General features: G+C 47.9%; 7 protein-coding genes, 1 non-coding gene and 1 pseudogene across 11 annotated transcripts; 7 read left to right on the top strand and 2 right to left on the bottom strand.

The window, feature by feature from the left end:
- The first annotated feature begins 612 nt into the window (after nt 1-612).
- Nucleotides 613-751, top strand: LOC117851063 (small nucleolar RNA Z247). Its single transcript, XR_004639434.1, has one exon. It is a non-coding gene; the product is annotated as a small nucleolar RNA Z247 (small nucleolar RNA).
- Nucleotides 752-14,435: 13,684 nt separating this feature from the next.
- Nucleotides 14,436-29,602, top strand: LOC117847314 (non-specific lipid-transfer protein 1). Of its 3 annotated transcripts, none has more exons than XM_034728502.2 (2): nt 14,436-14,932; nt 29,251-29,602. In XM_034728502.2, exons 1-2 carry the CDS (start codon nt 14,544-14,546, stop codon nt 29,321-29,323), a joined length of 462 nt encoding a protein of 153 aa, XP_034584393.1. In that variant the 5' UTR covers nt 14,436-14,543; the 3' UTR covers nt 29,324-29,602. The 3 variants fall into 3 exon arrangements, with proteins under 3 accessions (XP_034584393.1, XP_072148835.1, XP_034584394.1); XM_072292734.1 differs by lacking the exon at nt 29,251-29,602 and adding an exon at nt 27,327-27,849; XM_034728503.2 differs by lacking the exon at nt 29,251-29,602 and adding an exon at nt 17,649-17,871 and having other exon boundaries at nt 14,438-14,932.
- A 1,662-nt stretch (nt 29,603-31,264) lies between these two features.
- LOC117847313 (RING-H2 finger protein ATL74) lies at nt 31,265-32,368 on the top strand. Its single transcript, XM_034728501.2, has one exon. The coding sequence runs from the start codon at nt 31,434-31,436 to the stop codon at nt 32,049-32,051; it is 618 nt and encodes a 205-aa protein (XP_034584392.1). The 5' UTR covers nt 31,265-31,433; the 3' UTR covers nt 32,052-32,368.
- Nucleotides 32,369-45,025: 12,657 nt separating this feature from the next.
- On the top strand, nt 45,026-50,207 carry LOC117849864 (uncharacterized). Of its 2 annotated transcripts, XR_011897766.1 has the most exons (5): nt 45,026-45,483; nt 45,589-46,027; nt 46,853-46,980; nt 47,519-49,230; nt 49,762-50,207. XR_011897766.1 is itself a non-coding variant. In XM_034731579.2 (4 exons), exons 1-4 carry the CDS (start codon nt 45,358-45,360, stop codon nt 47,996-47,998), a joined length of 1,173 nt encoding a protein of 390 aa, XP_034587470.1. In that variant the 5' UTR covers nt 45,026-45,357; the 3' UTR covers nt 47,999-50,207. The 2 variants fall into 2 exon arrangements, 1 of the variants encoding a protein (XP_034587470.1); XM_034731579.2 differs by having other exon boundaries at nt 47,519-50,207.
- Nucleotides 50,208-52,934: 2,727 nt separating this feature from the next.
- On the top strand, nt 52,935-56,741 carry LOC117850414 (uncharacterized). Its single transcript, XM_034732242.1, has 2 exons — nt 52,935-54,368; nt 54,896-56,741. Exons 1-2 carry the CDS (start codon nt 53,014-53,016, stop codon nt 56,364-56,366), a joined length of 2,826 nt encoding a protein of 941 aa, XP_034588133.1. The 5' UTR covers nt 52,935-53,013; the 3' UTR covers nt 56,367-56,741.
- A 38,513-nt stretch (nt 56,742-95,254) lies between these two features.
- On the top strand, nt 95,255-97,799 carry LOC117850279 (type I inositol polyphosphate 5-phosphatase 5). The gene is made up of 6 exons (XM_034732099.2): nt 95,255-95,627; nt 96,356-96,435; nt 96,612-96,687; nt 97,014-97,073; nt 97,173-97,242; nt 97,320-97,799. Exons 2-6 carry the CDS (start codon nt 96,406-96,408, stop codon nt 97,426-97,428), a joined length of 345 nt encoding a protein of 114 aa, XP_034587990.2. The 5' UTR covers nt 95,255-95,627; nt 96,356-96,405; the 3' UTR covers nt 97,429-97,799.
- A 7,895-nt stretch (nt 97,800-105,694) lies between these two features.
- On the bottom strand, nt 105,695-108,563 carry LOC117850573 (uncharacterized). The gene is made up of 3 exons (XM_034732430.2): nt 108,108-108,563; nt 107,547-107,636; nt 105,695-106,183 (listed from the first exon to the last, which is right to left on the bottom strand). Exons 1-3 carry the CDS (start codon nt 108,482-108,484, stop codon nt 105,814-105,816), a joined length of 837 nt encoding a protein of 278 aa, XP_034588321.1. The 5' UTR covers nt 108,485-108,563; the 3' UTR covers nt 105,695-105,813.
- Nucleotides 108,564-110,725: 2,162 nt separating this feature from the next.
- On the top strand, nt 110,726-138,374 carry LOC117849081 (lysM domain-containing GPI-anchored protein LYP6-like; annotated as a pseudogene).
- Nucleotides 138,375-139,476: 1,102 nt separating this feature from the next.
- On the bottom strand, nt 139,477-141,092 carry LOC117850406 (transcription factor WRKY45-1). Its single transcript, XM_034732235.2, has 3 exons — nt 140,454-141,092; nt 140,248-140,358; nt 139,477-140,118 (listed from the first exon to the last, which is right to left on the bottom strand). The coding sequence occupies exons 1-3, from the start codon at nt 140,771-140,773 to the stop codon at nt 139,668-139,670; spliced, it is 882 nt and encodes a 293-aa protein (XP_034588126.1). The 5' UTR covers nt 140,774-141,092; the 3' UTR covers nt 139,477-139,667.
- Between the last annotated feature and the right edge of the window lie 862 nt (nt 141,093-141,954).

The raw sequence follows: 141,954 nt of genomic DNA, 5'->3' as shown, positions 1-141,954 counted from the left end.
GCTTTATGCGCCTATATTAACACGCACCATGGCAATGCCGGGTAGGCAACCACGTTCCTTCCATCTTACATGGTAATCAGAGCGTCTTCTTCCAAATACATCTAGAGTTAGCCTCTTTCAACCCATGGCGTCGTCATCATCCCTGCCGGTGACCTTGAGTCCTCCTGTCTCGGAAAAACTCAACCGTGACAACTTTTGATTATGGAAGGCGCAGATCCTTCCTCCTGTCTGAGGCGCCCAGCCTTGGACACCCAGCTTCTGGGGATCTTGGACGGCTCTACTCCGGCGCCTCTGAAGATGATTGAGGTGGAGCAGGCAGGAAAGAAGATCGTTGTCGCCAATCCGGAGTATGACGCCTTGGTAGCAAAGGACCAACAACTGCTGGGCCATCTGCTCAACTCGATGACCAAGGACATCCTGGTCCACGTTCTCTCCCTGGGATCTTCGGCAGAAGTCTGGAGCGAGCTTGGGAGAATGTTTGCTGCTAATACCAAGGCGCGGGTTTCAAATCTGCATATGCAACTTGCCAATCTCAAGAAGGGAAGCATGTCCACGGCAGCTTATTTCAACAAGATGACAAGTATCAAAGATGAACGTGCTGCTGTGGGTAAGGCCGTCAATGATAAGGAGATGGTGCAGTTCATCATGAATGGCCTCGACTTTGATTACAATCCAATTGTTTCCTCAATCCTTGGCCATGCTGATTCTATATCATTGAGTGACCCTTACTCTCAACTAGTGGCATATGATATGCGGTTTGAGATGTATCAGGAGAGTCAAGGAGGGGGGGGGCGCATTATCAGTCGTCCGCCAATGTGGCAGGACGTGGTCGTGCACCGTCTCGTGGGCGCACGGGAAACAGCCGTGGAGGTCGCTCTCGTGGCTGTCGTGGTCCATCATGCGGCGGCAGTAACAACAACAACTCTAACTCCTTTCCCAAGCAGGGTAGACCAAGTTCCAAGCCCATCTGCCAAATCTGCAAGAAAGCAGGGCATGAAGCTCCATCATGCTGGTACCGCTATGATGAGGACGAAGATCATCATAACAGCAAGACCGCAGGCAGCTACGGCAGGATATGGTGTTGACACTAATTGGTATGTGGATAGCGGAGCTACTGATCACATTACCAGTGAGCTAGACAAGATGAGCGTTCGTGATCGCTACAACGGTCGTGACCAAGTACAAACTGCAAGCGGAGCAGGTATGGCAATTAAAAACATCGGGCGCACTACCTTACATACCCCTGTTAGAAATTTGCATCTTGATAATATCCTTCATGTTCCTACTGCACACAAAAATCTTGTTTCCGTTCATCGCTTAACTTCTGACAATAATGCTTTCCTTGAACTTCATCCCAACTATTTTCTTATCAAGGATTAGGGAACGAAACAAGTGCTCCATCAAGGTAGATGCAAAGGTGGCTTGTATCCCCTTGTGTCCAAGGAATCAGGAGGGATCGAAAGAAGCAAGTTTATGGGGTTAATAAGCCGTCGTCCTTTAGATGGCATAGCCGTCTAGGCCATCCATCTTTTTCTATAGTTGATCGTGTTCTTAGAGATAATAATCTCCCTTTCATTAGTGATAAAAGCATTGAGTCTGTGTGATTCCTATCAAAAGGCTAAAAGTCATCAATTACCTTATGGTGTCTCCAACATTGTGTCAAATGCGCCCCTTGCTCTTATTTTTTCTAATGTCTGGGGTCCAACACCTCTTTCTGTTGGCCGAAATTCCTACTATGTGAGCTTCATTGACAACTTTAGCAAGTACACATGGATATACCTTTTGAAAAAGAAATCAGATGTGTTTTAGGTCTTCCATAATTTCTAAAATTTGGTAGAAAAGAAGTTTGATAGAAAAATTATCTATATGCAAACAGATTGGGGAGGAAAATATGAAAAACTTAGTTCTTTCTTTGATAAAATTGGCATCTCTCATAGAGTATCTTGCCCTCACACCCATCAGCAAAATGGGTCTGCAGAAAGAAAACATCGTCATATTGTTGAAGTTGGCTTCTCTCTCCTTGTCCACGCTTCTATGCCCTTAAAATTCTAGGATGAAGCTTTCCTAACAGCTACATACCTCATCAATCTTCTTCCTAGCAAGGTCCTTAATTTCTAAACTCCTGTTCAGCGCCTACTCCATGAATCACCAGGTTATACTTCGCTTCGCACCTTTGGTTGTGTCATTTGGCCGAACCTACACCCATATAACACTAGAAAACTTGCCTTTCGCTCTACCAGATGTGTTTTCCTTGGCTATAGCTCTATGCACAAAGGATTTAAGTGCTTAGAATGGTCGGGTTTACATCTCTCGGGATGTTGTTTTTGATGAATCAGTTTTTCCTTTTCTACCCTTCATCCCAATGTAGGAGTCCTTCTTCGCAAAGAAATCTTTTTGTTGCCTGAGCATCTTACTAATCTAGGGGGTTTTAGTAGTGCTAACCCTTTGTTTACTGATATTTCCTCTGAGCATGGTGCTGAACAGGAAGTTTCTGAAGACAACAGGAGCCAAAACGGAGCTTCGACGCGTGGGAGGTGCAGGTCGCGCCTCCAACCGCTCCGACCAGCGCGTTTGTCGCGCCTCCGACCGCTCTGACCAGCGTGGTCTCACCCGTGTCCAACGCGCCTCCGCCACCTGGCTCGCCCGCTGTGTTGAACTCCCATGCGAATATGGCTGCCCAGGTGTGATTCTCTACGCCTCCTAGATCCGGTGTGCCAGCGCCTTCCTCTACAACAATAGGCGCTGTTGCGGCTTCTGGTGGTTCTGCTGCATCATTTGATCTGACACCGGTGCATAGGGCAAGGACAAGATTGCAGAGTGGTATAGTCAAGCCTAATAAGTTGTATGATGGTATGATTAGGTGTGGACATCTTTGTTCTACGGAGAACCAGAAAGTGTCCAAGAAGCATTGGGTAGTTCCAAGTGGAGAAAAGCTATGGAAGATGAGTATACAGCATTACTTCGCAATCAAACATGGCATCTTGTACCACGTCAAGAAGGAAAGAATGTAATTGATTGCAAACGGGTATACAAGATTAAAAAGAAGGCAGATGGCACGATTGATAGATACAAAGCTAGGTTGGTGGCAAAGGGGTTTAAACAGTGATATGGTATTGATTATGAGGATACCTTTAGCCCTGTTGTGAAAATTGCCACGGTCAGGCTGGTGCTATCTATTGCAGTGTCATGAGGATGGTGCTTGAGGCAACTAGATGTGCAGAATGCGTTCTTGCATGGTGTTCTGGAAGAAGAGGTTTATATGAGACAACTGCCAAGTTTTGAGAGTGCTAATGCACCACATCATGTGTGTAAGCTTGACAAGTCTATCTATGGGTTAAAGCAGGCGCCAAGAGCCTGGTATTCACGACTTAGCTCAAAATTGTTAGATCTTGGGTTCAAACTTCAAAATCTGACACCTCTCTCTTTATTTATGTAGAAAGGAGCATATAACAATCTTTATGTTGATTTATGTTGATTTATGTTGATGATATTATAGTTATCAGTTCCTCACAGGAAGCTATTGCGGCGCTACTTCAAGACCTTAAGAAGGACTTTGCGTTAAAGGATCTTGGAGAATTACATTATTTCCTGGGAATTGAAGTAAAAAGAGAAAGAGATGGTATTCATCTATCACAAGGGAAATATGCAGAAGATATTTTGGCTGTGTTGGTATGGTAAAGTGCAAGCCGTCGCCCACACCTCTTTCTAATGCTGAAAAATTATCATGTCATGAAGGTTTGGCGCTTGGACCAGAGGACAGTACTCGGTACTGGAGTATTGTAGGTGCTCTCCAATATCTTACTCTCACAAGACCTGACCTTGCTTATTCAGTCAATAAGGTTTGTCAATTCTTGCATTCTCCTACCTCGGTTCATTGGACTGTGGTCAAAAGAATCTTGAGGTATGTTAAGTATACTCAAGAAGTTAGATTAAAAATTTAGAAATCCAACTCATCTCTTGTCAGCGCATTTTCTAATTATGATTGGACTGGTAGCATTGATGATAGAAGATCCACCGTCGGATTTGCCATATTCTTTGGAGAAAATCTTATCTCGTGGAGTGCAACAAAGCAAGCTAATGTGTCACGTTCAAGTACAGAGGCAGAGTATAAGTAAATGGCAAATGCTACGGTAGAAGTAATATGGTTACAATCCTTGCTAGCAGAACTTGGCGTGCATCTTCAGGAACCGCCGATTCTATGGTGTGATAACTTAGGTGCTACATACTTATCAGCTAATCCTGTTTTTCATGCAAGGGCCAAGTATATTGAGATAGAGTTTCACTTTGTTCGTGAACGTGTAACAAATAAGCAGCTGCAGGTTTGGTTCATACCGGCAGAAGACCAATTGGCAGATGGATTTACAAAAGCGCTTCCTGTTCGCAAGTTGGAAAATTTCAGGAACAATCTGGATCTTTGAGTTAGCAAAAGCTTCGATTGAGAGGGGCTGTTAGAAGTAGATTATGTTTCATGTAATCCGAGTTCAGGTTGTTGGGCTCGGTAGCTTAGGTGTTAAGCAATTCAGGAGTCGTAGATATGGTTCGGTTGGCTTAGAGGTAGAATAGAACTCAAGTGTATCCTATAGAATTACGACTGAACCTAATCTACAACTACCTGCAGTTGTAATCTTTTGAAGGTTATTTTATACGCCTATATTAACACGCACCGTGACAATACCAGGTAGGCAACCACATTCCTTCCCCCTGCACTTTCGATTCGAAGGACAACATAAATGCCAATGGCGTCAGGGAGCTGCCTGCCGCCTCCGTTCAATACTCCAGCAAAGGATAGCAACGGTTCCCCAGGCTCGCCGTCGCTGACCCCATGCCCATGTTAACTGCACATGGCCGCCCGGGCGTCACGGCCCGGCTAATCTCCTGTCACTAGCCGGATGGCCCTCCTCCTTAGACTCGTTCCTTCTGCTCCCAACAGCTGAGCCGTCTCGTCTCCATGCTGCATACCTGAATCGTCTGGTGCCTTTGCCGTTCTGCCCCACTCTGATCACACAAGTTGGAGCTCTTGGTGGTCTTCGCCGCTACAGAAATGCTGCAGGTTCAGTCTAAAAAGAACCATTTATATCTTCACCGAGTTACCATACTGATACAGATCAGCAGTTTACCGAAACATGACTACTGCGGGTGCGGTAAAACTATAGATTGCTTTCTTTAGGACCAGCGTGCAGTGGATTGTCGGTTCGTTCTTAAAGGCAAGGCTATAGGAACAACAGCAGCAGCAAAACGCTACGGAGAGCCTGCAGTTTTGTTTCAGGGCATGTAGAGCCACAGGTGAGTTATCGGCGGGCGGCCATCTGCCAGCCGCGTGGAGCAGGAGGCGCAACAGTGCGGCGCTGTTCTCCCCTGCACCGCTCCACATGCGGATATGACAGGGACGCTTCCGGGGCAACAAGGCAGGAGCCATGTGGGGGGTGCACACCGGAATTGATCGCGCGATCTCGCAGTGATGGGACTCGCAGGGGGCTCGGTGACGTCGCCGTCCGCCTCCGCTCCAGGTCCCCTCCGGAGTCCGGACGGGCTGGGATCTTTCGATCGGCCAAATCCTGAAATCCTCCAGGAACGAAGCGCACCGCCGCTGCCTGTTGCCATGGGAATCTTTCTCTCTCTCGTTGTGGCCGACGCCCAGTGTGACTTGATTTGTTTACGGGTAACTTTGCTCGGACAGACGAGACGCAATCATGAGTTCGTTATACAGTTGGGAGAATACTGCTTGTTAGCTTTCCAGGGTTGCATGCACGGTTGCATATCTGGTGAAGTGGTGATGGTCGGCCGCTCACGATTGCTAGGAATGTGCTTTGCTTGCACACGAGAAGATGGGTGATCTGGTCGAACATATCCTAACAAGTTTGCTCTCGAAGCACCTCCTCAACCCGGAATTGAAATTAGATAACGACGATGCCCCTCAACATTTGAGCTTTTGGTGAATGTGGCAATGCCATAGGCATGCATCGGATCCGATCGTCCAGAAATCGTCTTAGGATCCGATACAAATCAGGCCACTGGGAGACTACACGACTGAGCGCCTGAGAACTCCATGGGTCCTCGTCGTGTCCACGGCAAGCTGCCAAGCTGTCTGGCAAGTGGCATGTGGTGATGTACAATCCGGGCAGTGGAAGAACATGCATGGTCCCGACCGCGATCGCTCGTGCGCCCCGGCCGGGCGAAGCTAGCGTCACTGGCCGGCGTAAATTTCTGACGTGCGACCGATGCGGATCGATACCGGGCTAGGAACAAGATCGAACAATAGGTCGCTGGCTGGCCGAATCGATGGAACGAGAGCAGCTCGCAGCTGTGGAATAATCGCAGGCCGGCTTCCCTTTTGCGTTATCCACCTCAGATTTTTTCGCGTGATGATGAAAGGCACGTCCATGCGGATCCAATCCTTTCGGTCTTGCGCTTTGATACGGTTTTTTAATTTTCCCGTTGCTGTCTTTTGCTTTCAGCGTCGTTGGACCATTGCGGTGTGGTAACATGGGGTTCGTTAAGTCCAACTACACTACACTAGTAAATTGACCTTTAGTCCCGATTGGTAGGATGCAAATCTCCCAAAAATCCATCCGGAATAAATCAACTGGGACAAAAGGGGATCTTTTGTCCCGGGTCACTCAACCGGAACTAAAGACCTCCTACCAACCGGGATAAAATAGGTCACCACCCGAGGCGCTGCAAAAAAAAAAGGAAATCCTGGGAGGGGGACCCCTACACGCGCACGTCGCAAGGCACAAGTCACGCGATTTTTCACGCGAAATATGCGCGTGCGGGCTGCGTGGGATTCGAACCCACAACCTCCAGCCTCGCGCGTAGCTTCCTTGCCATCCCACCTACACACCACATCTAACTACATAGGGTATGCTATCCTTTTGTATTAACTCGTGGGGACCCTTTTATCCTGTCTTTTATCCCGGTTGGAAACACCAACCGGGATAAAAGGGTTCAAGGGATTTACTCCTGTTTCAGTCACCTCGTTGGGGACCCTTTTATCCCGGTTTGAAACACCAACCGGGATAAAAGGGGGGGTCTTTTATCCCGGTTGGTGTTTCAAACCGGGATAAAAGGCCTCTCAGGATCTTTTTTTCCCACTAGCCTTTACAACCGCGATAAAAGGTCCTGGTTCGTGAGCCTCCTATCAGTGACCGAGCTTTAGTCCCGGTTGGTGAACCTTTTGTCCCGGACCAACTTTAAACCGGGACAAAAGAGGGCGCATCGAAAGCCAATTCTCTACTAGTGTCTAACTGAAAACGTCCGGTAGAATACCGTTGTGGATTAGACTCCTCGCAACAAAAGATAGCAGGGCGAGCCCACCCCGGAAGCTTTATTTGCAGGGCAGTTTTTAAATAATTTGAACACTTTGTGCAAAAAGAAAACGGTATGACAAACTTACGTGTTGGTAGCAAATAAGTTTGCTATACTCAAGATTGCTTACTCAAGAACAGTGAGAGCAATTTTCGTAGCTTACTTTGCTCTAAGAAAAATTGTTACTAGCTTAGATTTCCGTCGGCATTCGGCAACATATGTGTGAAACGGCATTCACTGTTACAAGGTTATCGAGAAGTATCTGCGAATTTCAACATCAAAGTGAAAAGGCAGGGCAGGACTTTCCATGCTGTCTGTTTCATTGTCCACAAGGAAAAACACAAAGGTTGTCTGCTTCACACGGATTCGGAGTGGGGGGACCAGGAAACGACTAGAACAGTCACAGGCCTGACTAAAATCAGCCCAGCGGTCAGCCCAACTTTGTTGAAACCAAACATGACCCGGCGCAATTTCAGCCCACTTCACAAACAACAGGGATAGGGAAAATTGAGAAGTTTAAGGGCCGGATAATGCAAGGTGCTTAAATTGAAACATATTTAAGCACACATTAGATACCGGTGCAAACTTAAATAACATGGTGAGAAACAGTTTTTTTTTTTTGGCTAGGCACCATCTGAGCCAGCCAGCCAGGGATGGAACTAGGAGTGGAAGATTATGGGGGCTAGATAAGTTCCTTCATGCATCAACCACTAGAATCTTTAAAGACCGAATCCTGACCTCAAGATCGGGCACCTCATTGGGCCACGTCGCTCATTTTTCCTCGCCGTTGAATTTTGATCGGACTGTTGAAAAGCGAGCGTATCCTATAGCATTTCCAGAGTCTTCCGGAGCGCCGTCTCGCTCGACCCGTTGGCCGTCGCCGTCGCCGTCGCCGCTTCCCTCCCTCGCAGCCGCGGCCCCACGTGATGGGCTCGCCGCCGGCGCTCTCCAGACTGCAGCTGTGGCGGGGAGCCCCTACCACCGGTGCTTCTCCGCCGTGCGCTCCCAGGACAGGGCCGCGCGACCCACATGGAGCTAAAGGCGCGAGGTGGCCGGAGGTGCACGGCGCAGAGGCACAAGGCACCTGGCGGCCACACGGCACGGGGGGCAGATCGCCAGGAGAGAGCACGCACGTGGTCGGAGGAATGGCGCTTACTCTTGTCGTCGCCTGCCTCTACTCCTCCCTCCGGTCAATCCCGACTTTCACTGCCCATCGCTCGCGGAGGAGCCGCGGTGTCCGCATCGGCCCCAAGCAATACACACACGACGGAGCAAGCAAGCAGAGCCAACCCTTAGCAGATCACCCGCGCCCCGTGCGCCCTCCCGCTTTGCAGAGCACGCCGGCCAGCGCCCCAGGCGGAACGGCCATCAATATGGACGACGCCCAACAGCTACTCGACGAAATGCCTCCAAAGCAAGCTGCTCACTGAAATAACACTGCGCCCAAACGTCCTCAGCCCTGGAGCAGAGCAGCAACAGGCCAACAATATCCTCGGCCATGTCGTACTGACGTTCGATGAAGTCGTCTTCTCCGTAAGCAATGTGTCGTTTGATGAAATTCTGAGTGCGTGATGGAGAGGCCGGCTATGTACGTTCACAGCATGGTAGACTGGCTGGGTAGCAATGTCCACTAGCAGCGGGTAGCACTCACCGGAAGCACTGTGTGTGCCTCATCCTCGCCGTGTGTGCTTTTGGAGTTGTAGACGCATCAGCTTGCGAACAACTCATTTTGCAAGCTCTTGCCCCTTCAAAGCCATCTGCCCATCTTGCTGCCACATCTTAGACAAGCTGAGATGCCCATGGTCTATACATATTTTATGAAATGCTCAAGCTTGGATTGGATCAGAATATTCATAGTCATAGCTGTGGCTGATGAACGCAATCGATAGGAACTGCTATAAAAAAAAGATCAGACCCAACTACCCAAGTCACTTTCGTTAAGCCTGGATATTACTATAGGGAAATTGGAACCGATGAGCATGGCTTGGATTCGAATTATTTTTAGTAACATATAATATTCGAAAAATAATTTACAGTGCTGCAATCTAGGACTTCTTCTCTGGCCAGTTTATTCAACGGAGCAAAATAGTCAATGCAAGTCACTAAGATTTAGTTTAGTTCAAGTATCACTATATTCACCTTGATCCCTACAAGCACTATGCAGGCATCTTGCCCGTTTACATCTTAACCTTTTCACTAATGTTGCATTCACTTACAGAGCTGTTGCTACTCAATGCAAGTAGTAGCAGCTCAGATAGCACCGATGGAAAGACAGGACTGCTTAAGCTCCAACACAGTCTATGATTAATATGTAAGCGTTAAACTATGCTGCATCTATACTATTGTTTCGCCTCTGTCTGAGTCTTGATAACCAGGTAAGTCTTGAATGAATGTTTACCTCATATATCAGTAATCGATGGTAAAGATTATATGACTTAACATACTCAGGAAGAAATAAAGCAGTATGAACGTTGATTAATTTCCTTCATTTGCCTATATCCATCATAAGCAAAGGACAGTCCAAGTTAAACAAGTTGTATGAAAACGTTCCCTGCCTAATAGACGATCCTTCAGGCGTATTACAATGACAAAGCTCCTTCACAAGAAAGAGTATCTTTTCACGTGGACAATACCAACAAGCCACTGATCTCAAGCAGTACACTGAGACTCTGAGAGATAGTTCGCCGTAAGCGGTGACTACAGCGACAAAGGCCTTATCATACCCAATGCCAATGAACGATATGAATAATGCAAAGTTCTGCCAGAGAATGAGGTATACATAAAAAACCACATCAGCATCACAACTAAAACAAATGGCTTGTCCACAATTTTTTATTAGCAAGTACCCACAAAAATGTGTCTTAGTATCATACACACAAAAGATCAAGAAATTTGGGTTCAGAGGACCATTCTAAACCTTTAAACATAAATATACACTTAGTGTTTCAAAATTATACAACTAAACATCTAAATGTCAAATAATACTAACAAGTCAACTATGTAGCCCCAAAACATGGTATTTGCAGCTCAAATACACTGTGGAACACGAATTTGAGGAATTGTCACAATGAACATCTTCCTTATTTCCTCTTCTTTCGTACTAGTCATGCCAATAATCTTTTCTGCTAAACAACAAAAAATATGATAAAAAAATAAGACAGATGATAATATACATGCAATCATAAGAGTATGAGAAGATTCATATACTCTGCAAGATTCATGTTGATTCAATAATCTAAAAAAGATAGACATATGTCCTTATATATTACAATTCAACATAGTTACTCTAAATTAAAATATAATAGGGCACAAAGAGTTCACCTCGTGCGCTAGTAGGCTCAAGGCTGGGCGCGGCAATGCCGCGCCTGGGTTTCTAGTATGCACCTAATTTCACTAGTAGAGAATTGGGCTTTAGTCCCGGTTGGTAGGGTGCAAAGATCCCGAAAATGCATCCGGGATAAACCAACCGGGACAAAAGGGGGGGTCTTTTATCCCGGGTCACTCAACCGGGACAAAAGACCCCCTTTTATCCCGGTTGGTAATACCAACCGGGATAAAAGGGGTCACCCACGTCCGGCGCCGAAAAAAAAAAATTTCCCGAGCTCCCAGGAGGCCCCCCCCCACACGCGATTTTTCACGCGAAATATGCGCGTGCGCGGTTCGTGGGATTCGAACCCACAACCTCCAGCCTCGCGCGTAGCTTCCTTGCCATCCCACCTACACACCACATCTGACTATGTAGGGGATACTATCCTTTTGTATTAACTCGTGGGGGACCCTTTTATCCCGGTTGGAAACACCAACCGGGATAAAAGACCCCCTTTTATCCCGGTTGGTGTTTCCAACCGGGATAAAAGGGTTCGAGGATTTAATCCCCTTCCAGCCACCTTCCAGTGACCTCGTTGAGGGACCCTTTTATCCCGGTTTGAAACACCAACCGGGATAAATGACCCCCTTTTATCCCGGTTGGTATTACAAACCGGGATAAAAGGCTCTTGACCCTTTTATCTCGGTTGGTGTTACCAACCGGGATAAAAGGGGTGGGTCTTTTATCCCGGTTGGTGTTTCAAACCGGGATAAAATACCTCTCAGAGTCTTTTTTTCCCACTAGCCTTTGCAACCGGGATAAAAGGTCCCGGTTGGTGAGCCCCCCACTAGTGACCGAGTTTTAGTCCCGGTTGGTGAACCTTTTGTCCCGGGCCAACTTTAAACCGGGACAAAAGGGAGCGGATGGAAAGTCGTTTTTCTACTAGTGTTTCTTCCTAATCTACTAAAGATCTTCAATGGAAAAATAAGGCCATGAAGGAGCCATCTACCTACTGCATAGTCTCCTTATGACCTCATCCCTGGACATCTATGTTCTGAATTTGCTCATCATGGTGGCCTGGTTTGTTGTGAACAAAAAGAAAGAACAACAAGGAAGGGAGGTGGGCCAGATCTAGACTCGAAGGGGTTACAACCTAGGTAGATTTACAAATTTTGATTGGTTTGAGGATCTTGAGAGATAGACTAGATTGTGGGTTAGATTAAAATTCAAATTGCTAAAAAGCCAGTAAGTAAGAATAAAATACGATCTATTTGTGCAGGACTTTGAATTTTGTAAAAGGAAATGAATTGAGTTTTGGACCGTTAGCCTATTTAATTCATATGAGTTTTAGGCTTTTAGTCGGTTCTGTTTATAAAACGACTAATTTTCAGTGACTTTTTTTTTGCGAATGAGAAAAACTCTAGGGGGTGTTTGGATACACCCCGCTAAATTTTAGCACACGTCACATTGGATGTTTAGATGCTAATTAGAAGTATTAAACATAGGCTAATTACAAAACTAATTGCACATATGGAGTCTAATGCGCGAGATGAATCTATTAAGCCTAATTAGTCCATGATTTGACAATGTGGTGCTACAGTAACCATTTGCTAATGATGGATTAATTAGGCTTATTAGGTTCGTCTCGCGAATTAGCACAGGGGTTTTGCAATTAGTTTTCTAATTAGCTCATGTTTAGTCCTCCTAATTAGCATCTGAACATTTCACGTGATACTGCTAAAGTTTAGCACCTAGTATGGAAACAGCCCGTAAGAATAAATATGAAAGGAGATAGCCAAGGTTCAGCAAGTTTAGCGGTTAGCCAAGGTTCAGCAAGTTTAGCGGTGGGAACAGGTGAGATTCTACGGCATGTGCGAGCACTGTACATACCTCTAGTGATAGCCGAGGCCTACGTAATTTTTGCCCCACCTAAAATTTTCAGTGGTCCGCCACTGATTGTACAAGTGTACACGCACAGAGTCCTTACTGCAGACGACGTGCACAAAAACTGTGGCTCTCATAGGCCCAACGAAGCCGAGTCTTCGGTGACAGATACCGTGCTTCGGTACAGTCTTTCTGTTTGATATATAGTGCTAAATTTTAGCACAGTGCTAAATTTTAACACTCTCAAATAGAGTGCTAAACTTTAGCACTTGGGGCTGTTTGGATACTGTGCTAAAGTTTACCACCTTTGGTGAGAAATGACCCAAGTGCCCCTCCTTTTCCCTCTTCCCTTGCTGGCGCACTGCCCCCTCCACCACAAGCTGGTCTGCCCCGCCTCGCCGCGCTCCTCCCCGTGCTCCCTTTCCCCCGCTCGCCACCCGCGCAGTCCACCCGCCGCCGCCTCCTCGCCTTCTCCCTCCCGCCACCACCGCTGCCACCTCCCTCCCCGTTCCTCTCTCGCGCCCCGACGGAGGAGGCATGGCCAGGCTCCGCCTGGTCCCTGCGGCGGCGAGCTCCATCCCTAACGTCCACGCCCCCTCCAGATCTGCGCACCGGCGGAGGAGGCATGACCGGGCGGAGCTTGGCCCCCGCGGCGGCGAGCTACATCCCCGACGGCCGCGCCGGAGGTACACCTCCAGCTCCCGGATCCACTGCTGCCGCCACTTCTCCCCTTCCATCGGTAGGCCCGTGATAGCCGACTTCGGCTCTAGCCCCATCGGCGCTGCGCCGTCGCAGCCGCTGATGCTCAGCATCGCGCGGACCATCTCCTTGAACAACGCCGCCAGGATGGGGTTCTCCGCGGTACTGTCGCCGGTTACGGCTCCCCGGCAGGCGGCTGACCGCCGCGGCGCCGGTCGGGTCCCGGGCTGGCGGCTGCCCGTGAGGTGGTGGCGGCGCGGGTCTCCCCGGCAGGCGGCCACCTGCGGCATCGGCGAGCAGTGGCGGTGCGGGTTGGGCCTTCCCGCCGCTGCCCGTGGCTGCGGCGGCGGCGGCTGGGCGGAGGAGGCGTGGCCGGCGGAGGCGGCGAAGCCGGGCGGAAGAGGACGACGACGGGGAGGGGAGGATCTGTGGGAGGGGAGGATGGCGGCAGGATGGATGGCCGGCGGGAGGAGATGGCGGCGGGAGGGGCGGATGCGATGCGGGAGACACGCGCTGCAGGAGAGGGAGAGAGGGGGATGAGGGAGGGGCAGAGGGGAAAAAAGTGAGCTTGGGACCACTTTTAGCACCCATTAGCACCTTTTAGCACCCCTTAAGTGCGCTAAAGAAAACAGGGGTGCTAAACTTTAGCACACGCCTTTTAACACTCCTGTTTGGGAGCTCAAGTGCTAAAAAGATGATAGAAGTAGGGTGCTAAAGTTTAGCACGCCTTTCCAAACAGGTCTTCGTCGAAGATTGGAGGAGAACGTGTCCACGGGACATGGCTGCTAAGCAGAGACCCGATGGACGTTTATTCCTGTCGAGACAAGGATTGCTTCGGCACCAACCGCGCCCAAATCACACGGTGAATTTGTCCTGTACCACTCCGTGTGATCCATCCCCTATCTTCTCAAACGAACCGGACGCGTGACGTTGATCCGGGGAGCCCTGCACACGAAGTTCCATTTGAATTCTCGTCAGTCCTCACCAGCGACCAAGATTCAGGTCTCCCAGCTTCTCCGGTCTCCACGGCACAAGCAGAGAATTTCCAAAGCCCCAAAGGGTTCATACTTCACAGTGTGCACGGGCCCATACTTACTATGAGTCTACGGCTACGATTACCTCGTAGTAGGCAGCAACAACCGATGGATGGAAATGGAAGCATCCTGGTCCCTGGTCAATGACCAAGTCGTTGAACTGAACGTCTCGCCTAACTCCTGAGTCCTGAATATAAAGCAGGGTCACCTGTGCTGTTCCGCACGCACACCGACCGACCGCTTCTGTGTCATCCTTAGCATCCTTAACATCCTCCGCGAGACCAGAGGGGGATCGTTTGATCGGAGTCGGAGCCATGGCTGCTGCTGCCGCCGCATCGTCTCGCCGCGCGCTCGCGCCGGCGCCGCTGCTCGTCGTGGCGGTGGCTGCGGCGCTGGCGCTGCTGCTGGCGGCGCCGCGCCCCGCGGGCGCCGCGCTGTCGTGCTCCACGGTGTACAACACGCTGATGCCGTGCCTCGGGTACGTGCAGTCGGGCGGGACGGTGCCCCGGGCGTGCTGCTCGGGGATCCAGCGCCTCGTGTCCGGGGCGCGCACCACGCCCGACCGCCGCGCCATCTGCACCTGCCTCAAGAACGTGGCGGCGGGGGCGGCCGGCGGGCCGTACATCAGCCGCGCCGCGGGGCTGCCCGGCAGGTGCGGCGTGCCGCTGCCGTACAAGCTCAGCCCCAACATGAACTGCAACTCGTACGTCAAAACTTGTTCATTATCATGCCCCTTTTTTTTTATATTCAGAGATGGCATGAGTTTTAACACAAGACATGTCCCATAGGCCTGCTAATGGGTTGAAACCCACCCCAAACCCACCCCAACCCGCAATAAATTAACTCATTCACCCACCCCACCCCGCTCCATAATTCTATTGTGTAAACCCAACCCAACCCGCCCCACAAATTGATATAACCCGTGGATTTTGTACATGAACCTATAAATTTATACAAACCTCATGTTCACACTTTAAAATTTTGGAAAAATTGACCGAAATTTGTTGAAGATGAATTAGTTTGACAATCCGCTACTTTGTGCAAAGCAGTGCGGCTGGACTTATATGTGGACCCCGCGTCAAGAGTCGGACCCTAAAATTAAAACCTCGCGTTCACACCTTAAAATTTTGGAGAAATTGATCGAAATTTGTTGCAAATGAAATAGTTTGACAGTCCGCTACTTTGTGCAAAGTAGTGCGGCTGAACTTATATGTGGGTCCCGCGTCAAGAGTCGGACACTAAAATTAAAACCTCACGTTCACACCTTAAAATTTTGGAGAAATTGACCGAAATTTGTTGCAAATGAATTAGTTTGACAGTCCGCTACTCTGTGCAAAGTAGTGCGGCTGGACTTATATGTGGGCCCCGCGTCAAGAGTCGGACCTCAAAATTAAAATCTCGCGTTCACACCTAGGCCTGCTAGTGGGGCGGGTTAAAATAGGTTTTATGGGACGGGTTGTGACATGGGGTGTGTTTGAATGGGTTAAAATGGGTTTTAGTATCTAATGGGTTGGGGCGGGTTGGGTATATCAGAAATGCGGGTTGGGGCGGGTTGAAAGTGATTTTTTGTTTGAATTTGTATAGATTTAACTCATAGGTTTAAGGCCCTATTTGGCACGGCTCCACTCCTAAACTCCAGCAACTCCATCAAAAAATTCAGCCAAACACCCCAACTCCAAAACTCCATGGAGTTGCCAACTCCATGGAGCTGTAGTGCAAATGGAGGTGGAGTTTTGGAGCACCTCTTTTGCTGCTCCAGAAATCTCTCTTTTGAACCTCCTCGTGAAGTTGGTGGGTAATTACCCACCAATGCCATTGGTTACACAAAAAAACGTTTCATTCTATTCTCCCTTCTATTCTCTCGAGCCCCACTCGCCGCCAGAGCCCCGCCCGTCGCCGTCCCCGTGGCCGGCCGGCCTCGCCGCCCGCCGCCGCGCCCGTCGCCGCCCGCCGCGGCCCGCCGCCGCGCCCGTCGCCGCCCGCCGCGGCCCGTCGCCGCCCCCGTCGCCCGTCGCCACCCGCCACCCGCTACCCGTCGCCGCCCGCCGCTTGTCGTCGCCCGTCGCCGCCCGCCGCCGCGCCCGTCGCCTGTCGTCGCACGTCGTCGCCCGCCGCCCGTCACCGCCCGCCGCCTGTCGTCGCACGTCGTCGCCCGTCGCCGCCCACCGCCCGTCGCCGCCGCCCGTCGTCGCCCGTCGCCGCCCGGCATCGCCCCCGTCGCCGCCCACCCCGCCGCCCAGCCCGCAGCCCGTCGCCGCCCGCCGCCTCCCGTCGCCGCACCCGTCGCCCGTCGCCGCCCGCCGCCGCCCGTCGCCGCCTCCCGTCGCCGCACCCGTCGCCCGTCGCCGCCCGTGGAGGGTCTCCCGTGTGCAGCACAGTGCAGTGGAAAAAGGGGAAGAAGAAGATGGGATAGAGAGGATGATAAGTGGGGCCTTTAATTAGGGGGCAACAATGGCAATCCACACTGAAATCGATCTTTTTTGGAGCTGAGAGCACCCATCTAGCCAAACACCCCATTTTTGTTCTGGAGTTTTGGAGCGAAGCTGGCTCCATGTGGAGTTCAGGAGTGGAGCAGCTCCACCCGGAGTTGGAGCCATGCCAAACAGGGCCTAACTTTCACGTTTCGGCTCTTGACGTGGGGCCATGATATAAGTCCAGCCGCACTACTTTGCACAAAGTAGCGGACTGTCAAACTAATTCATTTGCAACAAATTTTGGTCAATTTCTCCAAAATGTTAAGGTGTGAATAGGCCTGCTAATGGGTTGAAACCCGCCCCAAACCCACCCCAACCCGCAATAAATTAACTCATTCACCCACCCCACCCCGCTCCATAATTCTATTGTGTAAACCCAACCCAACCCGCCCCACAAATTGATATAACCCGTGGATTTTGTACATGAACCTATAAATTTATAGAAACCTCATGTTCACACTTTAAAATTTTGGAAAAATTGACCGAAATTTGTTGAAGATGAATTAGTTTGACAATCCGCTACTTTGTGCAAAGCAGTGCGGCTGGACTTATATGTGGGCCCCACGTCAAGAGTCGGACCCTAAAATTAAAACCTCGCGTTCACACCTTAAAATTTTGGAAAAATTGATCGAAATTTGTTGCAAATGAATTAGTTTGACAGTCCGCTACTTTGTGCAAAGTAGTGCGGCTGAACTTATATCATGGCCCCGCGTCAAGAGTCGGAACGTGAAAGTTAAACCTATGAGTTAAATCCATACAAATTCAAACAAAAAATCACTTTCAACCCGTCCCCACCCGCATTTCTGATATACCCAACCCGCCCCAACCCATTAGATACTAAAACCCATTTTAACCCATTCAAACACACCCCGTGTCACAACCCGCCCCATAAAACCTATTTTAACCCGCCCCACTAGCAGGCCTAATGTCCCAAATTTTGTACAGGATAAACTGAGGTGCCTCTGCTGTAAAACGTGGAGTCATCGCGAGATGGAGGCCGTTGGCTGCTGCTTCTACTATACTACTATAGGCAGGCTCAATAAAGTTGTGAGATTTAAGATCGGTGAATCTCGTACTATACTGTATGTCCCGTAATATGCTTGTAGCATATGTATGTGTGTGGAAATGGTCCGAATAAATGGGGTATACATATTTTGTGCGTTATTTATGCATATATTCTTCGATAAAATAATCGATGCTTGCACGCCCTCATCTTTGCCCTCTCTCATCCTTATGCCCCCATCTCAACATCACCCAGCTGGTGTTTGGACTCCTGTAGGTAGTTGTGTCCTCGTGTTGTCTCCGCATCTGCCACTACAATGGCCTTTCCTCTGTGCCAAGTAGTTGGTGAAACTCACCCTTGAAACGCTTCGATCTTAGAGCAGATCCAAATAAAAAAAAATCATGTTCTGGATCGGTATCAGTCACCTCAGAGGAATTGGCGCCCTACATTTTACATTTTACTATTACTGCCCTACATTGCAATTGACGCACACAAATTAACACATTCCAAACCGATTATTATGAAATTATCTTGATTTCGTTTGGACATTGATAGCTTGATTGTTTTTAAATAACACAGTAGATGGAATGAAAGCTGGTAAAGGAGTCCACACCAATGAAAAAATGACCACAAAAATAATGCTAATATAATAAATGGGATGCAGCTCAGTGTATTTTCTGTTCTCTTTGTGCTTACAACTAATGAAATTATATGTGACAGTTTCCTTAAAAATTGCTATGGGACAAAGGGTGCGGTTGTTATAAATCAGAGTTGCTAACCTTGAGGTAGCAAAATCGGGCATTTCATGATCGATACATAGACACGTCTAGATAAGATCTCGGGTAGTATAGATAACTTCCCAAGTTACTGACGACTTCTTTTTGCGAAGATCGTCGATGGATAGACTTGTCCGAGGAGCTGACTAGCTCATTTTTGTGTTAAACCAGGCTTGCTTTTGCAAATTGCTGTTTGTCCAACGAGTTGAATAACGCGAAAGATATGTTTGCAGACTTTATAAGCCACATGTGGACAATTTTGTGTCCAACGAGTTGAATAACTCGAAAAAATGTATGTGCGGCTTGTGCCGCGAGTTGGGTAAGAGTTCCTGTGGGAGCTGAATAGCTCGGCGAGCTTGCTTTTGCAAGTCGCAATCAGGCAGAGACTAGTCATTTTACGATAAAATTTTACGATAAAAAATAACTCTGCTTTATTGACTTATAATTGTACAAGTGAGGCTGATGGCCAATTTACATGAGTATGTAAACTATGGGTAGAATCGACATAAGTGTTCAATGTTCCACGAGTTATCGACTTCTTCACTAGTGAGAGTTTGGAGCCTATATGACCCAGGTCCTGTGAACTTGGAGATGATGAAAGGTCCCTCCCATGGTGAATTTAGCTTGTGCAACCCCTTGGTGTCTTGAATACGCTTGAGGACCATGTCACTTGTGTTGAACGAATGTTCTTTGACGTTGCGATCATGATAGTGGCGAATTCCTTCAAGGTATCTTGCTGACTGGACGAGTACTGCACAGCGAGCTTCTTCAAGGCTGTCTAAGTCTAGACACCTTATTTTTCTGCCGCACCCTCCTCGTATTGCTCGACTACTAGAGATTTCCACATGATGTCGGCGGGGTGGACGGCTTCTGATCCGTAGACTAGAAAGTAGGGTGAGTACCCTGTAGGCTTGCACGGTTGTGTGCGAAGCCTCTAGAGGACATTTGGTAGCTCCTTGAGCCACTTGCCCTCTTTGGTGTTGCCAATTTCTGATCCGTAGACTAGAAAGTAGGGTGAGTACCCTGTAGGCTTGCACGGCTGTGTGCGAAGCCTCTAGAGGACATTTGGTAGCTCCTTGAGCCACTTGCCCATTGGTGTGCTCAACCTGGTCGTTGGCCCGCGGATGAGCGATAGAGATATACCGGATGTTGATCCTGCTGCTCTCACAGTACTCCTAGAACTCGTGGTTATCGAAATTTGAGCCTAGGTCTGTGATGATATGATTGGGGAAGCTGTAGCGATGTACAATCTCATCGAGAAAGTCGAGTACTCTGTCTGGTTTCGGGCAAGTCACTGGCTTCACCTCGATCCACTTGGTGAACTTGTCGATCGCCTCGAGTACTCAGTTGAAGCCCCCGGGCGCCATAGGTAGAGGGCCAACCATGTCTAGCCCCCAGCATGTGAAAGGCCACGAGGGTGGTATAGTAATTAACTTGTAGGCAGGGACGCGTTGTTGCTTGGTGAAGAATTGACATCCTTGGCATCGACGGACGAGTTCTTCGGTGTCAGCTAGAGCTGTAAGCCAATAGAATCCTGCTCTGAAAGCTTTGCCCATGATCATTCTTGAAGATGCGTGGTTGTCGTAGATGCCCTCGTGGATCTCTTCCAGTATGTCCTTGCCATCTTGTCGTGACAGATAGATTTAGACAAATGGAAGATCAAGATTAAGAAAGACTAGAAGCTGATTTAGAACAGAACTAAAACCCAACCAAGCACTTTTATTACTAAGACCGGTATTGTGTGGCAATTACCCCACATACCGCACTCATTACAAAGATCCAACTCAAACATTTAGCACAAAACCAAGCATCTAAGCACACTTTAAACTAAACACACTCGAGCGATGACTAACGATTACAAAAATTTAAACTTAACACTCCTATCTCCTAAAGATCTTCTGCGGCGGCGCCGGGCGAGTCGTAGCGGGGACGCTTGGGTGACGGCGACGAAGCGGGATAGTCGGCATCCTCTTGCGGCGGCGGCGCCCCTGTCGCAGAAGCCACTAGTACATCTCTCTCCCACCTAACTTCATGCAGCTCCCGTTGAGTATCAAAGAGGGTGTTGTTGGCTTCATTCAAGGCGGTGAGAGTTACAGACAGGTACTTGCGGAGATAGTCCGTGGCCATGTCGACTCCATCATGAGTAGCTATGAAAGTCCTTGCTTCACCACTAGCCCTGGACGGAAGGTACCGGCGATATGTGTACTGCAGCCGTGGACGTTCCTCATGAGAGAGGACCTCAAGCGCTCTCCTAGCTGCCTTGGCTATGCCGGCCTGCATGGTCCTCCTCATCGCCACATCATGTTGAACAGCCACCACATCCCATCCTCTTTCATGCTCCTCATGAAGGATAACCTTCACCTCCCAGAACGTGGGATAGCGAGGGTGTATGTACCATGCACACTTGTAGACAGGCCTCAAGGTATATCCCAGATGGTGACAAGTCCACCTCAACATGTCAGCCATGTGCACTCCTTGTCCATAGTCTTCCTTCACCCACCTGATCCATCTCTCGGGCTCAGGAGCTTGTGCGGCTGCTTCTGGCTCCGGTGCTGGGTGCTCTTCTGGTTCGGGCTCCTCGTCCGATATGTCGATGACAGGTACGGGCGCGGGGGCTGGTGCAGGTGCTGGTGTCGGTGCTATCTCCTGCTCCACGGGCACGGCGTCCTCGTCAGTCTCATCCCCCGGGTGCTGAAAATAGTAGACCTCCTCTTCCTCCTCTTCTCTAGGCTCCATGGGGTGATACGGTGCGATGCCGTGACGCGGGGGACGGGTGCTCTTGCGTGCTGTCAACCGGGTGCGAGCCATCTAACAGAAAGAAAAAGAAGAATTTTAGAATAAAATTTTGAATGAACCAAGATAAACGTAAAATAAAAGATTAAAATAGCAACAAGGATGAGACAAATCAAGTTTAAGAATATTTAAGTAGATTTAAATTAAGAAAAGGTAGGAATGGTTACTAGATTATTGTAATCCTTAAATACGACCATTTTCTAGCTAGGCTAACGTCCTACAGTCAACACGGCTCTGGTACCACTTTTGTCACACCCGATTTTAAGGACAAAATCGAGTGTATTAAATACATGTGCGCCAGGATCAAGTTACACACATGTATGACAATAGTGAATAACAAAGACAGTGCTAAAGCGAATAGAGGGAGTATTAGACATTATTACATGACCGAAAGTCTCAATAAAACACAAAGCCTAAATTATTACGCGACGGAACTCCAAAGACGACGACGACACCACAGGTAGCTGACTGAAGAACCGTACGCCTAGAACTCCTCAAAGTCGTGCAAGTATTCCTCCAGATTAGCTTGGTCTGAACAGGGGTTTTGCAAGGGTGAGTACACTTATGGTTGGTACTCAACAAGTCGTGGGGAATAGTGTAGTGTAAGACAAATCAAGGTATGGCTAAGGCTTAATTAGCATCAGCTTTTAATTAAGTTGGTCAAGTTTTATTAGCAATTAACTATGTATAAGTTTATACCACCCGAAATTAAACAAGAACATGAATAAAGTAAACAACATATGCATAAAACGATAACAATTTAAGTCCATCTTCCGATAGTATTATCATGTGAGGGTCCAGGCCGCTCTTAACCGTGAGCATGGCTGATCGATCAATTTTACACTCTGCAGAGGTGGCACATCTTTACCCACAAGTCGCGTAAAAGTTCAAAGAACTTTGGATCCAACCATGCGGTGTTTGCAAGGCACCATACCACACTTCCGAGGTGTGATTGCATAGGGACGCTACGAGGCCTTTACAAAGATTCATTAGTCAGTGGTAACCCACTAAGGTTTCGGTGTTTGGCGTGCACAACCTATCACAGGCCAAAGATGCAACGACTCAGTCCCCCCTCTTGCCTCATCACGAGTAAGATCACCCCAGACTAAGGTTTCTAATTATTCAGCCAAGACCAGAGTCATTTAGTCTTGTGGTAGCACTGTTTTCCTGGGTGGTCGCTCCATGTTCCGATTAAACATACATGATCTTGTATTAATGAAAGGTATAACAGAAGTAAAGCAAAATTAAACATTGAGTTCAGTTACACCACCATATACTAAGTAAGCACTAAGCATGAGCTACCCAAGATAAAAGTAAACCGGGTTGGTCAAGGCAAAGGTAGTTTCAATCTAGGCGAACCTTAATTGGGACCCATCAATTTAATCTTAACATGTGCATAGCATAAATGTTGAGTACGAGAAAGTAAAGGTGTATGGGACTGAAAAGTAGTGATCAAGGACACGACTTGCCTTCTTGGCCTTGCTCCTGCTGTTCGTACTCCTCGAAGGCTTGATCTTCAAATCCCTCGAACTGTTGAACGTCTACACACGTCACACGAGCACATACAAGAAAACATAGGCAAAAAGTAAGAAACAGTACACCAATCACAATTAAATAGAGAAAACAAGCTTGTAAAATTGATCTACGTTTTAAAACGAACACGTGGACATAAAGAACGCGAAAAACGGAGTTAAGATGCAAAAGATATGATTAAAACAAGATCCAGGAGCTTTTCTGCGAGAAAAACAAAACTTCTAGGGTTAAACTGCGAAAAACCGAGAGCTTATACGTAATTATGTGCATAAACCGAAGGTTTAACGTGCAAAAACTCCAAAACGGACGGCGGGTTGATTTTAGAGAAACTCAGGGTTTAAACCGAAAGAAAATAGAACCAAAACACAAATACTTTTGAACTAGATCGGACCGCGGGTTGATTTGCGAAAAAGGCGAGGGCTTAAGTGCAAAAGAGACGCAGTGCGGCGCGGTTGACCGGTACGCGATCTAGTTGACTCGCTGCTGGCCGTCGGATTTGGATCTGACGGTCACGGTCGTCGATGACACCGTAGCGGCGGCGGCAGACGCTCCGGGGCTCGGTTTCGCGCGGGGATTGCACGGGAAGAAAGCGGGGGACGCGGCGAACTCATTTGAGCCCTCGGGTGAGCCAAAAGGGCGGCGGAGCTGACCTCACGGCGGCGGCTTGCGGCAGAGAAAGGGCGGCGGCGTTGGAGCTCAGGCGGCTAGGGTTTTGGGGTGCTGGCGCGGGGTGCTCGAGGCCGGGAGGGGTGGCGGCTTATATAGGGGCGACACGATTGGAGATAGGGGCGGCCCCGGATTTAAACGCCCGAGGGAATCACACACATGGTTTCTGGAAATCACACACATCTCATAGACTATGACCACTAGTCAGACTCATATAGATGCATTCCTCAAAAGATATTCTGTAGGACAACATCTTTGCTTCAAAGAAACAACTACCTTGTTTCAAAGAGGCCACTTGGAACGCATTAAGGTATAAACCAACCTGCCATACAGAATTGAAGAGAAATGCATTTTCACTGAGCCAATTCAAAGGTTCTCTTCTCTCAGTTAAACTATAGCTTGTTTCACCATCCTACTTCACGGGATCTCCAATCACATAGAACTGGTTACCACTATAGAGTAACTCATGTGGGTCTCAAGCCCAATTCCATAGATGCATTGTCTATCACATTTCATGAAAGACCTTTTGTAAATTGATCTGCCAGATTCTTAGCTATTTGAACATAGTCCAAAGCTATAACACTAGAGTTTCTCAATTTCCTGACAGATTTCAACCGCCTCTTGACATGCCTTGATGACTTCATGTTATCCTTTGAACTGTTCACCTTGACAATCACAGTTTGGTTGTCACAGTTCATTAGAATTGTCGGTATCAGTTTTTCAACTATCGGCAAGTCCATTAGGAGTTCACGAAGCCACTCAGTCTCAACAGTGGCGGTGTCTAATACTGTGAGTTCTGCTTCCATTGTTGATCTCGTTAAGATGGTCTGCTTGCAAGACTTTCAGGAAACAACGCCACCTCTAAGTGTGAATACATATCCACTTGTGGCTTTTATCTCATCAGCATCAGAGATCCAATTTGAGTCACTATACCCTTCAAGTAATCTTGGGTGACTAGTATAGTGAATCCCGTAGTTCATAGTACCTTTTGGATAGCGCATTACTCTCTCCAGAGCATTCCAATGATCATCTTCCGGGTTTGAAACAAACGGCTTAGTTTGGTCACAACAAACGAGATGTCGGGCCTCGTAGCACTAGCCAAGTACATAAGTGAACCAATAATTTGAGAATATCTCAGCTGATCTCTCATTATCCTTTTATTTTTCCTTAAAATTACACTAGCATCATAAGGTGTTGAAACAGGTTTGCACTCACTATAACCAAAGCGACTTAGAACCTTTTCCACATAATGGGATTGCAAGAGTGTAACCCCACCATCACCTTCTCTTACTAGTTTTTATATTAAGGATAACATCAGCCTCTCCCAAATCTTTCATCTCAAAGTTTTGAGACAAAAAGTCCTTGACTTCCTTAATCACATTAAGGCTTGTCCCAAAAATCAATATGTCATCGACATACAAGCACAGTATCACTCCTTCACCCCCACCAAAGCGATAGTACACATACTTGTCGGCTTCGTTCACAACAAAGCCAGCGGACGTAAGAGTTTTATCAAACTTCTTATGCCACTGCTTAGAAGCTTGCTTGAGGCCATACAAAGATTTTAACAACTTACACACCATTTCTTCTTGACCTTTTGCTACAAATCCTTCTGGCTGATCCATATAGATCTCCTCCTCCAACTCTCTATTTAGGAAAGTTGTCTTAACATCCATTTGATGGACGAGAACACCATAAGAGGTTGTTAGGGAAAGTAACACTCGAATTGTGGTCAATTGAGCAACAGGTGAATAAGTATCAAAGAAGTCTTCTCCTTCTTTCTCAGTATAGCCCTTAGCCACAAGCCTTACCTTATACTTTTCAATAGTACAATCAGGTCTAATTTTCTTCTTGAACACCCACTTGCATCCTACGGGTTTACACCCATAAGGATGTTCAACGACTTCCCAAGTTCCATTAGACATAATAGAATCCATTTCACTTCTTACTGCTTCCTTCCAATAGTCAGCATCAGGAAATGAATATGCCTCTTAAATGGTTCTAGGAGTGTCATCCACGAGGTATACAATGAAATCATCACCGAAGGACTTTTCAATCCTTCGTCTCTTGCTCTTTCTGGGAGCTTCATTGTTATCCTCCTCAGGATTTTCCATAAGTGTAGGTTCACTATGTTCTATCACATCGGTAGAGATATCCTTCTCGATAAACTCTTGCCTAGATGAACTTGTTTCATCTCTCATAGGAAAAATGTTCTCAAAAAAGGTAGCATCTCTAGACTCCATGATAGTACCAACATGCAAGTCAGGTAATTTAGATTTTACTACTAAAAATCTATAACCAACACTATGAATAGCATAACCCAGAAAGACACAATCCACAGTTTTAGATCCAAGCTTACGTTTCTTAGTTATTGGCACACTGACTTTTGCCAAACAATCCCAAGTACGTAAGTAAGAAAGTGTTAGCCTCTTCTTTTCCCATTCCTCAAATGGTGTTATTTCTTTATTCTTTGTAGGAACACGATTTAGGACATGACAAGCAGTCAATATAGCCTCACCCCACCATTCCTTAGAAAGTCCCGTTGTATCTAACATGGCATTAACCAAATTAGTTAGAGTGCGGTTCTTCCTTTCGGCAACCCCATTTGACTGAGGTGAATAGGGAGGCGTCCTCTCATGAATAATACCATGTTCCTCGCAGAATGAAGTATAAACATTTGAGAAGTACTTGCCACCACGATCCGACCTAATTCATTTGATCTTTGTCTCTAGTTGGTTTTCTACTTCAGCTTTATAGATTTTAAAGTAATGCAATGCTTCATCTTTTGACTTCAACAAATAGATGTAACAAAATCTAGTGCAATCATCTATCAAAGTCATGAGATATTTTTTACCACCTTTTATCAACACACCATTCATTTCGCACAGATCGGAATGAATTAATTCTAAAGGTGCCAAGTTCCTCGCCTCCGCAGCCTTGTGAGGCTTGCGAGTTTGTTTTGATTCAACACAAACATGACACTTAGAATTTTTGACAGAGGTAAATTTCGGAATTAAACACAAATTAGCTAAGCGTGTCATACAACCAAAATTAATGTGACAAAGCCTCGAATGCTAAACATTTGATTCATCAACATTAACAACGTTGTTCACAACTTTATTACAATCATCAGACAAAGAAAAGCGGAACAAGCCTCCGCTATCATAACCTTTTCCAATAAAAGTACCAAACTTAGACAGAATGCATTTATTGAACTCAAAGACTAACTTATAACCATCCCTACACAATAGAGATCCGCTGACTAGATTCTTCTTGATAGTGGGGACATGCTGCACGTTCTTTGATTGCACGGTCTTTCCCGAAGTAAGCTTCAGATTAACCGTACCAGCACCAAGAACATGCGCATGTGATTCGTTTCCCATTACAAGGAGCCAGTCCCTCCGATCTGATAAGAGGAAAACAAGGAGATATCAGCACACACATGGATATTAGCTCAATTCACCACTGGGGTGAGTAACATACTGAAAGAACTGCAGGTAATAAATTACCATACTCCGATGTTCCTCCAGCCTCGCTTATAACCATGTTGGCTGACTTCCTACCTTTGCGATTTGGACACTGTGAAGCAAAGTGGTCCGGACTCTCGCACACAAAGCAGAATCCATTCTTCTTCTTCTTCTTAACCGGTGCAGTTGTTTGTTTAGTCTTTCCTTGGTTTTGCAGTGGCTTCTTTCTTTTCTTTTGGGAATTGGAATTGTTCTTCTGAACAAAGTTGGCACTTGAAGCTCCAACAATTCCTTTTCCTCATGTGTCTTTTGCTCTCACCTTCTCTTCAACATCAAGAGTCCCAATGATATCAGAGATACTGAACTCTTTCCTCTTGTGTTTCAGAGAAGTAGCAAAATCCCTCCAAGAAGGTGGCAGGTTAGAGATAATAACTCCAGCTACAAACTTGTCAGGCAACAACAAGGAATCTCTTTGCTACAGTCTTTGAGATCTTTTGATAGCATGTGAATTTCATGAGCTTGTTCTACTATGGGACGGTCTTCAACCATCTTGTAGTCAAGGAACTACTCCATGAGATACAACTCACTGCCAGCATTAGAAACTCCAAACTGAGCCTCAAGAGTTTCCCACATCTCTTTGCCAGTCGGCAGTGAGAGGTATGCGTCAATAAGATTTTTAGTTAGAACGCTTATGATGGCACCACGAAAAAAGCTTTCAGCACGATCAAAGGCACTTGGATCCTCTGACTTACTGCCCTCAGGCTTTCCGGCTACGACATGCATAACGTTCATGGCTGTCAACCACGTAAGCCTCTCACGCCAACGCTTGTAATTGGAACCATCAAATACGTTTGGTTTAATAGACGCAGCAAAACTAGATACCGAAGGCCTATCAACAATATAAGGTTTCTGGATTGTTAGAAAACTAGACATATTTTGGTATATTTTAATTCCAAAAATAAACATAAATATTATCATGAATATGTTGAGTGATTCAGTGATAGCATAACATGTGCCAGTGTTCAAGTTTAAACATCTAATAAATAGGAACAAGAATAGGCACAAATGATTTAGAATGTACCCTGGGACGGGGCAGTGCCGGAGACACCGGATGTGCCGTTACCATCTGGATTAGTCATACTATAGTGGGATGGCCTCAGTCGATGTAATCGTACAGACGTGATGCCGGAAGAGATCGATGCAGTGTAGTCTCTCGAACGGCCTCCGAGAAGTACCAAGAAGTAGCTGGCAGTCCCTCGAACGGTCTTCGAGAAGTAGCAGGAAGTTCTGGCGAGAGCAGAGCCTCCGGAATCTCGCCTTCTGCCAGAGATCCTACTCGGGATAGGCGGGCGATAAGGTTTTTGGGGAGCGTTCAATGCGACTGCTCGCTCCCTCTCTGTTCGTCTGCGACGTCTACGGCCCACCGCTGCAGCATCTACTTCCTGGTGGCCGAGGACCTATTCGTCTGCAAGCCGTGCTGACCGACTACTTCCTGCTACTTCCCGAAGGCTGATCAAGGGACTGCCGACTACTTCCTGCTACTTTCCAGAGGCCGTTCGAGAGACTGCACTGCATCGATCTCTTCCGACATCACGTTTGTACGACTACATCGATTGAGACCATCCCACGATCAATATGACTAATCCAAATGGTAACGGCGCATCCGGTGTCTCCAGCACTGGCCCGCCCCAGGGTACATTCTAAATCATTTGTGCCTATTCTTGTTCCTGTTTATTAGATGTTTAAACTTGAACACTGGCACATGTTATGCTACCACTGAATCACTCAACATATTCATGATAATATTTATGTTTATTTTTGGAATTAAAATATACTGAAATATGCCTAGTTTTCTAACAAACATGTCTAGCAATTTGGGCGGACAAAAGAAATTGGCGAGTGAGGAGGTAAGATTGCTGCATTTTCTTCTCTCTATTTTTTGGTTCAAAACAAATGTGCAGAGTGGGCAATTTCCTGCATAATATATCATTTAGAGGGGCTGGGTTGCTCACAATCCCTTCAAAAGCAATTTGCATAAATTAATCCTTTCAGTGTTAAGTTTCAAGTTACTTTGCAAAAAAGAAAAAAAATATCTTATCACACTAGATTGGTGTGTCATTCTGTTCTAATTGGACTGAAATTTTAGTTATTATGGATGGACCTTTAAGCTGCAGTACAATCCACCATACCTTCACTCCATAATATCTCTTGTTCTAGTACATAATAATCTCATAGTTTTTTTCTTTTTGTTTCTGATACTATTACATTCTAATAGTTTAGACATTAATTCCCATCTATTCTCTTTGCAGCAAACTGCTTCAAGGGCAAAAGGCTTCAAACCCACCGGCTGAAAATGGTTCTGAATCAGAGACCAAATGGTAGAATGGTCGCCAGTTCTTCATGCTGCTCTGGAAGCTGTTTTTCAACCATATAGTGCCATTGTGAAATGTGAAAGTTGTGTTTCAACAAAATGTTCCCAGTCTTCTGGGCGGCAGCTTTCCAGCCTGACAATGCTCCAGCGTTCCTCTTTTAGTCTTATGCGTTTGTCATGTAAATATCATTTGATTTGTGTTATGAAGTGTTGATTGTGCCCCCAAGTCTCATATTTGCATGTATCCAAGTGTTGGTTTTTTCACCTTGGTTTAAAACTATGCTAGATTTGTTGTACCATTTTGTGGCATGGTAAACTCAGTTGCAGTTCAATGATAGGGCAATCAAGAAAAGAAAATTGCAATAGCCTTTATGTTTAATGTCTTCAAGAGAGCAGTCTCTAAATTTTAGGAAATAGGGTAATTAGTCTCCAAATATTTGGACATGGACATAGAACATTCAAATTAAAGGGTAAACTGTGATGTGGTGGGGTATTTAGCTGCTGAAAATCATAGTTGCAAGGTACATAGCACTTGAATGGCATTGTTGAATAAACAATCCATAAAAATACTCTTCAGGTATACACACGAAAAGAATAAAATCCATAAAATGTTCTTCAGTAGAAAGAGACCAGAGGAACACGATGACTTTGAGGCCAGAGCGGCAACGTGGGAGAGACCGGTATAAAGGTCAACGACTCAATGGAGAGGAGCAAATAAATAAAAGATCCTCCCACTCCTCCCATTCTCTCTCCATCTGACAAGCTACACAGCTATAGGGCTGCAGTCCTCTTTGCTTGTGATCCATTCGTAGGAGATCCGATGGTGGAGGACACCGACGCCGCGGCAGACCAGCGCCAAACTGAATTTCCGACAGAACAACTCTGTTCCACAGTGCCTCTCTGCTGTCGCCTGGCGCCTACACACGGATGCACGATACGGTATCTCGATGCCATGCGCGCTTTCGTCTCAAAAGCTTGGACAGAACAACGTGCACCAGCTAACAGCAGAGTGAATGAGTGGTGCGTGATTTAGGCTTTAGCACTTCCATGCATGATGAATTATTTGTCAAGACGTGTCACATCTAAGTCAAAAAAAAAAAGCACATAAGACCGATCGAAATGGAAGTTTCATGAGCATTAAATTTGTTACGTCAGCAAAATTGCTGACTTAGCAATGTTATTATAAGGGGAGTTTCATCAGAAGAGGAAGATCTCATCCCCATGACACTCAATTGGTATAGTTACTAAATTTCTCAGTCTTGGTAACTATGCAATGAAACTGGCACCATAAGCACCCAAACTTCAAGGCAAGAGAAAGCGAGCTCGGTATCACTCGGAGGAATCCCGGAAGCAGTGAAAGAGCATTTCGAGGCGCCGTCAGCATGCCACTCGCGGTGAGCGTGGAAATCCCCGCGTACCAGCGAGCGCGACGCGGGGGCAACCTGTTTCGCCGGTGCAGGGCAGCGACTGCGACGAAGTGACCACCAACGCCACCACGGACCAAACCGCCGCTGGTCCAGACATCTGCCCAGGGGAGATCGATGTGACGGACCCGCGGACGGACGGTCGCGCGCGGGCGAGGCGCCCTTCTTCTTCTTCGTTTTTTTTTTACAAAAATTGAGCAGGAGCACTGAGGCGCCCTTCTCGCCGCGCGCCGAACCGGAACTGAACCAGGGCTAAGGCGGCGCGTCCTCCGTCGAACGTCCAGCGAGCTATCCAAATCCGGGGCTTGTCCTGCCCAGGCACGCAAGGAATTAGGCAAAGCTCGGGTTCAGCTTCCCTGTCTGTCCTGGGCTACCTAGCTTTGCCTCCAAAGCAACCAAAAGGCGCGCGCGGGCGGCACCACCCGTATCGTCCGTGTCCCTATCCCTTCAACAACTTAGCGCCGGGGAGCAACTCGGGATCGCCCCTTTACAAGCACACTCGCGCAGCAGCCCGCGCCGCACCGCCGCCCCCCCCCCCCCCCCCCCCCCCCCCCCCCCACACACACACACACACACACAAACACACACCTGAAACGTGCGCATCGCGATCGCGCCTCTTATTTGCAGCTTGTTTCAGCCACGACCAGAGGGAGGAGCATTCGTGCGCGCGTGGGGGTGAGTGGTGAGAGCTGTTGTCATGGACCACCGGGACTCGGGGAAGGCGACGGTGGTGAGCGCGCCGGCGGGGCGGGCGGCGAACGGCACCGGTGGCGACGGGGGGCCCGGCGACGCGAGCTTCGACACCAACATGGTGATCATCCTGGCGGCGCTCTTCTTCGCGCTGCTGTTCGCCATCGGGCTCAACTCGCTGGCGCGGTGCGCGCTCCGGTGCGGGATCCGGGGCGCGGCCGGCGGCGGCGGCGAGGGGGCGTCGGCATCGTCGTCAACACGCGGCGCGTCCTGCGCCGGCGGGATCAAGAAGCGCGCGCTGCGAAGCATCCCCGTGGAGGTGTACGGCGGCGGCGGCGGCGGGGAGGGAGGCCACGGCGCCGGGGCGGCGGAGGAGGAGGAGGAGGATGTGTGCGCCATCTGCCTGGGCGAGTTCGCGGACGGCGAGAAGGTGCGCGTGCTGCCGCGGTGCGGGCACGGGTTCCACGTCCCCTGCGTGGACGCCTGGCTCCTGTCCCGCGGCTCGTGCCCGACGTGCCGCCGCCCCGTGATTGACGGGAAGAAGCCCGCGGCCGCCAAGCCCGGCGCCGCGGGCCAAAGCCGGCGGCCGCCGGATAGCGACACCATCGCCGTGGTCATCGCTTGAGGAGGGGAGGGAAGCAGAGCAATCGGAGCAGGCCTAGTGGTAGGCAACGAAGCAAGGTATAGTTCTGGACTTCTGGGCCCGTGGATAAGCTCATGTAAAAATATCTCCGTAGCCCAGTAGCGAGTACTGACCGATAATTATCCGGCGATGACTGACCCACTTGCCATGTCTGGTCAGGTGTCGCTACTTGTAGTGAGTACGTAGCTAGTAGCAGCATCGTAGCATCTCGCCGTCCGATGTATCCTAGCTGCCCGGTTGTTCACTGGATGTGTTCGACGGCGCCGGACAAAAAAACAAAAAACAAAACAATTGTTGCATATGAGCAGCCATACCGTCAGATACGCCCATGTGCATCGGCGCTGCTCGACCCCACGGGTTCGCCGCCGCCGACGTGGGGCGGGGTCTGGACTCTGGAAGCGGAACGGTGGCCGTGCGCTAGTCGGCAGTCGGCGAGACGTGCAACCACCAAATGCGAATCAATTATGCGCGGGTTGCTGGGCGATCACGGCATGCCTTAATCTGGAAGCGACGGCGACGACCGCGCGCTGCTGCCGCAGCCGCCGAGATCACGCCGTCGCGCCAAACCCGATGGCCACGGCTAGCTGCCCGCCCGGGGCGCGTGCTCCGTCGTCGTCACCCTGTGCTCACGCGACACGCATGGGAGAAACCGACTCCTAAGGAAGTGAGGAAGCTCGATAGGGCAGCCGGCTGATGCTGAAGCATCGATGGACTGGGGACGGAGGGCGACTCCATCAGTATTCAGAGCGCGCGTGCAGTGCCACGGTTGAAACGTGTTAAGATCCCTCGCACTGATAGAAAAGGCAAGGGAGAAGCGAAGTGTTACGCCGATTTCACCCCCGACTGGGTGTCGCGTCTTCTGATTCTGTGAGCTGAGTGGCAAGGAAATGCGACCTCTGAGTAAAATATCTTGTCTTGAAAGAACTGGCATGATATCTCAGCCTCTAAGGACATGATGCCTCACCGTAGGAACCTTGGATGAGATTATCAGATCTTGCACATTTATACAGCGCACGGGACAGGACAACCTTTTTTTTTTAGAAAAAACAGGACAACCTTTCCATGCTGGTTGGGGCACGTACATAGAAAATTCTGAAGACAAATGCAGTTCGAGGATTTTTTATTTTTATATATTTATTTTACGAATTTGCATAAATAAATAGGCGATCCAAAAATTTGGAGAAATGGACCTCTGCCGTCGGATCAAACGGCAGGAAACGGCTACCGCCGTCTCAACCGGCGGTAAGAGAAGATACAGCGGGTGAAACGATGGTAGCTTTGCGCGCGCGCCACGTCAGCTGCCAAATCCGCTTACCACCGTCTGATCCAGCGAGCAGCACATGGGTCGCAGCGGCGCGTGGGATGAGGCTGTTTCTGCCGTGCCATCCGGCGCTATCCGGTTTCCGCCGGATCAGAGGGCGGTAACAGGCCCCGCCGATTCAAACGGTGGGAGCGGGATCGTTACCGCCGCCTGATTCCGCCGCCTGATTCCATGGTAGCTGTCCCGCCTCTTAAAAGCCGCGGAGCGGCCGCCCCGGTTGTGCGTGCGTGTGCCTGTTCCTGGAGACCGAGAACCGAGAGAAGGGAGGGAGCGGCCGAGAGAGAAGAGGAAGAAAGGGAGGTAGGGGAAGAGAAAGAAAGGGAGGGAGGGAGGAGAGGAGAGGAGCGGCCTATTCCTGATGACGTGAACGCTCACTGAAAAGCCTACAATATAGACTGCAAGGACCCTGAATGTGAGCCTTATCAGACAGATGGGACTCCACACTAAGCCCTACGTCCCCGCACTTGCAAAGCCTATATTTAGCCTTTTTCAGGATGATTGAACACGACGGGGTACTGATCACATGGGGGCGCAGTGCATCTCCATCTCAGCACTCCTTATATTGGACATCCCTCTCCTATATCCTTCCACACCACTGAGCAGGAGGAAGAACAATGGCATCCGCAAGAGGGAGAGGTCATGGGAGGAGGGGAAGAGGAGGGGATGCTCCTATTCCCACCATCACTTGGCTAGGTTCTTTTGGCCCAATGGATTATGAGGCACCCCTCGACGACTTCCCTCTGGAGGACAGGGCTAACTACGCCCCTCCAAACTCCCTGCGACCTTATGACAACCACCATGATGTATGGCCAATGTGTCACCATGACGTGGCTTATGTCGTCCAACTGTTTGATGGCTACGATGATGGAAGTCAGCATTTCTTTCGATGCCCGTATGGCTTGGTGAGTCAAGTTATTCCTTATTTACTCTTCCTAAGCTTTTCATGCTACAAATTCACATCATGTTCAGTCTTATCTCGATGCAGGAAACTGTCGCTATGTGAAGTGGGTCGATCCACCACTTCCTGAGCCAACCCAAGAGTACATCCACTACCTCAAGTGCAAGATCTTTGACCTCGAGCATAAGGTCGAAGATCTTCAATCCGAAGTTGATGCAAATCCTTGGGCGGTTAACATCGCAGGTGACTTGATTTGTATCGATCCATGGTGCAAGTGCCTATATATTTGAACACCTTGTGTACCTTAATCAATCTATTATTCCACGCAATCAGCATTGCTTTCATGGTATCATGAGCCCAGGTTTCTTCCGTTCTTGCTTCCGCAACCTAGCGCGTCGCCGCCGGCGCTACTCTCTGCGTGCAGTTTCTTATGCGCCTCTGCCCAGTGTGCTTCCCGCCGGCGCTGCTACCGTGCGCGTCCCTCACGCTGCGACCCCCCCCCCCCCCCCCACGTCACTGCATCCCGTGGCCAGCTCCCTACCCTCTGCCACCGAGACCTCCGCCAACGCCCAGCGCGATGCCGCGGAGGCTGAGTGTAAGACCTTGCTTAATCAGCCGAGTTAATCCTAATCCGAGTCCCTAATCCTGCTGACTCAACTTCTTGAGCTTGAGCACCTAAGGTCCGGTTCTCAGCCCCGACCCCTGAAAAACCCAACCAAAACCTCTGATTCTTTTTAAGTCCCAAAGGCAGTGTTCCTTCCAATCTTGGAGCTGTGGAGAAACCGAGACTGACTAGTGGACCTACAACCAGCTCCCCTGTTCTCTCAAGACCAACGCGCCTGAGCAGCATGCGCCCGCTTCAGAGCTCCCTCGCCGCGTGGCTCAACTTCTCCGTCAGCGCGTCCTCCTCCCCAATCGCAGCGGAAGCCCCCTGCAACCCTTTCTGCTTCGCCTCGTCTCGCTCGCGCCCTCGCCGGCCACGCCAAGGTGCCCCGTCGCCACTGTGGCAGAGTTTTTGCCGCTGCTGCGTCAGACCGCCTCGCGACCCGCGCCCATCATCTCGCCCGGATCCCCGGCTGCAAGCCCTGATGCCTTCCGGTTTTTCCGCCTCTCCACAGTCGTGCCGCCCACAAGCTCGCTCCACGACGATTCCACCCCCGCCAACCACGACCCTTGCAGAGGCAGCTCCTTTTTCCACCTCGCCAGTAATGTGCCCCGGCAAGCTGCTGCTTTGCGCTCGCTCGCGCCGCCGCTCGCCCTGTCACCTCGCCTGCTGCAACCTCGCTGGCAGCACCTTCCTCCTTGTCACACGCCTGTCAAATTGCCGCCACAATCCGCCGCTTGACGCGACCAGACCATGCTCGCCTCCGCCAAATCTAAATCCCGGCAAAGCCGCGCCTGCACCGGCCTTGTCTCCAGTGGCCAATAGCCAAAGACCCTGTCTCCGAAGCTCTGTTCTGCCGCCCATGGCAGCGCACTCTATCCTTTTTCTTCCCGGTCTTCGTGTTGCTCAAACTCTCTCTCTTCCGCGCAGCTATAAAAAGGCATACCAGAGTCCCACAGGAGTTTCCTTCGCCATCGCTGTTTCGCCGCCCCTACTCTGAGCGCACTTGAGCACTCTCGTTAAGCTCTTGAGAAGTTCCCCTCTCCGCTCAAACCCGCTTCCCCCTAACCAACCAGCCATTTGTTCCTCCGCGCTGTGCCAGAGCTTTCTTGTTGTCCACAAGAAGCGCCGCCGCCGGAGCGCCGTTGAACATCGCCGCCGCCCAAGCCTTAGCGCTTTAATCTTTCCGCCCAAGTCTATTCCTTCCCGACCCCAAAACTTTACCAATAGACCTGAAGGTAAGCTGCCAACCCCTTCCCGGTTCGCCCGATCCCTTTTTCCGTCTTGCCCGACCCTGTCTGTTTCACCGACCCTTATCCACCTCACCCGAGGGCTCGGCTGAATCTTTTCTTTGACCTGAGGGTATTGTGTAAAATATCGGGGACTTCTCTGTGTTAAGTCTGAGGACCCTGGCACAGTTATTCCTTAAGTTTAAGGGTCAGATCATAAGTTTATCCCCATCCGACCCTTTTATCCTGTTCTCCACCAACTGAAGTTGAACTTCCCCCACCTTTCCTGTAGCTTTGCTACAAGTGTTTGAGCTTAAACTTGCAAGTATTGTTGAAATAATCGTCTAAGTGCTAACTCCTGCGTTTACATTCGTGTAGAGTTACATCTCGCCGACGGTACCTACGAGCTACATCCGGCGCCTGAAGACGGAGCTGTAGCAAAGCCGCCAATCACAGAAGCCGAAGCCGAACCCGCTGAGGACCAGTTCCCCTCCACTCCGCTTGAAGGCAAGCCCTGGAGCATGAACCCAGCTTTCTAAACTTGCACATGCCTTCCTTCTTATGAATGTGCATTTACGTATAGGAGTTGTTTGCAACCATAGATGCACGACTTAGTTCCTTTGATCTGAACACTAGTCTGTTGGGTCGAGTAGTGGCAATGCTTAAATAGGACTCAGTAAAAGTCGAGTGATTGCCTGTCACTCGCGAGTTATAGGAGTTGGTTGTTCTTTTTTCTGTTTACAACTATAAGCACAATGGACGGGGCAGGGTTTTGGTGAACTCTTTTGGTGGTCGGCTGATCGTCTCGTCTGTTTATTGAATCTGTTAAGGCCCGACAGTGGTGGTGTTCGTGATCAAGTGTTTGAAAGTACTAATCTCATACCCATTATGGGATGGGGAAGCCTAGTACCTGATTGAACCTAGACGTGAGCGGTTCGATCCACTGTCTCTGGAACGAAGTTCCCCTGCGGCCGCACGTGGTGGCAAGTGTGGTCACAGAACGGCAGAGGCCGGGTCTGTGGAACCTTGAACCAAGGGAAGTGGGCCCGACACGGGTTAGGTAATTGATGGGGACGACCGACACAGGAAGAGACCCTCGATGGTGCGCGGATGTCGTGAGGTTAGGTTCACCATGCATGGTTAAAGAACTCGAATCGATTCGTCTGCCTCTCACAGTTTGAGACTGCTTGATCGCTATGCTACACTGAGTAATGAAGGAGTCTGATGATGACATGGTCTTGATGTTGAGCTTATATACATAATGTTGGATCTATGTTTGCTTAGTATAAGTTGCCAATATAGACTGGTTAACGAACTTAGAATCTGAGCTAAAACATTGAAAGTAAGGACCTAACATAGTTGCTTTTGGCAAACAAAACCCCTCAGCCAAAGAGCCTTGCATGTCTAGAAGTGGTGGAGTAGTTTTTCCCACCGGTCGGTTAAGTCTTGTTGAACTTAGAAGCTTAGCCTTGTTGTGGCATCTCTTTTCAGGTAAAGTTGAAACTTCAGAATTTGCTGTTGCTGGCACTTGGCCGCCCCAGCTCCCTCCTGGGTGGACGGTCAAGTGGGATCCTTCCTCGGACGGCAGGGAATGGGATCACTGATGTCCTGTTGGCCTCAGCAGGGACATCCGACCCCGACGCTAGCTTCCGCGATGTTTTTGCCTTCGGTTATTTCTTTCGAACCTTGTAAAACTCTGATTTCGAACGGTGTGTAAGAAATTGTTAAACTAATTGTGGATCTATTGTATTCTTTGGAACCACTCACCTTCGTGTGAGCTTTGCTAACTCGGTCCTGTTAAGTGGTTAAATCGGATGAAATCCGACGGCTCGTCGAGTTAGCTTGATTAAGGCATGAGGATCGCGTGTTAAGCGACTTAACCGTGCTTTAGTTGAGTTAATCCAAGGTGTTCCGCCACACTGAGGCAGCCAAGCGTGCCACCGACGAACACGCAACTCGTAAGGAGGCGCGCGTAGCTACCCTTGCCCGCGCCGTCAAGGCTGCGGAAGAGGCTACCGCCGCTGTGCAGGAGCGCGACGCTGCTGATGCTCGCCTCCACGACGCCCTGGCGCGCGCTGCCGACGAGCGCAAGGGCACCCCGCCCAACTCTGAGGAGGAGGACGACATTCACGACGCCTCTGTTGTCTCCGATAGGCGCCCAACGACACCCACCAGGCCATGCTGCTGCACGAAGCTGCTGCCATCTTAAATCTGCACACCCAAGCTGTTGCTGTGCAGAATATCTGGAGTTTCATCCCCGTCGTCCTCGACATCACCTCCGGAAACTACACACAGTGGCGCGAGCAGTTCCTCCTCACCGTCGGCAAGTACTCCCAGCAAGACCATGTCCTTCGCGACGTGCCCTCTCTGGGCCTCTCCAGATTGGGGATGCATGGACTGCGTCATTCGGTCTTGGCTCTATGGCACCATCGCCAACAACTTTGTTGACGTCGTCATGGAGCGCGGCAAGCGCGGCGCCACCACCCATGCCACGTGGCTTGCCATCGAGACCCAGTTTCTCGGCAACCGGGAGACACGGGCCCTCTACCTCAATGCCCTGGAACTTCGTCCAAGGCGATCTGTCCATCATAGATTACTGCAGGCACTTCAAGGGCATGGAGGATGCCCTCGGTGATCTTGGCGAGCAGGTCTTCGACCGCACCCGCATCCTCAACATCATCCGCAGGCTCCATGAGAAGTTCGTCGTGTCGGCCACGACATTAGGCACAGCCTTCCTCTCCGCACCTTCCTGGAGACTCGCTATGACTTGCTCCTTGAGGAGCTCACGCTGGCAAACCCTACTTTGACTCTGTCTACGGTGCTCCTCATCGGCCCCGGCCCCGGACTTTCCTCCTCCTCGCGCCCCCCTGGTTGGCCCAGCAACAACTCCAGGGGCGGCAAAGGGGGCGGCAAGGGAGGAAACTCCGAGCCCTCCAGCAGCACCTCCTCCAAGAAGAAGCGGGAGTGGGGCAAGCGTGGTGGCCAGCCGCGCCAGGGCAGCGGTGGCAACGCCCCTACCAGCCACAACTCCAACGCCCAGGCTCCTGCTCTAGGTGCGGCACAGGAGGCCGGTGGTCCCTGACCCTCCTTTTGGAACCCGTCGATGGGTACAATTCAGATGTACCTAGGTCCGCGGTAGCAGCCTAACGCTCCCCTCTAGCCCACCGCGCCTCCTCAATAAGCCCTTTTAGCATAGCAGCAGGCCTTCCTCACTCAGCAGCAGGCCCTGTATGCCCAACAGCAGGCACAATAGCATGACCTCCAGGCGCCGCTCATGGGCCAGCAGGCACCCTACCTGGGGTAGCAGGCGCCATAGGTCCCTCCAGGTTTTCACACCCTCATGATGAGCCTGCCTTTCTCTAGGGATCAGTAGTCCCTTGCCTCGACGTTCAGTACCATGACGCTCAACCAGCCGCAGGCAAATGACTAGTAATTCAACTCAGGTGGAACCTCCCACATGACTTCAGACGCTGGTACTCTTTCATATTCATCTTACCCGCAGTATCATTTTCCTTCATCCATTGTTGTCGGTGATGGCTCCTTGCTTCCCGTCATGGCTACTAGCGTAGCACACCTTCCGGGTCCTTTATCTCTTAATAATGTTCTAGTTTCAACTAAGCTTATTAAGAATCTTATTTCTGTTCGCCAGTTCACCTCTGATAAAAATTGTTCTGTCAAATTTGATCCCACTGGTTGTTCTGTGAAGGATCTGGAGTCTCGGAGGCTGATCGTCAGGTACAATAGCTCTAGGCCTTTGTACCCTTTATAACACCCCGGGTGTTTAAATTCTAATTAGACTTAATCATCTCCATAAACATGAACATCGTGGCATTGCAATCGCTTAAAACCATTTTATTGTTGTTTATTGTTCAAATGCAATAGTATGAAGTAACTTAAGTTTTTGCAATAACTATGGCTCCTTTTATTTTATTTAAATACTTGATGAAAAATGATAAATTTACAGAATTTTGTCTAATTTTTGGGTGGTTTGTGCTAGTGATAAAAAATTCAGTGAAGTTTCAATTTTAACTGTTTTACTTTTCAAATTCTGAGCAATCCTTTTTAGCTCTGAAGTTGATTCAAGCTTCATTGTGTTCTTTGTGATTTTATCTTTCCAATGGATATTTTTGGGGGATTTTTGGTTGGTAGTACCTTGCTCTTTTGAAGGAGGAAAGATCTTTTCACAAAAATGGCACGGGCCCACCCGTCACCCTCTCTTTCTCCCTCCTCCTCCTTTTCCCTCTAGCTCCTCTGCCATTGCTCGCTGGTCGCCGGCTGGCTCGTCGCCATGGTCGCACCTGTGTCCACACGCCCGGCCTCGCAGTCAACCCCACGCCCGCCCATACCCTCGCCATCCCGTCGCCACCAACTCCACCGTGCCATGCCGCTGACGCCACGCCACGCCGTCGCCTGTGCTCGCCCTGTCGCTCCTGCCGCACCTGGCTCACCACTGCTTCCCCTATGCCGCACACTGGTTGCCAGGCAATTGATGATCACGTCTCGGCTTCATCTCCTCCCCGCCCAACCGGCCTCCTCTTCCCTCTCCCTCCCATTCTCCTTTCTTCTTCCTCCTCCTCTGCCCAGACCAAAGATAGAAGCGAACCGAGTGAGCAGGGCTCTCACCCGCTGGCCAAATCCACCACCCCGACTCCGCCATTTCCAAATCACCGTCGCCCACCGCTCCTACACCTTCCCAGCTCCATCCCCCACCACCTATTGCCCTGCACCATGGTCCAAACTATCGGAACATGAGTTCCCTGCGCCGCCATTGCCGCCATTTGCCCAAGCTCCATCCCACCGCTGAGCTCCACCTTCCCGGCCTCCTCTGCTCCCACAAACAACCAAACCGAACCTTGGTGACCCCCGATAGTGATGCGCCCACCGTTGAGTCAAATCACTCGAGTTGCTGCGCTCAACTCCAAGTGTGCCGCCGACCATGCGCCACCGCTAGACAATGTTTAGGCTAGGGTTAGGGAGTTGGGAAGAAAAGAGGGGGAGAAGATGCGTCAGGTCTTGGGGAAGGCAAAGGGGTAGTCTCCGAGGTGGGACGCCGCCACCTTGCGCCGGCCTGGCCGCACCGCCACCGCCGTTGCGCGGGCGTGCGGGCGTGACCGAGGTAGAAGAAGGAGGCGAGGTGCTGTGTGAGAAGAGGGTAGAAGTCTAGGGGGTTATGCGTAAAAGTTCTAGGTTTAAGTGTGAGGTGGGAGTTTGTTAAGGGGCTTAAGTGTAAGAGTCTGGGGCTGGTTCGTAAAAGGAAGGGCAGACCTATTGGGAAAAGTTATTTCGGAGGGCTTTCTTGCAAAAGCATTTTTCCTTTTTCGGGTTTAATTTTAGTTGAAATGCCTGAAACTTTGGAAATCGATATAAAATCATGGAAAATGATAAAAATACGAAATAAATTTTGTTGGCTTCCTAATGCTCATATCTAACTAGTAAAATTACTTGTTCGTGTGAAATATGTGTTTCTGTTGCTTATTAAAATGTATGTTGCTTAATCTCCTTATTTTGGAATAAATAGTTCTCATGCTCATAAAATCCTAATAAATTCATAGTAGTATATGATAGTGTTGAAAACTATACTCAAAAGTTTGTAGCACTAAACTGGTGATAGAACTCTAGTTATAAATCATGCTTTTCATAACTGCAGTGTAACCATGGTTGATTTTTAATAAACTCTATAGTAGCCCAATCAAGCTAAATTTTTTGCAGTAGATTTCTTGTATAAGGGGAAAGCTCCTGTAAATCAGTCATGTTCATATACTAATAGATGCTTCCTGAACATTTATTCATGTTGAAAGCTAGTTTATTTATTAAAGATACTTGCTACTAGGTTTTGTAGGCCCACAAATTATTCTTTATGCTCTTTATCAGTAGTAATTCATCTCTGAAAAGTTCACTAGCAAAATCTTTATGGTTATGTGCATATGCCTTTTGTTAGCCTCTAGTGTGTATTGCTATGGTTTTAGCCGTGAGCACGTTTCTCATGTAGATAGCAATATGTTTTGATGCTCTCCTTTGAATTTTAATCCATGTATGATTGAGTTGCTGCACTCTTTACACTTGGGGTTATGCATGTGTCATCATCTTTTGATTAACTCATAGTTTACGTTTGGTCTTGGGACGACGTGGGTCGGGTCGGAGCCAACCCACTTTTGTGGGTTGGAGTGAACCCAGCTCGTGTTTGGATGAAAAAGATGGAGAGGGATGGATTGAACCCAGTCTTTAGTTTGGTTGAGGAGGTTGGGAGGGTTGGGATGATGTCCTTTTAACACCGTTAGTTGTGGGCCCCACCTGTCAGCCGTGGAGCCCACCTGTCAGCCTCTTCTTCCTTTTCCCCTCCCTTCCATCTTCCTTCCTCCTCTCTCCTCCCCGGCCACCGGCGCACCGACCCCCACCGGCGCCTCCCTGCGTCGCCGGCCTCACCTCCCCTGTGCCGCCTCCTCCCCGGACCGGCCACCCCCGCGCCGCCCCTTCGCCGCCCCCGCTCCCCGCGCCGCGCCGGCCATCCTCCCTCTCCTGCGTCGGCCGCGCGCCGCTCATCCCTCCCTCCTCCTGCGTCGGCCGCCGGCCGCTGCCCCTCCCTCCCTCTTCCCAGCCGGCCTCCGCGCGCCGCCCCTGCCTCCGCCCGGCGACGCCCCTGCCTCCACCCGCGTGTCGTCCCTGCCTCCGCCCTGCTCCCCCGCCTGGCGATGCCAGCTCCTCCCCGTCACCACCGCCTCCTCCCCGCCCGGCGACATCGGCTCCTCCCCGCACACCGGCGGCGATAAAGGAAGGCGCGCGGGCGAGCGCGAGACGGAGCCGCAAGGCATTCACCTGGGTCCGCCCCGTCCGTCCATTTTGGAGGAATCCGCTCGACCCGGATCAAGTGGGAATATTCCCATCTGGGTTGAACCCGTTCCACATCGTTTTTCAACCAAACGTGGGATGAAGGGGGTCGAACCCGTTCCGACCCAGTCCAACCCAGTAACCGAACACACCCATACATTTGCATTGCGATATAGATAACTCGCTAGTCGACGGTCTTTATGAATTGATTGCCGCGTTCGAGAGTGAGCAGCTCGAAGCCTCTCAAGTTGAAGCATCCCAAGACCTGAACCAAAGAGTACCCAAATAGCTTAGGATAGGCAGGTTGTCCCTGATTATGATTCTATAAACCTCTTCCAAGGACCGCCTATATATTTGTACACCTTGTATACTCTAATAAATGTATTATTTCACGCAATCTGCATCGTTCGTCGGACGGTCACGTATGATATCCTAGAGATGCTTAAGCCCAATCATCACACGCCATGCCAGCTGGACAGTCACGACTCCCGAATCAGATCCTCGACTAGCTTGGGCCCAGCATAGTACGTCAGTACCCTGCTACCGAAGGACATTTGAGAGTCAATCAACATCAAATCTTTTTCCCAATTCTCAGCATGATTCAATTAATGTACACTACTACTAGTAATCAATCACTGGATGCATACCATCAAAAAAGATATCAAACGAAGATGCAATGCAGCTAACGAAGGTAGTCGAGCAGCTGCACCCGCGGCACCGTCGGCGGCGGGCGCCGCGCCGCGTGCGCGTCTGCCGGCTCGTCCTTCCTCCTCCGGCGCTCCCACGCGCTCCTGAGCCAGCGGAACACCGGCCTCAACGCCTCCAGCCACCGGGCCAGCACCTCGTGGAGCCGCCAGAACCTGCCCCCGCCCCCGTCGCGCCGCCGCGCCTCCCCCTCCTGATCAGGAGGCGGCGCCTCACGAGGCGCGGCCGGTGTCGGCGCGTTCGCATCGCCAGCTGGCTTCTGCTGCTGATGCGCGACCCGGACGGGGCTGGGCTCGGAGTAGCACCGGCGCAGGACGATGGCACGGTTGAGCTGCGCCTCGAACGCCAGCCGCTCGTACTCGTCGAGCAGCGTGCTGTGGCGGCCCCCCGCGCTCGCGTCGAGGCTGAACCGCGACATGGCGTCCTCGGCGACGGTGGCACCGCCGCCGCCGCCTGGTTTTCCCTCCTCCATGTGGCAGGCAATGCTAGCTGCTGCTTCACCGATGCTAATGCCACGGTCGTCGGCGATGGAGGCGCTGTCGTTGGCGCGTAGTATTTAGAGGGCACGCTTGAGGTGGCCACTGGCCAGCGTGGGGCTACGCCAGTATTTTGTACGAAAGTTCGTGCGAGCTTGACGTGGGAAGGACGGCAGGGATCGGTGCAACGCCGAGCGAGCGAGCTTGTTTTGCACGGGTCGCCAGGATTATCAACTGAAAACGCTTGGCTCTAATCCGTCATGCAGGCCTGCATGATCGGAAAAAGGCAGCTCGGTTAACGGTTTGTGTGGTGAGGTGTCGTGATCTCGGTCGCTCATCAGGCATCAGCTAGCTGCAGTATCGTTCAGTGACGGATACGCAAGGGATCAAACGCCTTACCTTAAGGCTGCACCATTACAGTAGCCTACGAGATTCTGATCTGCCGCTCTCATTCCCCGCCGGCAGGGGAAATTCCATGAGCTTTTGCAAAGTAAAATGTAAAGTTGCAGACTGCAACTGCAAGCAATCTGATGCTTTTGCGAAGCTCGTTTTCATTCCTGAAATAGCACTACCTGCTACTATAGCACTGTACTCCATTCATTCATTCACCAGCTAAACTTTGTTCCGCAGATCATGCGGATGGATAAAGGCTTTTCGTTTTTGTTTCCGAGAGTTGATAGCAGCAGCAACTTCACGTCTTCACTGCACAAACCGATATTTCTCCCAGACTTTTTAACACGTTAACATTCCAGATCCAGTGGGCCAGATTGGACGACAAAATTCAACAAAGTTTGGTCAAAACCCAGGCAACTTGTGTGCTTTGAACGGATTTTTCACCGAGCGGAGACCAAGCCACCAAGCGGTCCACGGACGCCACGAGTCTGCCCGCGAGGAACAACACTTGCGCCCAGCGAGCGAAGCCGGCAGCCGCGAAAGCCACCTCCGAAATCCAAATCTTCATCTCGTCCTCTTCGCGCACCCGAGATCCTCCTCCTTCGCCTGGAGCGACAGAAACCCACAAAATCTCGAGCCGAGGCGGCACAAAACGCGTCGGTCAGGCTCGGATCCCCCGCCAGATCCCGAGTTCCCGACCCGGCGGCGCGCCCCGCCCTGCCCGGGATCTCAGATCTCTCGCCGACCCACCGGCGCGCCGCGTTCCATGCCGGAGTCGACGACGAATCGGCTGACGCGGTAACGACTTCCGCTCCCGCCTCGCTGCCTGTTTGGCTCATGCCGATGGGCGCCCGCGGACTCGCCGCGCTTGTCGTGCTCCTCCTCGCCTCGGCACTGCTCCCCTGCCCTGCTTCGGGTTCGGTTAGGAGGGTTCTAGAAGGCGAGAAGCACAGCTCCGGCCAGGTGAAAAACCTTACCATGCAATCTAAGTTAGCGTGCTAGATTGGCGTCCTCGTCAATATCTTTTTGAATAGAATTCGTATTCAGAGGTTGTTTGGATCTCTCCAGGTCGCTCCTGCACCCACCGTTGCTGCAGGCGGATCACCAAAGGGCGACTCCCCGAAGGAATCCGGGCAGTCATCGGCTGCGGGGCAGAAACCTGAGAGCCACAGGCATCAGAAATCACTGCCGCCGGCACCGTCACCACCGAAGGATACCAAGGTACCGTCGTCAGAGAAGGGGAAGGAAGGGGGTGAGGCGCAGGCCTCTACAACACCACCGCCGCCACCACCGGCACAGGATACTAATTCGCAGAAGGCCAGTCCACCAGGAGGTCTGGGACCGAATGGTGGAGGTGAGGCAAAGAGCGGGACGGACCAGGAGGACACAGGAAGTCAAGGGAAGGAGGAGGACATGGATAAAATGAAGGCAGACATGGAGAAGTGTGACACATCACATAAGTGCTCGGCAAAGGAATTTTCTGCTTGCCTTCAGGCTTCTGATCATGGTAATGCCTTGAATCTATTGGAAATTCAGTAGTGTAATCCATTAGGTCACTGCTTTCTGAATTTTCATGTGCTATCAGATATTCAGATTGCCATGTTAGTGATGTATTTACCCTGATATTCTAGTCGCAGATATGATCGTGTTAATCTTTTGTGTGAAATGCCTAACCTTACCTTTGTAGCTAAAACTAGTCATGTTGTCTTAAATCAAGAAAACAGGAGAGGTCATAAGATAGTTTACACATCTGGAAATAACTTAGTTTAAGCTGTAGAAATTTCAAAGGTTTTCCAATTTAATATGCTCCAACCAATCATTTGATGAAGTTAAAGTGCCTTTCTCAAGTTTCACACCATACTTTGGTTTACCGTCTAAGTGCATCATCCTACTAGAGATCTTATTTTTCATATACTGGTCTTATTTTTCTAGAAGACCAGGGCACAGGTCATATTAGGCTGACAAGAAAATGTAAGGGAAAATGACACTAGGGATGCACCTTTTTTTTGCTATGCCCTTATCAACATATCAGGCAACAGTAAATTGTTAACAACTGTATTCAAATTTATGTATAGATCTGGGAGTTTTTGTTCCCTGAAACCAGTAACTCTTAAAAGTTTAAACAGATGCTGAAAAGATGCTGAAAGCAACCATTGGTATGTAAGCTGGGATTTTCTGAGGGATGATAAAGAGGTCGTTTGATACAAAATTGACTTTTGTTTCTGTTGCCTTGAGAGATATATCAACAGACAGGGAAATCATAGTATCTATTATGTAACATACGCATGAGCTACACTGTCATGAATGATGGGCCTTTTGTTTATTCTTGCAGCTTCAGTTGGGTCATTGATTATTGTCCACAATGAAGGGAAGAATGATATTATTGTTAATATCAAAGAGCCATCAAATATAGATATTGATAAGACGCCTCTACATCTTGCCAAGGGTGCCTTTCGACAGGTATGCAATTTAGTCTGTTATAATATTTGCACCAGGTTTCCTTGAATACACAGGTATTATATATTCTTGTCAAGTAGATTGTAAGAGTTACCTGAGTAACCAATCAAACTCAAGCACCTGCAAACTCATTTCTGGGTCAAATGTGGTGAGGCATGTGTTTCAAAGTTGGTTTTGCTTTAGGGTGTAACATAGTTCTCCATTCTCACCCCATGTGTTCATGCGGGGGCCTGTAGTAGCAGGGTATGTGCTTTCGAGTTAGACTGGGTAGATATCTTGCATTCTGTTTGAGACTGACAAGCTATATGTGACCTCCCAAACTGCTAGGCCTTTGAGAATGGAGCTGACTCTTCATTCTGTACGTATTTAATGCAGCTGCATGATTATCATATTTAAGAAGATAAGGATTAAATGCATGCTTGTCTTAATATAAGGTCTTTTTATGTTTCTATTCCAAGTTTTTTCATTGAAATTTTAACATATGTGCTGTCATTTTGATTTTCTTATCCGCTAATTTTCTGGGTCCAATTTATGTCACCAGATAAACATACCAAATGTCAGTGTGAATATTACTTTAACTGATGGACATGGGGACTGCTTCATACACCTCGGGCAGTCGGTAGAGAGTCAATCAGTTTCTAATTGGCAACAGCAGATTCAAATGTTCGCAGCCTATGCTACCCGTTTGAACCCAATATATGGAGCCTCTTTTTTCATCTTCACTGTTGTTTTGGTGGGCATTATGTGTGCCTGCTGTAAGTTTGCAAGGAGAAGAGGCAACGATGCAGTCCCGTACCAGCAGCTTGAGATGGGAGCTCAAGCACCGAACTCTTCAGTGGTGGACAGCACCACAAGCACCACAGATGGATGGGAAGACGGCTGGGATGATGACTGGGATGACGAAGAAGCACCTGCAAGACCTTCAGATAAAAAACCTACTAGTAGCGTTGCAGCAAATGGCCTGTCTTTGAGAACACAGACCAATAGCAAAGATGGTTGGGATGTTGATTGGGATGACTAAGCTCCTTGAACAGAATGTTGAATTTACTTGTGAAGTGAGAGAATATACTTCCATCTGAACAACTTGCAGGAAAGAAAGATCCAACTAAACCTGGAACTGAATGGACTCATGCTTGACAAAGTGACCCATATCCTGGAAGAGTGAAGAGGATTGCCTCTCTTCATACGGTTTGTACAATAGTATTCCACCATTACCTTTTGTCTCTGTGCTGATACACGAGCTGTTAGCGGTGCAAATCTGACTCCCCCCCCCCCCCCCCCCCCCCCCCACCCCCCTGTTGTAACACTACAGCACAGTTTCTTAGAATATAACCAAAATACACATTTTTATTTGTTGGTGGAGGTAATCATTCTTTTTTGCACACATTTCTGAGTTCCATAACCATTCACGCAGCACCCTTGGACTGATTGGAAGCAGACCCTGCTGAGCTGCCATATCAGATATGCATAATGTGCTTCACACATGTTCGATACAGCTCGTGTCTGAATTGTGGTGGTGCCTATGCATATTGTACTGTCGCTTTAGACTTGTGCAGGAGCAGGGGCTAGTGGGTAGCCTTTGGACCTTCCTACAGTTCCACTGGTCACATGCATTCCTTTGCACTTTGTCTGTCTGTTCGTTTACCTTTTGCATTATGCCTGCTGCCATACTCTTGCATCTTTGGCTCTTTGCCTTTTCCATTTCATGTTATATTGACACAATATGGATAAGATCTGTGCAAGAGACAGGGTTTGGTGGGTGTTTTTTTTTCCTGAATTCCATTTGCTTTGTGTGCACATCTCGCAATCTTTTTGTAACAATGGTTCTGATTGGTTGATCAATGTCTGCATTTGTGCTGCTGATGTCTATATCCATTTCATTTGGACATAACTTCCCCCACAAATATTGTATTCGAGTTTTGAGCCACTACCATGAACTGCTGCAGTCCATTATGCTCTAATGAGCTGCCCCTAGCATGTTCTTGTATCGAAGTCCAGAGTGGCTGATTGCGCCAATCATTGATACAATTATGCTCCGGCCTAGTTCAGGGTCTACCGGCCTGGCTTCAGATTTGGTGCGCAACAATTCATGTGTAAGTTTGTGGTTAGGTTTTTCTGGGACAGGCATAAAGTTGTTATACTGAGCCTTCTGGTATTATGTTCTTCCTGGCTGCTTCTACTTGACCACTTAAGTACTGATCAAAGTTGCAGTTGATCTGCTAAAAGGTGACAGCACTTCGCCTTGGATCCCTTGTGAGTTGCTGGCTTGCTGCTGTATCTGCTAAAATTTTGTTGGGCAGTTTTTTCATTTTATTAGGGATATCATATCCGTAGCTACTATATGTTAGTCAGAAATCATTGAACTAGTGATTGATATGTAAAAGATCGACCTTGATGTTGAATCCTCATAAATTTTGATTCATCGAGGTCTATTATTCAATTTTTGGACAAAGATTTGCCGACAAAAAATTAAGGGAGTGTTTGGATCGTCAGGCTAAACTTTAGTCCCTGTCACATCGAATGTTTAATACTAATTAGGAGTATTAAACATAGACTATTTACAAAACCCATTGCACAGATGGAGGCTAAACGGCGAGACGAATCTATTAAGTCTAATTAGTTCATGATTTGACAATGTGCTGCTACAATAACCATTTGCTAATGATGGATTACTTAGGCTTAATAGATTCGTCTCGCCGTTTAGCCTCCATCTGTGTAATTAGTTTTATAATTAACTCATATTTAGTCCTCCTAATTAGTCTCCGAATATTCAACTTGATGCAGACTAAACTTTACCTCCAGATCGAACACCCTGAATCAAGTTACAAATGCTGGGGTGGAGACCAGATGTCCAGCTCAGATGGCAACTTTTGCAGCAGGAGTGAAGGACCAACTGGACTTGCATCGTGGGATACAGCAGGTTTACTGTCAAACTGTCAATGAAGCTCCGGGGTCCGGGTGGCAGGCCGGGGAGAGGACATCACTAGAGCTGGCATGGATGGACGGCTCTTTTCCTTCCCTACCCCACCACCATCCCTTCCTCTCCAGCTTTTCTCGTGGTGGTTGAGCAGCTGCCGCTTGTTTAAGCCCCTGCTGTTTGCTTGGCTGCCGTTTGGTGCCGATCACTGCTGTGGCGAGTAATGGGCAAAAGAATCTTGTAGCTTGTTCGTGTTGTTTTACCACTGGCGACAAGGAAAACGTCACAAATTCGAATTGCTTGACACCCGGCAGCACATCCTTTCTTTCGGAACTTCGATGCATTCATACGGTCGTCGTCCGGAATCTCCAGCTCAGTTCATCCGGCGGCACTTCTGGTCTCTGCATTTTGAAAGTTGTGCCGGGTACTGCTCAACAACTCTACTGCCTACTGCCGCTACTGCGTGCTCCTGCCTCGTCCAAATAGTACTAGCAAGTTGCAGCGACTAGCATACAAGCGCAAAGGACTCGCACGATCAACAGCTGGGCCTGTTCGCTTCAGCTTATTCAGCCGGCTTATCAGCCACCAAACAGTGTTTTTCTCTCACAATAAATCAGCCGTTTCGACTTTTCAGCCGGCTTATAAGCTGAAGGGAACAGGCTCAAGGACAAGCTTGGCTGCCGAAGCCTCTTTGGAATTAAAAAATTCGACATCAATAAACTGTCAAATTATCACATGATTCCCACGTTCAAAACCCGGCCTAACGAGTGGGACAGTGGTTGATTATGTTTGGCAATGCTAAAGCTGAAGTCTCGAATCTACGAATTTCTAACTCAACCAAAGAAAAGGAATGTGTTCCATAATAATTAAATTAAACGTGTGCCTACGAAAAACCTCATGAATCAACACCGACGGAAACGGACATGGGCACACGGCATTTGCTTGGTACTTTGGTAGTAGATAAACTTACGTAATACTAGTCAGTCGATTTGATTTTAATTTGCTGAAATCTTATGCTTATCTTACAAAAATGAACGATATATCTCTGCGTGTTAAGAATGTGAAATCACCTTGGGTAAGATTGGACCCGTTACCCAGTGCATGGAGTCGGTTTTCCACTCCACTCGTGAAACCCGCTCTCCCGCCTACTCCAAAGTCTTTGTAAATTGTAATTCTGTTCTCCAGTCAATTTGATTTTAAAATACAAAAATATTATGCATAATTGAAAGAATTATGTATTTGTGCTTGCTTAAACTGTGAGCCGAAAGTTTATGTTAAGTTTGTTCGACATTCCCTTGTAAAATTCTTGTAACACTCACAGAAATAGAAGGGACAACCACCAATCGGGGAGCATTAATTGCAAGCGTTTTTTTTTTCACTCCCCTCATGAAACTAGCAAATCCAGACGGTGGCATCGATCCTCTGCTGTCTCCTCCTCCTTCTATTAAATTGTAGATAAACTTATATTATACTAGTTGATTCAATTTTAAAATAATAATCTTTTTTCATTATTAAAAAAGAACCATATATCCGTGCATATTTAAAATGTGAAACCTTGTCACAAGATTAGGGACTACTACCCATTGTTTACGGGAACATCCATCGCAAGAGGTTTTCCGCTCTCTTCGTAAAACTAGTAGAGTGACAACAATAACCCCCTCCTACTCCTAGTCATGTGACTCATGCTCGATTGTAGATAGACTTATGTAGTTATGTTATGCGAGTCAATTGGTTTCAAATTGCTAAAATCTCATGCATAATTAAAAAATATCATATATGAGTGCTTGCTTAAAATAGTTAAAATTGAAAATTGGGGTAGGATTAGAGACCACTGCTAATTGCTAAAGGGGAACAATAATGTGAAACCAACAAACCTAGTGGTGGCAACCATCCTCTCTTGCCTCCTCCTATTCACATGAGTCATGCTTGGTTGCAAATAGACTATGTCACGCTAGTCAATTTGATTTCAGAAGGATTAAATGTCATGCATGATTTAAAAAGAATCATGAATTTGTGCTTACCTAAAACGTGAAAGATAAGGTGAGATGAAGGACCACCGTCCGTTACTTAGAGGAGCATTAATTGTGAGATTTCCCACTCCCTTCACAAAACCAGCAAACCTGATAGCAACCTCCTGTCATCACGTAAGTTATCCTTGGATGTATATAGAATTATATCATGCCAGTGGTTGTAGATATACTTATACCATGCTAGTTAGTTGTACATAGACTTACGCCATGCCAGTCTGTTGGTTTTAAAATGCTAAAATCTTTTGCATAATTAAAAAGATAATGCATATTCGTGCTTTCTTATATTAAAATGAAAATATTGTGCGAGAATAGGTTTCATTTTTGAAACATCGACCCCTCACCTCGTCTTCCTAGCAACATGAGTTGTGCTGTTTGTAGATAAATTTACGTCATATCAATATTTTTGATTTCAAAATGCTGAAATCTTATAGATAAATAAAAAAAATCAAAGGTTTCTAGTGCTTAAAATGTGAAACCTCTTGCGAGATTAGAAACTACGAACCATTTTTCAAAACCAGCAAACCTGACATTAATAATAACACAACATAATGCATCGTAGAAGTGCAACGTGAACTGCAGCTACGACAAGCACCTATTATAATTTCAATCCTTTCTTCCTACTCAGGAAACAATGGCGACCCCTCCCAATCTCTACAAATTTCCAACCCCTCGATCAAAAGAAGTGACCTAAACAAATTTGCTCCTTAATTTAAGAACTAAACGAATGCACATGAAAAACCTCAGCAATCAACACCAGTGGAAACAAACGGGACACATGCTCGGCAGAAGATAGGCTGCCGTCACCCCAATAGATTTCATTTTGAAATGGTAAAATCTTGTATAGTTGTCTTGAAAAATAATCTCGTATCTTTTTTTTTTGAAAGCAAATGATCCCGTATCTTTCGCTTGTGTGAGCTGTGAAACAACCACGAGCGAAACGGTGGCCCCCACTGGCCAGGGGAGCATTAATGGCAAAGCGGTTTCCCACTCTCCCCCACGAAACCAGCAACCCGGCAGCAAGGACAGCAGACAACAGTCATCTGCGCCGCGAACCGCCGCTCCAGTCCAATCGATGGACGAACGCCTCCCATGATCCCGCCGCCCACCTCCTCCTCCTCCTCCCCCGCCTCCGCCGCGGCAATGGCGGTCGCCCCCCGCCTCCTCCTCCTCTCCGCCCTGCTCCTCCTCGCCGCGGCGGCCGGGGCGGCCGCCGCCGCCACCGTGAGCGACGACGTGCTCGCGCTGGTCGTCCTCAAGTCGGGCCTCTCCGACCCGGCGGGCCGCCTCGCGCCCTGGTCCGAGGACGCCGACCGCGCCTGCTCCTGGCCGGGGGTCTCCTGCGACCCGCGCACGGGCCGCGTCGCCGCGCTCGAGCTCCCCGCGGCGTCGCTCGCGGGCCGCCTCCCCCGGTCCGCGCTGCTCCGCCTCGATGCGCTCGTCTCGCTCGCGCTCCCGGGGAACCGCCTCTCCGGCGCGCTCCCCGACGCGCTGCCCCCGCGCCTCCGGGCGCTCGACCTCTCCGGCAACGCGATCTCAAGCGGCATCCCCGCCTCGCTCGCGTCCTGCGAGTCCCTCGTGTCGCTCAACCTCTCCCGCAACCAACTCACCGGCCCCGTCCCCGACGGCATCTGGTCGCTGCCGTCGCTTAGGTCGGTGGACTTCTCCGGGAACCTCCTCTCCGGTAGCGTGCCCGGTGGGTTCCCGCGGAGCAGTTCGCTGCGTGTGGTGGACCTCAGCCGCAATCTCCTCGAAGGGGAGATACCGGCGGACGTCGGCGAGGCAGGGCTGCTTAAGTTGCTTGACTTCGGGCACAACTCGCTCACCGGCGGGCTGCCGGAGTCGCTGCGTGGGCTATCCGGGCTAAGTTCTCTCGGCGCCGGTGGCAATGCCCTATCAGGGGAGCTCCCGGCGTGGATTGGGGAGATGGCGGCGCTGGAGAGGCTGGATTTGTCTGGCAACCATTTCGTCGGCGACATCCCCGACGCCATTTCGGCCTGCAGGAACCTAATCGAGGTTGACCTCAGCCGGAACAAGCTCACCGGGGAGCTCCCGTGGTGGGTGTTCGGGCTGGCACTGCAGCGCGCCTCCCTCGCCGGCAATGCACTATCAGGGTGGGTCAAGGTTCCCAGTGATGCTGCCGCGGCCCTGGAAGGACTGGACCTGTCGAGCAATGCGTTCACCGGTGCGATCCCGCCTGAGATTGCCACCCTTGCAAGATTGCAGCACCTGAACTTGTCCTTGAATTCCTTGTCGGGGCAACTTCCTGCAAGCATTGGACGGATGCTGCTGCTTGAGGTGTTGGATGTGAGTGCAAACAAGTTGGACGGGGTTGTACCACTGGAGATTGGAGGTGCGGTTGCGCTCCGGGAGCTGCTGATGGGGAGGAATTCACTTACTGGAGGCATTCCGGTGCAGATTGGCACATGCAATTCCCTGATTACTTTGTAAGTAGATCTTTTTCGTCGACATTACCCTGTTGCTAGTACTAGTGCATACATGTTTAGAGTTTAGTGCTTGACTAGATGACCACTAGCTTCCTTTTGTTTATTCTAGTGTTAGTTTTTGCTGATTCTCTGCTTCCTAGGTTGTAGATATCATTTAGAAAGCGATAGATATGTCTTACTTGCTGTCTGGAAGTACTAAACTGAAAACATGGGTGACATCTTTGTCTTGCTGCTTTGCTTGTATCTCACTGTCTTGCATGTTTCTCTTGGATACACTAAATAAGAGTCAAATGCCTGACGAATTTTGTTGTTGACTATAGAATTGTACTCCCTTTGTTTTAAATACATAACGACTAGTACAAGCTAATTAGTTCAAAAATGGAGTAATTAGCTTGTCCTAAACGTCATATATTTAAAAATGGAGGGGGTATTTCAATAAACAAGGCAAAGCATACAGCACAGCTTCTGCCAATTACTAGCCACTAATTCAGGCAATGTGAATGTAATTCTTTGTTTTTGCTTTCCAGGGATCTATCACACAACAAACTTACAGGGCCAATTCCTATGTCCATGGGTAACCTGACCAGTCTTCAAACGGTTGATCTCTCGGAGAACATGCTGAATGGGACCCTGCCGACAGAACTCTCTGACCTTGCCAGCCTCCGTCTCTTCAATGTCTCTCACAATTTGCTATCGGGGAGCCTCCCCATCAGCCGTTTTTTTGACAGCATCCCTTATTCTTTCATCTCCGACAATGCCGGCCTTTGCAGCACACAAAAGAACAGTTCCTGCAACGGCATCATGCCAAAGCCAATTGTTTTCAACCCTAACTCCTCATCAGACCCCTTGTCAGATGTTGCCCCAAGTTACCCAAATAACCAGCACCAGAAGAAGATGATATTGAGCATTTCCACACTCATTGCGATTGTGGGCGGAGCAGTCATTGTCATCGGTGTGGTCACCATCACAGTGCTCAATCGCCGTGCTCGTGCAACAGCACCTCGCTCTGCGCTTCCCACTGCATTGTCAGATGATTACCATAGCCAATCAGCCGAATCTCCAGAAAATGAGACCAAGTCTGGCAAGCTTGTCATGTTCGGCAGAGGCAGCTCGGATTTCAGCACAGATGGGCATGCATTGCTGAATAAGGATTGTGAACTTGGACGTGGAGGCTTTGGTACTGTTTACAAGGCAGTGCTCAGAGATGGCCAACCAGTGGCCATTAAGAAGCTAACAGTTTCAAGTTTGGTCAAGTCAGAGGATGACTTTAAGCAGCATGTCAAGCTTCTAGGCAAGGTGCGACACCATAACATTGTTACCCTCAGAGGCTTCTACTGGACTTCATCACTGCAACTCCTTATATATGAATTCATGCCTGCTGGGAGCTTGCATCAGCACCTGCACGAGTGCTCAGAAGAGAGCTCGCTTTCATGGATGGAGAGGTTTGACATAATCATCGGTGTGGCCCGCGCACTTGTTTACTTGCACCGCCATGGTATAATCCACTTCAACCTGAAGTCCAGTAATGTCCTCCTAGACACAAATGGTGAGCCGAGGGTTGGAGACTACGGTCTTGTGAACCTGCTGCCGATGCTGGACCGCTACGTGCTGAGCAGCAAGATCCAGAGCGCGCTGGGGTACATGGCCCCGGAGTTCACCTGCAGAACTGCCAATGTCACAGAGAAGTGTGATGTGTACAGCTTTGGAGTGCTGATCCTTGAGATTTTGACAGGCAGGAGGCCCGTCGAATACCTGGAAGACGACATCATTGTGCTTTCCGATCTGGTCAGAGGTGCAGTTGAAGAAGACAGGCTGGAGGACTGCATGGATCCGCGGCTGTCAGGTGAGTTCTCGATGGATGAGGCCACGCTGATCATCAAGCTGGGGCTGGTTTGCACGTCGCAGGTGCCTTCCCAGCGGCCGGACATGTCTGAGGTGGTCAGTATGCTTGAGATGGTGAGGAGCCCGCAGGGTACCCCAGAGGATGATCTGGTTTGAGATCTATTTACTAGGCTTTTTCTCATTTCTCCTTCCTTTTTCATTGGTTTTTGGATAGAGGTAGATACATGATGTTGAGGAGAGGGGGAAAGTGCGGCGAGAAAGTATTTTAGGATTCTGACTAGTGAGCTTAGCTCGTTTGCAGTATTTAGGGATGTAAAGCTGCTGCTTCTCTTAGATTATTGGTCGGTCCCATTGCGCTTAAGAAATTGTGGACCATGCGATGCGTGTGTTCGAGTGTTGCTGCAACTTGATATGGGGCCAAAAAAAAAGGTTGTTCATGGTATATCAGCGCGGTTAATACTGTTGTCGGCTAGTTAGGCTGGAAAAAGGGTATACAGTACATTTAACATTTCTGGAGCCATTTTTTGCTCATTCCCTGGCACTTCACACTCACCCTGGTATGTGGTATACTGGTATGCCAGTTGCCAGGTGTAAAATCGACCATGTGGTAGGTTGATAGGTATGATTTATTAGCATGTGCTCTTTGAAGTTTCTTTCTTTCTTTGTTTTTTTTTTGAACTTAACGCTGCAGGAGCGCTGCCATATCATTTAAGGAGAAGAGAAGAGAGAGTGTTCAAATATTACATGGTCGATATTACATAATCCCATATCATTTAAGGAGAAGAGAGAGTGTTCAAATATTACATGGTGGATATTACATAACCAAGGTAAAACTCATATTACATAATCAAGGTAAAACTCATTACTCAAATACCATTGTTCTGACGTAACTAAACTAAGGCACACTTGGTGCTCCACATGCTTGCTAGCGGAAGCTTATTTCTTCTTTGATGGGCCGAACACTCGTTAGGTGCTCCACATGCTTGCTGGCGGAAGCTTATTTCTTCCTTGACGGGCCGAACACTCGTTGTGGTGTCGCTTGACGTAACTAAACTAAGGCACACTCGGTGCTCCACATGCTTGCTGGCGGAAGCTTATTTCTTCCTTGATGGGCCGAACACTCGTTGTGGCGTCACTTCAAGTCCGTCGAAAATATGTCTGTTTCTCTCGTTCCATAGATTCCATACCGTTAAATTAGGATAGCCGCGATCGCTCGCCATTGCGTCTTGTTCATTGCCTTCAGGGAATGTCTCCACCACTCTTCAAGACAGACACCCATCACTGGCAAGGGAACCAGGTTGTTGGACCAACTTTGAACCATCATCCATACTTGCATTGCATATGGACAGTGCACCAACAATTTTGAACCATCATCCATATGTGTTCTACAATCTCAGGTGTAGCTTGGCAGAGTGAGCACACTGGATTACCTAGTTAGTTTCTTGCAGCGAGTTTGTTAGCCGTCAATATTTTGCTTTGGACTAATAGCCATGCAAAAAAGTATGTGTTCCCCTCCACCCGTGCCCTCCAGATTGCTTCTGCTTCAAATGGACAAAAAGATCCTTGGAATTGAATTGCATATGCCGACTTAGCACTATATTCTCCATCCGATGTTCATCTCCAAGCTATCTCATCAGGTCTATCATTGAATTGGATATCCTAAACTAGGTCCCAAATGTGCACAAATTCTGCCATTTCTGCCACTATGTCCATTCGCCATAAGCCTCTCGTCTAGCTATGGTTGATCAATTCCTCGTATACAGTTCTGTGTTTTCGCCAAGCTAGCTTGTACAGGTTAGGAGCCAAATCTCTTGGTGCTTTGTCCTGCAGCCACGAGGAGTTCCAGAATTCAGCCTTGAGGCCATTGCCAAGAGTAACAACGGTGCTAACTCAGAATGGTTGTTGATCTATCTCATTGACTGGTGCTTCAGTGCTGACCCATAGACGGTCCGGGTCCTTCCACTCATACCACAGCTAGCGCAATCGTAGAGCCTGGCTGAACAAGTCCAAATCAAGAATGCCCAATCCTCCAAACTTCTTAGGCCTTGTTGCTTTGACCCATCTGATCAGACAGTGTCCCCCATTAGCCTCAGCCACCCCCTTCCGGAGGAAGCTCCTCCTTATTTTGTCCAACTTCTTTATAGCCCATCTTTTCAATACAAAGACAGTTAAAAAATAAGCCGACATTGCTGACAGCACCGAGTTCACTAGCACCAACCTTCCTGCCTTGTTCAGCACACGACCTTTCCATGAGGGTAGTCGAGCTGCCACTTTGTCGATGAGAGGTTGAACGTCCACCCTTCTAAGTGCTCCTGTTTTTTTGTGATCGGGAAGGATGTGCTCTTTGTCTTTGAAGTTGATGCTTCTCAAGAGGGGGGGACCTAACTACTCAGTCATCACTGTCCAGTGTCCACCAGCAGCAGCGTGCTAGCCGAACGTCGGCCCGCGAAAGCCTGGCTGCGCCGCAGTCACTGCTTCTCGTCGCTTGGTTGGGGAGGAGACGCAGCCTGCGACCCGTTATCCTCAGCGCAGATGCGACCCGTGCGTGTACTCTGATCAAGAAGACACGCCGGCCGGGGATCGACTGAGTTTGGGTTCAGCACCGTTTCTCTGCTGGCTCATTCGGGTGCTGCTGCATGCGGATGTCGTGGTTGAGACTGAGAGGCAGAGAGGGAGACTGGGAGAGGCATCCACGACGTAAAGTTGAACAGCATGTAGAAAAAGCTTCCGGGAAGGGTTCATCCGCAGTGAGAAGAAGTCGGCATGCATGCTTCCACGGTTCCACCACGAGGCCAGCATGGCAGCATCCGCGTGAAGTCGTCCAAGCTAAGCGTAGCTGCGCAGGCAATGGTCAATGGCTGGACAACTGAGTCTAGGAAGACGCGGCGTTTGGGGTCTTGGGGATTGTATTGTCAAGGCTACGAACATATTCAGTGCAAACCCCAGTTCAGACGGAGGTAAAGTGACCAGGTGAGATCCATGAGAATGTGCATGTTCTGACATACAGAACAACTACGTGCAACGATGTCAGTAGGCCAAGTGAGGAAGACCTCGTCAACCCATCAAGCTTATCCTGCTCCCCTCCCGGAGGCCCTAAGCATTGGCCTCCAGCACTGTAAATATGTCAGTAGGCCAAATGAGGTAGGCCTCGTCAACACTGCGATCAGCACTAGTTAAAACCCAAGTGAATATCTAAGATTTTTGCAGAACGCGAGGGTTCAATTTTGCAACCTGGGTGGGGGTGGGGGTGGGGGCGGGGGGTGTTAATGCAGAATACAGTCCAAGGTTTAAAGGGAATCGTTGGTTGCGGATACATTGATCTTCAAGGTGCAAAAATTCTCAGAGTGAATAGGAGGAGGAGGTTTTGGATCTGTGTTTAAAGGGCTTTTGAGTGACTCGACAACTATTGCAGTGAAAAGCTTGATGGTGTCAATCAAGGAGAGAAGCAATTTAGGCCTGAAGTGAGTTCCATTGGAATCATCGAGCATATCAATTTGGTTAAGCTAATGGGCGCGTTGCGAGAGCGATAGGAGGCTGCTTGTGTATGAACACATTGCTAATCTGTGTAGATGATGCTGTGGGGGTAAAGAGGTCGCAAGGCCTGGCCTTCTTTCTCCACATTGGACACCGGCATAAACCCCACCGCGTTCCGCGGCCTGACGAGCACCTCCGACCTCCCAGCGATCGGCCGGTAGAAGGCCACCACGTCGGCGGAGAGAACGAAAGCCCCGGGTGTCTCCTCCATTACCAGTGCCACCTCCGACTCCATGGCCATCACCGGCACCGGCACCAACTTTTCCTCCCCCGGGAGCGACCAGAACAGCGCGTAGTAGTATGGGTCGCGGTTGTAGTTGGACAGAGTCCCGGCTTCCGGCCGGAGGCAGCCGTCCGGCAGGGTCGCCATTGGCTTGGCGGAGGTTGTGCTGCTCCATGCCTTCCACGAGCGGCATGATGCGCACCGTGAACTCGTCACCGGAGCACCCGAGCAGCAGCACGTGGTCGCTGGGGAAGGAGAAGGATCTCCACCCTGCCGGCGGCGGTGCTTCGGCCGCCGGCGGTGGCGCAGCTTCCTCACTTCTTGTAGGAACTCCTGCTCCTGATGAAACTTGAAAATAATTAAAGACATCAAACTCGTTACGTTCTAATGTTTTATCTTGGCGTTGCATGATAGCAGGGTTTTGCCATGTCTCAGATTAGGCACAAACGTTTTGGAGCAAGCGAATTCAGAATTAACTTTCGCAAGTTTATGGTCGGATTCGCGCTTACCGTGGCATTATCCATAAGATCGTCGACTTTTGGAGGGTGGAAACCATCCGTGTTGGTGTTCTCTTCACCACCCGGCTTCGTGATCTCGTTACTCGTCGAATCCATGGATTCCCCTCGATTATTGTTGGACAACACGCTCGCCGAATCGCCTGCCTTGAGCTTTCCCTCAACCTCTGCACGTACAAAACATGTCACGATCCGAGTCGCCGTGTGTATATAATTCCGGAGATCAGCTAGGGCTAGCACTCACGCATCCGGATCAGTTTGGTCGACTCCTCGACGTAGGAGACGACGGCCCTGTTCGCGGCGACGGTGGAGTTGGCGACCGAGAGCAGCAGCTCGGCGTTGCGCGACCGAGAGCAGCAGCGCGAGCGCGACGCCTCGCCCTCGCGGCGCGACCCGGGCAGAGCCGGCTCGCCGGTGGTAGAGCGCCACGCAGCAGGCGCCGGCGCCGGCGGCCAACCCGAGCAGCGCGCTGGGCACCATGGTCGCCGAGGCGCCGACACAAGCGCTAGCTAGTTACGTGTGTAGCATAGGCTCTTGTCGATCCGCGTTCGAGGCGTGCGATTACGCAGACCCCACGAGCTCTGCACTAGTACGTACGATCCGACGTCGACGACTCCCGTACACATGATTTATTCCGAAATCCCTACAATTTTCTCACTCGGTCACGCCAAAAAAAGAGAAGGACGAAGATAGAATACTATGTGAAGAAATCCTGTCCTTACACGATCAAAATTAAGAACGTGAAAAAGGTACTAACAGCAACTCCAAGAGCCCCTTAAAACAACCAGAAAACCAAATTTAGGGAGAAAAAAAAATTTCCACGCTCCAATAGCTCCCCCATCGTTACTCAAAAAATACGGCAACCCAAATCCGACCTCCGTTCTCCCGCATATTTGCACGAGCTGACGCTTCCCCAAGTCGCCCTTTCCCGCGCGCTAGCCGTTTCCGCTAGTGGTGGCACGGCCGATTCCGGAAGACGAGCGTCGGCAGTGAGCTGGACGGAGGTGCCATCCACTTTTCCTCAACTCCAAATTGGCAGCAATCAGCTCACCTTAGTTCCTAAATCGGTGCAGCTCTCCTTCCAGCGGCAACGACGACCCGCCTCCTCACCTTCTCTGCGCCCCGCCCGCCGGAGGCCTACCTCCGCTGCACCCGAGCGACCCCCTTGTTGCGCCTTGGCAGCCACCTCCCTTCCTCCGCGACGTGTCGGAGTCCGACCCGCAGGTCTCCCTTTTCTTCGGGGCAGTACGCGCGGACGTAGCGCGTGCCCGCGCGGGAAAGGAGTTCGCCGGTGCTGATTTTCCCGTTGCCCACGGACTGTTAGACTCTACTTTGTCATGGTGAAAAGATAAGGTGTTCCTCCTCTTGGGGGTGATGTTCTAGCCGGGTGTCCGTGGCCATGGGCGGCCGCACATGGGCTGCCCAGTGCCCCACAGCTGGGCATGGCATGGCACGTGATCGGGATGGGGATGGGATTCAATGGGTGGCCCTAGCATAGTCCTCGTCCTCGTCTCGTCCTTGCTATCCTCTGCTTTGCTTCCTCTGCTTTGCTTCTTCCATAAAATGGAAGAAGATGCTTGGCTCTGCTTGTCTAGCATTAGCTTCGGTTAACCTGCTTGTCTGCTTGTCTTCTCTCATAGGAAGCTGGAGCGCGAGGGACTTTATGGACAGTGGCATGCCAACGAGACCTGAGCTTGAGATGGGCGGCAATTTTTAGCCTGCTGTCGTGGTTTGATCATCGGATGGATCATACTATTGCAAGTGATCGAAGGCTTTCAGTGTTGAGAGTTTGAGGTCGAATTGACGTCGTACCAGCAGATGATGATGCTTTTCTGAGGGCAGGGCAGTTCCAGCGCATATAATACGGTTCAGCAAATCAGCACAGCCCAACGCAGCCACAATGCGAAAGCGCGAAAACGCTCCGGCGGGGAAGGGGGCAACCTAGCTCAGGGGTCCACGCATGCTGATGTGGCAAATTTTAAAATATTGAAAAATTTGTTATTGGGAATCTGCTATGGGATGGTATAGTTTTGAGGAAAGAAATTTTTAGTAGAACCCTCAACACATAATTTTGGGGAAGAATTTTTTGGCAGACTCTTGGAGATGCTCCAAGAGCAACTCCAAAAGCTCCTTAAAGTTGCCCCAAAACCTAAAAATAAAAAAAATTACCTCCAACAGCTCCTCCATCCTTCCCGTAAAAATACGCAGATGCGAAAAATACCTCCATCGCCCCGCATATATGCGGGGGTCCGATCCTTCCCCAATCGCTCCGCTCGTCCCCAGAATTTCTAGCGCCCACTTCATCATCGGGCTCGACGCGGTGCGCACGGAGCAGCGCGGCGTACAACGTGGCGAGCTCGGAGACGGCTGCGAGCCGGTCCTGCAGCTCGCGGTCCCGCCTGGCACGGCCCTCGGCGAAGAAGGCCGCCGCTCGCTAGAGGATGATGATGCACCGCAGCTTCCAACGCTGGCTGGGCGCACTAACCACCGGCATTGACATGAGATCGGCAGCTTGATGTGCTCGCTGTACCCATGCGGGCTCGCCGGCAGTGGCTGCACAGGATGCTCGGCCTGACATGCTTGGCGAACTCGTCGTTGTCGCCGTTACGGCATCGCCTGACGAGCCACACTGCTTACATGTTGCGATTGCTCTTCACTCGTGACGCATACTACAAGCTCTGACACTGACGCCACAGCCTTTTCCTTTTCATGGGCTCGATGTGGATCCATACCAGCAGAGGTGTGGATCCGAGGCTACCGGCACGGATCGGGGCGTAGCTACATTGGTGGTGCAATTTGAGACAGGGGAACGTAGATCCATGTAGAGGGAGCCAGGGAGGAGGGGGAAGAGATGGAACCAGGTCCATGGAGGAAAGGAGTGTACGCTGGGTGAAGCAGTCGGACAAGCGGAGGACGAGGATGCCGATACAGGAGTTCACGTGCTGACATGGTCAATTTGAAAGTATCGAGGAGTTTATTATTGGGATCTGCTGTGGAATGATATGTATTTGGGAGAATAAACTTTTAGTAAAGCCCTCAATAGATAGTTTTTGAGGGAATTTTTTTTTTACTCTCGGAGCTACTCCTACCGGGAACTCTTACCGGGAAAAAAAAGAAAAAAATTCAGCTCGTATGTTAGCAAAGTTATAAGGTAAAGGGGCTGAGAAAGAATACATACAGTGAACGAAGAATTGTATATACAAGCCCACCGAAAACAAAACAACCAAATGAGTTGCATTGGGCCGCGGCTTGCAGCTAGGCCGTTGGCGTGGCCGTGGGCCACGCGTGTGGGCCAGGACTCTTCGCTCTGCAGCAATCCATGCCGAATCCGCTGGAACTCCCAATTCTCAAGCCGCGGCATCTCTCTCTTCTCCTCTGAAGACTGAAATGCAGGGCCGTCTCCAGGAATTCGGGGTCCAAGAACGAAATGCAAATTCAGACCTCTAAAATAAGTAAGATATAATTTCACATAAACTTGAATATGTGCTATTTCATACAAATATTTAGAAATATATCAAATATTAAGTCTCAAAAAGGTAAACATGGGGGCGTTTGATACCAGGGCTAAACTTTACTCCTGTCACATCGGATGTTCGGATACTAATTAGGAAGATTAAATATAAGCTAATTACAAAACTAATTGCAGAACCCCTAGGCTAAATCGCGAGACGAATCTATTAAGCCTAATTAATCCATCATTAGCGAATGGTTACTGTAGCACCACATTGTCAAATCATGAACTAATTAGGCTTAATAGACTCGTCTCGCGATTTAACCTAGGGGTTGTGTAATTAGTTTTGTAATTAGTCTAGGTTTAATACTCCTAATTAGTGTCCAAACATTCGATGTGACGGGGGCTAAAATTTAACCTCCTCCTCCCAAACACCCCATAGTACTAATCTCAGCAATTTCCGTAGCACGACTGGCCATCATCAACGTTAGCATACGGAGTTTCTCTAAAAAAAATTATCAAAAACAACCTTTTGAGATGGAGCTGTTGCTTCTAATCTTTGTTTCTTATGCATTTTTTTATCAGATACTTCCTAAATCTTGAGGGGTCTTTTTTTGGGCCCATGAGCGGTCGATCACCTCACTCATGGCCATTGACGGCCCTCTAAAATGCAGTGCGAGCAGAGCAGCAGACAGATAGAGCGTCCCCAAGCGAGCGCGCAGTCATGCAGATTCAGGTAGCCGGAGCCCTTAGAGGCCGTCGAATCGAAGGGAGGCCGTTGGCACCTTAGCTGCCAGCCAGTGCAAGAAGCAGCTTCGCGTGCGAACCGCAGCCGTCACCCTCACCCGTGTGATCCCATCTACTCCCTCCGTTTTAATAGGCAGGTCTAGATTTGGCTACACTGAATCGAGGGAGCAGTTGCCATCGTGTTATATTAGCTGGAGGAACTCTGCAATCCACGTCACCGCACGTGCTCCATGCTCCCCTCTACTTTCTTCCCCTGTGTGGCAGCCTAGTCAAAACTTTGCGGGGGAGTCAAATTTACGGTTGGCCAATGGGAACCTTCCCACCGGGCAGTCTCCGTCTCTCCGACAGTCTAATGTTTCCTTTTCAGTTTGTGGACCCCGTTGTCATTCCCTTTTTGCCCAGCTGTGGCGTGCTACGTGCGCCAGCTTGCTTCTGTCGTTCTGCGCCCAACTCAGCGGGCCCTCAGCCCTCTCTCCTAGTCCAACTCGACGTGTTTGAAGCAACAACCTCTATCTGCCGATCTAGGTACCCATGCTCTCCTTTATATACTCCAGGGGACGGGATTACTTGTTGGTTATAAGAAGGAGTCCTAGTAAGATTACATGGTATGAGTTCTAGTAGGATTACAGCGGAATCCTACTAGGAGTCCGTCTTCTTCCTTCCTTGTGGGTACTGAGGATCTATCCCCGACAAGCCCCCGAGTGCTTCATAGTCGAATGTAGCAGCCTTCAAGTATTTTTCAGATCCTCGCTGAGTAGTTTAGTGCTTCTCGAGTACTTTGTCTGGCTGAATCTTCAAAGTTCTTCAAAGCTGTCATGAGGCTATGGTATGCTCAAGCCCTTGATCGTCTTGATTTTGTAATCTTCATCTTCGGATTGTGATATGGAGGGCAGCGAAAGTCCACTGCATATGGAGTAGCCCCTTGAGCCTTAGGTTGAATCGAAGAATCAGGCTGAGGGTCAATAAAATCTTGAATCTTCTTCTTTTGTCTTGAAAAAATTAACTATCGGGTATAGTTTATCAGCCTTCGAGCCTTGAAATGATTAAATAATCAATCCGAGGGACTAGCGAGCTTAATCTTCACACCAGTCGTTAGCTGAGTAGTTTGGCAGCATCCAGCCCCCGAGCTTATGCGACAGGTGAGCCGTAGGAGCCACATTGAGTAGTTATTTGGCGCTTAGCTCCCGTGCTTGGAAGCTAGCTGAGTCATTAGAGATATTCCGAGTAGTATTTGGCGCTTAGCCCCCGAGCTTGGAAGCTAGCTAATTGGAGATATTCCGAGTAGTAATTGGCGCTTAGCCCCCGAGCCTAGGAGCTAGCGGAGCCATTGGAGGTACGCTGAGTGTCCTGGAGAGTCGTCGTTGAAGCTTGACCTGAAAAAAGAGATGAATAAATTATGTAGCATATTTATAGAATATTGAAACTACTGAAATTTATTCAGTGATAAAAATGTAAATGTTTCGTGTCATGCTCTAGTTTCGACCATACGTCTCCCGAGTAGTTAGCCTGTTACGTTTATGCTCTCAGCCCATGTTTAGCCATTGCCACTGCGTGTGAGATCTTTGTCTCGTGTACGCGTACTGGCACTGCTGCTACGCGTATGAGATCTTTGTCTCATGTACGCGTCCTAGCGTTTAGGCATGACAGAAGATCTGAGGCTTTCACGGATTAAAGCGTGTTCTGCTCGAGTAGATTAGTGACTACTAAGAGAAGATAATAAAAATAAATAGTCGGCATTGCGACAAATAGACTGCGCGATTGCGCGTAAAATAGTCATAGACTTTTCTGCCTTTTTGACGAGGAGAGCACGTGTTGCTGCGCATAGGATTTGTGCCTCCTTAGGGTGTAGCCGCTGCGAGCCTCAGCACTCAATGCACCAAACCCGTGGCCGTAGCCTCCGAAATTCGATGTACCAAGCCTGTTGACGAAGATTCCGGAACTCAGTGCACAAAACCCATGGCTATAGCCTCCGTAATTCGGTGTACCAAACCCATGGTTGTCGGTTAACATGCTCCAAGAATAGTCGGCAAAGTGTAGCTCTGGAGGGTAATTACCGTCGAGAGGCGTACACAAATAAGTACTCAGCGCGTTGCCCATCATGTGGAAAACAAGCCAAAAAATTAAAATAATAATAATTAAAAAAGTGACTTAGCTTGATTCGTGAACAATTGTCGACAAAGCTGGGGCAGTCGTCAAGAAGCCGCGACGGTTGTTGATGAAGCCGACTAGTCAGAGTCGATTCCGACTAGTTGTTGACGGTGTGACGCCCGCCCTCGACTAGTTTTCTAGTCGAGATGAATAGTTGAAGTAGTCGTTAGTGAGCCGGCGTAGACGTCTTGCTCTTGCAAAAGTAGTCGATCGCATCGTTAGAGATTTGTTGGCGTTGCCACGCAAGCTGAAGTCTTTCTGGTAGCTTTTTTGTGTGCGCATAGCTGAATACACCATTGATTTTCATCGCCAAAGGGAACAACGACAGCTGTTTCCTTATTTTGATGCTTGGCATGCTTTTCCGTCTCCAATCAACAAAGCTGGTCTCCGCTTCGGACTTGACTAAGGAAATCGATTCCCTGTAGGATTCCATCTTGATGCCGTCCAATTCTATTCCATCTCAATCTTGATGCTTGGAGACGATCAGCGGCAGGTGAATCGCTCCATTTCGAACTCCGTTTCGAATTTCAATTCGGCGAGAACAGATGCTAGCTTGGAATTAGATAGTCCGGCGACTTCGCCTTGGACTCCGATGCAGTTGAACATCGAGTCGTCGGTTGGATGGGAGAACAGTGTTCTTGTCTTGTAGAGTAGATTGATCTTGATGAGGTCCTTCAAGCTCGCCCGATGATCTCGATGATCATCCCTACTTGGCGCGACAAATGTCGGTATTTTATACCCGGCAACCTACCGAGGGGTATCCCAAGATAGTAGATTGGTTGGTGGGGGATCGTCGAACCTGGAACTCAAAGGTAAAAGCGAAGACACAAGATATAGATTTATACAAGTTTGGATCGCCAGAGTAGCGTAATATCCTACGTCCTGTTTAGGGTATTGGATATTACGCCCTGCGCTTGGGTGTTGTTTGATATTGATGATCTGGTCCTCTGTTGTAGTTCAGGTTGATCTTGAGGTGGTTCTCTATCTAACGATTTAGGTACCCCTGCCTCCTTTATATACTCCAAGGGGCGGGATTACTAGTCGGTTATAAGGAGGAGTCTTAGTAGGATTATAGGGGAATCCTAGTAGGAGTCCGTCTTCTTCCTTCCTTGCGGATATATTTCTTACAAGTTTTATTTTTAGAAAAGGTGTTTTAGGACCTATTGTCTTCTCTGTCCTGCTAACCTGCTCTGGTACCAGCTGTGGCGGAACCGCTCGGATTAACTTGGCTAAAGCACACTTAAGTTGCCTAACCCGCGATCATATGCTTTAATCAAGTTAACTCGGCAATCCGTCGAATTTCTTCCGATAAACCACTATACAGGACCGAGTTAGCATAGCTCACACGAAGGTGAGTGGTTCCAGAGAATACAACAGATCATCCAAAGTTAAACAAGTTCAAATTTTATTACAACATAGGTTCAAAAATCAGAGTTTAACAAAGTTCATGAGCAGAGGAAAGATAAAACAGAACAGTGGAAGCTAGCGTCGGGTCGAATGTCCCTGATGAGACCGATCAGGATATCAATGATCCCTCTCCTCGCTGTCCGAGGAGGGATCCCACTTGACCGTCCACCCAGGAGAAAGCTGGGGAGGCCAAGTGCCAACTGCAGCGAACTTAGGAACTTCAACTTCACCTGAAAGATATGCCACAAACAAGGCTGAGCTACTAAGCTCAACAAGACTTAACCGATCGGTGGGAAAACTACTCCACCAACTTCTAGACATGCAAGGATATTTGGCTGAGGGTTTGTTTTGCCAAAAGCGACTACAGTAGGTCCTTATTTTCAATATTTTAGCTCGGATTCTAAGTTCATTAACCAGTCTATATTTGCAACTCATGCTAAGCAACATAGTTCCAATCAATGTATAGAACAAGCATCAAAGTTCAGATCATCATCATGTTCCATCTTTACTCAGTGTAGCATAGCGATCAAGCAGTCTCAAACTGTGAGAGGTAGATGAATCGATTCGAATTTCTTAACCATGCATGGCGAACCTAATCTCATGACATGCGTGCACCACAGAGGGTTGCTTCCCTTGTCGGCCGTCCCCATCAATCCCCTGACCTGTGTCGGGCCCAGTTCTCTTGATACAAGGTTCCACAGACCCGGCCTCTGCCGTTCTGTGACCACACTTGTCATCACATGCGGCCACAAGGGAAACTCTGTTCCAGAGACAGTAGATTGAACCGCTCACGTCCAAGTTCAATCAGGTACTAGGCTTCCCCATCCTATACTAGGTATGAGATTAGTACTTTCAAACACTTGATCAAAACACTATCACATCTCGACCTTAGTCCAATTTCAAGTAGACAGACGAGGCAATCCACCGACCACCAAAAAGAGTTCACAAGGCCCTGCCCCGTCCACCATCCTTATAGTTGTAACTAGAAGGAAAACAAGCAACTCCTATAACTCGCGAGTGATAGGGAATCACTCGACTTTTACCGAGTCCTGTTAAGCACTGCAACTACTCGGACTTATCATACTAGTGTTCAGATCAAGGGAACTGAGTCATGGATCTGAGGTTTCAAACAACTCATGCAACGTAAATGCACATACATACAAAATAAGGCATGCACAAGTTTAGAAAGGTTGGGTTATGCTCCGGGGCTTGCCTTCGATCGGGGCAGAGGCAAACTGATCTTCTAGATGCTCGGCTTCAGCTCCTGTAGGCGGTAGGTTAGCTACAGCTTCGTCTTCTGGCACCGGATACAGCTCGTATGTGCTGTCGGCGAGGTTTAGCTCTACACGGAATGCAAATGTAGGGGTTAAAACACTTAGACAGTTATTTCAACAACACTTGCAAGAGGTAGCCTCAAAACTGTAGCAAAACTACAGGAAAGGTGTGAAATCCTATTTTATTGGATTCTACTCAGGAAGAGGATTCTAACCCAACTGATTTCACACTTTTCTGATTTTTCTTCGATTTAAGATGAATTTCTCAAGCTTCTATTGATAGAGAACAAGGTAAAAGAGTCAGATCAAGAAAAACTTATGATCTGACCCTCAGACCTAAGGAATAAGTGTACCGGGGTCCTCAGACTTAACACAGAGAAGTCCCCAAAATTTTACACAGATACCCTTGGTCACAAGAAAAGGATACAGCCGAGCCCTCGGGCGAGGCGGACAAGGGTCGGGCAAAACAGACAGGGTCGGGCGAGGCGGGAAGGGGTCAGGCGAAACGAACAGGGATTGGGCGAGACAGAAAAGGGGTCGACAGCTTACCTCTGAGCCTACTGGTGAAGTCTTGGGGTTGGGAAGAAACAAGCTCAGGCGGACGATGAAAGGCGCTAAGGCTTGGGCGGTGGCGAGATCCGGCGGTGCTCCGGCGGGGGCGGTGCTTCTTGTGGACAACAAGTAAGCTCTAGCTCAGCGTGGAGGAAGCAAGCGGCGGGTGGGTTGGGAAAGGCGGTGTTGAGCGGAGAGGGAGAGTTCCTCAAAGAGTTTATGTGGCAGCGCTTGAGTACGAAACAGGGGAAGGTGCGGCAAGGCAACGATGGCGAAGGGAACTTTGGTAGAGGCTCTAGTAGTCCCTTTTATAGCTACGCGGAAGAGAAGGAGTTCAGGCAGCGCGAGGATAAGGTCGAAGAGGATGGAGTGCTCTGCCATGGCGGCGATTGGTCGATGCCTCCATTGGCTGGCGAAGCGGAGCTCCTGGGACAGGGTCTTACTGTATTGGGCACTGGAGACAGCGCTATGCAGGCGCGGTTTTGCCGGAGGGAAGGATTGGCGAGGTCAATTGCGTGCCTGGTCGCATCAAGCGCCGGACTGGGTGCGGCGGCTCGGCCAGCGTGCGGCAGGAAGGAAGGAAGGGGCACTGCAGGCGAGGGCGCTGCAGGTGAGGTGACAATGCAAACGGCGATGCTAACAAGCACAGAGCCAGCAGCTTTGCCATGGCACACTACTCGCGAGTCGGGGGAGAGGAGTTGTCACTACTGGCGCAGTGGTTGGCGGAGGCGGTATCATCGTGGGGCGCGCGCGTGGGCAGCACAACTGAGGTGCGATGGAAAAGCCGGAAGGCGTTGGGGCGCGCGAGCAGGGATCCTGGTAAGGAGATGTGCACGGGAGGCGAGGCGAACTAACGCGGGAGTGGCCAATCCTCGATCGCAGCGGTGATAGGGCACCTTGCGCGGCCGGCGAGGTTGCAGGCGAGACGAGACGAGGCAGAAAAGGGCTGCAGGGCGCTTCTGCATCGATTGGAAAGGAGGCGCGCTGATCCATCTTGTCGCGGCCGGCAACTGGGCGAGGCGGGGCTTGCCGGTGAGACTAAGCCACGCGGCGGTGGGGCTCTGAGACAGGGCGCACGCTCGCTCTGGCACTCTTGGCTCGAGAGATCCGTGGGATCTGCCTCTGGGTCCATCCTCCAGTCCCTGGCTCTCTCAAAATCTGAACTTCACCACTTCTGCTGCCTTAACAAAAGTTGTAGAACTCAGGCTAAGGCCCAACTCTTGTAATTGGCTCGCGTCCAAGAACACAGTGGATTTGGGGATCCAAAGTTCCAGAGTTCAGAAGAACACTGGTTTCGGGACTTAGAGAAAAAAAATATTGGTTTGCTAGGTTCCAAGGGTCAGGGCTGATTTGAACTGCAGATTTGGGAACCTTCGGAGACGAAAAAGATTAAGGTCCAACTAGCAAAGTTGTAGTAGGGACTTTGTTTTTCAACTTCCATAAAGGAATTTCTCGGCGTCCTGCTCAACTTGCCAAAGATAAACCCTCCCTATGGCGCTAGGTTGGCTGAAAACCGGACTTTAGCCGATCTAGCTTAAGAAGATTGAGTCAACTAGATTAGGGGCTGGTCTTAAGATTATCTCGGCTGATTTAAATCTAAGTCGTTACAGCCTACCCCCCTTAAAAAGAATCTCATCCCGAGATTCGGGTGTAAGGACAACCAGTGGGGGTGTACGGTTCTTACCTCCTTGGCTGAAAAGAAAGCCTCTGAAGTGCTTGTTCAGATACTCCTCTGTTTCCCATGTTGCTTCATCTTCTGTGTGGTTACTCCACAGAATCTTGTACATTTTCACCACTTGTCGTTGGGTGTGCCTCTCCTTACGGTCAAGGACTTTGGCCGGGTATTCGGCATAGGTCAGGTCGGTTCAATTTGAAGTTGCTCTTGTTCCAAAATCTCAGTCGGGACTTGGACACATTTCTTCAGTTGGGAGACATGGAAAACATCATGAATGGCCGAGAGCTGCTCGGGCAGTTGGATTAGGTAAGCAATGGGTCCGCAGATTTCCACAATCTCATTAGGGCCAATGTAACAGGGAGCCAATTTTCCTTTTACTCCAAACCGTTGCACTTCTTTGGTCGGGGAGACTCGAAGGTATACGTGATCACCAATGTCAAACTGCAGGGGTCTCCTCCTCTTGTCGGAGTAGCTCTTCTATCGAGATTGGGCTGCCTTGAGATTGGCTTGAATTATCTTAACTTGCTCTTCGGCTTCTACTACTAGATCAGGACCATAGGTTTGTCTTTCTCCAACTTGGGACCAATTTAAGGGTGTCCGACACCTCCGACCATACAAGGCTTCAAATGGTGCCATCTTCAAGCTAGGCTGGTAGCTGTTATTGTAAGAAAACTCTGCCAACGGTAAGCACTTATCCCAATTTTTTTCATAATGGATGACACAAGCTCGTAGCATGTCTTCAAGGATCTGATTTACTCTCTCGGTCTGACCATCGATTTGAGGGTGATAGGTCGAGCTACGGATTAGCTTGGTGCCAAGTGAAGCTTGCAACTGTTCGCAAAAACGTGCTACAAACTGAACACCTCAATCAGATATGATCGTCCTTGGCACACCGTGTAGGGAGATAATACGGTCAAGATACAACTCTGCATACTTCTTGTTCGTGTAGGTGGTGTGGATAGGAAGAAAGTGTGCATATTTGGTGAGGCAGTCCACGATAACCCAAATGGAATCATGTCGCTGAGATGTAGGGGGCAATCCAACAATGAAATCCATGCTAATGTCTTCCCATTTCCATGATGGAATAGGTAGCGGCTGCAAGGTACCTGCTACCTTCAAATGGCTGGCCTTGACACGTTGACACGTGTCACATTCCAAGACATAGCGTGCAATTTATGGTTTCATTCCACTCCACCAAAAAGTTTGATGGAGATCATGATACATCTTATTGCTGCCAGGATGGATTGAGAATTTGGAGAGATGGGCCTCATCTAGGATTTGCTTCTTGAGATCTGGGTTATATGGAACAACAAGTCGACTCTCATAGTATACTCTCCCATTTTCATCCTGTCGAAAATGTTTGTACCCTTCATCCTTCTGTGCAATCTTCCTTTTAATTAGCTTTAATTCCTCATCCTCTAACTGTGCCAACCCAATTTGGTCCTCCAAAGCAGATTCAAGAGAAATATGACCGAGGGTTCCATGGGAAATGATCTCCAAACTAAGTTTTTCCATCTCATGACACAGAGTTTCCGTGCAGTTGGTTGCCAACAAGCAATTGCAATGGGTCTTGCAGCTAAGCGCATCTGCCACTACGTTGGCTTTGCCGGGGTGATAGTGCACTTCCAAATCGTAATCCTTGATCAGCTCTAATCATCTTCTTTGGTGCATGTTAAGGTCGTTTTGAGTGAAGATGTACTTGAGGCTCTTGTGATTAGTGTAGACATTGCAGTGAGTGCCCATTAGATAGTGTCTCCACATCTTTAAGGCATGAATCACTACTGCCAACTCAAGATCATGGGTCGGGTAGTTCAGCTCATGAGGTCATAACGCCCATGAGGCATAGGCAATGACTCGGTTGTCTTGCATAAGAACACACCCAACTCCAGTGCCAGAGGCATCACAGTACACGTCAAACGGCCTAGAAGAGTCGGGTTGAGCTAAGATTGGGGCAGAAGTCAACAATTGTTTCAAGGTGTGGAAGGCTTCTTCACATTTGTCGCTCCCCACAAACTTAACTTCCTTCTTCAGCAGCTCAGTCATCGGCTTAGCTATCTTTGTGAAATCTGGGATGAAACGACGGTAGTAGCCTGCTAAACTGAGAAAACTCCTAATCTGATGAACCGAAGTGGGCGGCTTCCAGTCCATTACTTTTGAACTTTGCTTGGGTCTACTGCTATGCCATTTTGAGAGATCGTGTGTCTTAAGAATTTAACACTCTCCAACCAGAACTCACACTTGGAGAACTTGGCATAAATCTGATGATCTCTTAGGCGCTGGAGCACAGTATGAAGGTGCTCTGCATGTTCTTACTCACTCTTTGAGTACACCAAGATGTCGTCGATGAACACCATGACGAACTTATCAAGTTCAGGCATAAACACCGAATTCATGAGATACATGAAGTAAGCGGGTGCATTGGTGAGTCCAAAGGACATCACCAGGTACTTATAGAGTCCATATCTTGTGGAGAAAGCAGTCTTGGGAATATCGCATGGTCGGATCTTGATTTGGTGATAGCCGGAGTGAAAGTCAATCTTCGAGAATACTCTAGCTCCAACTAACTGGTCAAACAGAACATCAATGCGGGGAAGAGGATACTTGTTCTTGATAGTCACCGCATTGAGGGGTCGGTAGTCCACACACATGCGTAGACTTTCATCCTTCTTCTTCACAAACAGGGCTGGGCAACCCCAGGGTGAAGTATTGGGTCGGATAAAACCCTTTGCCAACAGGTCATGCAATTGGGTTTTTAACTCAGCCAGCTCGGCGGGTGGCATCCGATAAGGTCTTTTTGATATTGGGGCGGTGCTTGGCTGTAGTTCAATGGCAAACTCAATATCCCTATCTGGCGGCATGCCTGGCAAATCATCCGGAAATACATCGGGGTACTCACGGACAACAGGAAGGTCTTCTATCCGAGCTTCTGTTATAGGATACGCACAAGGAGTTGCGTACTCAAGGTTGGACAAGTGTAGGGTAAAGTTGCCATGTAGAGGTGAGTTTATGTGGACTGTTCGGGCAGACACGTCCAGAATCACCTGGTGTCGGGTCATCCAATCCATACTCAAGATGATATCTATCCCTTCTAGATCAAGGAGGATGAGATTTTCCCTAAAAAGGATCTGGCCTAACTTGATAGGCACAAGGTTAACTATCTTGTCTGAAGCTATTTTCCCTCCCGGGGTGGAGATCATACATGACCCTTTTGTGTGACCAACACTCAGCTTACATCTCTCACCAGTCTTATTCCCAATGAAACTATGGGATGCTCCCGAATCAAATAAAACGAGAACAGTTTGATTATGGACAAGGAAGGTACTCGTCATCACTGGCGCACCTTCTGGGAGCTCCGTCAGACTGGTGTAGTTGAGCCGACCCTGGCGAATCTGCACCTTGGGCTTCTTTCCCCTGTTGGCCGCGGTATTACTCTGACCGAGCTGCTGATTCTTGTTTCTGGGGCAGTCCTTGGCAAAATGCCCCTCGTTGTCGCAAGTGAAGCAGCGGTTACCATTCGCAGGGCGCGGCGGTGGCGATAAGGTCGGTGGGGGCACCTACGGGTGGAAACCGGGGAAACGAGGTGCTGCCGGTGGCGGAGGACGAGCAACCCATCGTCCCGACTGCTGTGGCCTACGGGGCGCCGGAGGGGGAACCATTCTGAATCTCCGAGCGGGCGGGCTCAGCAATGCCATTGGGGCCTTCCGCTTCTGGTCGGCCTTGAGGGCCTGCATACAGTATTCTTGGGAAATGGCCAAATTAACCAGCTCATTATAGGTATCCACCTTGATAGGGTTCAAACTCTCCTTGAGTTCTAGGCTTAAACCTCTGCGGAACCTATCCCTCTTTTTCTCGTCGGTATCCGCGTGATAGCCGGCGTAGCGGCACAGGTCATTGAAGGCTTGCGCGTAGTGCAGAATGTCGCGGCTTCCCTGGGTAAGAGCCAGGAACTCATTGAGCTTACGTTCCAGTAGACCTTCTGGGATATGATGACCCCTGAAGGCGGTCTTGAACTCCTTCCAGCTGACAACATGGTCGGCCGACAGCATGGCGTGATAGTGGTCCCACCAAAGCCGGGCGGAACCACGCAGTTGCTGTGCTGCGAACCGAGCCTTATTCTGGTCGGGGCACGTGGCGGTGAGGAGCTCGAATTTGGATTCGATCGTACGAACCCATGCGTCGGCGTCGAGCGGGTCCTCTGTCTTGTGAAAGGTCGGGGGCTGCGTGCCCAGAAAGTCCTCATAGCGAGCAACATGAGGTTGCTGATGAGCCCTCCCTCCATGGGGCTGCTGCTGTTGCCCTTGGGCAATGTGTCTTAGCAGCTTAGTTTGAGCAGCCAAGATCGCCTCTAGCGAAAGCGGAGGCGGAGGCGGGGGAAGATCTTGCCTCTGCTCACTACCACTGGCAATAGAGCCGGAATGGGTGCGGTGCGCCATCTGCAAGAGTCAGCGTTCCATTAGTTACATAATTCCCAAGAGTTTTCCAATTATGAGAGAACTTATGTGCTGAATCGTTAAATGCTACTCTTGCCGATAGTGCAACACAACAACATATCTTTTACTAAGGAGGTGCACATCTCTCCTTGCCATCTTAGTTAGCAACTCGCTCGCTTCTACACCCAGCTACTGTCATTTTACTATTGCTAACCGAACGGAAAGGTATTAAGATCCGTGCTCGGTAGGGCCCACAAGATCTGTGTTCTCATCGGCTGGTCCGCACACATCCTCGGGCGAGTCAAAACTTTATCCCGTAGGTCCCGCTATGTTCGACCTTTAGTGCCCGGGTCGGGCGAAGCAGAGCCTTGCAACAAGGGGTCGGGCGAGGCGGAGACCTGCCGCGAGGGGTCGGGCGCATCCGACCTCGTGACCCTGGGTCAGCCAAGTTTTGGACAGACCCAAAAGAGCGAAAACCTTGCGTGCGGCTACAGCACAAGTTCTCACACTACCTTGACATTCAAAGCGTGTCCCAAAGGGCCAGAAGTCGAGTCAAGAGTGAGGTGAAAAATAGGAACTGATTTTACCAAGATCATTTCATTGCTGGCCTCTTAACACAGAAGGAGTACTCAACTCAAGGCTAACCTATTACATCCCTCTCCAAAATTATAGGTTGCCGAGGAGTACAACAAAAGACCAACTCACTATAGCTTCAACCTAAAAGTCATCCAGGTTGCCTACGGAGGAAACACTGTGTGTCGGAGAAGGGGCGTCGCCATCTTCAACGTCCATACATTGAGACTCCCTCTACTTCCTCGAGGTCTTCCTCCTCCTCCTCCTGGGCCATTTGCTCATCTAGCTGCATTTCCAAGGCGTGGATACCATCGAGCTCGGCATGGTGCTTGGCTAAGTGTGCATTAGCAACAACGAGCTCCATCTCAACCCCTAGCTTCTCCTCTGTGAGCAACAACATATCATGCTCCATGTCCATCACTTCTTCCTCTAGCTCGGTAATCCTGGTCTGCATGTCGAAGACCTGTATGCCCCTCTGGATAAGCTGATATGACTGTTCCACCAAATCTCTCTTGGCGGTGTTGAAATGCTCCTGGGTGTCTACAGCTATCCGAGCCAAGACAGCCATAGCCCGTCCTTGAAGCTCAACCAGTTGGTACAAGGCGAGGATGCACCTTGTCGCGGTAGAAATGGTGACCAGCGAGTGTGAGGCTGCCAACACCTCCATGTTATTTACTCGGTCAAGCCAAGCCGGGTCCAGCCGATCCCTGACGGGAAACAAGCCAATTGGGTCCAAAAGAACCTCAAATGGGTGTAGCCGGCAAAACTGAGTGAGAGCCTGCAGGGCAGCGGACTCCCAAGTGACCTCAAGGGTGTGACCATAGGTTGAAACCTCGAGCTGGGGCCACTCGGGCTGCACAGGGGATGGAGGTACAACCACTTGCACGTTGCACCGTTGCACTCCGTGCTCTTGGTACTCACGTCCCGCATAAAGAGGCGGCGACTGGTACCTGAACCACCTCAAGGTGTCCTACAGAATAGCTGGAAAGCCCTTGAAGTGTAAGCATGTGGAGTGGGAGGTGCCATCGGCGCCACGAAACACATGTCCGGTAGCAGCCATCTGGAACCGAAACTGAAAGAAGCATGAGATAGAGACCCCAAAAGAGAACAGATCGGACAGGGGAGACACTCAGATTTCTGACAAGAGTACAAGCTGAGAAGGTAGTTAGAAATCCTTAAAGCGAGGAAGAGCTTGGAACCAAAGCAAGGTTGTTTTAGGGATGTGGGTTTACATATTTTAGTTCATGACGTATGCACGACCTACATGGTCCTCTCAACCAAAAATAACTGCCAAAACCTTGGTCTTACGTAGTTAGTGCCGGTGGTAAGGCAACAATTACCTCACTCCCTATAATATCTAGTCGGTTTTCTAATATCGTTTTCCTATGCGAACACGGTTAGTGTACCTGCAGAAAAACACCACCACATGAACCTTTCGTGCCAGCACACACGAAAGTGTCCCCAAGCATTACCATTCACTATAGAAATGGTACTCATGCGTTTAACACTGCATGGACAGCGCAACAACCGTGGAAATAGGTCCCCTTTGAATAGGGCCATATAACCCTTCGCATACTCATGATGCGGAATCTGCGCACGTATAATAGACGTGGGCGAACAACCATGATGATAGGCTTGTTGGAATCGAACCATACCACCCTTCGCATGAGTTAACATACGGAACCTGCGCACGTATGATAAACGTGGGCGAAATCAACCGCGATGATAGGGTCCTTTGAATAGGACTCCCTATCAACCCTCGCATGCTCGTGATGCAGAAATCGGCACACGTATGATACACGTGGCGAAGTGCTGGAGGTTAGCAAAATAACCAATAGATAATAGCCACTAGAAATAACCCCAAAATTCTCCTAGGGCCTCTTGTACTAAGTTCATCCTTAACGATCGTACGAGATTTTTGAAATACATTTCTTGCTAGTTTTATTTTTAGAAAAGGTGTTTTAGGACCTATTGTCTTCTCTGTCCTGCTAACCTGCTCTGGTACCAGCTGTGGTGGAACCGCTCGGATTAACTTGGCTAAAGCACACTTAAGTCGCCTAACCCGCGATCATATGCTTTAATCAAGTTAACTCGGCAATCCATCGAATTTCTTCCGATAAACCACTATACAGGACCGAGTTAGCATAGCTCACACGAAGGTGAGTGGTTTCAGAGAATACAACAGATCATCCAAAGTTAAACAAGTTCAAATTTTATTACAACACAGGTTCGAAAATCAGAGTTTAACAAAGTTCATGAACAGCGGAAAGATAAAACAGAACAGTGGAAGCTAGCATCGGGTCGAATGTCCCTATAGACCGATCAGGACATCAATGATCCCTCTCCTCGCCGTCCGAGGAGGGATCCCACTCGACCGTCCACCCAGGAGGAAGCTGGGGAGGCCAAGTGCCAATTGCAGCGAACTCAGGAACTTCAACTTCACCTGAAAGATATGCCACAAACAAGGCTGAGCTACTAAGCTCAACAAGACTTAACCGATCGGTGGGAAAACTACTCCACCAACTTCTAGACATGCAAGGCTATTTGGCTGAGGGTTTGTTTTGCCAAAAGCGACTACAGTAGGTCCTTATTTTCAATATTTTAGCTCGGATTCTAAGTTCATTAACCAGTCTATATTTGCAACTCATGCTAAGCAACATAGTTCCAATCAATGTATAGAACAAGCATCAAAGTTCAGATCATCATCATGTTCCATCTTTACTCAGTGTAGCATAGCGATCAAGCAGTCTAAAACTGTAAGAGGCAGATGAATCGATTCGAATTTCTTAACCATGCATGGCGAACCTAATCTCATGACATCCGCGCACCACAGAGGGTCGCTTCCCTTGTCGGCCGTCCCCATCAATCCCCTGACCCGTGTCGGGCCCACTTCTCTTGGTACAAGGTTCCACAGACCCGGCCTCTGCCGTTCTGTGACCACACTTGTCACCACATGTGGCCACAAGGGAAACTCTGTTCCAGAGACAGTGGATCGAACCGCTCACGTCCAGGTTCAATCAGGTACTAGGCTTCCCCATCCCATACTAGGTATGAGATTAGTACTTTCAAACACTTGATCAAAACACTATCACATCTCGACCTTAGTCCAATTTGAAGTAGACATACGGGGCAATCCACCGACCACCAAAAAGAGCTCACAAGGCCCTGCCCCGTCCACCGTCCTTATAGTTGTAACTAGAAGGAAAACAAGCAACTCCTATAACTCGCGAGTGACAGGGAATCACTCGACTTTTACCGAGTCCTGTTAAGCACTGCAACTACTCGGACTTATCATACTAGTGTTTAGATCAAGGGAACTGAGTCATGCATTTGAGGTTTCAAACAACTCTTGCAACGTAAATGCACATACATACAAAAGAAGGCATGCGCAAGTTTAGAAAGATTGGGTTATGCTCCGGGGCTTGCCTTCGACCGGGGCGGAGGCAAACTGATCTTCTGGATGCTCAGCTTCAGCTTCTGCAGGTGGCAGCTCAGCTACAACTCCGTCTTCTGGCACCGGGTGCAACTCGTATGTGCCGTCGGCGAGGTTTAGCTCTACACAGAATGCAAATGTAGGGGTTAAAACACTTAGACGGTCATTTCAACAACACTTGCAAGAGGTAGCCCCAAAACTGTAGCAAAACTACAGGAAAGGTGTGAAATCCCATTTTATTGGATTCTACTCAGGAAGAGGATTCTAACCCAAGTGATTTCACACTTTTCTGATTTTTCTTCGATTTAAGATGAATTTCTCAAGCTTCTATTGATAGAGAATAAGGTAAAAGAGTTGGATTGGGAAGAACTTATGATCTGACCCTCAGACCTAAGGAATAACTGTACCGGGGTCCTCAGACTTAACACAGAGAAGTCCCTAAAATTTTACACAGATACCCTTGGTCACAAGAAAAGGATACAGCCGAGCCCTCGGGCGAGGCGGACAAGGGTCGGGCGAAACAGACAGAGTCTGGCAAGACGGAAAAGGGTCGAGCGAGGCGGGAAGGGGTCGGGTGAAATGGATAGGGGTCGGGCGAGACGGAAAAGGGGTCGGAAGCTTACCTTTGAGCCTACTGGTGAAGTCTTGGGTTCGGGAAGAAAGAAGCTCAGGCGGACGATGAAAGGTGCTAGGGCTTGGGCGGTGGCGAGATCCGGCGGTGCTCCGGCGGTGGCGGTGCTTCTTGTGGACAACAAGTAAGCTTTAGCTCAGCGCGGAGGAAGCAAGCGGCTGGTGGGTTGGGAAAGGCGGTGTTGAGCGGAGAGGTGGAGTTCCTCAAAGAGTTTATGTGGCAACGCTTGAGTACGAAACAAGGGAAGGTGGGGCAAGGCAACGATGGCGAAGGGAACTTTGGTAGAGACTCTGGTACTCCCTTTTATAGTTGTGCGGAAGAGAAGGAGTTCAGGTAGCGCGAGGATAAGGTCGAAGAGGATGGAGTGCTCTGCCGTGGCGGCGATTGGTCGACGCCTCTATTGGCCGGCGAAGCGTAGCTCCGGGGACAGGGTCTTACTATATTGGGCACTGGAGACAGCGCTAAGCAGGCGTGGTTTTGCCAGAGGGAAGGATTGACGAGGTCGATTGCGCACCTGGTCGCATCAAGCGTAGGACTGGGTGCGGCGGCTCGGCCAGCGTGCGGCAGGAAGGAAGGAAGGGGCACTGCAGGCGAGGGTGCTGCAGGCGAGGTGACAAGGCAAACGGCGACGCTAGCAAGTACAAAGCCAGCGGCTTTGCCGTGGCACGCTACTGGCGAGTCGGGGGAGAGGAGTTGTCACTGCCGGCGCAGTGATTGGTGGAGGTGGTATCGTCGCGGGGCGCGCGTGTGGGCAGCGCAACTGAGGCGCGACGGAAAAGCCGGAAGGCGTTGGGACGTGCGGCCGGGGATCCTGGTGAGGAGATGTGCGTGGGAGGTGAGGTGAACTGACGCGGCAGCGGCCAATCCTCGGTCGCAGCGGTGACAGGGCGCCTGGCGCGGCCGGCGGGGTTGCGGGCGAGACGAGACAAGGCGGAAAAGGGCTGCAGGGTGCTTCTGCGCGATTGGAAAGGAGGTGCGCTGATCCATCTTGTCGCGGCCGGCGACTGGGCGAGGCGGGGCTCGCCAGTGAGACTAAGCCATGCGGCGGCGGGGCTCTGAGACAGGGCGCACGCTCGCTCTGGCGCACTTGGCCTGAGAGATCCGTGGGATCTGCCTCTGGGTCCATCCTCCAGTCCCTGGCTCTTCCAAAATCCGAATTGCACCACTTCTGCTGCCTTAACAAAAGTTGTAGAACTCAGGCCAAGACCCAACTCTTGTAATTGGCTCGCATCCAAGAACGCAGTGGATTTGGGGATTCAAAGCTCCAAAGTTCAGAAGAACACTGGTTTCGGGACTTAGAGAAAAAAAACAGCGGTTTGCTAGGTTCCAGGGGTCGGGGCTGATTTGAATTGCAGATTCGGGAACCTTCGGAGACGAAAAACATTAAGGTCCAACTAGCAAAGTTGTAGCAGGGAATTTGTTCTTCAACTTCCATAAAGAAATTTCTCAGCATCCTGCTCAACTTGCCAAAGATAAACCCTCCCTAAGGCGCTAGGTTGGCTGAAAACCGGACTTTAGCCGATATAGCTTAAGAAGATTGAGTCAACCAGATTAGGGGCTTGTCTTAAGATTATCTCAGCTGATTTAAATCTAAGCCATTACACCCATGCTCCGCCACTGCCCTGCGCCTGGCAGCACGCTGCCCCACGTCTCCTCATGCATCGCCGCTGCATGCCCTGCTCCTGCCAGCACTTGCTCCGAGTAAAGGGAAGGGAAAAGGCTTGGGGAAAATGGAAGCCGGGAGAAGGAAATGGCCAGTACTCCATTGTGAACTCGACCATGTTCGCCGTCAGCTTCTTACCCTCCGCCGGCGAGCATGACCTGAAGCCGTCGACGTCGAGGGAAGTTGGCAGCACGAAGTGGCTGTCCCTGGGGCACGCCGACGTGTGCTCGTCGAAGTAGGCGACGTGGAATAGGGATGGGTCGTCCTCCTTTCGATCGACCTGCTTCCTCACGCTACAACCTAGATCGACCAGGCCGGAGGCCGAGCCGCCAACCCTTGCTCCGTCGGGCCTTTGCTGTCATCGCCGGTGCCGAAGCCGTGTAATGCGGCCCGAGCGCAGTCGATGCAGCAGATGATCTACTTCTCGGTGAGTTCTTGCTTGCCATGATCTTCTCAGAGGAGGGCCAACGCTTATTAGTACCTGTTGATATCACCATCCGATACTTTAATGCTGCTAGCTTATTAGTACCTGTTGGTGCTATGTGTGCAAATTACATTAGTACCGGGTCCCCGCGTGCTCTATCCGATATTTTTGTGCTGGAACGATAGCCAGTTCTCCAGCAGTGACAATTGCTTTTGCTAGTCAACTAACCTAGACAGTGCTAGGCTTTGTGTGGCGGTGGCGTTGGAGATACTCCCTCCGTACTCAAAAAAGTCGACGTTCTGGGCCTTTGGCCCGTTTTTACAAAGCTTGACGTTGTGCCATGGCAGGGTGAACTTTGGACTGGATTGCCCCTAGCCGACGCCGCCCGTTCGCTTCGATTGCCCGTCCGGCCGTCCGCCCGTCTTCACTCCCCATTAATTGCGTCACCTCGATTCACGCTGGCAGCTGGCTTCAGCAAGCTCGCCACTCCTTCATTTGCCTCAACACGATCTCCCATAGCACGCTTGCTCCTTCATCTTCCTCTCCACGCTCAACTCGCTATTAGAGTTCGTTGTTGTTCCTTGCCGCCACGAATGGATCACTCGCGCCGCACGCTCGCCATGACGCTCGCCACACGCTCGCCGAAAGTGCGCCGCGCGCTCGCCGCTCGCTCGCCTGTACGCTCGTCGCAGGGCGCTCGCCGCGTGCTCGCTGCTCGTCGCGCGCTCGCCGTCGCGGCCTCGTCGGAGTCCGTTGCGGAGGAGGTGCTCGCCGTCGTGGCCTCGTCGGTGTTCGCGGACTCGGATGAGACGTTCGCGGACGTCGAAGAGGTGCCGGACTCCGTCGAGCAGATCGCGGCCTCGTCGGTGTTCGCGGACTCGGATGAGACGTTCGCGGACGTCGAAGAGGTGCCGGACTCCGTCGAGCAGGTCGCGGCCTCCGTCGACATGGTTGCAGACTCAGTCGACATGGTGCCCGACTCCGTCGAGCCTGACTCCATCGAGTCTCTATGCCCTCGCTGTGGCACGTTCCACGCTGGCGGTGTCTTCGGAGAAGCTTGCTACCAAGCTCGTCGGAACGCACGCAGGTGTGGCCGTTGTGGACTTCTACACGAAGATTACGATATGCCAGTAAAGTGGTTCCATCTAATGGACAAATTCGATTGCGAGTTCTATATTCCTGATGTGGCCAAACTTGAAATGGATGGTACTAGAATCAAGTTGACTGATGACGTTTTGAAGAAGGTGGAAGAGCATATTAAGAAGCAGCAAACAAAGAGCACTAAGGTACAGTACAACATCTCTCAATTTGGCCATTGCAAACCTAAGATACACTCATCTAATAATTTGCATAAACTTGCATCTTCTAATTTGTTACAGGAAGACTAGCAAGTGATTCGGCTAGCAATGAAGCTTCACAAGGGATTTGCAATGGCAGCCTCTTTTCCCTCTCTAGTGCTTGTTTGTTCATGTGAGGAATCTTGATTTTGTTGCAACCTTTTACCTTCATTGCTTCCTTCAAAATAGTTTGTAGTGTGACAAAGATCCTATTTGCTTTCTTTGGACAGTACTCCAAAAATGCCTACAAAAAACAGATTGTAGTGAGTAGAGTACTTTAGTTGTTCAAGATCAATTTAATCAATCGAATGGATGATCATTTACCTCTTGCACTGCTGGAATTAGATCTTTAATTGTCTTAGCATCTTTCTTGTATTGAATGGCTTGAATAGCTCGAAAAAACCCCAAATCTAGAATGTTAAAATCTGGAGAATTGGGTGGTTGACATATAAGCCTAATGTCAAACCCATCTTGCTTTGCAACCGCACAAAAATGAGGATCATCGACTTTTAAATGAGATGGAGCATTATCTTGTTGAATGAATATTGGCTTGTTGACATCTTCTCCTTGCCACTTTGCTCTAATTGCGGGCAACACTCTATTTATCATGAAATCTCTTATCACATCCCTTGTGATTGATTGAATTGGTTTGATTACTTCCTCTCCACGAAGACGGTTGTGGCTTCCTCTAATAGCTTGTTCAAAATTGACTAGTGGAAAGCAACCTATTTTGCCATCAAACACACATACTCCATTTCTAAATCGTGACCGAGCATATACACATAAGAACATGATCCTAGGGATGTAGTTCTTGTTCTTGCAAAGGCGGTGTGGTTCATCTTCCTCGGGTAGCAAGTAGTACCTCTCTGAGTTTTGAGTGAGGTAGAACCACTTCTCATCAATAAACACAAAGTCAAACAAATCCTTGAACTTTGGATCATCAAGCAAACCTTGATCAATCATGTCAATGCACCACTTCAACCTAGTCTTCTTGTTATCATCAGTGAGGTAAGGTTTGATGCTACTAGAGTGGCGCCTAATGAAACCCCTTTTCAAATACCTTTGTATCCTAGATTTGCTAATACCAAGTTTACTAGACACATCTTCTATGGTCATCCTTTGCTTGAGAGGAATATCCCGCAACTTTTCCAAATCTAGAGGGATTGCTTTGCGGCCACTTCTACCTTTCTTTAGATTAGGAACCACGACCGGAATGTTTTGAGAAAGTTGGTTTTTACCTTGCCTCCATATGCGCTGAACTGATCTAATTTTTACTCCAAATTGGTTAGCCGATATAGCTTAAGAAGATTGAGTCAACCAGATTAGGGGCTTGTCTTAAGATTATCTCAGCTGATTTAAATCTAAGCCATTACACCCATGCTCCGCCACTGCCCTGCGCCTGGCAGCACGCTGCCCCACGTCTCCTCATGCATCGCCGCTGCATGCCCTGCTCCTGCCAGCACTTGCTCCGAGTAAAGGGAAGGGAAAAGGCTTGGGGAAAATGGAAGCCGGGAGGAGGAAATGGCCAGTACTCCATTGTGAACTCGACCATGTTCGCCGTCAGCTTCTTACCCTCCGCCGGCGAGCATGACCTGAAGCCGTCGACGTCGAGGGAAGTTGGCAGCACGAAGCGGCTGTCCCTGGGGCACGCCGACGTGTGCTCGTCGAAGTAGGCGACGTGGAATAGGGATGGGTCGTCCTCCTTTCGATCGACCTGCTTCCTCACGCTACAGCCTAGATCGACCAGGCCGGAGGCTGAGCCGCCAACCCTTGCTCCGTCGGGCCTTTGCTGTCATCGCCGGTGCCGAAGCCGTGTAATGCGGCCCGAGCGCAGTCGATGCAGCAGATGATCTACTTCTCGGTGAGTTCTTGCTTGCCATGATCTTCTCAGAGGAGGGCCAGCAGATGGATGGCCGCCTCCCGCGCCTCGGCCATGACCTCGCACGCTATGGAAGCGGGAGTACCAGCAGCCATGGCCATTGGAATCCTACCGTCAAGTTGGCTAAGGCTCTGCTTGGTTACTATGGACTAAACTTTAGTCCACTGTTTTTAGGCATTTTTAGTCCCTAAACAACCAAACAGGTGGACTAAAGTTTGGACTAAAGGCTTTAGTCCTCTAATCCATAGAACTGGACTAAACTGGACTAAAGGATGTTGGGGACACCCCTGCCCCTCTCATTTATTGCCCTTCCTCCCGCCGGCCTCCGCCGCCCTCCCGCCCGCCGCTGGCGTCCCTCCCACCCAGCCCCCACCGCCGTCGCCGTCGGCGTCCCTCCGCCACCCCCGCCGCCGGCCTCCCGCCCGGCTCCCGCCGCCCGCCTCCCGCCCGGCTCCCGCCGGCCAGGGCCGTGCACCGACAGCAGCAACAGCCCCAGGCTGCACAGTGCCATTGCAGCGCGCCGCCAAGCATGTCACCCGTGGTGGCCCACCACCGCGGTGGGGCCGGCCGCTCAAGTCCGCCTGCCACCGTGCTGGGGCCGGCCAGAGGCGCACGCCGAAGGCAACAGATGCCCAGGCCGCACGCTGCTGCGCTCCCATGCCCTTGCGCCATTGAAGCCACAGATCGAGATCTAGAAGGAAGAAACAGGAAGAGAGGGAGAAGGAGAGGAAGGGGAGGGATGAGGAGAAGGTAGGGGATCGGGGCCGCCACCGCCGCTCACGCTTGCTTGATGCAGGAAGAGTTTCCGAGGACAGAGAAGAAGGTAGGAAGAGCCTGCATCGGAATCCAAGGGAAAGAGCCTGGTGCTCACTGTGCTGTTGCAATCCATCTTTGCAGTTCATTCTCGCTGAACCAGGTGGTGGGTAGCAGGGGTACCAGGCAGTGGGTAGCAGGGGTAAAATGGTCTTTATTCAACTGCATTAATGGAACCAAACAGGTAGGGACTAAAGTTTAGTCCACCATGGACCAAAGGAACCAAACACCCACTAAGAGCAGTCCCAATGGGAGAAACCATCGTAGTTTCCATAGTCTAGGATATTGTAGCAAGAAATCATCCTTCACAATGTAACTTTTTTTTATCTAGAGTCTAAACAAAAATCCAACCGATCATTCTCTCTTCTAGTACCAGATCCTCTATGCACGTAATTAAAGGAGGCCCGGTGCCTGGTGGACTCCCTGTTCCAGGCGCACTGGATCCAGAGGAGGCCGTTGGAAACCGGTGGTTTCTCCCCAATGCCATTTCTCTGGTTTCTTGGTGCGTTGATTCCCGTGAAGACTTAGTTTCCTGAGAAGGAAACCATTTCTTAGTTGTGTGTTCTCTCTCTACATTAACTTCATTGCCATATAAGCAAAAAGCTGAGTTGTCAAGGTAATTAATAGACATAGAAACTATCATCAATGTCCCATTGGACTGCCCTAACTAGCTAGGCTGTAGCAGTAGCAGCTGGTTACTACAGTGGCTTGACTGTGTGTTCTACTACGTGCGGGACCTTTAACCTTTATATGGTAGGAGTACTCTAGTTCAATGGACTCAACGGGACAGGGCACGGTGCCGCGATCCGGCCGCGGTGGATGTGGGAAACGTGCGGCGAATCAGCGCCGAGTTAATCAATCTTCCACTACGACTTTAATTTGCCGGCGTTGTCAATTCTCACGTCGGCACTTCTCTACATGGCATCATCATGGAAATAATTTGCCACACCGGAAAATAGCTTTCTAATTGGCGTTTTCCTGTCGTTAAGGGAAAAATGTACCTATACATGCAAACTACCACAAGAATTAGAGCTCCAATGGATGTATATATGAATCAAAATACAAATGTCTCTAAATCTAAAATTAAAAAATACACCATCGTAACCATAAAAGATTGGAGGATCAAGTTGCTAACGTTTGGACGACTTGGATGAGTAAAATCTCCACAAAATCGTGAAAATATTGTGCAGCACCTCTCCTGAGCCCTCATCACCATGAAGAATGGGCTTCTCTGTTCATGGCTCTGGCTTGGGGAGGAAGAAGGGTGTTTTGTAGTGGGGCTGCCGGTTGATATCACCATCCGATACTTTAATGCTGCTAGCTTATTAGTACCTGTTGGTGCTATGTGTGCAAATTACATTAGTACCGGGTCCCCGCGTGCTCTATCCGATATTTTTGTGCTGGAACGATAGCCAGTTCTCCAGCAGTGACAATTGCTTTTGCTAGTCAACTAACCTAGACAGTGCTAGGCTTTGTGTGGCGGTGGCGTTGGAGATACTCCCTCCGTACTCAAAAAAGTCGACGTTCTGGGCCTTTGGCCCGTTTTTACAAAGCTTGACGTTGTGCCATGGCAGGGTGAACTTTGGACTGGATTGCCCCTAGCCGACGCCGCCCGTTCGCTTCGATTGCCCGTCCGGCCGTCCGCCCGTCTTCACTCCCCATTAATTGCGTCACCTCGATTCACGCTGGCAGCTGGCTTCAGCACGCTCGCCACTCCTTCATTTGCCTCAGCACGATCTCCCATAGCACGCTTGCTCCTTCATCTTCCTCTCCACGCTCAACTCGCTATTAGAGTTCGTTGTTGTTCCTTGCCGCCACGAATGGATCACTCGCGCCGCACGCTCGCCATGACGCTCGCCACACGCTCGCCGAAAGTGCGCCGCGCGCTCGCCGCTCGCTCGCCTGTACGCTCGTCGCAGGGCGCTCGCCGCGTGCTCGCTGCTCGTCGCGCGCTCGCCGTCGCGGCCTCGTCGAAGTCCGTTGCGGAGGAGGTGCTCGCCGTCGTGGCCTCGTCGGTGTTCGCGGACTCGGATGAGACGTTCGCGGACGTCGAAGAGGTGCCGGACTCCGTCGAGCAGGTCGCGGCCTCGTCGGTGTTCGCGGACTCGGATGAGACGTTCGCGGACGTCGAAGAGGTGCCGGACTCCGTCGAGCAGGTCGCGGCCTCCGTCGACATGGTTGCAGACTCAGTCGACATGGTGCCCGACTCCGTCGAGCCTGACTCCATCGAGTCTCTATGCCCTCGCTGTGGCACGTTCCACGCTGGCGGTGTCTTCGGAGAAGCTTGCTACCAAGCTCGTCGGAACGCACGCAGGTGTGGCCGTTGTGGACTTCTACACGAAGATTACGATATGCCAGTAAAGTGGTTCCATCTAATGGACAAATTCGATTGCGAGTTCTATATTCCTGATGTGGCCAAACTTGAAATGGATGGTACTAGAATCAAGTTGACTGATGACGTTTTGAAGAAGGTGGAAGAGCATATTAAGAAGCAGCAAACAAAGAGCACTAAGGTACAGTACAACATCTCTCAATTTGGCCATTGCAAACCTAAGATACACTCATCTAATAATTTGCATAAACTTGCATCTTCTAATTTGTTACAGGAAGACTAGCAAGTGATTCGGCTAGCAATGAAGCTTCACAAGGGATTTGCAATGGCAGCCTCTTTTCCCTCTCTAGTGCTTGTTTGTTCATGTGAGGAATCTTGATTTTGTTGCAACCTTTTACCTTTGCTTCCTTCAAAACAGTTTGTAGTGTGACAAAGATCCTATTTGCTTTCTTTGGACAGTACTCCAAAAATGCCTACAAAAAATAGATTGTAGTGAGTAGAGTACTTTAGTTGTTCAAGATCAATTTAATCAATCGAATGGATGATCATTTACCTCTTGCACTGCTGGAATTAGATCTTTAATTGTCTTAGCATCTTTCTTGTATTGAATGGCTTGAATAGCTCGAAAAAACCCCAAATCTAGAATGTTAAAATCTGGAGAATTGGGTGGTTGACATATAAGCCTAATGTCAAACCCATCTTGCTTTGCAACCGCACAAAAATGAGGATCATCGACTTTTAAATGAGATGGAGCATTATCTTGTTGAATGAATATTGGCTTGTTGACATCTTCTCTTGGCCACTTTGCTCTAATTGTGGGCAACACTCTATTTATCATGAAATCTCTTATCACATCCCTTGTGATTGATTGAATTGGTTTGATTACTTCCTCTCCACGAAGACGGTTGTGGCTTCCTCTAATAGCTTGTTCAAAATTGACTAGTGGAAAGCAACCTATTTTGCCATCAAACACACATACTCCATTTCTAAATCGTGACCGAGCATATACACATAAGAACATGATCCTAGGGATGTAGTTCTTGTTCTTGCAAAGGCGGTGTGGTTCATCTTCCTCGGGTAGCAAGTAGTACCTCTCTGAGTTTTGAGTGAGGTAGAACCACTTCTCATCAATAAACACAAAGTCAAACAAATCCTTGAACTTTGGATCATCAAGCAAACCTTGATCAATCATGTCAATGCACCACTTCAACCTAGTCTTCTTGTTATCATCAGTGAGGTAAGGTTTGATGCTACTAGAGTGGCGCCTAATGAAACCCCTTTTCAAATACCTTTGTATCCTAGATTTGCTAATACCAAGTTTACTAGACACATCTTCTATGGTCATCCTTTGCTTGAGAGGAATATCCCGCAACTTTTCCAAATCTAGAGGGATTGCTTTGCGGCCACTTCTACCTTTCTTTAGATTAGGAACCACGACCGGAATGTTTTGAGAAAGTTGGTTTTTACCTTGCCTCCATATGCGCTGAACTGATCTAATTTTTACTCCAAATTGGTTAGATACAATTGTTGTATCATGCTTGCCTAGTTTCCCATTTTTGCTTCTCATCAACAATGCTTGATACACTTGTTGTCTAACACGACCAGAATAGTCATTCTTCGGTTGGTGTAGTGGAACGGGAGCATCACCATCTTGTTCTAGCAAAACGAAAAAACAAGCTTTTTAATAGTGCAAAGTAGTCACGGCATGATGTAGTTAAAGGAAAAAACCAATCATTTTAATAATGATAACAACAAGCTTATTTACAGTCCAAAGTAGTCACAACATGATGTAATTATAGGGAAAAAAACAATCATTTGCATGGGGTGCTGTTCATATAAATGAGAAAGGTTGCCGTGTAGGCACGGCATGACTAGTAAAAAAAAAACAGCTCCAAATTAGGCACGGCATGACTAGTAAAAAAAACAGCTCCAAATTAGGCACGGCATGACTAGTAAAACCAAAAAACAAAGTGAGAGGACTGTACCAGTGAGGTTTTGTACGTAATCAAAGTCAACAGCTCCAAATTCATCTAATGGTAAGTTCAAATCTATTCCTGTTGAAAAGGAAAGACCACACTTAGAAAGGAAAATAATTTGCATGGGGTGCTGTTCATATAAATGAGAAAGAACAAACTGAGAAAGACACATTACCGTGGTTCTCATCTTCCAAAACTGGCTCGTTGAGATCGATGGGAAGGTTGCCGTCGTCGTCTTCTTCCAAACGAACGTTTAGATCAAAGGCAGGGAAAAAAGCACTCATTGCTCGGTTAAGTGGACAGAGAAGATGGAAAGAATAGATGGTTGAGAAAGAAGGAAAGAGAGGCGTTTAAGCAAGCAAGCAAATGGCGTGGAGAAGAGAGAAAGCAAGTTGCCGCATAAATAAGCCAGTGGCGTGGAGTACAGGCAGCTCAAACGTCGGTCTTCTTATTCCAAACGAGCGCGAACCATCAGCTATCCGAGCGCGCAGGCAACAAACGAAAATGAAACAAGTGCCAAACGAAAATGAAACAATTGCCCCGCGCGCATGCAAGACTGCTGTCCGCGCAAAGCGAAAATGCAGGCGCCGAGCAAAACTGCTGTCCGCGCGCGCCACGCAGGGCGAACAGTGCCATGCAGCGGACCATCGCCATGCAAAATGAAGTGGGCAACAAAAAAGGTGGGGCAGCCGGGATTCAAACCTGGGGCGCAGCAATGCAGGCTCCGCGCACTAGCCAGTTGAGCTGGTTAACTTTCTCGTACAGAGAGCAAGCGCAACCATATTTATTAGGGGCAAAGAAGGAAAACTAAACCCCTAATTAATCACTCCTTGGTTACCACAATCCTGTCCTAAACGTCAGGTTTTTTGGGTATGGAGGGAGTATGAGAGAGTAAGATTGGTTGAGAAATGGTTAAGATTTTGGCCGAGGGCCAGTTATATAGAGGTACCTATGCCCAAGTGAGCCGGTATGTAAAGCATTCGTGTCAGCCTAGTTAAGTGTCGGTATGGATTATTTCCATGCCGGTCCAACTTCAGCGATGTCATGGATTAGTAAATACCCGTGCTGACGCCTTTTCCACTAGCCCACATTCCTCGTCGCACCAGCTTTGGTGCCTATTGGCCCGGTACTGGTGGGTCGGTAGAGATGAGGTGTTTTGCAACAGTGAGCTTCAAACAACACATGTTAGAGAGATGGTAGAATGCTACTTTTTAAGAGGATAAACATACCATTAATATTAGCAACCGAAGCATGAAAAACCATATGTTTGACCCTGTTTCTTATTATACGACATCACCTTTGAGCCACTATTTTATACTCTTAGGTATACCCTCTTATTGCCTCCACCGTCTCACATGCTCAAGAATCTAAATAGAAAAAAAAGAAAAAACTATTGGGTCCATCTTATCTATGGAGTAAAGGCCCGGTTTTCCAAATTATGCATGTATCGTGTGTGGAATTAACATGCTACTGAAGGTCAATGTTGATGAGATATCAAACGAGCTCTCGCCGAAGCAATCCCAATTGAAATAGCCGAGCAATCCAGCTCCGGAGAAGCACAAGAAACGTCGGCCGACGAGTTCAGGCCTGCTGGCGGCCATGCTGTCGCCGACTTCACTTTGTACACCTCCTCCCTGTGATCTCCTCCCCTCTTCGGAAAACACACGGTTTGCAGCGGTTGCGAGGCCTCTCTCTGGACATCGTCCTCGAAGGAAGAGGACTGATGCTTGTAAAATTGCCCCTCTCACTAATCTCCCCGAGAAAAATCTACGTGATTAGCCTGATGCTTGTAGTGATTACTGCGGGTGTTGAGCTTGTGCGTGGTACTGCGTTGTTCAGTAATGTTGTCGGTATTTTTGAAGTTAATGCTCTTATCATACACCTGTAGTGACTGTTAAAAAATTACTGGTGGTTAGCGTCACCTTGATTAAGTAATGTCTTTAGGTTTTCTATTTTGCAAATTTTGCCATGTGCTGATTGTTAGTTCCGTTTCTGATATGAACATTGAAAATACATGTTTGTGCTTGCTGAATATAGAATTACGGAATTACTTTGGGTGTTCAAAAAACTACTTGTGCTACTGGGTTACGGCAGCGGGCACGCGAGCAAAGCTGCAGCCTCATCGTGAACTGGGAGGACGTGCATTTCTCACACATTTTAGCCTCATCGTATACAATCATTTTATAGTAAATTACGGCATCCAAGAATACGATCATTTTATAATAAATTACGACATACAAGAATAGACATAGTAAGTTGACTACATTATTGTCTGAAACTATTCAAATTACCATAATTATTCTAGTGTGTTGGATGGCTTAGCACAGAATAAGCTATTCTATGGCCGGTCATAGAGTATACTCTCCCATTAGACCAACGTTGCATGTGAAACCGAGAAGAAAAGAAGCGCATGCATGCATGTGAATGGATAAAAGAATGGATCCATAATTACAACGCATGCATGAATTTTGAAAAATAAAAAATTCATAGTTTTTAAATCAAGTGTCCAAATCAAAGTCTGATTGCACATTGCATTTCTTCCAACAAGAGCTTCAAAACTAGATCCCACATCATTATATTTTAATGATGTTTTTCTTATGTGAGAAAATGCTTCTTAGTGTATTCTAACTTGTTTACTATTTTTATAAAAGTTGCCTATAACTTTAAAAAAATTGCTTAGTTAAATTGGAGTGGATATTCATGGTGATATTGTGAAGAGGGCAACACAACTGTGTTAGGATAGCCGGATATTTTATGCATGCTTAATGATAGGCCATCAATTAAGCATTTTAACCAATTGGGTTCGGCATTTTTCTGGTCATATAAGCAGTTTATGTCTCTTAAAAAGTTATTGTCGAAACATATGCAAGTGAGATCTTATTTTGAAGGTATTGTTAAACGAAATGCAACTATGCAATCGGAATTTAAGTTTGATGCCCGGTTTAAGAATTATAACTTTTCAAATTTGAAAAAAATTGATTGCATGTGGTCAGGTGGGGTGAAAGGGCTAATGACCTGTCAGTTACACATGCAAAATCCTCTCGCTCGGAAAAACTATCGCAGTAGTTAATTATTGATTGAATATAAGTGATAAGCGCTGTAGCAATCGTTTATCGGACAGCCGGCTGTACTAAAAGTCATTACCATATATATACCTGGCAGATTTGGGGTTTGGACAGAGGGCCAGCCCGGCGTAGGGGGAAACTGCGACGAAGTGGAAGGAGATATGCGTTTCCACTACGAGTGAGGATGATTTTACTTCCTAATTAACCGCGGCAGATGAATCCCACCACGTGCTGTTTCATGAGTTCAACGATAGATGGGGTCCTTGTACACACGTGACTACATGAGTGTGAGATGAAGCTACAGCCTCGTTAGTACGAACTGAGCTGGTGGTTGGAGTGTGTAGATACCATCCAGGTTTAGAAATTTAATTACGTGTCTATTCCTTGTAAACATAAAGCTGCCTAGGTCATCTTAAATCGGTCCAGTTTTGAAATTGTAGCCACATTATTGCATCGACCTGCGTTAGTAGAAAGCTCACCTTCCATCTACCCCTTTTATCCCAGTTAATATGACCTGGGACTAAAGGTTCATCAACCGGGACCTTTTATCCCGATTGCAAAGGCTAGTGAAAAAAACCCTCTGAGGAGCCTTTTATCCCGGTTGGAAAACATCAACTGGGATCTTTGATCCGGTTGGTATTTCTAACCAGGATAAAATGGTCCCCCACGGGTGGCTTAAAAATGACTAAAACCGTCGGACCCTTTAGTCTCAGTTTGTATTACCAACCAGGATGAAAGGCAGGATAAAAGGGAGTCTTTTATCTCGATTGGTGTTACCAATCGGGATAGAAGGGTTCGTCATGAGTTAATATAAAAAAGATTGTATCCCCTTTTATCTTGATTACTTTATTCCGGATGATTTTTTTTGGAAGATTTGCTTCCTAACAAGAAAAGATCAGTTGAAAAGGGTTGATTCAGAAATGAGACATAACTATGCGCAGAAGAGTGGTACACTTCAATCCCCGCACCATAGTCTCTAGGCCCCGATCCCGGCCCCCAAGAAATGCCGTGGAACCGCGCCGGCCCACGCCCCGCTGTACAGTTGTCGCGGCCGAGTAGTTTAATCCACGGGGGAGGAGGGGAGGAGGGGGTCGACCCGGATGGCCGTGCCCTCGTCGGCTTCCTGCAAACCCAGCTCCGGGTTTGAGGCGCCCCTCCGCCTCCGCCGCCACCGCCGCGGCTCTTTCTGGTTGCGTCTGGGAGGAATGGTTGTGGAGTTGGTGGATTCTCCGCTGGGGTTTTAGGAGGTTTCCTTCCGGGCTCTCGGCCGGGGGAAGCGGGGCTCGGAGGTTCGTTCTGGCCTGCCGGGCGGACGGATTGGGCCGCTGCTGATTGGTGCGTTCCTGCCGCTGCTGGGAAATCTCTGCTTTCACGATTTTTTTTTTCCTCTTGTGTTTCTCGTTGCTTCTGTGGTGTATTGCGTTCTGAATTCCGGAATGGTTGGATTTTGAAGGGGTCATTCTTCGTTGAGGGACTTGTTGGCGTAATGTTCGATTTTTATGTGAAAATTGCATCTTTTTGTTAGTTTTGCGGTGTTTTTTCTGTTTTCTGTCGTCGAACAGTGGGGGAACTTGGTTTCGAATAACGGTCTGGATCCGGCGTAGTTTTCGTACTTGCTTGGAAAAAGTGAAGTTTTCGTACAACTGCTCCTTTTTTTATATATTTCCTGTCAGAATTCCATGTGTATGCTTCTTTTCTCTGCTGCTAATGTCTTGATTTCTCATGCCTCATCATGCCTGTCATCCTTTATGACCTGTTTCAGCCTTTGATTAATTAATGCCTTGTTTAGGTGCCCAACTTTGGACAACCAAAATTACTGTAGCGTAACTGTAGCGTTTCGTTTGTATTTGTGAATTATTGTCCAAATATTGACTAATTAGGCTCAAAAGATTCGTCTCGCAAAGTACAATAAAACTGTGCAATTAGTTTTTGATTTCGTCTATATTCAGTACTCCATGCATGTACCGCAACTTTGATGTGACGGGGAATCTTTTTTTTGCATAGTGTCAAAGTTAGAATTTGGGGGTGAACTAAACAGGCCCTAAGAGTTATTATGTGTTCAGGGTTGAAGTTTGGGGGAAAGCTGCCACTGTTCTTCTGACTTCAAAAGCGGATGGCTTTCCCAGATGATGGAAAGATGAAGGTATCTGTTGACGCGCCTATTGTTTTACCTTTGTTCATAATCATGATAGTATTCTTTCTCAACTTCTATCCTTGTACCTTTTCCCCTCTATTTGTCTAGGTAAATCTTGAATGCATTCGCATAATTGCAATTAAATGGAGCATTTGACTTAAAAAGTGTTTTGTTTTGTACTATAGGGCTGTCAGCCAAAGCTTTTTGGGACAAAAGATAAGAAGTTCACAAAGAGGACAGACCGTGCAAGCTGCTCCACAGGTTAGTTCATCCCCTTTCTTTTGAAAAACTTCCATCAACAATCAATGTTGATCGGTACGCTGATAAATGGTAACATATATCTTAGGATAGTTTTATCAAATTTCATCCCATCTGGATTGAAAATGGTGACGAGTTTGAACTTTGGTTTGTACAAAATGTTGAACTTCTGAAATTAAATGAAGAGACCGAACCAATTCAAACATAGTGCTGCACTTGATCTCTTCATTTCAGGACTTGGCATTTTGTATAAACTGCATTCAGTACAGCTTTGCTACTTTATCTTGATTACAAAAACCAACTGTTTCATGTTGTCTTGTCTATTGTAGCTAAGTGTGGATCAAGCAACTCGAAGTCACCATCTTCGTCCCCCTTCCGGAAACTTTCAGGTTGATTTCTGTCCAATTTGCTTCCTGGCTTACTCTACTTACAGATTTAATTTGATTGGCTTATTTTTATTTGTGTCTTCTTGGACTAAATGGGAACAGAAGTTAGGAGCATACGCCTCAGCCATTTTCTAAGCCACTCTGCAAACGCTACAAAATACGAACATATCAGGTCAGACAATTAACCTTGCATGCTCAGTTATATATGAAAACCATAACAGTTTCTTAACTCTTTATTTCCTTATTTAGGATATTTGTCTCCACATGGAATGTTGGAGGAAAAGCACCTACCGCTGAGTTGAAACTGAATGATTTTCTTCCTGCTGATGACTATTCAGATATTTATGTTTTAGGGTAACCAATCTTATCGCAACTGAGAACTTTATCCATCTCAATATTGTTAATTGCAGTGCTAATATTTTCTCAGAAAAATGTGTAATAGTTCCCATATGTTTTATTCCATGTTTCGTTCACATACGTTTTTTAGAATGTGCAATGCGTGTTGTTCATTAAGGAGACAGTGTTACAAGACAATTACAAGGTACAAATAAAGAAAAGAAAAAAGAAAGAGAGAGCAGGAGGGAGAAGCCAACACCAGTATATACTTACATATAGTATTCAGTATTTCCAGGATTTTCTTGATTTCTTAGATTCCATGGTCGCTTTGACTGTAACTGAGATTCTGGAATTTATTTATGTTTTCCACAATGAGGTTAATTTTTTGTTTAAGGCTTGGAATTGTTTTTATTGCTTAACTCGACAGAAGATGCCTTTATATCTTTTCTTATGTAATCTTTTAACAGTTTTCAGGAAATTGTCCCTCTGAATGCTGGTAATGTGCTTGTAATAGAAGACAACGAACCAGCTGCAAGACGGCTTGCTCTTATAAACCGCGTGCTAAATAGACAATTGATAGATTAAGTCCTGATGGTAATTTAGAATAATTCGTTAGTAGTGCCTGTGTGCACTTTATCCACGTGCACCTTATCACCAATTATGCTTTGCTAGTGCTTGATGCTCTTTAGATGTTTTGCTTAGTTTCTAAGCCACCTACCCATGGCAGGCTATTTATGTATCCAAACTACCTTTGTGGCAAGCGTGGTTAATGGAAAATATCATTTTGGACCAACAATTGGTATCTAGAGCCTAGTTCTTTCCCCACCTACCCCTCTCCTCTCTCTCTCTTGCTCCACCCCTCCAAGCCCCGAAACCCTAGCCTTACTCAGCAGCAGCGGGCGTGTCCCGCGTGAATCAGCGGCGGGCGGTGGCGCGGCAGGTGCGGGCGGTGGCTCTAGGGCGATGGTAGCTTCCCCGGCTTCTCCCTCAGCATCCCCTCCCTCTTCCATGGCCGGCTCTTGGAGGCAACGAGCGGCCGACAGTGGCAACTCAACGGGCACCGCAGGCGGCGCGGGCCCAGTGGGCGCCGCGGGCCTAGCTGCTGGCGCGCCACCGTCGGCCGGTGTGGCGCCACCGGTTCCGGCTCACTCCTGAGCGTTCTCCCATAGCTCAGCTGTGACCAGCTCGCAGCGCCGCAGGGCGGTGGTTGCGGAGGAGGTCGCAGCGGGAGGAGGAGGCTGCGGCCGAGTGGTACCGGGCGCGGTGGGCTACAGAGGCGCGCGAGGTGGAGGCGCGGGCGAGCCACCTAGCTACGGTGCAGGCGGTGTCAGTGCGCGCCGTGGAGGCGGAGCAGCAAGCCGTGGCTGTGGCGGAGGCTGCAGCGGTCGCCGCTGCCGCTCAGCGGAGGGCTGCGGAGGCAGCGGAGGGGGCCAGGGCGACGCGTGAGGCCCTGGCAGCGTTGGAGGTGGAGGCGCGGCGCGGAGGTCGGTCCGAGGCTCACGTCGCCGGCACCGAGGTGAAGGGCGATCATCCCGGGCCGCAAGACGGCCAGCAGCAGGTGCTCGCGGAGGAGCGGCAGCGGGATGTGGATGTGGACCAGTGGGTCCAGGACCCGCGTCATCAAGGCTCCATCCACGATTCCAACCTTGACTCCGACTACGACTCTGACCTTGACTTCGAGCTCCGACCCCCGAGGGTCGTGAAGACCATCATCCGTGAGTCCGTCGGCAACACGTAGTGGCCGATGTTGATGAAGACCAACTACACGGAGTGGTCCTTGGTGATGAAGGTGAAGCTACAGGTGCGGTAGATGTGGGATGCGGTGCGGTACGATGACATCGACAGTCACGAGGACAGGCAAGTGCTCGAGGCGCTGCTCACTGCAGTCCCGATGGAGATGGCGGCGAACCTCTCGGGGAACAGGACCGCGAAGGCCGCTTGGGTGGCTATCGCTGGGCCCGAGTTGGCAGCGACCGCGCCCGCAGGTCCACGCTGCAGAAGCTTCGTCAGGAGTGGGATCGTTTAGCTTTCAAGCTGGGCGAGGACCTCGACGACTTCGCCCTCCGTCTCTCCAGGTTGATGCAACAGCTGGAGAGGTACGGCAACAACGGCATCACCGAGGATAAAGCCATCGAGAAATTCCTACGCATCATCCTAAAGAAGTACACGTAGCTCGCTCTCCATTGAGTCGCTGCAGGATCTCTCCAAGCTGACGACCGAGGAGCTGATGGGGCAGCTCAAGGTGGTCGATGACCACGACGAGCCTTCTTCTGGCAGGAAGGTCACCATCGGTGGCCAGCTCCACCTCACCGAGGAGAGGTGGCTCGCCCGCTAGAAGGAGCGGAAGAAGGGACAGTCTTCTTCCTTGGCAAGCGACCGCAAGCGCAAGTCATCCAAAAGCACGAGGAGGCATCGAGGGCAGCGCACATGGAGAAGCCGAGGGCGTCGCCGCTGGCGAGCGTGCGAGACAACACCTGCTACAACTGTGGTAGGACAGGCCATTGGGCTATGGAGTGCCACCAGCCGAGGCGCGATCAGACCCACGTCGCGTAGGCTGCGAAGGAGGAGGAGGAGCCGGCTTTGTTCCTAGCTCACGGGGCCATCGAGCTTCTTTCCACGGCACCGGCCGCGATGGCTGTCCTCCACCTTGACAAGCCGCGTGCACACGTCTTCCTCGACGACGGTACCAGTGATGACAAGATCGATGGCTGGTTCCTGGACAGTGGTGCTACGCGACACATGACCGAGTGCCGGGAGTCCTTATCCGACTTGACCATCGACGTGCATGGCTGTGTCAAGTTTGGCGACTCTTCAGCCGTGGACATCAAGGGCATCGGCTCTATCGTCCTCGTTGCCAAGACTGGTGAGCATCGGTTGCTCAACGGTACTACATCCCCGCACCGTGGAACTCGATCATCAGCCTCGAGCAGCTGGATGAGAATGGGTCGCGCGTGGAGATCGACAGCGGAGTGCTTTGCATCTGGGATCGACGAGAGCGCTTCCTGGCCAAGGTGGTCAAGGGGAGCAACCGCCTCTACGTCCTCTATTATACGCGAAGGTGGTGCAGCTCGGCACCAAGGAGATGGTGCGGGGCAAAATGGTGGACGGCGGCTCGACTTTGACGTACAACGACTTCACCGTCAACTTTGTCCACTTCGAGGGAGCTGGGGGAGTGGGCAGCTCTTTTTCGCCGAGCGTGCCTACCCCAGTCCCCGGGTCTCCACCGACTACGACGAGCTCTTCACCGACGCCGGCGAGTCCTCCACCGACTCCGGCGAGTACTCCTCCGGGCGCGGCGAGCTCCCCACCGCCACTACCACAGTCGGCCACGCCACACACTCCTGCTCCAGCAACTACTCCTTCGGGCACGGCTGTGTCGACACCGGCTCATGATGAGCCCCGCTCAGTGAAGTTTGCCACACCGCTCTCCAACGACGAGGACTGCTTCAATGCATACGATAATGGCGAGCCTCGCTCCTTCGTTGAGGCGGAGGGATACGCAGCATAGCGTGTCGCGATGAAGCAGGACATGGACATGGTCGAGAAGAACCGATTTTGGGAGCTAGCTAATCTCCCTCTCGGTCACGGTGACTTGAAGGAGGAGGTCTACATCCACTAGCCGTGGGATTCGTCACCCCCGGCAAGGAGAACAAGGTTCTCCGCCTGAAGATCAAGGGCTCCGACTACGGCCTGCACTACTCGAGGTGTCCCGGCATGGCACACTTCATCGGCTACAGTGACAGACCTTGGCTACAGTGACAGACCTGGATCAAGTTCCAAGAACTTCGAACCATAGTTCGTTTGCCATTCAGGACTTAGGGGCTGGGAAGATTGATAGATTAAGTCCTGATGGTAATTTAGAATAATTCATTAGTAGTGCCTGTGTGCACTTTATCCTTGGGTGGTTCCTGGCTAGGTGCACCTTATCACCAATTATGCTTTGCTAGTGCTTGTGTGCACTTTATTTACTTAGATGCTTTGCTTAGCTCCTAAGCCACCTACCCATGGTTGGCTATATATGCACCCAAACTGCCTTTGTGGCAAGCGTGATTAATGAAAAATATCATTTTGGGATAACAGTTGACATGATATTTTTCAGCACAAACCATCTCCCTCCCTTGATTCAAGCTCATCCCAATCAACGCCGGACCTTGATGCTTCATTCTCCAACCGTTCAATTGCCTAAGAAATTAAATGAGATGGAAGTGAGAAATTGCATCTTTCACTCCCATGTAAATATAATCATATTTGTACCGGTACTAGGGCTTTGTTACAGTTGCGTCAAATATGCTAAAAGAAGTTACCAAAATTTAGGAAAATTTCGTCCGCAATTTTGAAAAAATTTCAAAGGATTTCAGCCTTGTCAGGGTCCTCTAGTCTTTTCTACTAGTAGTAGACTTAACACACGCAACGACAGCGCAACAAACACAAATTGAGACTTGCAACAGTCAACAAATAAGATTAGGTCAACGGCCAATTTGAAATGGCAATGTCACGATTTGAATATGACAAATTCGACTTTAGCTTTTACTCCCGGCTTGAACTGGACCCTGGGGTATATATGTAGGCAGTAGATCAAGCTCATCCGGCAACTAAACGTGATCTAAAGTAGAAGTAGTAAAAAAGTAGGGAAACTTTTAAATATTAACGTCCGATTGGACTTTCAAGTTTTAGCAGTTTGCAGATGTGAAATTGTCAGGCATCGCTGGACGCTGGCTAGTGTGCAGATGAGTACATGACCAAGACTGGTTGTTGCCGTGTTTTGGTACGTAGCACTCCAAGTATTCGAATGAAATCAGCCAGTTTTCTGTCCATATTCCTACTTTTCTCAGTTTGAAGAGAGATAGTGTCTGTCATGTTACCACATATAAGTCTTGTTTAGTTACCCCAAAATTCCAACTTTGGCACTATGCAAAAAGAAGATTCCCTATCACATCAAACTTACGGTAGACGAAATCAAAAACTAATTGCACAGTTTGGTTGTACTTTGCGAGACGAATCTTTTGAGCCTAATTAGTCAATATTTGGACAATAATTCACAAATACAAACGAAACGCTACAATATGCTACAGTGCTGGCACAGTGATTTTGGTTGTCTAAAATCGGACAACTAAACAGGCCCATAATAATCACTATAGCGTTATGTCATCAACATTAAGCATCACGATAGCATTATGTCATTAACATTAACATTAAGCCCTTGTTTGGTTCCTCTAGTTCCTAGTTTAGTCTAGGGACTAAACTTTAGTTTAGTCCGTACTCTGTTGGGATCGAGGGACTAAAGTCCATTAAAGCAGATGAACAAAGATGATAATACCCCTAATCAATGCACAAAACTCCTGCTCCATGCGGTTCCATGATTTTCCTCCTGCTCCATCAATCTCCTGTCTCATCGATCTCCTCTCTCACTTCTTATCTTCCTCCTGCTCCATGCGGTTGGATCCGGCGAGCTGCAGGTAAAAAAGAATCGAATGTGATGATGCTTGTGCTTGATTGGGTGGAGATGGACAGCAGGTGCTGCTGCTCTGCTATGCAAAAAATCAGAGAGGAGGTGGATGTGAAAGGAAGAAAGAGCTGTCCAGTTGTTGTTTCGTTCGATTTGGGGGGTGTTTGGGAGGAGGAGGCTAAACTTTAGCCCTGTCACATCGGATGTTCGGGTACTAATTAGGAAGATTAAATATAAGCTAATTATAAAACTAATTGCAAAACTTCTAGGTTAAATCGCGAGACGAATCTATTAAGCCTAATTAATCCATCATTAGTGAATGGTTACTGTAGCACCACATTGTTAAATCATGGACTAATTAGGCTTAATAGATTCGTCTCGCGATTTAGCCTAGGGGTTGTGTAATTAATTTTGTAATTAGTCTAGGTTTAATACTCCTAATTAGTGTCCAAACATTCGATGTGATGGGGGCTAAAATTTAGCCCCCTCCTCCCAAACACCCCCTTGAGGATTTGGTAGCGAGAGAGATAGAGCTGCTGGTGCTTGGATAGGATGCCGTGTGCTGGTGGATTTGATGCGGAACGGCATCGATGTCCTGCGCGGTGGGATTCGCCACCTCTGATCCCTGGGTCACTCGCCGCCGCCTATAGGTAGTGGAGATGCGGCGCACGGTGCACGCGGGCCAAGGATGGAGGTGACGGCACATCGCTAGGACGCCGGCCGCATCGTGCCTCCATGCCAGGCGCCGCCCACCCTAGTCGTGCGCCCCTCTGGTCGAAGCACGTGAGGGCGGCGGTGCGCGGGAAGCGGCGGCGGCAGGCAGACCGGCGGCGGCGCGCGAGGCCAGCGTTGCGTGGGCAGCGAACCCACACAGCCAAGCAGACTGGCGACGCCGCATGTGGAGCAGAACGGCGGGCGGACCCACACACTCAGGCGGACCGGCGGGCAGAGCGACAGGAGGCACGAAAGGGGAACGAGCAGGGGATTTCCTGGTGGTGGGAAGGAGCAGGTGTGGCGGCGTAGGAAGGAGAGCGGGTGGTGTGAAAGTGCATTTGGCCTCCTAAGTGGGTTTTGGTGTTGATGACATGCACAATTAGGGGACTAATAATTTGATCAAGTGATTAACAGGTTCTAACTATAGAGAAGTGCAAAGGTGTACCAAAAGAATCTCAAGAGGCCCCAAATTGCAAAAATGGAAAAGCGTCAAGCTCAAAAAAGACTCGTTTATAATTTCTAAATTTGAATTTGAGTATAGCAACAGTGTACTATAAAGGGGATGCGGATGGATAGCTTGAAGATGCTAAGGTGCTCAATTGAGATGCTAACCACCTATTGAGAAACACAACTCACTCACTTGCACATCTTTTACCTCAGTTTTTCTATGTCTGTCGGAAGTTCCGACACCCCACACCAGTCGAAAGTATCCAGTAACTCCCGACAGGGATCCTCTGCACGTTTAACCCAAGATTGTTGGAAGTTCCGATACTCTATCGGAAGTTCCGATGCTACATCGGGTGTTTCTTGAAACTTCTGACTAGGACCCTCGGCCATCTATTTTAATTTCATCGGAAGTTCCGACCCTATGTCGGAAGTTCCGACAGGTATATAAATGTACTGTAATAGTTAGTTTTGGGGGCTCGAGTATAAATACCCCTTCAACCACCACCATTCATTGCTGCTGACCTAACCCGAGCACAACACCCCTTTGAGCATTCAATTCAGCTCCCTCTCACTCCTTTGAGCTAAATCTTTAAAACTTTGAGCTAGGGTTTGGGTGAGAGCAAGATTGAGGATGTGAGACTTGAAGTTGAGTGTGAGATTCAACAAGTTCATCTCAAGAGCACTTCAAGCATCCTCGGCTTCGCTTCGCATTTGTTACTCTTGAGCTTGCTTCTAGACAGCTAGGCGTCGCCCATTTGAGCGCCCTCTTTGTGTGGTGCGCCTGGGAACGTTTGTATTACCCATCCTTTGTTGATTGAGGGAGGTAAAGGGTTAGTGAGGACCCGGCTCTTTGAAAGCTCCTTGACGGAGACGTAGCTTCCTTTGTGGGAGTGGACTTCGGTAAACAAATCATTATCTCTTGTGCTTATTGTGTTCCTCGATTTCATTTTGACGTAGAAGCTTGAATTTAGCCGATCTATCAATTTTGTGGTTCCTTGCTCATATATCACCTGGAGTAGTCTCTACGCTTCATTTACTATCTTTTGATTCAAATAGAATTGGCAGATTCAGGTTGCTTTTTGAATTTCATTCAGCTCACTCTATTCTGTCGGAAGTTTCGATCCTGTACCGGAAGTTCCGATCTATCGGAAGTTCCGGCACAGCGTCGGAAGTTCCGACTTCCGACATATCTAATATCGCTGCGAAGTTTTTTAGGAAAAGTTTGAAGTGAGCAATAAATGAGGGTAGGGGTGTCCTCCAGGACTTTTAGGCCACTTTAATCACCCCAAAGGGACTAGAGGACTAAACCTTTAATTCTCATTTTAGTCCCTATATTTGGCAGTTTAGGGACTAAAAGTGGTTAAAAAGGAGGGTAACTTTAGTCCTACAAAACCAAATGGTCTCTAATTAAAGGTGGGGTTTCCCCTAAATATTACTACATGTTTATAAATCTCGTAAATAGCTACTCCTAGATCTGATCTGGTACAAATAGAGATCTGTTGTCTGATCCTGCTATAGACATATGGGTTCATCAAATACAAAAGGTCATTTTGCATGGAGCAATGTGCAATGAAATGCTACTCCGTATACGTCCAAAGAGAAACCATATCCATCTAATAAACCGTTGATAGAACAGGAAAGTGTAATTAACACCATGCATATCATGCATACTTGGTGCTAATAACGAGGAAACTCTTGCGGTGCATGAGTCGTCGCTAGATTATTTATGGTTCGACTAGCTGCTAAAACAAGAAATAATTAAACAGGTTTGTGTATCTAACTAACTCATTTATTAGAATGCTACCACCCGGGCCCCGGAGAAAATTGGACCTGATCTCCATCTGGCGACATCGTTGGGAACGAAGAAGACAAGTATTCATCATACGAGTAGCTGTGCATACACACAGACATGCTGTCTTCTTCCTCTTTCTTCAACGACCCTGAGGCAGCGGCGGCCATCAATGGAGGAGAAAGCGATGCCTTTGTGAAGTCGAGAACCTGCGAAGCACTACTGCTGCTTGAGGTGGGCTCATCCGGGAACAAAGCTTCGCACGTATGCTCGTTGATCAGGGTGACCATGAAACGTGGATGGCCGCTGTTGCTTTGCTGCTGCACGTATTTCTTTGCTGGACACTTGTGGTCATCGCTGTAACCACATTTGTAGTATAACCTGCAAATTGATAACCGAAGGTATGAACATAAATCTAGAACAAGCATAACTTTTTATCCATTGAGAAAATTAAAGTATGGAATGTCCCCTAAACAATGTATGGAGTGAAATCATACTAAGCTAGAAGTAAATTATTGGCAGGTGGATAACGACATTTCATGTACATGTGGAGGTGAGCGCTTGTTTGCTGATAAGAGAAAGAGAAAATATCTTGTTTTCTTTGTACATGAATATGCCTAGCATATCCATTTTCTATCGAAAATTTAAATGTTTGAACTTAGGTCAAATCTTCATGCATATTACCACATGCAGTCAAATAGCCAAAAACAACTTCTGGATATGCTTAGCATCCATTTTCGTTTTTCCGTGCCGCTGAATCAAGTATGAAGTACGGTCCATCCACAAATTCAATTATATATATAAATTTTTATCTAATTTAATTTCAAGAAAGAACATAATGCATACCATACTAGCCCCTTTATTTTCTACGCGCTTTTTTTTTTACTCTCTCCATCAAAATTGTAGATATTTTTCATTCTTCTAGATACATACTTTTTGCTATGCACTGAAATATAGATTATGTCTACATATATAGGAAAATCTATGTATCTAAAAAAGTCAAAACGACCTATAATTTGAAATTGAAGGAGTATAGAAGATAATAATAGTAATATATTAGCAGAAATCAACAGGCACAACTAGAAATATATAATTGAAAATATATTGCACAACTTGATGGATCTTAGGCCTTTTTTATTTCAGCTGCTGTGGATTGCAGCTTGCAGGTTGTTACAATTTGCAAACTGGAATACTACACAGTTAACAAGCTGGAACAAGAAGGGCCTTTAGTTTCAGCATGAATTCAGTTTACAAGCCGGATCCAACTGCTCCACAAGGTGGGTTATCCTTGAGGAAGCAGCGGCTACCTCCCCTGACTGAATAAGCGGCTGTTGGATCTGACTTTTTAGTGAAGCAAGCAAAAAAAAGCACGCAAGAACTGCAAGCTAAACGCCAAACCCCCCACAACAAGGGGTGTGAGCGGAAGGAATTGAAGCTGCTAGAGGAAGCTAATCAAGCTAATACCCAAATGGGTCTAGCACTACAAATCATAAATTGCATATTAAATGCCGAGAGGAGGTTATGATCCATGAAACTCATACTTTTTATAGAATATATATAAGTAGTACTATGAACTATTTATGTTCTGTAAAGCTGTAATTTTTTTACAGAAAAAGGTTTCCTCACTATTGATTGCAAGGAGGAATCGGATGAACATTCATGATTTATATTAGCTAGTGAGAAATCTGGAGAGAAAGTGACTTGGGGAGTGGATGATGCATGGAACTCCATTAAAGATGCATACCTTGGATATTCAGCATTGAGGATGGTCTTCTCACCATATTTCCTCCAGTGGAAACGATCGTTTTCTGGTGCCTCAGTCAGTATCTCCTTCCTGAATAACAAGGTGGAAGAGAAACTGAATGTAATTTCACCGCATGACCTTGCACAAACTTTCTATCCAACCATGAAATATAGATCCCAGATATGCACCTACGCGAGAAGGAAAGCACACATGTACATCATATATATGCTACCCGAGATGAACTTGGATAAAACAAGATCCAGAAACACCTGATCTTCTTTTCTTTTCCCTTTCATTGGTAATGTAGATCTGGAAAGCTCTAGCCATAAACTAACTTTCCAATCCATTTTTCTTCATGCCTCTAAAGCAAGTTAACTAATCCAGTAAGAAAGTAAGCAGCAGTAATTTGCTCCCTTAAACACAAATGAGATATGCAGAGATCTGAATCTTTGTAACATGAGATTCCCATAGTTTTATTCAGGTTGCAGGCTATATATCTGTTTTAACACCCTCACTGTAGCATGCAAGACGCAACAAAAATCACAGGTTTGTAGGACTCACATTGGGAGCTCAACTCCATGCCTGCCTCGCCGGTGCCTCACCCTTCTGGTACGGGGAACGGCACGATTTCTTTCCCCGGTGCCTCCATCGGAGGAGTAGCCAGCGTGCGCAGCCATGTCCACCGTGCCGACCTCGGGGGAGGAGGGATGCTCTATCTCATACTGGAGGATGTTGAGCGACGACTCCATGGCCATGGATATCTCGCCCACGTTGGCCACTGCAGCGTCACGGCGGTTTGGCTCCGGGATGAGCTTCACCTGCTTCCTGAGCAGATCTGCCAGCTGGGTGCCCCTCCTGAGCTCCTGGATCGCAGCGTCCCTCCTGTCGGAGGAGCGCGGCGGCTGCGACTTCCTCGCGGAGTTGAGCCGCGTTGACATGGGGGGACACTCGCAAGGTGTAGCAGCAGAAATGCGAAAGCTGGGCTGGGAGCCTGGTTCTGAGGTTTTTGGAGACGCGCTTGTGTAATGGGTAGAAGAAAGGGGCTCAACCAATGAGAGAGTGATATATAGTAGGAGTACAATCATTAAGCGTGTGCACGGTTTTTTATTATTTCCATGCTGGCAAACAAAATAATTTAACTTATTAATTGCCTGTCAACTAAAGATTGTATATACATTGCGTGCATAGATGCAAGTGTTAGGTATGGAGGATGTATAATGGTGTACCTAAATATACAATCCACCGTACTTTAAGATCCTGGACTAAGGGCACCCGCAACGGGCCGTTATGCTCATCATCCACAGGAATATTTGAATCTTTTTGTATTCCAGATGTCCACCATTCTTAGTCTTAGGTCAACAACCCCTCCAAAGGTCATTAGCCTGTACATCGATCTTGGGGTGTATTTTCCTGACTTCTCCAATATCCACTTCACACCATCTTCTTGGGAGGTTAAATCCACGCCTCCCAGTTGATCCATCATATTTTCCCACTCCACTATCTCAGCCTCTCCAAAACACCTCCTGAAGCTCATAGCCCATTGTGATCTCGCAGCCTCAGCAACAGTGCATCTTTGATCTGAACAAATTGCATAAATCGTTGGGTATGAAATTTTCAGAGGACATTCACCACTCCACACATCATCCCAGAATCTAGTCTTTTCGTCGTTGCCCAGTACACACGCTCTACCTCTTTCGTACCAATCTTTAACTGAACGAAGCCCTAGCCAGAACTGCGATCCCCTCGCCCTTTTGTTTGAAAAAAGCTCTTACCTTTGATGTATTTATTCTCAGGAGATTAATGCATAAGCTGCTATCTCCACATTCTATTCTGTAGATCCACTTCCCAAGCATCGCTGTATTCATTCCTCTTGTTTCTAAGAATCCTACGCAGAATCCTACGCCTCCATATTCCTTCGGGCACGTCATCGCTTCCCACTTAATCATATGGTATTTCTTCTTATTCCCAACCCCTTGCCAAAAGAATCTTGCCCTAGCCGTGTCAAGTCTCTGGTGGGTTCCTTCGTATAGCCAATATAGTCCCATTGCATACATTGGTATACTTGTTAGGCTTGTGTTGAGCAGGATAGATTTCCCTCCATATGACAACAACTGCCCACACTTCCAGGTTTCCAGTCTTCTCTCCACTTTCTCAGGCAGCCCACTCAACTCCGCTTTTGACAATCTGTCCTTACTGATTGGTAGTCCCAGGTATTTCATCGGCATCTTACTTAATTTGCAGTTAAATGCATCTGCTATCTCCTCTCCTTAAATCAGTAAGTCCCATGTATTTAATCGGCATCTTACCTAATTTGCAGTTAAATGCATCTGCTATCTCCTCTCCACGTTCCTCCTCCATGCCCACAACAAAGGCTTCACTTTTATTGTAGTTTATTTTCATTCCCGACATTTCTTCATAGCAGAACAAAAGGAATATCAGTACAGCCACATTTTGTGTATTGTATTCCAGAAACAGAATTGTATCTATCCACGTACTGTAGATGCGTTGGTCCGCCCTCTACCAACTCGGGCACCACCCCCTGGATGACGCCGCTCTATAGAGAGCAACGAGCCGTTATTGCTCTCTATAACAAACCCACGTCAGCATTTGAGGAGTAAAAAAATGAAGAGAGAGAAGGCATTGCCACTACATGTAGCGACTCTAGCTGGCGCGCGCGTCCACGCTGAGCGGGCCCCACCACTTGGTTTCTCCACGCCGATCGCCGAGCACCAAAACATCGCGCGGGGACAGGTCACGGTGGCTGGTGTAAGCGGCTCCGGAGCCTAGTGGCCAGTCGACGAGGCCGAGCGCTTGCAACGGCGCGAAGAGGCGGAGCTCCTCGTCGCGCGCAGCACGCCGCCGCCGCGGGCAGGTGGGCGGAGCACGTCTGCTGCAGCAGGCACACGGGGCGAGCGGGCTAGGCGGCGTGGCCGTGGTGGCGGAGCTCGGCCGCGCGAGCAGGCAGGAGCCAGGCGCGGGGAGGACAGCCATGATGGCGTAGCAGGTGCGCAGGGCGGCGGCAGGCCCCTGCTCGCGCCGCCGGTGGATCCGGCATTTCCAGGTGACCGGCGGCGTAGTCCGGAGGGCGAGACGGGGCACCGAGATCGATCGCAGGAGAAGGCCCGGCCAGTGGCTGCCGGTGCAACGGGCGGCGGCGGGCCTCAAGCGTTGTGTTGCCGATGGACCTTGCCTGTCCATGTGACCGCCGGTGCGGCGGGATCCTCGCGGCGGCCGGCAGCGTGGGAGACTCCTCGCGGCGGTGGGAGGCCAGGGTGACGGGCTTGGCAGCGGGCGGGTCGGAGGCCAGGCGGGTGGCGGCCGGCGACCACGGAGGTGGAGGCGCAGTAGTGGTTTGCACGGGTGGGGAGAAGTATTAATTTAGAAATTTATGCTGTAGCATGACCATAAAATTTGCTATATCCTACGTGGACACTCACTACGGGAAACAGGGAAGATGCCGGGGGCACTCGGTGAAGGTCTAAAAACACTCGGCAAAGGCTTTGCCGAGTGTTACACTCGGCATCTGACACTCGGCAAAGATTTTAACGACAAACAGAACTTTGCCGAGTGTCAAATGTCAGGCACTCGGCAAACAGTTTTGCCGAGTGTTAGTAAACACTTGGTAAACAAAAACCGTCGGCGAAGACGGAGTAACAGTGCGGCACGGTGATGGGGGAGGCCACGACATTTGCCGAGTGCTAGGGGAGAAACACTCGGCAAAGGCCTGGGTGTTTGCCGAGTGCCAGGGGCGAAACACTTGGCAAACTGGCGCGTACAGGTCCGTTTTTATTGTCGCTTTGCCGAGTGTATAAACCAAAACACTCGGCAAAACTGAGACACTCGGCGAAAGGCTACCAAAAAATGACAGAAATGGCCGCTTTGCCAGGTGTTAAAGCCAAAACACTCGGCAAAGTGGGCCTTTGCCGAGTGTAACACTTGGCCAAGTGGCAAATCCACCCTTGTTTATACTGCTTTCTTACGTATAAAGGAGCCCTCTCAAACAAAAATCACAGGCATGTATATTACATCAGAGGTATATAATAAGCATCACAGGCATATATTTTAGGTCACATGCACACAGATCACCGAGTACATATTCTAGTTTCAACAAACCACAATTCCACAAGTATATGTTCGAGATTAAACAAGTAGTTCACAAACAATGCATAAGTCAGTGAGGTGGCGTCCCTGCAAACGGCTGCATCAAATTTGTGTCTTGAGCTTGGGAATTCGAAGCCACCGATTGATTCTGCACATAAAAGAAGATGTGTGAGACAAGATTGATATCATTTGAGCTAAATAAGTCATCTTTGAGCTAACTAAGTCATTTGAGGTAACTAAGTCATGTTTGAGCTAACTAAGTCAAGTATTGAAACTAAAGTTCAAGTGACTCACAGGAGTATGTGTGGGTGGCTGAGGTGGAGGGAATATCATCGATGGCTGTGGCAGTGGTGTACCCATACTCGTAGCAGTAGAAAAATTTTGCATGTATTGAAACATTTGTTCCATCCTCAACCAATTTTCTTCGTCCATCCTCTGCCGCTCGGCCTCCATCCTTTGCCGAACCATCCGCTCAACCCTCGCCTCCATCTCCTGTTGTTGCCTCTCCACTTGGGCCTACAATTTTTCATCAATATTACAATGCAAAGGTAAAGTACGTAACAACCAACAAACGATGAATGAAATAGAAAGAACCTGAAGAGCCTCCATCTGAAACTGTGCAGTGGTCAGCCGTGGGCGTATCGCTGGGCTCGAATCCGTGCTCCTTGCTCAGATCTGGGAGAGAGTGGGAGTAGAGGCCGTGTCGATTACGCTATCACCAATCCAATAGCGGCCATGCTTCTTCCCTCCTCCCACCCTCATCACCACTTCTCCATCTAGATCCTAGATGCTCGGATCGTAATCTGGCCCGTGAATCTCCCTTGCCATCGCTATGTAGGAGGTGATGCGGCTGTGGATGCTAGGATCGGAGTACGCCTCGGGCGGGTCATCCAGGTTCACGTCGATGTTGGCCGTTGCCTTACCCTTTTTGGATAGAATCCATCCCTTGAACTGGGAGCAAGGCTAGTCATCATGTGAGGACGACTGCAGCAAAAATACAAAATTATTAGAAATTTTGCTGAATTGAGCGTTAGACAAAAAAAATAAATTCACGTACCCATTTTTCCCTATACTCATCAAGGCTCAAGCTGCCCTGATGGTGTGATGCACCTCACATCATCAAACGCCGCTGATGGCAACCAAGGTGGTTCTCCAACCACCCGGGCTCGACCCACACGTCCATTATCCTTTCCCAGCACTGCATGTGCGCCCGACACCACCACGCAGGCACCTACATCATCAAGTGTGACATGTGAAAAAAGAAATTAAGCGTGATTATTGTCAGATAAAGTAAGTATAAACGGGAAGGTTTCCAAAACCTGCAACAAATAAAATGGCACGATGGCCGACAACCACATTCTCACCAAAGAGACGGCACGATGGCCGACAACCACATTTGTTGCAAGTGTTTGGTACAATAGCATTATATTGACATGAATTTTAACTTACAAAGTCCTTTTCTAATTCATCTCTAAAAGAAAGTTATTTTCTTATTTATATCTAAAAGTAAAGTCCTTACAGTACCACCTCTCTATCTTTTCTAAAAGAAAGTCCTTTTCTATTTTTTTTAATTTCTAATTTCTAATACCTAATACCTAATTCGTAATTCGTAATTCCTAATTGCTAATTTCTAATTCCTAATTCCTAATTTCAAAATAGAATTTCTAATTCCTAATTTCTAATTCCTAATTCTTAATTCCTAATTTCAAAAGAGAATTACCGGTGAGGCGCCGGCCTCCAGGGGAGGGCTGGCCGGGGGAGGGCCGCCGGCCGCGGGCAGGGGAGGGGCGGCTGGGCCGGGAAGGGAGCCGGCCGGGGGCAGGGGAGTAGTGGCCGCCGATGGAGGGGCGCCGGCCGGAGGAGCCGGGGCGAAGGGCCGGCCGGCCGGAGCTGCGCAAGCCAGTCGAGGGGCGGCCGGTCTGGCGCCGGTGGCAGGCAGGGGAGGGCGGCCGGGCGGGGAGGGGTGGCCGAGGGGAGCCAGAGGCGCGGGGCGGCGGGTGCGGCGGCGGCGCGTACGGGGCAGGACGGCAGCGGGTGAAGGCAACTCGAAATGTGCAAAGTGCTCTCACCGAGTGAGGTGACTGTGCCGGCGCTGTGATAGGCTTCAGGGTTTGCCGAGTGTCAAGATGCAAAACACTCGGCAAACTATATTTTGTCGAGTGCCCAGATCTAGAACACTCGGCAAACACTTTTTTTTATATTTTTTTAACCAACTGGAAACGGTATATGCGCTGTGGGTGGGCCCATACACCAAGTTTGCCGAGTGTATTTTCAAAAACACTCGGCAAATATAAAAACACTCGGCAAAGTTCTTTTATATTTCATGTATAAATACCTTCCCTAACGTGCTTTACTAAATTTTTTCGATGTACTTCAAAAAACATGGTCAAATTCACTTAACAATACATATTTGATTTTTCTATGAATATTGTTCCATTATTTTAGGCAGTTATAGCTCAAATTTAATTTATCTCAATTTAAATTCTATAATTGAAGTTAATACATTAAAATTATCAAAAGGATACGAAAAATTCGCAAAATTTGAAAGGAACCAATCTATATTGTCGATTGCCTATACAAAAAGTTTTGAAGTCCAACTCTAATTCGACCGTCACTTTGATTCCAAATCTTAACAGATCATTATGAACTTCTAGACTATTCTCTCGAGATGCTCCCATTTGTTAGCGTCGTACATGACAGAAGGTGCGAAACCTTCTCCATTTTTTTCAATTTTTTTCCAAAGTCTCCATGTATGACATCATGAGATCTTGACAAATCTCGTGATTTTCAGAGTTCGTTTGTTTTTTCTAGAATTTATAAATCATTGGACCACACGTTTGTGGTCGTATTTTCTGACCAAGATGTTCGAAATTTCTTTTCATTTTCTGGGTAAGACCCCAGAGTGGACTCACTAATATGAATAGTTTTTTTCCACTGAACTTATTCCATTATTTAAAACACTTGCAGTTCAAATTTTCCCGTAACCGAAAAAATCCTATATGTGCTATAAATTTATTAAATATGCAAACTGATCCACAAATATATGAAATTTGAACATGTAGTATCACATGTTGTGTGTGAAGAGTGGAAAAAGTTTGTAGGGCAGGGAAGGAAAAAAATATTATTTCGTCGAGTGTCTACAGAAAACACTTGGCAAAAATAAACTTTGCCGAGTGCCTTTGAGAAACACTCGGCAACGGGTGTAATTTGCCGAGTGCCTTGGGATCGACACTCGGCAAAGTTACGGTTTGCCGAGTGCCGCTAACGGGCACTCGGCAAAGTGCAAACGCCCGCCACGCTTCATAACGGCGGCCGCGCGTGCTTGTCACGTGTTAGAGATTTGCCGAGTGCATCCTTTTTGCCGAGTGTCGTCGGCGCTGTTTGCCGAGTGTTTAATTTGTGACACTCGGCAAACGTCTTGTTTGCCGAGTGTATTTTTAATGCCGAGTGGATATGTGGATACACTCGGCAAACATGTCTTTTGCCGAGTGCCCAATAGATTGCACTTGGCAAATATAAAAACACTCGGCATTATCTCGGCTTCCGGTAGTGACTGCTATAGAGAGCAGTTTGCTATAACCACTGTGGTGCCCTAATATGCCTGAAATCTGATGTCTCATCGAAAAAAGAAAAAAAGAAAGAAAAAGATATAGGAAAACCAAAGGTGGGGATGAAAAACTAGAGTTCTCTAGCTAAGGAACTTTTGCCTTTGGCTTTTGGTGAAAACCCAAGAGCCAAGAGCTAAAACAAACAACCTGCTTTTGAAATTGGCTTCTGAGAGTGAGATGCAAAAGTTGTATTTGTATTAGAAGACAAAAGCATGTATGGAGGTGCTTTTGCTAGGTTTTGCGGGATGCTGTTTTGAGGGGATCACATAGATTATACATCTCATCAATTCAAAAACCAATAAAAGAAAGATAACTTTTCAAAAGCTAGGTTAATTTTCCAGCACCCCACAAAAGCTATCTTTTGAAAAGCTTGAATTGAAATAAACAAACCCTATGTCTATATATATAGGAAAGAAGGTTATTGGTCTAACCTCCACGGTAACTCTCTTGACGAGTGTTGCCAAAAATTAAAAAAAACCATAAATGAGCCTTCTTTGCATGTATCATTTGGGCTCATTATATTGTCAGCCTCAAGTAGGGTGAGAAAGTTGTGTTTTCTTTTCAACACTATACCAAAATAGTTGTATGTTTTTGCAATATGTACAGAAAGGTGTGTGTTATAGTTTTGTGCAACATATGTCAAAATAGCCTTCTAGGTACAATGTCATTTAGAAAAAAAATCTGTCATTAGCCGGAAAGTTAACTTTGTAAATAAAGTCATCTTAGGATATCCATCTCTAGATTAGATATGGATATATATAGAGTTATATCTATCAGATCAAACTGTCATCTCTAGATTAGATATGGATATATATAGAGGTATATCTATCAGATCAAACTGTCATCATGCATGCATCTTACCTCAACAAGACAAAAAAAAAAATCCGCAGCCCTTTGTCGAAAGGTGCATCTTTTGGACTATTTGATGGCGCCATCTTCACATATTTTAACTAGTTTATGTTTGGGCTAAAATGATCACCCGGTTCGCTAGCTATATGCACGGTGCTAGTGAGACTAGCTACATACTAAGGTATTGAAAACTAAATATTACCATTAGAGATATATTAATATAATATAACTAATACTATTACTCAATGCTAGCTAGATGACTATACCGGCTACCGTTATCTCCTGGACGTTGCCGAGTTGCTGTCAAAAAGAATGGTTGAATCACTTGCAGATCTAACTGGATGCCGCGCGCGGTAGGTAGTTTTTAAGTGTATGCGGGGTTCACGTGATATGCAGGGGACGTTACAGTTGTTGAGCGATGCCGGCAATGACCAGCATGATATGCCATCAAGTGTGACTCCCGCGCATGTACGTATATACAGCATACGTAACCAGGGTTCCATGATTCTTTCGTTCCTTGAGAAATTTTGCTCTCGTCAAGTGATGCTTGTTCAGACTTGTCGAATGGAAAACTACGTATACGTTTGGGCAAGGTTACACTTGGACACTGCTTACTGGAACAATCGCGATATATTACTGGTAATCATGCGGCCGGAGCACGATGCTCCCTAAGCACGTTGTTGCCTTGTTGGCCACTGTGCGCGCGACGCACCCCTGCGGCGTCAGGACTGTTGCGTCACAGAGGGTAGCGTCAGCGGTGTGACATACGCTAAGCATTAGTTCATTAGTTAGTCGCCTTTGAGCACAAATATCCATCATGGTCTGACTTTTGATGCTCTAGCTAATTTGGTTACAGAAATGGCATTTTATTTTTCTATAGTTCAGGGGACGTTTTTTTATCAGGTGAAGCCGTGTCGGCGATATATATATATATATATATATATATATATGTTTATTCTGCTGCGCGCAGGAACCCGGTTGGACAGGTGACGTGTGCCACCACATGGTTTCACACCGCTTGGCCGGGGCCTGCAGATCTATCGACCATTACAATTAGCTCCACTAGCCCACCACTTTGTGCTTTACACGCTTGAGTCTCTTTCTGCCAAACGTTAATTAAGCCAGCCAATGCGTCTAGGTTCAGGCACATCCAGCCAGCGAACCTGCTAATAAAAACATACTCAGAAAGAGGATTAGTCAATGGTGTAAGCACCAATCAAGATGCCGCTTGCTGCCCACGTTCTCAACCATTAGTCAGAACGCGCACCAACCAGCTCCAACCTCCAGGTGCCTGAGTACGCGTTCCTCTTGTCCGACCACGCGTGGCAGATGTGACGTCAGGTCCTCTGCGTCACCATGGTGCCGTCAGCCATGTGACGAGAGGCAACGCCTAGCGAAAATTTAATTTGGATCGATGATTGCATCGATCAACGATCATGTGCTTCCGCACCGCGCGCCCAGCATGGAAAGGCATCTTAAGATCAAGATGGCATTTTATTTTTGGCAAAATAGATATTTTTGTCAATGAACTTTGGTTCGAGGGTCAAGTTCATCCCTCAACTATTAAATTGGCCAATTTAGTCCCTCCAAATTCGTCCCTCAATTTTCAAATGGGCCAATCTAGTTCCTCAAATTTTATTAATTTTATTTTTGTCATACCCATCCTTCAAAAGCTCAAAAAATCTATATTTGAATACCTTAATTATCTCCATACACTTTTATGTTTATGTTTCCTACAAAGATGTTTGTTTTATTTTGGGGAGCTAGATAGTAAGTTTGGGTAAGCATTCAGATTAAAGTTTGTGAAAAATAGTGGACAATTTGGCAAAAAGTAGTGACTCATCGGTATCTGTTGCGCATAAAAAGGTTGAGTTAAGCACACAATTCACAATAGATACAATTAATATCACTACTAGAGAACTAACCTTCCATCCAGGAGCTTTTGTCCTAGTTGACTTTGGACCGGGGACTAAAGTGTCTTTAATCCTGGGTCAAAAATAAGCCATCGAAGGCCACTGACGGGGGAGCTTTAGTTCCGGTTGTAAAGACCAACCGGGACCAAAGCCCCCCCCCCCCCCCCCCGTAGTCCCGGTTCTAACGGCTAGTTGGACGAGGGGCATTTTGTCCCGATTGGAGCCACCAACCGGGACTAGAGGCCCCTTAGTTCCGGTTGGAATTACCAACCAGGACTAAATTCCAACCGGGGGGGGGGGGGCTTTAGTATCGGTTGGTGGCTCCAACCGGGACAAAATGCACTTCCACGTGGACCCTCTTTCTCCACCTTATCTTTTCCTCCTCACCCTTTCTCTCCATGCGGCTCCTGCTTTCTTCTCTGCCTCCATGGGTGCCTCCTCTCTCCCTCTCTCCTCTCTCCTCTCTGCGCCGCCGCTGCCCCCTCTCCTCCCGCCGTTGTCGCCCCCTCCCCCTCTGCTGCCCCTCCCCTTCCCCCTCTGCTCGCCCCTCACTAGCAGTGAGGAGCGGCAGCGGGGCGAGGGCAGGACTAGCGGGTGGGGGAGTGGCGCCGGCCAGCCGGAGACAGCGGGGTGAGCTGGCGCAGCCGGGCCGTGGCGACCGAGCGAGCGGCCGAGCGGTGGAGGGCGCGGGCAGTCAAGCGACCAAGTGGGCGGGCGGCGGCAGGCAGGCGGCCGAGCAGGTGGGCGGGCGAGCGACCGTGGGCAAGCGGCCGAGCGGGTGGGCAGCCAAGCAGGCGGGCGGCAACGGCGGGCGCGGGCGGTCGGGCGACCGGTGGGCGCGGCGCAGTCGAGCGGCCAGCGGGCGAGCGGCGGCCGGCGCATGCGGCGTGGACGGGCGGGGGCCGGCGCGTGCGGGTGAGCAGCACTTATTTTTATTTTTTTTGAACCTTTTGGTCCTAGTTAGTTTTACCAACCGGGACTAAAGGGGGTCTTTAGTCCCGGGTGACCCCCCCTTTTGTCTCGAAAACTTAGACCCAGTTGGATTTTCGAGATCTATGACCCTATCCAACTGGGACTAAAGCCGCGTTTTCCAGTAGTGTATAAGAATTGGTTACAAGATAGTTAAAAATAAATTAGCGAACTATATAAACTTGACTACCAGCTACCTATGAAAAAGTGGTTTTGCGGAATAGTAAAATGAGTAGAAAATAAAAACTTGAGGGACGGGTCTGATCCAAAAATAAAACTTTAGGACTAGATCAACCAATTTGAAAGTTGAGGGACGAGTTTGGCCCTAAAATGAAATTTGAAGGACAAAATTTGCTGATTTGAGAGCTGACGGACGAACTTGACCCTCGAGCTAAAGTTGAGGGACGAATGTGCCTATTTTGCTTTTATTTTTTGCAAATTCCTGTACGTTTGTAGTGGTATGTACTCACTTCCTATGCATTATCATAACATGCGGATGGGTCGGGCTTGAACCTAAATGGAGAGAACGTTGCCCAAAATGCCGCGTTAGCCATGCGTGTTTGTCTTTGCTATGTTATTTTACACAAGAAAAATAAATAACTCAAACATCGGTGCCGAATCAATGACAGAGAGGACACAAGGAGAAAAGCCTACCTCATTTACGACCACTGTCAAAATATATGTCCTCGATTGGAGCCATAAAATTTGATGGGTACGCAACGAGAACAAGAAGAGGTGAGTGGAGTGGAGTGGCTGCTTGGAGATAAGAGTACATCTATGGATGGAAAAGATGTCAAATCGATTTGGCCCATCTTGAGTGGATAAGGAGGCAACATTAGGATGATAGATTGGACTCTACAAGAATCTACAAAGCTCTTAGTGCATGATAGTATGGCATGGGACCATTATGATGTTTCATTCCCATGTGTTTGATATCTGCGTGTGGCATGAAACGTTTTATTTGTCGACTCAGTTTCCAGTGACCTGGCGTCGCCAAATGATGTTCCCGAGTGCCTACATTCATAAAAAAGTTTATCTTGAGTATTTTTTGATACTAGGGAGCTTGCTTGTTTATAAGCTCACCGATGTGGTGAGTAGAAACCAAATTCTAAGCATTCCACAAGTAAACAATGTCACTAGACTTGATCGCTTTGGCTACCAGTAGGATGAGCCATTGGATGACGCATATGTTAGCAACAAATAAAAAACGGTAGCCTATAATAAGCAGCAGACCGTGCCCAAAACACAAGAAATGTGGCCTAAGTTACCGTTGCCCTAATAGTGCTCGCGTCCACCACCCAATCTCTAACGCCTTGCCACCTTAGCACTCCCACCCACACCAAGCCTCCATTGCTGGCTGACTATCAGATACCATGTCTTTGTTGCACTAGTAGAGAACTGACTTTTGATGCGCCCCTTTTAATCCCGGTTTAAAGTAGGCCCCGGTATAAAAGGGGGTGCGCGGAGCTTTACTCCTGGTTGATATTTGCAACCGGAACTAAAAGTCATCTTTTGTCCCAGTTCAAAAATCAGCCACCCATGGGGGATATTTTAGTCCCGGGTGAAAAGTCAGCTACTCGTGGGGTACCCTTTTATCTCGGGTGGTAAGAATAACCGGGACTAAAGGTCACCCTTTTAATCCCAGTTGGTGTTACCACTCGGGACTAAAGCTCACGACACCAACCGGGATAAAATGGGGTCTTTTATCCCGGTTGCGGGTGGCTGAAAAAGAACTAAAGCCCTCGGACCCTTTTATCCTGGTTTCTAATACCAACCGGGATAAAAGGGGGTCTTTTATCCCGGTTGGTGTTTCCAACCGGAATAAAAGGGTCCCCCACGTGTCACTGGGGCAAAACTAAATCCTTCAGACCCTTTTATCCCGGTTTGTAATACCAACCGGGATAAAAGGGAATCTTTTATCCCGGTTGGTGTTTCCAACCGGGATAAAAGGGTCCCCCACGAGTTAGTATAAAAGGATTGGATTCCCTGTATAGTCAAATGTGGTGTGTAGGTGGGATGGCAAGGAAACTACGCGCGAGGCTTGAGGTTGTGGGTTCGAATCCCAAGAACCGGGCACGCGCATATTTCACGTGAAAATCGCGTGACTTGTGATTTATTTATTTATTTTGCAATTTTTGTTTTGCAAAACCATTTATCCCGGTTGGTATTACTAACTGGGATAAAAGGGGGCATGTACCGCGCCTGGCGTGGCAGCCCATTTAGTCCCGGTTGAGGGACCCGGGATAAAAGACACCCCCTTTTGTCTCGATTGTTTTATCCCGGATAGTTTTTCGAGAGGTTTGCACCCTTCCAACCAGGACTAATACTCATTTTTCTACTAGTGGTGGTGGATCATAGTGGTGGTAGTGGGGTGGGGGTGCATGGGAGTAGGGGTACTGGAGCTTCAGCCTCCTGCAACTTTTATACATGGATGATGGGGAGGTAGAAGAAGAGAAAGAGAAGAGGAAGGAAGAAGGCGAAGGTGAAGCCCCTACCTTAAGACTCTAGATTCAACCATACATGTCTCTATTCGCATTTAAGACACTCCAAACCTGAAGCCCCCATCCCCAAATTCCCAAACCCTAAGAAATGAACTCTTGCAACCATGCGTTGTGGATTGCTGGCGGTGTGTTCAGCATGTGAGGAGGTTACGAAGACAACAGCCCTTGTGTGCCACAGTCACTCACGCGTAGGTTGAGGTGGGGACATATAATCGTCCTAGTCAATACGTCTTCGTTCCACATGCAAGACCCTCGTAGAGAAGGAGATCGAGCCTTGACCCTGAACGAGTGATAGATGGGCTCTTTGCTATGACTCTAGCCGCGGATTTTTCTAAAGCCCTACCAAACAAGGTTGCGAGAAATGGCTCCTCACGCAACACTGAAGGATCCTGAGTCTCCGAACTGGGTCCGAAGCCAAAAAAAATAGTGTCTCCTCGTGGCTCCTCCCTTGTCTCCAAACTGGTGTTTACCAAAATGATGCTTGAGCTAGACTCGGTACTGAAGAAATACTAATACTATATCTAGTACTCCCTTTAATACCGGGCCATGCAACCAGTAATAATGACCAAGGCATTAGTCTCCAATTACGCAATACCGCTCCAAATATGATACTAGAGGAGGTTCAACTGGTACTAAATAGTATTTTGTTTAGTAGAGTGTACCAAGGGATCAATCAAATTGAAACCGCTATAGGCAACCTTCGTAGAGAGAGATCTCGCCAAAGGGATATCACGCTCATTCAACATGTTCTTTTTTTCGAAACGAAATTCAACATGTTCTTTCACCGTGCATAAAAATATACAAAGCATTGAATTAATACAACAACAGAAACAAAACTCATTCTTGTTCTTTGCCTCCAGTTCCATCAATTTATGCTTCACTCGCAATTTGTTTCCGTTGGTGCTCTCTTTTCTGTCGCCCGCCGCGCGCGTGCCGCATCCCAATACTCTAACCATATGCCCGTTTTGGCTGCTAGCCTGTCTACATACCTGTGTCCGTGTGGGCCCAGGACCTGTAAAGATAACATATTTGATCAATGTTGCATATATTACACATGCACGGATTTTGATTGTATATGTTTGCCATTCATACAATCTCTGAATCATCTCGTTCGGTATTGTAGTACAGGGATAGATCTGGACGAGTGTTCAATCATATATACTATACGTATATGGTATATTATGGCATCTACTGTATTATCATAGATCCTGGGCTTATACCATACAATTATGGAGTAGAAGTTAGCGATAAGGTTTGAGGGTTTGACAAATCGGTGGTCCTGACAGTCCCACCTAATGCATGCATCGTGCAACATGCGTTCAGACGGCTCAATCACCATTGCTAAATGGCAATACTAATATGCTATGTGCGTATGTATTGAAGTCGATCAACCGGTTGAACATCAGATTATTATTGTTGGTTTCAGTGTTCAGTTTTGTTTTGCACTGACTATTTTTCGGTACTTGTCACCACGCCAGAAAGCATTTGTGTTGGCGGCTAAAACATATTTGTGCTAGTAGATATCGCACCCGCTAGTAACCTTGAGCCAGCACAAATACCGTCTGTGCTGGCGGGTGCTCGCCCGCCAACATAGACCGCTCTCTGCTGGCGGGCGACATTAGCCACCCGCCAGCACAGATGGTTTCTGTGCTGACGGGTGCTTATGCTACCCAACAGGAATATGTATTTTACAATTAAATATATTATTTCCCATGAGTTATTTATAATTTTTATTTCCCACCAGTTTTTAGCCGTCAAATTGAAATATGTATCTCCAACCACATAACAACAAACTTGAATAATAAATAATTCACATTATTAAAAACTGCATTGTACATAGTATATAATTCACATTATTAAAAATCCAATATTTGGAATAGAGCTATTCTTTGCCACGCTAATATTAAAACTACTACGCCCATCTACGAAGATCTGTGCACTTGTCTGCCATCAACACGCCATCTTTATCAAAGAATGCTCCATCCTCATGACAAATCTCGCGTAGGATGAACCTCGCCATGTCCATACAAATGTTGTCGATTTGTTTGGCTTCGATCTTGCTATAGTTACTGTCGATGGTAGGCATCTGCAGGTATTTAGTAAATAAAGATTAGGATGTATTACCATTAGGAAGTTAGCACATGGCAGTGTATAAGAGACTTACATCTTCAGGGTTCGTCCGGTACCTCCCATTGTTTCTGATGAACTCGCACACGTAATATCTGCATAGCACAGAGCTGGGAGGTTTCTTGTGGCACTGCAAACAAATAGAAAAATGATGAGTTGTTATTAATGACAAGTCTACATTATATGAAAAAACTAATTTTTTATGTTCTTACGAATCTATGATATGTTATTTTCATAGCTTTTGTCCTTTTTGGATTGTGGACCCCGTGTTTTAGTGTGTAAAGCTTGTACGCACTTTGAGGATATAAAGACAAGAGTTAGCAATACAACTTAGGTGCATAGAATGTCAATATGCATTTAAGTACTGCCAAGGAATGTCTTACTTTTGTATAATGCCTATGAAATCCTTGTACCTATCTCTATGATAGCTGGTTGAGTCGAGGACCACTGCTTCTCCTAGCTTGGGTAAAATAATGATGCAAATCTAGTGGTCACTGCATTATATTAAAATAATTTATATTATAAACGGTATTAAATAGCACCTAGTATATATATAGTAATTAAAACTAGCTTACTCAAAACCGTAAGGAGCCATGATATAATCCTTGTTAACTTTTTTCTTCATTACTTTTGCAATGTATATGGACACTTTGTGCATTTCTTCTCTGTGGCCTTTTATTTTTATAGCATCTTTCTCCGCTTATGTCTCTACTGCTTCTATTTATGCTTTGATCGTTTCCGTCATTTTGAACTTGTGCTCTGGCTCGCTTATTCATGTTGGGTCAAGATACACTACCTTGAACCTGCCATGCGTCAAGTTTTCCTCCCTCCATTGCATCCTGCAGAATAGGTTGCTCACGTACTTGAAATAAAATACGTATGTATTTAAAACTTGTGTATGCGGTACATGTGGACTTACAAGCACCATACGGAAATGAGATTCACGTTGAGGTGTTGTCGACGGTAAAGTCTGTGCAAATCCTTGAAATCGATCACAATCTGGTACGGGAGAACGCTAAGGAAAACCTTAGTTGGGACATGCGCGGTGATTTCTTGAATGCCTTGCTTCATTGCATTCATGATCCATCCATGCAGCTTATTCAGTTCCCATGAGCCCTCCAGCAGATCCCACCGATACAAGAATGGTTTGCCATGCTCATAATCCATTGGGACATTATTTGACGAAGAAATTAACGTTTTGATCCTTTTCCTTTTGTCGAGAGGTGTTGCAAGTTACAGATTTTTCACCGGAAGATAAAGCCTTCTTCTTCAATACGTTTAAAAACTTGTCGACGTCTGCTGATGGAGCCTTTTCATATGTGCTGACCATACGAGGTACCGCTGGCCTCTTGGGAGGTAGAGATGCCAGTGAAGTTTATGTTGGATCATTAACTTCTAAATCATCTACTCGTTCATCGCCTTCTAGTGCTGATGTCCCATCATCCTCATTGAGAGCTTCTCAGACAGGTGATAGCATTGGCTGCTCTTCCTCGTTGTTAGCTCCCTGCAAATGTGACAGCGTTGGCTGCTCCGTGTCACTATTTGAATTTGGAAGGGGTAGTTCTTAGCTCGGCCGTGAGGCTTCTGGCGATGCATTCAGAATGGTATCTTAGTGATGCCACGATATGTATTGGTTCATCACATCACTGATAATCTCAATCCCCTCATCAGTAGGGATGTCTATCTCGCACGACCCATCCAACACCGTAACAACTTGCACCTAGGTGTATTGGGAACATATGACTTGTTACTGCCATGCCTGTTGCAACCTCTCAAAACTTATTTTGTTTCCTTCCATAAGGTATAACCAACCTGCATGGTGTATCCACTTGTATGTTGTCAACGAGACACCTCACGTTTGCAATGGAGCCAGCACTACTCGGAGTAACGAATCCTGTCTGGGCAAGTAGCATGGTTGGTTCTGCCTGTCATTGACCATCGGATACTGTCGGGTCAGCCATCGTTTGGCTCATCGCATGGTTGGCCAAGAACTCCAAGAACTCCTGCTTGGCGATTTCTCTCATGTTCTCTTCAAGATTTTTCTTATAACGATCGCACTTCCTGTAGCTTGCTTGGTCATTAGCTTTACCCCAGGGCAATGTTGATGACATCCCTCGAACACGCCCAGAGTGCTTCGTGGTTCCAATCATGGTGGTTAGCTGATCTTTCTCCTTGTCGGGCCTGAAAAGACCCTTCTTTTGTGCCTCAGTGAGCTGTTCCAACCTCTCGTAAATTAGCTCTGTTGAGGGGTGTTTGAATTTAACCTTTCCATCGGGTGTTACAGTTGGAATTCGAGCTAGTACCCAATTCCTGTTGCACTCATCCATGCCTGCAAACATATCCGGTAAACCAGCTCTCCTCGTTTCTTCTTCCTCTTTCCTCCATTTAACGATCTTGGCAGCGTAACCTCCCGCACCCAAGTGATTGGGGTTCTCAGCGGCTTTCATAGCCTTCGCGGTATTTTCTTCGCTCAGGGCTTTTACTTCCGGCGTGTTCTTCTGTTGTTTGAACTCTTTCCACATTTCTTGAGGAATCTTACCGAAGTCATCCCTAGCATTCTTGGCCTTCTGTACATATTCTTTATTAAGAGTAGACTTCCAATTCCTGAAACATCTTCCAAGGAGGCCCTCAGCAAAGTTTCTTGCGAATTTCTCTTGACCTTCAGGAAAAGTGAACCTTTCTTTCACTGTGGCCCACAATACATCCTTTGTAGTGGTAGGCACCTTCTTCCAATTACTAGTCGTGATCCAGGTTTGCAATTTATCCCTGACAATAGCTCCACATATGTTCCGAAACCTAGTAGATATCCCCTCAGGTAATATGGGCTCACCTTTGGTGCCAAGCTCTTCTATTACGAGACTACCTTTTCTAGGAATCTAGTTTCAGCTTCGTTTCTCACATTTCCTTTTTGGATTACTACTAGAAGCAGTAGTAGCCGAAGGTTGTGGTGCAGAGGCAGCTACCTCCTCTTCATGCAGAGTAGATGTTCTACGACGTCGCAGCGGGAATTTACTGGGGATTAGTCATCGTTCTATAGAGAAACCAACAATTGGACTTTATCATCTACATGTGAACAACATACAAATCACTAGCTAGTATATGTATGTGCATGCAGGTACCTGATGATCCGCGGCTGGATCGTATTCAGGGTCATCTTCATCTGGACACTTGCGAGACCTAGGTGGGTTTGATTCGTACTCAAGTGGAGTAGAATACGATCCGCAATCGTCGTCAGAATCTGAATCCTCAGAGGATTCAACATTATTCTCATTGTTGTCCATCGCTCTTAATATGCAAAATTGTAATACTTGGGATTAAATTTTTTTATGAGTTTATACATATCAATAACATGAATTTATAAGTATTTATTATTCATGAATTTATACATATCAATAAATATTTGTACACCAGATTTTTTCTATCACAATTTATACATATTTATTATTCATGAAAATTGCAATCCATAAATATTTATACACCAAATTTATACATATTTATTATTCATGAATTTATACATATCAATAAATATTTGTACACCAAACTTTTCCTATAACAAATTTTAAGTATTTATTATTCATGAATTTATACGTATCAATAAATATTTGTACACCAAACTTTTCCTATCATAATTTATAAATATTTATTATTCATGAATTTATACATATCAATACATATTTGTACACCAAAATTTTCCTATCACAATTTATAAATATTTATTATCTATGAAAATTGCAATCCATAAATATTTATACACCAAATCTATTATTACACTTTCTTTTCTACCATAATTTGCAATCTAGTAATTATATTTGCATGAAAAAAATAAAAAAACAACCGCTCGGGCTCGGGGAGAGGAAGAGGTGTGACGGCTCGGGGGAAAGGAAGAGGCATGGGGGCCTCGGGGAGGACCGGCGGCAGCGCAGCCTCGGGGAGGAGCGGCGGCACTGGGGGAGAAGGCGCCGTGCCGCCACTCGGGAGGAGCGACCGCGCGGCATCACGGAGCAGCGGTGCGGCCTTGAAGAGGAGTTGCAGCGCTCGAGGAGGAGGCGGTGCGGCGGCTCTTGGCAGCTGCGGTGACGTTGGGGAGGAGGGAGGCACGGCGGCGTTGGGCATCGGGAAGGTGGCTCGGCAGCGTTAGGGAGGAGCGGAGGGGCAGGGCTGGTGGCACGAGTTCATGGGTCGGGAGAGGGTCGGCGGTGGAAAAGAAGAAGGCACGCTGGCGGTGGAGATGGGGGTGCGCTCGGGAATGGGAGGGGCTGCCGGGGTTGGAGACAAAGGGACGCAATGGGCTAGTGGTGCTCGGGGGGACGGAGGTGTGGCCGGTGGCGGCGTAAAGGAAGGGCCCGGCGGTGCTACGACGCAGCGGAGGGGTCGGGGCCGGTGGCGCTCGGAAATGGGGCAAGAGGGGACCGGCGGCGTTCGGAGACGGACTGGCACCACTCGGTGGGATTGGAGGAGGCGGGTCCGGTGGAGGGAGGCGCGGCGGTGCTAGGAGACGGGCCGGTGCAGCTCGGTGGGAGCGGCGGGGTGGATCCGGCGGAGGGAGGCGCAGCGGCGCTCGGAGATAGGGGGAGGGGGCTGCCGGCGGTGGACAAGCGGCGACATGGTGAAAATTCCGGCGCGAAATTTTGGCAGCTTGACAGCGTGTTGAGGTTTCATGCCAGGACTCGGGAAAAATTTCACTGCGATGGGCCTTATAGTGGAGGCCCTCTATGCTGGCGGGTAGTATTACAGCCCGCCAGCACAGCTCCTCTGTGCTGGCGGGCTGTAATACCACCTGCCAGCACAGATTTTTCACCAAATCTCAAACAATTTTAAATAATTGCCAAATGAGTTCAAAAATATTTGAAATTGTTACACCTGAACATAAATATTTTATAGTGTATGTAAAAATTATATTTTGATAAATAACATAAATTTTTTGACTACTTAGAGCACATGTCACTATAGGTTGAAGCTTCTCTTGAGTTATATGGTTGGTATGAGTTGGATATCCATTTTGGAAGGAGGTACAACTATACTATCTCAAAATTATGTTATTTATTTATGTCCATGTTGGGGATGTGATAAAGTTATTACATGCCAATTATCATGATTGTTTGGACACATTTACAATTTATAACAACTTATTTAAGTGTAATAATGTAACCCTCTACCACAACTAGCCTAAAGCTAAGCCATTTTGTCCTAAACTAACATAGATAAAAATTCCAACACAAATTTTATCCATTTTCTCATACTGATTGTATCTCAATGTCCACTGCACATAATGACCATATAACTCATAAGGTGTTTCAACCTATAGTGACATGTGAACTAACTACTCAAAACGTTTATGTTATGTATGAAAATATAATTTTTACATGCACTATAAAATATTTATGTTCAGGTGTAGAAGTTTCAAACATTTTCTAAACTCATTTAGCAAGTATTTAAAATCTTTAAAATTTGGTAAAAAGTTTTTGTTAGCCGGTGCTTACTGACACCCGCCAGCACACAGGAGCTGTGCTGGCGGGCTTCACTAGCACCCGCCAGCATAAAGGGTAGCGCCTGCCAGCATAGAGGCCTCCACTATAAGACCCGAGAGGCCTCGAAAATTTCTAAGTCCTGACGGAGAACTGCAAGCACACACCGTCAGCTGCCCAATTTTCACCCCACCGCCGCGCCTTGCGGACGCCACCAGGCCACCTCCTCCTCGACTCCGTCGCAGTCTCCCCGAGCACCGCTGCTGGCCCCTCCCCGTTCGTCGTCGCACCACCTCCTCCTCGACTTGCTGTGGCCTCCCCGAGCGCCACCGCCACGGGCCCTCCTCCCCGTCCGCAACGCGCTACCGCCGGGCAGCCTCCTCCCCGACTCCGCCACCTCCTCCCCGAGCCCCGGTCGGTTGTTTTTTTCTATTTTTTGTACTTTGTTCAAGTAAATTAATTAAGAAGAATTGTGACCTTTTTTCATTTTGATTCCACGCAATTGCAACATGATAAAAAAAATATGTTATGATTAGTTTATATGCAGATCACACTATTTTTTTAGATAGAGATTGTGTTAGAAAATAAAAATTGTTACCTTTTTCTATTTTTATTCCATGCAATTGCAATATGATAATAAATATATTATGATTAGTTATAAAAATATTCATGAGATCTAAACCAACAATTCTAAATTTCTTCCATTATTTCGGATAATCTTTTATTCTAAGCATTTCGTGAATTAATCAATTTTTGATGTAATTATCATTGAAGTTGATGTTGGTGGAACCACCTATATCTTATTACAATTTTATTTGGATAGTTTGGGCTAACTATGGCAAGTGGAAGTTCTTTTTCCCGTGGTGGTGGCTGCCGTGGTGGTGACGGCCGTGGAGGTGGCATGGGATAGTACATATTCGAGGACCCTCCCGCTAGTCGTCTAGGACTTCACTTCCCTCATGACGCCATTGACTTGCCACCAGGCGATCGAAGGAGCGGATCAGTTCCCAACATAGTAATATTCTTCCTTCTTTTAATTGATTTTTTTACTACATATGAATAAATTCTAATTTACTTACATACACTGTAGCTTATCAACCTTATTAGATGGCTCAAAGATGTTGTCGAAGCTATAGGTGGTACTTCTCCTGTAGTGCAAACCAAGGTTGTTGGTGAACCTCATTTTAAAAGAGTACATCTCTCTTTTCAAGTACCTGTTTAAGATATAGATTTCACCTTGATGTCACTAGGAGAGGCCATCCCGATGGTTTCAATTGCCGCATGGAGTCAAATAGCACCAAATAGGGTAACTTTTGAGAGGACCGTTGTGGAGGCCTGCCTAGAGTAGCTTAAGGATCATCGGTACTTTATGCCAGACTTGTCATATTTTCGAATAAAGCAGCTCAAGGAGGGAGAAGGCAATGTGATTGTGACTGCTGAGAGACTTTGTCGGCTTAATCAACATGACATGGTATGAAATATTCTTTTCTCATTCTTTTAACTTTAGTTATGTTACATCTTTTAACTTTCATCATGTTATTATCATCTTTTAGGATATATTTGGTACTACCATTGCGGAAGTGAGCTTTCGTGTGATTCTGGATCAAGTCTTGGATGTGTTTGATTTGACTTACATGGGTGGAAACCCGATGTTCACCGGAGATTGGATGTTACAGGCTCTCTCACTTTCTATAGGCCACATCAGTTAATGTCTCCATTGTTCGAGATTTATAGTAGTGTATGTGATTGTCCATGTGAAGCGAAGGAGAGTGCACTCATCCGTGCTCTAACTTATCTTGATGAAGTTCTACGCTGGATGATTGGAGACCTTAACTATGTTCCATATCTAAGGAAGCGAACCGGAGTATGAAATATTAACATGCATGGTTGTACCCCTACCCTTTTCTTATGGATTTGAACTTGTTCTCTCTAGGACCTTTAAATATTGATGTATAAACTTGCACTATTATTAGAACTGGTTATATTGTATTGTGGTATGGATGTACCTCTACCCTTTTCTTATGCTGGCGGTCAGTTACAAGATAATAAAGTCTAATCCACATTAATAAAGTCTTACAAGATAATTAATAAGTCTTACAACATAACTAATAAGAAACGCTAAGTTATCCTTTAACGATTCTTCCTTCACAATCACTACATAACCATGACTTCATGGATTTATGAATGCTTCTTTCAACATGCTTGATTCTTCGTTCATGGTCTTTGAACAGGTTCAATTCCACATACTGATTGTAATCCTCAATGGCCACTACACCTTCAACTCCAAAGATCCTTTGTTTTCTAGAGATGGCAATGTGCTTCTTTGCATTCATAGGGTTGGTTATGTAGAATACCTGTGTGACACACTCAGCGAGTACCCATGGGTCATCTTTGTAACCTACATTGGCTAGGTCTACAAGTTCAACCCATAATTTTTATCTGTAATGCCATTCAGGTGTTTGACCCATTGGCACCGAAAGACGGGGATCCGGATATTCTCTCCGTAGTCAAGTTCCTATATTTCCTCTATGAAACCGTAGTAAGTTATGTTCTGTCCGAATGTATTAATCGACTCTATGCAAACACCACTGTTTTGGTACGCCACGCTTTTGTTGTCCTTTGCAATGATATAAAATGTGTATCCATTAATTTCATGTGCTTGCCATGAGGTAACATTGCTTGTTGGGCCAGACGCCAACCTGGTCAATGTTTCATCTGTGAAATTTCCTTCAAATAGCTGCATATGGTCCTTCAACCATGATGGGAAACGGCGCTTTTTCTCTTTGATGATCCAATCCTCCGAGCGACCATTACTTTGTCCACGGACCTCATTTAGGTGTTGCTCGATGAAGGGCTCCACTATTGCAAGCTATTGTAGAACGCTTGAATGCGCTTTCTCTAATTGCTAGTTGTCCTTGTCGATGAATATTTTCATTCCAATGGTACCTCTCCTGGACAATCTGCCCTCGTGTCAAGATTCCGGTAAACCAATAGCTCTCTTATCTTTTATGTAGTCTATGCAGCAATCAACACTCTCTTCTATATGGTAGCTCTCGATCATGCTGCCCTCTGGAAAGGCTTTATTTCTCGTGTATCCATTAAGAGTCGACATGAACCGTTTGTATGTCCACATCTGATGGAAGTACATAGGCCCTAGTTCAGTTATTTGCTGGACCATGTCGACCATGAGATGTTCCATGATATCAAAAAAGGATGGAGGAAGGCACATCTCGAGCTAGGCCTGAGTTTCCGACACAAACAGTTGAAGCCTAGCCAACTCGACACAATTGATTACTTTCTGCGAAATTACGTTGAAGAAGTAACACATCCGTGTGATAACCATCTTTACAAATACTGGTTTAATAGCCTAGATCGCAATAGCAAGAAAAACTGTGATAATCATATGTCAATCATGAGAGTTATAGCTGGCAAGTGTCATGTCCTTTGAGATTAGTGACCGGATGTTGGATGAGAATCCAGTCGGGACTTTCAACCCGCGCAAGCACTTGCACATAGCTAATCTCTCATCTGGTGTTAAGTTGTAGCTAGCCAGGAGAAGATATTGCTTACCATTAGGAAGTTCTTGTGGGTGGAGCTCTAGCCTGATTTGAAGGTCAACCAGATCCTTACGTGATTTTAGTCTGTCCTTTGCCTTGCTTGATAAGCCCAAGAATCCGATGGTGCTATCGAACACATTCTCCTGAAGATGCATCCCATCAATGGCATGGCGCACCACCAGCTCTTGCCAGTATGTTAAATAGTTAAAGAAGATAGACATCTTCTTAAACGGCATGTCTGCGACGTCTGTAGTTTCAGCCTGCTTTCTTCCCATTTTCAAATTATCAGCACCACCTAATGACTTCTTACCGAGTTTGAACTTAACCTTCTCGCACATTTCAAATACTGTTTTACCCGTAGCCAGTTTTGGAGCAAAATCATTCTCATTGGTGCCATCGAAAAAGTCCTTCATCCTGCGGTATTGGTGTGTCTTCAAGCGCCTGTGCCACATGAACACTCTCTTCATAGATCCCTTAAGGTACACGTATGATGTAATATCCAAGCAAACTACGCATGATGTCTTACCTTTTACCTGACCTGTTAGGGAAAATAGGGCAGGTAAATCATTGATGGTAACAAATATAATGGCCCTTAGTGTGAAGTGCTCCTGCCTGTACTTATCCCACATCCCAACCCTATCTTCCTAAAGCTTCTGCATATCATCCATCAATGGCTCAAGGAAAACATTTATGTCGATGCCAGGTTGCTTTGGACCTTGTATGAGAATGGTTAGCAAAAGGAACTTTCTCATGTGACATAGCCATGGGGAAGGTTGTATATGGTCATCAGCACTGGCCATGTGTTGTGCGTGCTGCTTCTTTCACCAAACGGATTCATGCCGTATGTACTCAATGCGAACCGTACATTCTTTTTTTATCTGAAAACCCTAGATGATTGGCATCGAAGGTCCTCCATTAGCGAGCATCGGAAGGATGTCAAAGCTTTCCACCAGCCTTTACTGGGCGATCAACATGCCAAGTCATCATTTCAGCAGTCTTTGGATTTGAGAACAAACGCTTCAGACGGTCCACCACCGAAAAGTTGCACATCACCAAGGTAGGGACTCTGCACTGAGTCATCATGTCAGTACCTATACAGGACTCGTTCTCCACTTGAGCACCAGCACTTTTCTTTGCACCATTCTTCCTCTTATTCCTGATGGAGGAACTGGCACAGTCCTCACAGAAATCGGCATTACTTTTGTACCAGCTAGCCTCGCAATTTGAACACTTTTACAATGCTGCGTACTCACCGCGGTACAATATGCAGTGGTTCCTGCACACATATATCTTTGCACACACATTTTCAATGAATTGATAATCTTTTTTGCTTTGTATATGTTTTTTGGCACAAAGTTAGGCTTCAGGAGCAACTTGTCCACTAGAGTAAGGAGATCATTGAAACTATTGTCTGACCAGCCGAATTTAGCCTTCAGGATCAGAAGATGCAGGACGAAACGTAACACTGTACACTCCTTCCCACATCCCTCGTATATACGGTCCTTTGCTACCTTCTTGAGTGTCTCAAAATTCTCTAACCCTTTAGCACTCCCTAGCAACACTTCCAGTTCAATGTGGCGCAACATGTCCTCCATATCAACATCATGTTCCTCATCCACCTGTGGTTCCACACGGGCATCTGTTTGATCACCATTTTGATCTCCACGGTCATAATCATCATCCATCATAACATGATCATTTTTGTTTGCATCATCACCACCCACTTCATCAGAGCCAGTATCGATGTCTGTGTTGTTGAAAGTACCTCCTGCCTCACCATGGTTGGATCAAATTGTGTATCTATCCACAAAACCTCGCTTTATCAAATGCCTCTTGATGACATCAGTATCCTCCCATACAATATTGTTGCTACAGTCAAAATACGGATAATGCATTTGCTTTGTCTTGCAAATGCGAGCATGCTTCTCCGCAGCCTCCACAAACTTTGATACCTCTGACATGAATGTATGCGAATGTCTCCGTATGCTATACATCCATGCTTTATGATCCATCTTTAACAACTTATGACAACAATAATTCTATGCTATATTAACTAATTTAATGAGCTATGGATCGCAATTCTACAAACTCAATTAAATTATGGATGCAGTAACTAAGTAGAAAGAAATATAATAAAAAACAATTCTATATTACCCTAGATGAAACTCAATTAAACCATGGATGTAATAATTAATAAGTAGAATGAAAAAAATCAAACTTCATTCTATATTACATTAAAATGACAAACATAGCATTGTAATGGTTATAATATGACCATAGAATTTTATTTACAAAAATAATCCATCTCTAGTTATTTTCTGTCTCTTCCCTCCTCCCTCTTCTAGGTCTAGATCTAGATCTAGATGACAACCTAATGAAGCTAGAAATGATGGATAGAAGTTGAAAAAGAAGGTTGAAATAGCACAAACTTACCTTTTATAGCCACCTCCTCCAAAGAAAACAAGAGCAAAACCTTCCCCCTTAGATTTGGTATTTTTGGAGCTTTTCTCGAGCTCCTCTCGAGCAAGCTGCAAATGGAAGGTCGGCTGGGGAAGAAGTTGTTCTCGGCTTTATCTGGACAGCATTTGCGCTGGCGGGCCACCTAATGCACCCGCTAGCACAGATGCATCCCATTTGTGCTGGCGGGCACTAGCCCGGCTGCCCCGGTCACCTTTGTACTGGCGGATGCCAATTCCGCCTGCCGCTAATTTCGACATGCCAGCTCAAATCGTCTCTGGCATAGCGTGTCTTTGCCTAAACAGATTAGGAGGACCTTAAAATAGAGAACAAAATTAAAAAGTGTTAGTACAAAGACTACACTCTCTAATTATTGTCGTTTAAATTATTTAAAGAATAATTGCAAATAAATTAAAAAATGAAGTGAAAGGGGAACATTTATTAGGGCCGTATATATGGAGAACCATGCACCTATTTTGCATTGGAATGCACATAAAAATTCGTCCTACATTATTGATGGACAAGTTGTTAAGTTTTAGAAACTTTTGGATGGAGAAATTAGGTAACTGTAGAAGATACTATAGGATCCTTTATATAGGGAGGCATGTGTAAAAACTATATTAATCTACGTGCGTTCATGCTCTTCTTCTTCTTCTTTTGTATTTTTGAGTTGATTAGATCACTATGATTCTATACTTCATCGGTTGGACAATCACGAAGATACATATTTTTTTAACAAAACAATTGATAGTAGATGTACAGCAATGTTATCTCGTTAGTACTTAAACAATAATGTCACGAATACCTGGCAACGCATCAGGTTCCAAGCTTAGTTTCACCCACTTTTTTTATTTAAGTTCTAGGAAGACATCGATTGATTCCAAGCTTTGGTCTGTGTCTACTTGATTAAGCCACCATATATGCATACATATATATACATATATATATATATATACCTATTATTAAAGCAAGCAACGTCTCTGCCAGGATTTTTCGTACGTCGCCCTAATTTTGCAAAAAAACCCTGATGTTTTGTGAAATCAACCCGCAGTCCAAATGCTGAATACATGGGCCTGAGGTGGAAAAAGGAGGGAAGGGAGGGAGTTAAAGGGGGAAAACTTCTCCCCGGCCTTGGCTCCGGCCGCTCAGGCCGCGCGCCCGCCCTTCACGGCCGCGCCGCGCCGCCCGCCCGCCCGCCACGGCCGTTCGCTTCCCCCTCCCTCCGAGCCGCACCCCACGCCGGATCCAGATCCGGCGGGAGCAGGGAGGGGCGGCGGGGAGCGAAGGCGGGCGGCGGAGCGGCCTCGCGGCAGCCAGCGGAGCGGGCGGCCGGCGGCCCCCTCCCTGCCAGGCACTGCTGGGCTACACGTTGTACGCCGAAATGAAGGTGTCCGAGGTGGCCGCGCTCTTCGCCGACCCGGCGGTGCTGCTGGCCGCCAACGCGCTCGACTTCGGGGCCCCCGGCGCCGCGCGCCGCATCCTACCCATGGCCCTCTTCGTGCGCGTGCCCACCCACTGCTCCTGCGCCAACGGCGTCCGCAAGTCCGTCGCGGTCCGCTACGTCGCGCGCCCCGCCGACACGCTCGCCATCGTCGCCGACGTCGTCTTCGCGGGGTTCACCTTCGCCGACCAGATCCGCAACGAGAACGGCCTCACCTCCGCCGACCAGATCCGCAACGAGAACGGCCTCGCCTCCCCCGGACGCGCCGCTTGACGCTGGGCAGAAGCTCGTTGTCCCGCTGCCCTGCGTCTGCTTCAACTCATCCGACAACAACCTGTCCGCCGTGTACCTCTCCTACATCATGCAGGTCGGGGACACCTTGCCCGCCATCACCTCGAGCTACGAGACCACCGTCACGGATGTCATGAATGTGAATGCCATGGGGAGTCCTGTGGCCGCACCAGGCGACATTCTCGCGATCCCGTTGCCAGGTACGTTCTCGTGAAATAACCAAATAGGCAACTTGATCGTCTTTACTGAATCTGTTTATTGAAATACTATGATCTAAACAGCAGCAATATGCACTTGATGTTGGAAGGCCATGTAATCTGAATTTACTAGAAATGCCCTCATACGATTCGTACACAATGTGCATCTGGGCTTTGGGAGTTTTCTTAATGGCATTGGTATGACTTAATAGAGTTTTCTTAAGGAAGCTGTTGTTTGTTGCATTGAATAGTTTTGAGCCAAACATTGCGAACAAGCCTACAGGTTGTTCGACCAGAGTATTGTGTTTTGAAGAACTAATTAACGAGTAAAGTAGTATCCTGACATGAGATCGCAAAAGTACCTTGAGTCACTGTTCTTTTATTGGGCATGAATGTGTTAGTTCCTTGTCTATCAATTATGTTGATTATTTTGCTGCAGAGCAAGACCTGTTTCCGGAGTCTTTCTCTATTGTAATTAAACAATGTCCAGGAACATTAGAAGTAACAGACTTACCAGTTACCACAGTGCACATTTCAGTATGATGGAATTCTATCTGCAATTCGATTGTCGAGTGAACGGAAATCAGGTTTCTTAATAGTTGAAGATTTTAGTTATTTTGAACGTATGATTTGGCTCATATGTTAGTCCATTTCCGAAATGAAGGCACAGAATCCTACTGTCATAATTTTTAGAAGCTACCAATTAGTTGGTAAGATAGCATATGTAGCACATTATTCTGAACATTAACATGTTTAGATGTTGTTCAGTCCTTGAGTTTCGGAGATGTGGAGCATGTAAAAAAGCGTAAGCATCACATTGTGGTGAATAAGCAGTTATTCAGTATATGTATATTTTTAAGGACACTTCGTCGTGTTGAACTTATTATGCAATTGCAGACCTTCTTTTTGTTCTTTTCTGAACATAACCCTTCGAACAATTATTCTGATAATGGTGGTTTATTTCTGCATCAGCATGTGCATCTACATTTCCAAAATCTGCTTCAGACCGTGGATTGATTGTAGCAAATGGAACCTATATGCTTACTGCTGGCAACTGTGTGCAGTGCAGCTGTGGACCAGGCAGTCTCAGGTAAGTGGGATTAGTGTTGTCATTCTTTTCAGATGATCTTAGTTGTACTGCTGGATTTAACTTCTACATCATTATGCCTGTTTTCTATTCTATCAGTTTATATTGCACGCCTGCTTGATTATCAGGATCATGCCCAAGCATGCAGTGTCCTAACAGCAATGTGATGCTTGGCAATGTGAGCACCCATCCAACCAGTGCAGGATGCAATGTCTCTTCTTGCAGCTACGGAGGTTTTGTTAACGGAACTATTACTACTTCGTAACAAGCATTTTGCCCAGTGTTCATTTTATTCCATTCTTGCCGTGTGTGGCATTTCTGCTTAAATTGCACGATCAGATGGCTGGGACGTCTCTTTTTGGGGTAATGCTGAAAATATCAAGCAAACAATATGGCTGACAGGAGTACTGCTTAAATGTGAATGTGATATATTTTCGCTCTTGGATGTTAGAATTGATGCGTGGTAACCAGTAGCCACTAAAAAACTTCTTAAACTTAGGAAATATTAAATACTGGATATAGTTGTTATGGGGAACCAAAAGGAAAAAAGATATGGCAGTATTTGTGTTGGTATAAAATGTCATTAGTTTGGAAAACACAATTGATCTTTTACCGTAGCAACGCATGGGCATTTTGCTAGGATATATATATATATATATATATATATATATATATATATATATATATATATATATAGGGATCTATTTATCTATATATATACACACACACTTTTTTCAATAATAATGCTAGTTTATGTACTAATCATCAGTTGCACGATTCACACCTCCCTGTCAGCTTGTAACAACGATGGCTTTAGTATATTTTACCAAAAAAAGTGAATTCTTTAGTCATTGCAAAATATCTGACAAGATTGTAATGAAAAGTATAATATACAAAATCTTGTCAGAAAATTCCATGTAGATTTCACAATGACCAAGCTATTAAAAGTTTATGTGCATTTATGCAAAAATAAATCTTTATGCTGATTGGTGGCAAGGGCATCCCAGTTGTATAATCTTGTCAAATCCTTAAATAAGATTGTGAAACCAAATAGGCACGTATGACCCAAATCCGTGCCCTTCGCCATTTGGGCTTCAATTCAGTACTAGAATGATAACGTAATACTCATTTCATTCAACAAAATGTCATTCTAGATTTTTCCTAAGTCAAACCATCTTATGTTGGTCAAGTTTATATGGAAGAGTATTAACATTTATGGCATCAAATATGTGTATTATAAAATATATTTTATGGTGAATCTAATTATGCTTATTTGGTATCATAAATATTTGTATTTTTTTTATAAATTTAGTTAAGCTTAAGATTGTCTGACTTCAGACGAATCTAATATCAGCACAGAGAGAGTATATGCAAATCATGCAGATCGCATACCATTGTATTACACCTCTCATCACGTCATAATTTACCTCTTAAATTTAAGAAGCATGATGACTGACAAAACAACAGAATTCACCTCCCTAGCGCATTTCTCACTCAAAATAATGCTACCCTGTTTGTCCTGACCAATACCGATCTGCATGTACAATAATGCATATTTCTATGAAAGCACATCAAGGTAATCGATGTCGTGTCCAATAAATTCATCACCAATAATGTCAAACGAGCTCTCGCCATCCCAAAGCATCCAATCCAAGCACCCGTCGAGAAGAGAATCCCACTCCATCGAGCTCATACGCGTCAGCTCCGGCACCGATGTTGACTGGTCGACGAACTCAGACTCCTCCGGCGAATTGCACAAATCGGGTGTCTTACTGACCACCAGGCCGTCGCCGTCACAGGAAGGCCACGGAGAACCGCTAGGCTTCCCGTCGCTAGAGCTTGAACTGAAGTTAATGACGAACGGCGCCGGCGGCTCGTCGTCGTCACGGCAGCAGGTGTGATCACCGAAGTAGGTGATGAGGAAGAGGGAGGGGTCGGCCTCCCACCGCTGCACCTGCCGCCTGGCCGTACAGCCGTGGTCTTCCTTGTATGTGCAGCGGAAGTAGAACCTGTGAGCGATCGATAAGATCAAAAATTCAGCGATGCACATGAACTAAGCTGATCTCTTGCACGCATGATTTTGCATTAAGATCGAGGAGTTTGCTTAGTTAAAATCTTGAAATTAAACAGATCCGCACCTCGGGTACTTGCTGCCGTGGATCTCCTTCTGGCCGTACTTCCTCCAGATGAAACCGTCCTCCATGGTTGCTCTCTTCTCAACTCGTGTTCCCATCTCTCCTCCTCTCATTCTGCAGTATAAGTATACTATGTTAGTGTTCCGGCAATCTGGCTAGCATTGAGCCTGAGGATGAAGTAATCAATCATGATCTAAACTATTGTTCACCTCATCCTTTTGGATGCCCTCGCTGGAGAAGCAGCCGGGGCGCCGTTACCGCGCTCCGGCTTGCGCTTCCTGATACCGCCGGCGGCATCAGCGTCCTCCTCCTCCGTGCCACTGTGGCGCAGCGCAGCGAGCGCGCGGTCGCAGCAGCGGAGGATCTGGTTGGTGAGTTCCTGGAGGCCGTGAGGCGCTGCGCTTGCGCTACCATCCGCCGGCGCTTGCTGGCCGAGGAGCAGGGTCTGCAGAACAGCAGCGGACTCCCTACCCCGGGCAACAAGCTTCAAGGCCGCACAAACTGGAGCAGGAGCACTGGCCATCGCCATCCTTCTCCCCCTGACTCTCTGACCGTACCTGACACCCTCAAATCTGATCCCAGACTCCCAGTCACTGATCTCTTTTTGTCTTGTGCCCAATTCAGGCGTTGAGTCCTGGGGAAAATGAGCCACGGAGGACTATTTATAGAGCCACTGATGATGAGCTAGCCGGCCAGTGTTCACTGTTTAGCTTATCTGCTTGGCATAAACGAAGGGGAAGCAGCGTGGAATTGCGCGGAGTAGGCGACAGTTTAGGGATTATTTAAGCACGAACGTAGTAGTATGTTATTGTTACTGTAATTAACTTACTCTCTACTCGTCACTCTGCGGACCTGACCATGTCGTATTCGCTGTGTTCATGTGCCGCGCTGCCCCCCTCCTATTGGTCTCTCCGCAGAGAAGAGTTGTTTATAGTGTGTAAGAGTGGGTTAGCTAGAGAGATTAATCTAGGGGATCACGCGGGCGACAGTGCTTGTAGTGATTAATTACAGTGTGGTTGGTGGTGAGATTGTGATCGGCACGACCAAGGGGGTGGTGCCACTTGCCAATTGCCAATTGCAGGGTCAACTACTTGTGTCCCTGACGAATGATAAACAGAAGAGGCCCTGCTGACCTTGCGAAATAGAATCAGGTCAGATGATCAAGCATGACCCAAACGTGATCTATATGTGGTGACTTAAAAATTCGATCCCGCGTGGAGTTTGGATACACTCCAGCTTGCAGCTGGGTGTGCACATGCGTTTTGATCCCAAGTCAACTGGCCTGGTGCGTGGGAACTGCATCTATATGTCACCTTTGCAGACGTAAGGATGCTTAGTCATGAAAGGACGGGTGATAGTGGCCTTAATCACTCTCTCTCTCTTAAAACTTGTGCTGAAATATGCTTCGCACCCTGACTTCCACCAGCGCCTAGAGCTGCCGAGCGACTCCGATCCTAGCTCCGGCGGCCGCCGCTCAAATATGGCAACCTACGAATTGCCCTCGTCCTCCCCTCTGTGCCGTGTACCATGGCCCGGATCTAGACTCACAGGACCCAGGTATGTATGTTGACTTGGGGAGGGGGCCGCCATGGCCGGCTCCATGGTGTGGCTCATTCCGGCTGTTGCTGTGCTCAGGGAGGTCATGGTAGATTACGACCTTCCCAGCGTCTCCAACGGGTACGGTCGACTTGAATCTGCTTCTATGGCGGA

The sequence above is a fragment of the Setaria viridis genome, chromosome 3, assembly GCF_005286985.2.
Source record: "Setaria viridis chromosome 3, Setaria_viridis_v4.0, whole genome shotgun sequence".
Taxonomy (NCBI): domain Eukaryota; kingdom Viridiplantae; phylum Streptophyta; class Magnoliopsida; order Poales; family Poaceae; genus Setaria; species Setaria viridis.
This window is presented reverse-complemented; position numbering and strand designations above follow the sequence as displayed.

Coding starts and splice junctions, on each gene's coding strand:
- LOC117847314 (XM_072292734.1), top strand. CDS start 14,544: ATGGCTGCTGCTGCCGCCGCATCGTCTCGCCGCGCGCTCGCGCCGGCG. Junction 14,933..27,326: donor CCCAACATGAACTGCAACTC/GTACGTCAAAAC, acceptor CTTGTGTTTCAG/AGAAGTAGCAAAATCCCTCC.
- LOC117847313 (XM_034728501.2), top strand. CDS start 31,434: ATGGACCACCGGGACTCGGGGAAGGCGACGGTGGTGAGCGCGCCGGCG.
- LOC117849864 (XM_034731579.2), top strand. CDS start 45,358: ATGCCGATGGGCGCCCGCGGACTCGCCGCGCTTGTCGTGCTCCTCCTC. Junction 45,484..45,588: donor AGAAGCACAGCTCCGGCCAG/GTGAAAAACCTT, acceptor GGATCTCTCCAG/GTCGCTCCTGCACCCACCGT. Junction 46,028..46,852: donor CCTTCAGGCTTCTGATCATG/GTAATGCCTTGA, acceptor TTATTCTTGCAG/CTTCAGTTGGGTCATTGATT.
- LOC117850414 (XM_034732242.1), top strand. CDS start 53,014: ATGATCCCGCCGCCCACCTCCTCCTCCTCCTCCCCCGCCTCCGCCGCG. Junction 54,369..54,895: donor TGCAATTCCCTGATTACTTT/GTAAGTAGATCT, acceptor TTTGCTTTCCAG/GGATCTATCACACAACAAAC.
- LOC117850279 (XM_034732099.2), top strand. CDS start 96,406: ATGGCTTTCCCAGATGATGGAAAGATGAAG. Junction 96,688..97,013: donor CCGTGCAAGCTGCTCCACAG/GTTAGTTCATCC, acceptor TGTCTATTGTAG/CTAAGTGTGGATCAAGCAAC. Junction 97,074..97,172: donor CCCCTTCCGGAAACTTTCAG/GTTGATTTCTGT, acceptor AAATGGGAACAG/AAGTTAGGAGCATACGCCTC.
- LOC117850573 (XM_034732430.2), bottom strand. CDS start 108,484: ATGTCAACGCGGCTCAACTCCGCGAGGAAGTCGCAGCCGCCGCGCTCC. Junction 107,637..108,107: donor CATGGAGTTGAGCTCCCAAT/GTGAGTCCTACA, acceptor CTTGTTATTCAG/GAAGGAGATACTGACTGAGG. Junction 106,184..107,546: donor CTCAATGCTGAATATCCAAG/GTATGCATCTTT, acceptor ATCAATTTGCAG/GTTATACTACAAATGTGGTT.
- LOC117850406 (XM_034732235.2), bottom strand. CDS start 140,773: ATGGCGATGGCCAGTGCTCCTGCTCCAGTTTGTGCGGCCTTGAAGCTT. Junction 140,359..140,453: donor AGGGCATCCAAAAGGATGAG/GTGAACAATAGT, acceptor CTTATACTGCAG/AATGAGAGGAGGAGAGATGG. Junction 140,119..140,247: donor CACGGCAGCAAGTACCCGAG/GTGCGGATCTGT, acceptor GATCGCTCACAG/GTTCTACTTCCGCTGCACAT.